Source organism: Eubalaena glacialis, chromosome 11, assembly GCF_028564815.1.
Source record: "Eubalaena glacialis isolate mEubGla1 chromosome 11, mEubGla1.1.hap2.+ XY, whole genome shotgun sequence".
Classification (NCBI taxonomy): domain Eukaryota; kingdom Metazoa; phylum Chordata; class Mammalia; order Artiodactyla; family Balaenidae; genus Eubalaena; species Eubalaena glacialis.
Window position 1 is genome coordinate 108,630,249 of NC_083726.1, and position 144,179 is coordinate 108,774,427.

Sequence of the window (144,179 nt, forward strand, 5' to 3'; positions counted from 1 at the left end):
GAGTCTAACTACAAACAGATGAGGTGTATTCCAATAGTGTGAAGTACTTCAAAGAAAAAAAGAAAAGCTGTCTGATGTGATTCAGTGTGACGGACAGGTGCTGTGGTCATATTCTGCGTCAGACTGAATGATCAGGGAAGACCTACCAGAAAGAGTGATATTTGAACTAAGAACTAATTATCAAGAAAAACCCCACCACGCAAAGTTCTCAAGGCAAAGCATATTGGCCAAAGTATAAGTGCAAAATTCCTGAGACAGGAACAAATTGATGTGTTTGTGTGATCTAAAAGAATATTATATGATATAACTTACATGTGGAATCTAAAAAATAGTACAAATTAACTTATTTACAAAATATAAATAGACTCACAGACATAGAAAATAAACTTATGGTTACCAAAGGGGAAGGGGTAGGGAGGGACAAATTGGTAGTATGAGATTAACAGATGCACACTACCATATATAAAATAGATAAACAACAGCAAGGATTTACTGTATAGCACAGGAACTATATTCAAAATCTTGTAATAAACTATAATGGAAAAGAATTAAAAAAAATGAATATAGACACACACACACACATATATATACATATATGTATATGTATCCAAATCATTTTGCTGTATAAAACTTAGAGGAAAACATAGGCAGAACACACTTTGACATAAATCGCAGCAATATCTTTTTCTATCCATCTCCCAGAGTAATGGAAATAAAAACAAAAATAAACAAATGGGACCTAATTAAACTTAAAAGCTTTTGCACTGCAAAGGAAACCACAAACAAAACGAAAAGACAACCCACAGAAAATATTCGCAAATGATGCGACCAACAAGGGATTAATGTCCAAAATTATTACAAACAGCTCATGCAGCTCAATATCCAAAAGCCAAACAACCCAATCAAAAAAAGGGGCAGAAGACCTAAATATTTCTCCAAAGAAGACATACAGATGGCCAAGAGGCACATGAAAAATGCTCAACATCACTAATTATTAGAGAAATGCAAATCAAAACTACAATGAGATATCACCTCACACCAGTCAGAATGGCCATCATCAAAAGATCTACAAACAATAAATGCTGCAGAGGGTGTGGAGAAAAGGGAACCCTCTTGCACTGTTGGTGGGAATGTAAATTGGTACAGACACTATAGAGAACTGGATGGAGGTTCCTTAAAAAAACTAAAAATAGAGCTATTATATGATCCAGAAATCCCACTCCTGGGCATTCATTCAGAGAAAAACATGTTTCGAAAGGATACATGTACCCCAATGTTCATTGCAGCACTCTTTACAATAGCCAAGACATGGAAACAACCTAAATGTCCATCAACAGATGAATGGATAAAGAAGATGTGGTGTATATATATATATATATATAGAATAGAATATTATTCAGCCATTAAAAAGAATGAAATAATGCCATTTGCAGCAACATGGATGGACCTGGAAATTATCATACTAAGTGAAATAAGTCAGACAGAAAAAGACAAATATCATACGACATTGCTTATATGCCGAATCTAAAAAAAAATGGTATAAATGAACTTATTTACAAAACAGAAACAGAGAATGAACTTATGGCTACTAGCAGGGAAGGGTAGTGGGGAGGGAAAGATTGGGAGTTTGGGATTGACATGTACACACTGCAATATTTAAAATAGATAGCCAATAAGGACCTACTATAAAAAAATTAATTAATTAAAAAAATTAAAGACAAGCCACTATTGAGAACACAAAAAAATGAATATAGACATATAAATATACACATATGCATATGTATATATATATCCAAATCATTTTGCTGTACACCTGAAACTAACACAATATTGTACATCAACTATACTTAAATCAAAAAAACATAAAAGAAGGCCAGTGTTTCAAGACCATGGACAGTGAAGGAGAGATGGCTAGGAAATTAAGTTAGAAAGATAGTAAGGCATCACCACTTCCCTGGTGGCGCAGTGGTTAAGAATCCGCCTGCCAATGCAGGGGACACGTGTTTGAGCCCTGGTCTGGGAAGTTCCCACGTGCCGCGGAGCAACTAAGCCCTCGAGCCACAACTACTGAAGGCTGCATGCCTAGATCCTGTGCTCTGCAAGAAGAGAAACCACCGCAATGAGAAGCCCACGCACCGCAACGAAGAGTAGCCCCCACTCGCCACAACTAGAGAAAGCCCGCACGCAGCAACTAAGACCCAACGCAGCCAAAAATAAAATAAATAAATTTATATATATATATATATATATATATATATATATAAGAAAAAGAAAGATAGGCATCAGATTATTTAGATCCTTATAGGACAGAGAAGATAAAACCAATGAGGGTTCAGCTGGCAATAAGGGGGTGGTGAATTGTCTGTAGAGAATTAAAATAATAATATTTACTAGAAGTCAGTTTGCTTTTTATAATCACCATGTACCAGCAATACTAACAATGTCAGTGATAAAATATTCCGTGAAAATATCTTTGGCTGCCCAAAGTTTTAAACAATTATGGTGGTGACTGTTGAATTTTAAAAGTCTCTGTTTATCTATTTATCTACACAGTCGATTCTTGTTATTCATGGTAGTCACGTTCTATAGAGCCACAGAGAACACTGAACAACCTCTGCTTCTAGGGGAAATGCAAGGTTACTTTCCTCTGAGAGTCTTGTCCCGACATTTTAATGAACAGATTGATATATAACCTTGCTTTATATATGTTTCTCTTTAGAGACACCTTTGTTAATATATAGTGTTGATTCACGAACAATGATGTCATGGCCAGCAACACTGTAACTCATGCCTGAATAAAGCTTCTCTAACACACATATTTTCTTTATAAGGCACATCACTGCCTTCTTGAGGGTAGGAACACTAGACAGCTCTTCAACTCTATGCTTGAGGGTATTTGAAACAGGGAAATAACCAACAAAAAGTGAAAAAATGAGAACAATGTAACACTAAATAGACCATGAAAATGACACTCATTTATGGTAGGAGAGCTGGAACAAGAAGGCAGACTATTGCCTTGTTCAGACTCATCCGGGATCAAGCATGTTGGGCAAGTCAAATTTTTTACTACTCTGCACATGCCTGTGAATGACCATGAGTATTGATTTAAGGAGGACAAATAGATCTTAACAAGTAGGTACATTTGCAATTCTGGAATCCATGAATAATGAAGATAAACTATATCTATATTAATACAAATAAATATACATTTATATTTCACGTAGCAGGTTTGTACCACTTTTCCTTTAGTAAACATTGTATTCTGCATGGAAGTAAATTCACAGAACTTCCAGTTATACTGACATATGTAGTTTGGGAACATGCTGGAAAGGTTTGGAATTGCTCAGGTTCACTCAGAGCACCACTTGGTTTGCATTATTTGTAGCTCCCCATTTTGGAACATTTCTGGATTTAAAGGGTAGATTTGAAATAAACATTCATAGGATTGCACGGTGATTATAAAGTCAAAGAAATAGAACTTGAGTTACTTCAGTTGTCATTCTATGTGACCATTTGTAATTATTCTTTGTACTTATACAATTTTGCAACCTGCAGAGACATTTGAAAGCTTCTAAAATTGATCCTGAAGACACAAAGACAAGGGCAATCTTGCAGTTTCTGGAATAATTGTGAAATAAGATTTTTCTAAATCTTTAGCACACATATCCTATGTATAAACCTTTTTCCCATTTGTGCATCTGTTTCTTCATTGAAAGAAACTTTTCAAAATTAAAATAAACAAAAAATGGTCTTAAATGAATTATGAGCAAATAAATTGATGTGTCTGGGAAGGCAGTCTACTCAACCAGATCACTTGAAAAAGACTAATTTTGACAATATCATTGACAAATTTGGAGAAGGACAGAGTCCAAAACAGAGACTGTTATATTGTTATTTATTGCTGTGACATACCTATATGTAGGTATAAATTTTTTCTTCCTTTCCAAAAAAAAAGGTGTTGATATCATTGAAAGATTTTATCCATATATTTAAAAGTAGTTTGCACAATATTTATTTTTATTTTAATATACATATTTATATGCACATTTTAATTTTTACAGGCATGATTTTATACACAAAGTTCCATTAAAAATATTTACTGCCTACATTTGTTTTCTGCCATTATTATCATTCATTCCATTTCATGATTATTACTAAAAATTATTTTGTTGTATAGAGGAGAGAGAAGAAAAAATAATGACAATAAATGAACTGTTCAAAAAATTTGGGGTACACCACTGCTCAAGGAACTCAAGGATTAGTGAGGAAAACAGTTATAAGCATCTAACAATAAGGAAATGATACATAGATAGCATTTCTTCCTTGGGGAGACAGGGAAATTTCAAATACAAGTGCCATATGAGAGTGATGTTTATATACACTATACACACTTCCCCCCAGTAAAATGGAAGGAAAGGGGCTCAAGGCAGAGAGATAGCAGAGGTTACATGTAGAATGTCAACAGTGTAACTGGAACCATGAAACCATAAACAGATTCAGAAAAGAGAAGGTGGGTTGGGAAGAGATGGTGAAGGGCACATTTTCACCATGAAGGATTTATTGATTATAAAGTGAGCTTTTCACTTAATTAAAAATTTTAGGGACTCTAGGAAAGGATTCTATGTCATTTGTAGTAAGCATAATTTAACCCTGGAAAGAGTGTTGTGAATAAAGCTAAGTGATTTTTGTGGTCTGCCCGAAGCTGGGCATACTTAGACAATTTAAATAATAGTTTTTGGTCTTTACCCTCCAGATAAAATGTGAAATCAGTTAGGATGGGGATTGGGCCTCATGCTTCTTTGTATCCAGGCTTCTGAGAATGTAGTAAATGTTCACTCCATGTTTAATTGCTTAGTAGATGGTTGGAGGAAGAAAGGGAAGCGACCCAAGTTAGCATTCAAACTAGAGGTGAAATTTGAAGATATTTTTTTTTGAAATTTGTGAACATAAATAGGGAAGTTATTTGAAATGTTGCTATCTCCTGAAGACTTACATTTTCTTCTTCTACAGTGGTTCTTAAGTGAATGCTTAGTTTGTTTTTAATAATCTTGTTTTCTATTTAATTCATTTATTTCTATATATTCATATATTTATTTCTCTTTATTCATTTATTTATATAAAATTTCCAAAAAGTCACATTGGACATGCCTCAGGATCTCCTGTGTTTCCTTTCCTGGGGTAACATTCATTCTGGTAAACTTACCAAAAAATAGATATTTATTTGGGAAGGATGTTATTTTTGAGACTTAATTCTGGGAGCAAACACTACTGTTAACAACAGTTTTACATATGTAGAAATGAGAGCATGACCAGGCTAATTCAGCTGTACTGAATGCAGTTCTTTAAGTTGTTTTATTGGTGCAATATTCAATCTAACTCGATTCAATTTATTGTATTTTTAGTTTATAAAATGTGTTTTCACTTCTAAGAACTTTTCTCAGATTTCTCATTTTTCTTTGAAGAAAAAACTTGCTGTATAAATGCAATTTTTCATTAAATCTCACTGAGAATGTGAATTCGTTGTTATTTGCTTTGTTTGTTGTTTGGTTGGTTAGATTGGTTTGTTTTTCACCTGTTTCTTACATTACTGTTTAACCAGGGGTATTGCTCTCAGAATATGCAAACTGTCTTTCCCCACCCCCTGCTGCCGTCTTTTTTTTTGTTGTTTGTTTTTTTTAATTTGCTGCACCTCGAGGCTTGCTTGCGTGATCCTAGTTCTCCGACCAGGGATCGAACCCAGCTCCTTCAGTGAAAGTGCTGAGTCCTAACCACTGGACCGCCAGGGAGTTCCCCCTCCTGCCTTTTAAAATGCTGAGGGATTATTTTTCCTAGTTTGTCAATGATTTGTGTAATCACTGTTTAATTGTTTTAGTCCTGGACAAAAGAGAAGGCTAAAGTTTACATTCACTGAAAATTTTCTTTGACAACTTAGAGAGTCAGTTGTTTTTGTAGGATTGTGATTAAATAGAGGACGGCAGTCAAAGAAAATAAAACTTATTACATAAAGATTCTCCCATTGTGCGCGGGGAGCCTGAATCAATAGTAAAAAGCTTTTTATTACTGCCTAGAAGGTGCTCCCCTCATTCCTGTTCTCTAGTTCTACTTAGTTGACTGACCTTTCTTCCTTAAGCCAATTTATTCACTCTGAGAAAAAAATCCCTTGCTTTCCAGCTCTCCTCTGCTTTCCCAAGAGCTGCATTATCGAACTGGATGTCTGATGGAGGTCGAGATTAGATCCACACCACTATTTTGTGTCTGTGAAAAGTAAGTAAAACTTTTGTGGCAGGCTAGGTAAGAGGGTGAATTTTATTTTTTTCCATTGACCTCTCTTCCATTTTGATATGTATTAATGAGAACTGTAGAACTCTTGGAACAGAACAAATCCATCCAAACCTTTGCACTAAGACATTTGACAAACTCTAACATGGCTTCTAGTAGTTTAAGGCTGTGTCCTGGAATGATCCCAGATCCCTTTAAAATGCCTGCCTGAGAAAGTTCATTGCTGCCAGGAGAATTTACTGTTTGTTCGTGAGAGAGTGGCATGGACATATATATACTACCAAATGTAAAACCGATAGCTGGTGGGAAGCAAGCTGCATCGTACGGGGAGATCAGCTGGGTGCTTTGGGACCACCTAGAAGGGTGGGATAGGGAGGGTGGGAGGGAGACACAAGAGGGAGGGGATATGGGGATATATGTGTATGTACAGCTGATTCACTTTGTTATAAAGCAGAAACTAACACACCATTGTAAAGCAATTATACTCCAATAAAGATGTTAAAAAAAAACAAAACACATACACAAAAAAATAAAATAAAATAAAAATAAAACCCTCTCTCTGCCCTTTGAGGTGTAAAGCTACCACCTAAAACTTTCCTCAGGGTCCTAAGAGCCATCTCTGGAAGCAAACACTCAGGGAATTAGTTAGGGAGATAACCTGCCCTCTCCCAGTCCCCATGGGAGGGTAGGGCCCTAGCTTCAGTGGGGCACAACCTTGCTTCAATACGCAACACTGTCTCCGGTCCAAAGGATGAAGAAGCTTGTTTTTCTTCCGGAGAAGCACCAATGAACAAATCCGCATGGTCTAGTCACATGGATTAACCCTCTTAATATCACTCAGTGCCTTTCCCTTAGCACAGCTCAGCCTTTAAAAAGTCACTAGTCTTTTGTTTTGGGGAAGTTGAGTTCAGTTTATGCTGGGCCCTCTTCTCTGTTGTAATCATATTACTGAAGGAAATCTGTCCTCACCGCTTTTTTTTTTTTTTTTAACATCTTTATTAGAGTATAGTTGCTTTACAATGCTGTGTTAATTGCTGCTGTATGACAAAGTGAATCAGCATATGTATACATATATCCCCATATCCCCTCCACCTTGTGTCTCCCTCCCACCCTCCCTATCCCACCCCTCTAGGTGGTCACAAAGCACTGAGCTGATCTCCCTGTGCTATACAGCTGCTTCCCACTAGCTATCTATTTTACATTTGGTAGTATATATAAGTCCATGCCACTCTCTCACTTTGTCCCAGCTTACCCTTCCCCCTCCCCGTGTCCTCAAGTCCATTCTCTATGTCTGCATCTTTATTCCTATCCTGCCCCTAGGTTCTTCAGAACCATTTTTTTTTTTTAGATTCCATATACATGTGTTAGCATATGGTATTTGTTTTTCTCTTTCTGACTTAATTCACTCTGTAGGACAGACTCTAGGTCCATCCAACTCACTACAAATAACTCAGTTTCGTTTCTTTTTATGGCTGAGTAATATTCCATTGTATATATGTGCCACATCTTCTTTATCCATTCATCTGTCTACAGACACTTAGGTTGCTTCCATGTCCTGGCCATTGTAAATAATGCTGCAAAGAACATTGTGGTACATGACTCTTTTTGAATTATGGTTTTCTCAGGGTATATGTCCAGTAGTGGCATTGCTGGGTGATATGGTAGTTCTCTTTTCAGTTTTTTAAGGACCCTCCATACTGTTCTCCATAGAGGCTGTATCAATTTACGTTTAATGAGTGTCTGGTTTTATCTTTGACAACAGCCAGTTGTCTCTTGCATTCTTCTTGCTTTGAAGTCTTGTGAACAGATGGGTACCTCTCTAGTTCCTAGCAATGATAAATGTTTTTCCATATCTCATTAACTTGGGTATTACTGTGGAAATTGGCAAAGAGGAAACATTAAGCATTTAACATAGTATTTCAGTTCCAGAATTCTCCATAAGCTGTTACTTGCAATATAAGTGTACAGAATGGTGAAGGGGGCAGGGTAGCATAACAGAAAAGATCATGAGTTTTGCAGTAAGAGGGGACTTTGGTTTGATTCCTTGCTTCAATATTTTTATTAGTTTCTTAAAACTGAGCAAGGGAGTAAAATTTCTATGTCTCAGTTTTGTCATTTGAAAATAGGACTAAACAACAAGGTTCTATAGTCTAGCACAGGGAACTGTATTCAATATCTTGTAATAAACCATAAGGAAAAGAATATGAAAAATATATATCTGAATCACTTTGCTGTACACCAGAAACTAACACAACATTGTAAATCAACTCTACTTAAAAAAGAAAATAGGACTAATAGTGCCTATCTCATAGACTTGTTGGAAAACTGAGATTGTATGAAAAAACATGTGCAATGGATAGTACTTAGTTCATAGTCATTGTTGAATAAATAATTTTCTACTTTGTATTATAAATCTCTGACAAGCCCCAAAGAGATTTGTTTCCTCTCTCTGTTGTTACAACAATGTACCCCCTTATGGTATCCTTCATGAACCTATCTGTGGGTTTCCTCCTTTACACAATGAGCTTCTTCACAGGTATCATTTATCCTTTTATCCCCACCTCCTGTCAATTGAAAAGATGGGCATTTGATACATGTTTACTGAAAGAGCAGTACATGAATAAATGAATGAATGAACAGTTGTAACAAAGTATTGGTGAACTCAAGGGACGAAAATTGTTTTAAGTTTACATAGGCCAAGTCAATTAATGATGTGCAGTTTGGTTGTGAGAATAATGAAAGCAGCATAAGACATTAATGGTTTCATTTTTCTCATGTTTAATCTGAAACAAAGATCTATCTATTGTGCTACCTTATAATTTTCTTAAGAATCATCAGTCTCAGAAACAGGATCTAAAGATACCAATGGGAAATTACCAGAGCATATTTTTCATTTCCTGCTTTTGGGTATCTGGTTGGACTGCTTAAGCTCAACTTGTTAAAGCCTAGTCAATGCCTCCCCCATGTGACTTGACTAATAGGTCCTCTTTTGCCCACAGGCAGTTGTCTTCGGAGAAGAGGAGAAAGAGCTCTCGTTTGCTGAGGCAACTCAGGAACTCAATAGAACAATGGAATTCCATTCTTCCATAGGAAATTTGGATGAAGATGGATATACTCAATTAGACTTCAGCTCTTGCAATATCATCAGGAAATCTGTGGTCTCAGAGAAAGGTATATTTTTTTCTTTCTGACTTCAACATTTACATTCTTATCAACTAAAACTGGAAGTGGAAAAAATTGGAGAGACTTGTGATTTGTTGGGCTTTTATTAATATATTGTAGAAGGTTTTCAGAAGTCACTGAAGGTAATTTGAATGTGCACTAAGACTTTTGGTAACCATTCAGTGACTAATCATTAGTACAGTTGACCCTTGAACAACACGGGTTTGAACGGCACAGGTCCACTTATACATGGATGTTTTTTCAAAAGTTAATACTACAGTACTACACGATCTGCTGTTGGTTGAATCCATGGATTCCAAACTGTGGATATGGAAGAACTGAGATACAGAGGGCCAACTCTAAGTTATATGGGGATTTTTGACTTTGAGGAGGGGCAGTGCCCCTAATCCCTGTGTCGTTCAAGGGTCAACTGTGTTTAAGTTAATTATTATGATGATAGAAAATACTCACAATTTCTCTGTTCTATAGGGACAGACACTTCAAAAATAAGGAGTTGGTAATAAGTGTGATGAAATGCAAAGCTGAAAGAATTTCAATAGGAGTGACTTGTTTATTTGACAGAAAAGAGTAAATTGCAGAATGGAGGTCAAGGAAACAAAGAAGTGTATATGAACAACATCAGGATATTGGAGATAAGAAAGAGAAGAATGAAAAGATGGAAAAAACAACTTGTGATTTTATGGAAAAGGCCAAACGGAAGTCAGAAGTCATAGGGTTTAGAATCCTGAGTCTGTTTTTGTGTGTGTGTGTGGTAATGAGATTGATTTGGAATTTTTTTTTTTTAAACAAAAGGGAGTTCTTTGTATACCAGTGAAGAAATATATATGTATTAGACAAAAAGATCCCATTATCAGGACATGAGTCTTAGACATAACGTAAAAGAGGTGAAATCTGGAGAAGGGCATTAAAAGATTTCTCTCTTCACTGAATGAGCAATTTAATCTCCTCTATGATTCCCCTATTTGACAATTCTCTGAAATACTCTTATTGCTTATTCTCAGTTTTTAAGTGGTGATTGTAATATAAAGCGAGTTTCCTGTTATCAAGAGATTATTCACAGGTTTTGATGGCAGAATTTACTCTCTTCTGCTTTCTGTTTATTCCCATTGCACAATTATTTTCCTCTTGTCACTTACGCAATTCTTTTCTTGGGCAACCTGATGGGGAAGAGTGGAAAAACTAGATGATGCAAGAGGTAGGGAGGCATGTGTGTGTTTATAGATGTGTGTGGACAAATTGTGTTACCTATAATGTGTTAGTAGTCCCTAAACTAGGTATTTTTACATATGTTAACTTAATGCCCACAATAATCCTTTGATGTATTATTAACCTAATTTTTCACAAAGAGAAATGGAAAAACAGAGGAAGTAATTTGCCCAAGGACGTGCAAGAAATAAGTGAAAGGGGAAGATTACCCTTAGTAACCAGAATTATTTCTGCTACATTAAGCTATCTCTTCTAAGAATAGGTAGGATTTCTGGAATCCTGGTACTGTCAAGAACTATAGACATCAATGTGGAGCTGAAATTAGGAGTGCATAGATATCAAGTTTCAGAACCTGAAGAGGTATGCTAAAGGTGGAGAAAAATTCAGACTAATCCTAGATGAGTAGCTTATCAGGGTATCAGATTTTGATGAATTGTAGAATTGAAGTGCTCTGTGATCCATCATCCAATTTCTTTATTCAATTTCTGCTCCCTATGGTGCTTCAGGATTTTGTGCTGCATCCCCTCGTTGGCGTCCCATTGCTGTTACTTTGGGAATTTTATGCTTGGTAATGCTGGTGATAACTGTGGTCCTGTGTACCATGGGTGAGTATTGGTGGGAGAGATTAACAACAGACCTTTAATAAGCATTTATACTGTTCCAGGCACTCTTTTAAGAGCGTAACATAATCTAATTGAATCTGCATATTGACCCTATTGAATTGGCGCTATTAGTTCTCATTTTATTTCTAGGGTCATAAACTAGTTATTGGTAGGACCATGATTAGAAATTTGGGTGATCTGTCTTAAAAACTCAGACTCTTAACTGCATGCTCTCCTTGAATAGCTGGTTTCAAAGCTATGGAATTCCTAGGATAAATTAATGAAAGCAAACCAGCGGAGGTAAAGAAGGAAGTACAATTGGTGCTTATCTTCCTAACGAAATAAATTCTCTAAAGAGACTATAAGCTATTTTTTATGCCTCATGATTTAAGGAAATTGTTTTATACCTGATCTTTAATCTAAACTCCTTTGGATAATATCGGGAAATACCTGAGGCACTTATCAAATACTAACTAGTTATTTTGTGATGGATGAATAAATTTCCATAGATTTTATTGCTCATGCATTCAGAATTGAATAAAGTATTATTGTACCTTCAAAGAGGCTATATGAGAGATTTCTTAAATAGGCAAGTGTTTATTGAGTGCATTCTATGTTATAGGCACCAGGCAGGTTCTCAAGGAGCTCTCATTTTTAAATAATAGACGAAAGATAGAAGATTTATTACTCTTTCAAATCTATCATGGTACCAATTGACTGTATTCCGTTTACCTCTTACTTTCCCCTCATACTCGTTCTCCATCTGCTTCATTTTTCTCTTTTGTATTAAACCTTCTTCATGGAAGTTATTTCTTTTTTCTATATATTTAATCTATCATCTATTCTAGCTATCTATCATCTAACTTTACCTCTCCATCAGCAATGTATTATCTATCACTAATCAAGTACGTAACCCTTTACATTCCAACAAAAATATGGGTTTGGGGATTTTAATTCTCAAACATAGCAAAATGACTTTTTCTTCTGTAATTACTATTGTTGTTGGTATATGAAGCTATCTGGAGATCCAGTTCAGGGAGCAACCTGTTGAAGAATAACAGCTTTCAATCAAGAAATAAAGAGAACCACAGTCAACCCACACAATCGTCTTTAGAAGGGAATGTGGCTCCTACCAAGGCTCTCACGACCACAGGCAAGGCAGAATTAAAAGATTAATAAAGTCCTTGATTCAGAAGGGTTAATTATTGGTGCTAAGGTTTGGAGCAAGAGGTGAAGAAAGTACTTTTACGTGTGGTGATTGTGCATCCAAGGAAAGCCCACAGCAGTATTGTCTCAGTAAAATATGTCCCCTGTCATATATAAAGTGATATCATAAATACCTTATGAACTTAGTTGAATCTCCAACTTAGTTGGATTTTTTTAAAATCAGTAACTAATTTATCACAGGCTATGTATTTAGGCTTATAGGAGATTGTATAATTTGATGTGAAAGAACAAAAAGTGTTCTCATCCCTTAGGGAATTGACATTTTAAAGTGATATAGTTAAAATAGGAAATAGGACATCAGAAAAGAAAAACGGATAGAAAAAGGAAAGAAGGGAAAGTGTTGCTAAGAATTAAACATTTACAAAAGAAATAAACCTAATAGATATGTTTCTGAAAACTCTGGTTAAATTTGTTTTTCTTTAATCATGCAAGTTCATTTATTTAATTACAATTTTATATACACTAAACTTCAATTTCTAATTGCATAATTATTGACTATGACAATATTTTGACTGCAATTTTCCATCTCTGGACACCTACCTCCTCACTATTTGTATCACATTACTCTATAATGTGAATGATTGCTCTTATACTTTTCTTATTTGGAAAACTGCATTCTGAAATGGATCTCACACTTGTAAAATAAGTTAACATGAAATTACTGTATGTCTCAGTGATTGATTTTGAATTGATTTATTAGTTATCATGGAGAAAAGGAGTTCTGGTCTGACTTTGAAGGAACGGAAGACAAGTCAAGAAGGAAAGGAGTGTTCACTGTCTAAAACACTGTTTATAGCCACTCAATTCATTTTTTAATTGTAAATGAATAAGGGGTTTTAATGTAGCCTCTTCTGTAAGGTTGTATCCATACAGTTTGAATTGAAAATGAAATCTATTAATGGTAATTCATTGATTATTTATTAAGTGTCCTTAGGATGCATGGTACTTGCACTGAAAGAGGGAATTGGTATAGTACGAATCTCATTGTATTTATCTTTTATTTCCAGGAGTTCTTTCTAGCTCTTGTCCCCCTAACTGGATCACACATCAGAATAGCTGTTATCTATTTAGCACATCACTAGATTCCTGGGATACAAGTAAAAGACGGTGCTTTCAACTGGGCTCTAATCTCCTGAAGATAGACAGCTTAAAAGAGTTGGTAAGTGTAGATTTCAGTTATAATTATCTGTGGTCTATATTGAACAGAGAAATAGAGGTAGGTTCCAGGTAATGATGATTTTCCCTAAAAGAAAGTCATTTTACGTATTCTCCATAATTATAATAATAGCATACATTAAGTGAGTAAAGTGCATAATATATGCTTCTCTTTTTAATGAATTAATTAAAATATGAACACATTTTACTTTAAAATAAATCCTTTAAGCACAACTCCAAATTGACTATAATAGGCCACTACTCATTTTTGTGGGTTTGGATTTCAGGTTGTAAATGTGGTGGAGTGAAATAGAAAAATCTTCCCCTTGTTATCATAATTATCAAGAAAAACAGCAGCTATGATAATATACATTTATAAATCATTTACTCCTTGCAAGATACTAGGAAAGGCAAAGAGGTTTAAAAAGTAGGCTTGTTTTAGCAATGCTCAAATAATTTGTAAGAAAATAGAAACAACTCAGCTATTAAAAGTAAAATATCTCGTACTGGCAACAAATGCCATAGAAATTCAGAGAGAGATCCCCGCTGACATCAAAATTTCACAGAAAAAGTGCAACTTACTATGCATCTTGAATGACAGATAGAACTCGGATGAGCTATGAGAAGGGGTTAATAGTCAGGAAACATTCTATACTACAAATCTAAACAATCTATAACTTCTATACTTACTTTTACTACTCAATTTTTTTGTTTCTATTCTGTCTTACCCAACAGTTATAGTTCACATAAAATTTAATGGAAGTAGATGTATGATTAAAAAAAGAGCATAGGACTGGAAGTCTGTCTGGCTTTTAGACCTTCTTGTAATTGCCGCTATGTTGTGCTATATTTGTCAACAATTCAAATATGATCTTTAACCCCCAGATTACTTATGCATAACTCATGCAGTGGGACTAAACTACTTTAAAATTGTCGTCTAACTCTGAGAAGCATTTCTTGACAAAGGTCATGTAAATTTATATTTTCTATTAAAATTGTGGAGAAGATAGTGGCCTGTCATCCATGAACATTGCCTAGGATATTTTGTCACCCTTGGATTTTGTCAGGTAGGTTGAATGCAGGCCGTACAATGTTGACATTAAGGATCTATTCTTTATTGGAAAATTAAACAATAACGACTCTGAAGAAATGAGATATGACTTTTGAGACACTCAATGGAATTCAAGAATTGGCACTTCTGTCTAGGTTGATGCCAGTATATGTGTGCAACCTCCACCAAGGTGACTCAATCTCTGTTTCTCAAAATCTCTAAGAGTCTGTTTCTGTATCTTCTCTTTATCTCTATCATCACTGTCTATCACACTGTCTCTCTCTCCTTGACTTGTATTTGTATTTATGTTTCCTTACAGGAATTTATATCTAGGCAAGTGTCTTCCCAACCTGACCATTCATTTTGGATAGGGCTTTCTCGCCGTCAGACTGAAGAACCATGGCTCTGGGACGATGGTTCAATGTTGTTGTCTAACTTGTAAGTATCTGGAGAGACAAAGCTTCAAACTCTTCCTCAGAGAGGTGAGAGCATGTCAGGCAGTTAAGAATCTGATCTGTTGGCCATAATAAGAAAGAGTGAGAGAAAGATACATAGTGATGGGGAGAGAGAAAGAGTGAGCCAGGAAGAAAAAAAGAAAACAGAGGGTAGAGGAGGACTTAAGAGTCGCAAAGAGCTGAATGGCCATCTTGAGCTGTCAACACAAGTGCTCCCTCAGCTTTCTTACTAGGAGGGCATGTGTTTGAAGCTGCCCAGGAAGGAGCAACCACTGTGACTCAGTGTAGAACTGTGCTTAAGAGCAGTGCTTTGACGTCAGTTCTCAGCTTGAGTCAATGACTGGCCCACTCATTGTGTGAAACTGGATGAGTTCCTTAATCTAACCGCACCCCTCTTTCTGCATCTGTAAATGAGAATAAAAATAGTACGTACCTCTTAGGATTTTGAGATAAAAGTAAAATCACTTAGCACAGCATCTTGCACATAGTAAATGTGTGATACATGCTATTATTATGAATTTGAAAAGCAACTACATTTCACATTTTATAAAGCTCTTTTAGACATATGCACATTTGCATGATTATAAATTTTTCCTCATTGTATGTGTACGCACTAATATACGCACGATGAAGAAGAATTTACATATGGAGACTTATTATGAGGAATAAGCTCACACATGATTATGAAGACTGAGAAATCCGACAATCTGCTGTCTGCAAGCTGGATAACCAGGAAATCATGTAGTGTATGAGCTTCAGTCCAAGTATGAAGGGCTTAAAACCAGGGGAGCCAATGGCGTAAAACCCAGTGCCAGAGCAGGAGAGGGTGAGATGAGATGAGATGTCGCCACTCACACAGTGAGGCAGGAAGAAAGGAACAAATTTCTGCTTCTGCCTTTTTGTTCTATTTAGGCCCTCAGTGGATTGGATGGTGCCCAACCACACTGGGGAGTGAAGTCTAGTTTACTGAGTCTAGTTCACTGATTCAAATGACACACTCGAAAATAATGTTTGATCTGGCTGCGGCTAGTAAAGTTGACACATGAAATTAACTCTCACAAAGTGTTGAAGTCTTCCTCACTGCAGTTGTCATTCATTTTTTCTTTAATATCTGCAGAATATGAAATTATATTCCCCTTTTCAATTTCTATTATTGGTGTGTGTATGTGTATTTGCGTATGTGTGTGCGTGTGCTTTCTTCTTTCTTTTCTTTTTTTTTTTTTAATCAATCTCATTGGGTGTAGTTTTCAAAGAAAGAACTTGTGGCTGTGTTGATTCTTTCTCCCTCTGTGTCTTTTTTTCTCTCTTTTTTTCCCATTAATTTTGGTTTTCACCTTTATTATTTCTTTCCATTCAATTTCTCTGTGTTGAATTTGCTACTTTTTCTCTAACTTCTTGTGTGGACTCATGAAGTTCATCCTTTTTTTTCCTCAAAAAAAAAAGATGTACATTTAAGGCTATAATTTTAGTGTATTTTCATTTTCATTCAGTTCAAAATACTTTCTAATTTTCATTGTGAGTTGTTCTTTGGCCAATGAGTTACTTAGAAATGTATTTCTTAATTTAGAAATATCTGTGTGTTTATAGTTATCCTTTTGTTTTAGGTTTTAGCTTAATTCCATTGTGGTCAGAGAACATACTCAGTGTAATTGCAGTTCTCTGGTTTTTGGGTTTTTGGGTTTTATTTGTTTGTTTCTTTGGCCACACCATGCAACGCAGCTTGCAGGATCTTAGTTCCCCGACCAGGGATTGAACCCAGGCCCTCAGCAGTGAAAATGCTGAGTCTTAACCACTGGACCACCAGGGATTTCGCAGTTCTCTTGTTTTTATTTGCTTCGTCTTCCCATACTGAGAGAATTACAATAAAATCTTCCACAGTAATTCTACTCACCATTCTGTAAACATTTTTGTTGATGTGTTGAAGCCATATTATTAGGCACATATAGTTTAGAATTGTTATATCTTGCAGGCTCAGGCTCATTCAATGTACTTTTTCTTTCCTTTCTTTCCTCTTTTTTGCATTTTTTTTAATTGTTCCACCTTTTCTTATGTTAATTTAGAATTTACTTTTTAACTAATTTTAGCAGTTACTCTAGAGAGTTCAACATATAGTCTTCACTCATCAAAGTCTAATATTAATTGGCCTTTTCATGTTTTTCCTGGGCACTATAAAATATTAGAGTATTTCTTTACTCTGTGTACTCCCTCCCCAAATTACATGCTATTATTTTTGTGTATTTTAACTCTGGCCCATATTTTCCCACATTTTAGTATCTCTAAAATTGGCATATGTCTTACAACTGCTGGTCTTTTATAATCATTGTCATCCTGCACTAAAATTGAGCGCTGTCAAAGCTTAGCATTTGTTTCTGCCAGTCAAAGAGGAGCACCACAAACCTGACACTACTTAAATTAAACACTCCACTAGGGGTTTTGTATATATATACGTGTGTGTGTGTGTGTGTGTGTGTGTGTGTGTGTATACTGTTATCATGGGTTCAGACAGACAGAAAAATTGTATGAGTAGCAGCTGTGGCTCAACATCATAGGGGGTATAATTTTTTCCTCCCACCTTCCACCTGGTGGCAAGATTGAGAAATGCACTTTTCATTGTTACTCTTTTTTGTTTGGCAGTTTTATTTTTCATTTACTCCTGCACCAAAAGAGTCCTTTGTTTTCCAGCTTCTGCAGGGTTTTCTGTTAGATTCCCATCTTGAATGCATTTATTTCACAGAATTAAATAAATGGTACACCAATGGTTGATGGCATCTTGGATTCAATAAAAGTATAGCCCTAGAAAACAATATAGATTTATGCAGTCAGTTTATTAGATTTTCCCACATATTTACGGTTTTCATTGCTTCTTAATCCTCTCTGCCTCTCCTACCTTCCATTTTGAATCATTTTCTTAAATCTGAAGAATACTCTTTAGTATTTCCTTTAGAGTTGAAGTTTTAAGGTCAGATTTTCTGTGCTTGTCTAAAACTGTCTTTATTTCAACTTTTCTAAAAAATATTTTGAGTATAAAATTAGAAATTTGTAGGTTTTTTTCTTTCAGGCATTCAAAGATATTATTATAATGTATTCTATTTTTATTGTTGTTTTTGAAAAGTCAGCTATTTGAAAGTAATATATGTTTTAAATCTGATGTCTTTTTTCAGCTTTGAAAAGTTTTCAGCCACACTTGCTTCAGATGTTGCTTCCTTCCTGACTTTATTCCCTTCTTCTGGAATTCCAGTTAAATGTATTACAGACCTATTCACAATATCCTATATGTCTCATTTGCTTTTTCCTATATTTTTATCCTTTTTTCTGTAACCTATGTATTTATTTCTCACCTATCTTCCAGTGCTTATTTTTCCTCATCTGTAGCTAAACTGCCATTGAAAGCCTCAGTTAAGCTTTTAATTTTGTTTGATGAATTTTTCAGTTTTACAATTTCTCAAATCTACCCAGTTACTATTTATAATTCCTAGCTTTCTTCTAACATTCTCAGTATTGTGTTTTAACTCCTAGAATACACTGTATAGTTGTTTTAACATTTGTGTTTGATAATACCAGTGTCATATACTCATTTGTATCTGTTTCTATTATCTTTTTCTTCTAATTTTTATTCATATTGATATGTCTGATTTTTTTTTTGATAACGCACTTAACATTATCTCTTAAATGTTTGTAGAATTAATTTGAAGTTTACAGAGAAGCGTTTCATTTGCTTCTGGCAAGCACCATCAGATATGAATAGTACAAACTGAGTATTATCACATTTTGATTTTAATGCCACTTAACTATTTCACTTCCACTAGCCAAAGCACAGTGAATTTATTAACAAAGAATCTTGACAAAATATATCTCCTACTTTTCTATAACCCTTTGTCTTGTGTTTTCTTTTCTGTTTTAAAAAATGACTAGTGGACTCTCTAAAGTCATAAGAGTAGGTCCAAATTAACATTTTGATATGTAACTACTCATTGGTGACAGTAATTTAATCTGGCTCTGTACATACTCCAAAATCTCTTAGAGGTCAAGAAAATTTTTTGGAGAAGATCACTGGCCAGAATTCTCTCTGAGGCTGGATCAAAGTTGTTTCATGTCCTTAGTCTAGTTATTTCAATAGAAGAATTCTCTCAATCCTCCAACTCCAGGGCCAAGAAGAGATAGATGTACAGGATGAAAAGTACCAGACCATAGCTTTTACACTGAGGCTCAGTGATGCCCTTTGAGCTTGACTAAATAATTAACACTGTTCCTTTAGGAGACTAAAGAGCAAGTAGAACAGAGCCATGCTTCTATTTACCCATGGTAGTTCTCATAATCGTCTCTCATTATATTGCAATACAATGCAAACTTCAGGATACATTAAAAATATAGGGTTGTTTGAACTGCCTTTAAATGGCTTTGATATCAATGATTCTTCACTTAGTTCTAAATAACTTTTAGCAAGAACGCTTCAACTTGGTCTACTCACTAAACATACCCAATAATATTTTCGCTAAACTGTTGTTTCATTTGATAAACATACTTCTAGATAAAAGGTTAAAAGAGAAGTAAAGAACTGTCTATAGAACGTTAAATAGTTTTTCTTTTTTGTCAGTTTTATTTAATTTTATGCAACTAGTAGTATTTCTTAAAATTTTTTTGAGTCATTTTTATGCCTTAGTAATGAAGGTTATTTTGTTACCACTGGAAATAAATAGAATCTAAATTCAAGTTTCCTTTTTCAATGATATGTACACTTCAGAAACTCTTTTCACTAATATCCTTACCAATTTATTCCAGCACTGTGGAGACAGTGGACAACATTCCTTATGTTTGTTCTATACAATTACTTTATTGTATTTTATTTTAACAGGTTTCAAATCAGAAGAACAGTTACCAAACAAGACTCATCTCACAGTTGTGTATGGATTCATGTGTCAGTCATTTACAACCAGCTTTGTAGTAGGCCTTCATACAGTATTTGTGAGAAGAAGCTGTCAATATAACAGTGGGGATGTCGCCATGGAGGAGCAGAGAGAAATATGTAAGATAGTAAGGAGGGCAGAAAACAACATGTTTATGACCAAAAGCATCATAAAAAAATCATCCAATTCCATCTCTTTTTTTCTCAAATAGCTGAGAGAATATGTCTGCCATATCTCTAAGAGAATCTTGTATAATGTGAAATTGTAGGGAATCTGCTGTTATAAGAAAGCTTTCTCCTTTTTAAATACTATCAATCAAAAAAAGATCTGATAATGAATATAAAAAAGTAACCTGTCCTGGGGCTTCCCTGGTGGCGCAGTGGTTGAGAGTCTGCCTGCCAATGCAGGGGACACGGGTTCGAGCCCTGGTCTGGGAGGATCCCACGTGCCGCGGAGCAGCTGGGCCCGTGAGCCACAACTACTGAGCCTGCGCGTCTGGAGCCTGTTCTCCGCAACAACAGAGGCCGCGATGGTGAGAGGCCCGCGCACCGCGATGAAGAGTGGCCCCCGCTCGCCGCAACTGGAGAAAGCCCTCACACAGAAACGAAGGCCCAACACAGCAAAAATAAATAAATAAATAAATTTATAAAGTTCCTACCAAAATTCTTAAAAAAAAAAAAAAAAAAAAAAAAAAGTAACCCGTCCTATTGACAGAGGTCTTAACATTTTGTAATGCAAAACATGTTTTATTACTTTTTATGATTACTGTTTTGCAGTTTTCAGCAATTCCTCAGGAATTAATTACTGTAAAAAGGTATTATTGGAACATAACTAAGTTCCCTCATATGAGGATTTGTCTTTTTCTTATTTTCTTTTAAACTTTCCCATTGGTGCTATTTATATTTCCAATGGGGATTTCCATATTACTGGAGAGGCATTTACAGCCTTCTTGTATTCATTAATATGTGAACAGAAATTGCATCACGTTCACTGGATTTTTCACTTTAAAATGGTTAATGTTATGCAAATTTCATTTTAATAAAAAATGTTAATTAAAGAAACTTTGGTCTTTAAATTATGTGCCATGTGTAATTAACACTATCTCTATTTGCCCTCTCCCCAAAAATGATGATGAATTTGGCCCTGGGGAGGAGGTAGTATAATAGGTAGTTTTGTGTTGAAGAATAGATTTTGGATCTTAAATATTTAATAACCTAAGAGAAGAAGATAGGTATTTTTGGTGAGGTTGACTATTGTCTTTTAAGACACTAACTTGTGTTGTCACTGTCTGAAAAGAAATGTGGAAGGGCAAAGATAATTCAGGTTGAGAGTTAAATTAAGGCATAAAGTGGGATTTTGAAGCAATGCCATGCATTTTAATTTTGGTTTTGGTTTAATTGGGTCTCCTGTATCCTCCGAATGGAGTGGATGAGTTGAAGAAATCTTGATAATCAAGGAAATAATTCTGTATGCTGAATGTCCAGCTGCACTTATCTAGACCAGACAGGTGAGGCAACAATAACCTATAACTTAAAGATAAAAGCATGACTTTAACAAAAGTGATGGTGTAAAGTCAGAATGCTCTAGGCTGTCCAAGGCATACCATACCTCACTTGTCAATACACGTGTATACCACAGCCAAAGTGGGAACGTGCATGGGAATGAACAGAAAACATCCACACTTTTCCAAGAGACAGAAAAGGGAAAATAGCTACTAGCTGACGTATGTCTAAAGGGCAAATTCAAGATGAGTAATGATCATGCTAGAGGAAACACTTACCTATTCAAGGGCCACCATCTCCTCTTGCCTGAGTTATTGCAATAATTTTCAAGGAAGTCTCCCAGCATCTACACTTGTCTTTCTATAGTCCATTTTCAAACGTAGCAGACTGATTCCATTAAATTTAAAACAAACCATGCCGGCTCTCTACTAAAACTCACCTTGACTTCCCACGTATCTGAGTAAAAAATAAATAAATAAATCGAAACAAAAACCAAAAGACCTTTACAACTGTCTACTCACCAAGACAATTGCTGGCCATTTACTCCTTCGAGCTAAGCTGCTTTTCTCCTCATGACTCATTCCATTTAGGATGATGGTTTCTCTCTTGTTTCCAGCCACAGCTGGCATGCTTGCATCTCAGGGTCTTTGAGCTTCCCCGTCCCTTTACCTGAACTATTCTTACCCTAGATACCTGCAGGACTTACTCTTTTACCTCTTTCAAGTCTTTGCCCAAGTATCACGTGTTAATGAGGCTGACTCTGACTACCTTATTTAAAATTACCAGCCCACCTTCCTGTACATTCTTAACCTCCCTCACCCTCTGTATATTTCCATAACTCTTATCACAGTATAATATATTCTACTATTTACTTACTTATTACCTTTCTTGTATATCATCTGCCTTCTTCCGTACAATGTAGGCACTAAAAGTACAGAGAGTTTTGTTTTCCACTGATGGATCTCAGAATCTGAGAATAGTGCCTGCAATAAAGTAGGTATCCAAAAAATATTTTTGTCATGGTTGAAAAAAATATTTAAGGACAAGTATTAAAAATGTTAATGTGGGTTGGTAAAAATTATCAAGAATCTACTTGAATAAAGCTTGAGAAATAACTCTAAGTGCTATTTCATTAGAATCATAATTATCAGCACCTCCTAAATTACAACACCTCAGCTGTGACAATTTCTAATATCCTATCTTCTTACTTCATGTTCATATGTGCTTCACTTACCTCTCTCCCTTGCAATTTTTTACTGCCTTCTCTCCTGTAACATTTTCTAATACATCAATCCAATGCAAATGACCAAATAACTTTTGATATCCTACTTTTTATAGGGCATTATGCAGGAGAAAGGTCTCTTTAGATTTGTTTAATTTAAAATGATCTGATGAGCAGTGCACAGCTTGAGACACATAGTGAATTCACAGTATATGCTTCCTGATCCATCTCTCCTAGGGTCTGGTTGCTCCAGCCCAAGCATCTTCCACATTCCTTTGTATTTAGTACGTTTGATTTAACCAAGCTATCTCCCAAAATACAGAAAAGCATTGATAGAGTAATGTAATTCTGTTGTACTTATTTGGGAAAAATTTTTGGATATTATCTAAAGCAATCTTCTGATTTCCCTCTCAGCTTAGGAAATTTAGGCAAAAAATCGTTACCTGGTTTTCTAAAGTCATAGGTAGTAATAATCCTAAAAGTCCTGACTTCCAGTAAAATATGTGATTGTTCATGATCACTGTGTACCAAATGTGTTGTATACAAAATGTTAAATTGAGTCCACATGCTGTACGAAGAAAGATCATTGAATTGACTACCAGAGAGCATTTTTAAAGCTAATTCTGTCCCTAACCAGCTATGTGACTTTAGAGCAATCACCTCATCTAGCTGGACTTCAATCTCCCTTTTTGTAAAATGAAAGAGTAGTATCAATTAGATATCCCCCAAAGGACTCTCTTAGGCTGACATTCCGTGTATATGATGCTTTAGACTGTGCCCTTGGAGAAAGGAAAAGGCTTGTCCTATAGTCTTTTCTCTTTTCACAAACGCACAGAGAGGTTAAACTTACTCTGAGTGACACGGTGAGTGTGTGATGGGTAAGAACCGGGTGAGGTCCCTCTGACTGGGCTTATCGCTCTACAGAGTCTGAAGGAATCTTCAGCAATTGTAAACTCTTGCCACCTTTTACACTGCAGTTACACAGGAAGTAGTAACAAGTAAGCAAAAGAGAGCTGACAAGGGCAACCCCTTCAGTAATTGTTCAGAGACCGCCCAAATAGAAAACACATGCTACTTCCCCTCCCCCTGACCAATTTGGCAATCAGAGTCCAAGTTCACAGGAGAGGGGCCGGGCCTCTCCAGACAGGAACTGGAGCTGGAGGCTTCCTCTGCTACTTGCTCAGAGAGAAGAACCTTAGGAATGCCATTCAGTGCCTCGGTTTCTGAGCTGTCTCACTTGGGGAAATCCAACCATCATAGCTCACGGTCACCACTGCAGGAATCCGGATGCAGGCCAAGTACAGCAGCACGAGGGACATGCTGGATGCTGATGGGGACACCACGATGAGCCTGCATTCTCGAGCCTCTACTGCAACCCAGCGGCCAGAGCCTGGCCACACAGGTACCCTGTCTCCCGTAGTCCAAATTGGCCAGACCCTTGAGAAATGCACAAGATGAGCCACCTCTCCTAGGAATGCACAAAGTGAAGGAAAGAGAGAAAATGTTTTCGTGATTTACAATAATGTGTAACGGTGCACTTTCTACAACTCGCCTGCCACATACATGAATGTGTGAAAAATTAAACGTATATGCATAGATGTTTTTCTAAGATTCTGTCTCTGGCAGAGTGGTTTGCAGTTGAGGGTGTGTTGCTTTTACCAAGCAGTTTCAGCACAGAGACGTGAGACTGTATCTACAATGAGTGCAATGTCCCTTCCCCTTCCTGCGTTCCCATGAAGGCCAGATCCAGTGCTGTTTTACTTACCAGCTGTGATCTGATCTGGAAATTTAGATTTATAAAGGCTACCTTTTTGCAGGTTTTGAACTCATGACTTTAGAGGGGGTTTTCCAAGCAGACACACCAACCCTGATATTTTGTTATAATAGTTCTGCATCTTGAAGTTGTGAGGTCTTGTGAGAGTCATGCCAACATTAAGTATTTGCTTTATCATCTATGAAGTGGCAGGGGATTAAATCAAATGCCTTCCAAGGTCCCTTCACCTTTGAAATCCTGACTTGTTGATGTAAATAGTGGCCCCAGATGCAATTACATCCCATCCCATTCCCTTTTGTTCTGTTGACTCCTAGAATATTATTGGATTAAATTATGAAAGTATTTAGTTTTAGTTACATCTTATGCTTCTATTTCAAATAATTCACCCTTTGACATAGTAATAATATATATCATTACTATGTAATGATATATATTACTACTATGTCCATTGAAGAGACAATTCACACACATAAAGAAGGATTTTATTTCCTAGGAAACTCAGCCAATCTAAGGCAGAAATGTGAGTTAAGTTCTAGTAAAAAGACATCAAACTGTAGTAGAGACAGGACTAGGTTCTAATACCAGGGGTGTCACTTACTGTGTGATATTGGACAAGTTACTTAAGTATCCTGCGGCCTCAGCTTCTTCATTTATAAAATGTTAATGATGGTAACCATGTATACAGTGCCTATTATGTGTCTGATATTGTTCTAAGCACTTATACATATTAATTCATATTAACTTGAACTAATGTTAAATAGAAGTAACAAAACCTCTCTTATCAGGTGGCTATAAGTACTAAGGTTGATAACTAGGTAATAAAAGTCCTTGGTACGGTGCAGACACATCAAAAATGTGAGTTCCTTTTCAATATTTCATTCCTTGAGAATTCTTAAAGTGATCTGTTTAAAATTTTTGTGTGGATCTGCATCAGAGAGAGATTCATGTAGTGCCTATATTTTCATATGTCGTAACTTTTTGACCATATCCAGATATTCTTCACCTTTTAAAATCTGGGCGCTCACTTTTTCACCGTTCTCTTCCTTTTCTCCTTTATCAAAAAACTTTTAGGTGTTCTTCCCTTTTCTTACTAAACGTTTCCATTCACATTCTATTCGTTGAATGACCCTCGACCTGAGACCCACTAATGTGGCTGCTTTTTACATTTTTATTTACTTATTAATTTTTACTAAACTATCTAGTAAGTTGTGAGGCGGTCCTGGGGATTTCCAGCCTCCTTGATGGGAAGCAAAGTGATAACATTGGGATGTCAGTTTCTGTAGCCACCGGATATGTGTAACAGGACATGGTATGTTTTCCTCCAACAAATCCTGTGAAGAGCCAGCTGTGGTTTCAAGTGGTTTGTGTACAACTTCATTTTCACCTTTGACTGGAGCTGGGAACTCTCCCAAGGCTTAGTGATCAGCATAATCAAGAACAGGGTGTACAGATAAGTTCCGCGGAGGTTGAGGGTGGAGAGGGGGGTGGAGCAGGATAAAGCACCAGCTGAAACATCTGGCAGCCTTTCTGTAAGAATGGAAATGGAAACAGCAAGAATAGGGGTTACAAAGAAGGATCTTGGAGGCAAACACCTGAAAATAGTTATCTTACCCTATGTGTCTGACATTTTGTTTCCATCTGGTGATAACGCAAGTGTTTAGAGGAATGTCACTCTAGAAGTCTAACTATCTGTTAGAAAAACAGATCTGACATCATTTTGCTGTTAAAAATAATAGCAACAACTACTCTGGGAATTTTTTGGCAATGCAGAAGATTCAGATTCAATGTAATATTGGGGCACAGCTATGACTAGAAAATTTTAATGTTTTCTTTAGAATTAATAAAAATAAATGATACACATTCACTTATTTTCTAGTTTTCAATTTTTCGATATAAAATTTATGTCTGTGTTAAAAAATGCCAAATCATTCAGAGGATAGAAAGTAAAAACGAAAGACAACACCCTCAGACCTCCTTTCCCTAAATTTATGCTTGGGGTCATGTTATGCCAGGCATGTCGCAAAGTACTGAGGATACAATGTCAAATATGACATGATCCCTGCATAAGAGGAAACTAATACAACTGTCTAATACAACTGTCAACTGAGCAGCAAGTGTGATACAGTGCCGTGACGGGGCATGAGCTTGGTATAAGGGAAAGCTTGGTCACTTCTGTCTGGTAGGGGTAGAGATCAGGAAAGGTTTGAGAGAGGGAGTGACCATTGAGTGGACTTGACTTTAAGATGTTCCCCAGGATATGGGAGCAGAAATGGGAGGTTTAAGTGGCTGCAGGCACTACAGGCAGGCAGACACATAAGAGGAGAGCCATGGCAATCTTATGTAACTGTTTTTCAGAGAATGTTAACAAATATGTTATGGCTGAGGGGCAGAGCTGGAGGGGGAAGGTTGACAAGAGGTAAGTCTGGAAAGTTACGGAAGACATTATGTCATACGGAGGTATTTTGATTCTATTCAGTAGCTGAAATGAGTAGGACTTAAACAGGGAATAACATGATCAATTTTGTGTTTTTAGAAGACCATCTAGGCTGCATGAGGAGTATGAAACTGGATGAGCTAATACCCAGATTTTGCACTAGTCTAAGGATGAGAGGAGAAGAACCTGAACTGAAGTGGTGTGGAAGTGAGGAGGAGGAATCAGATATAAAAGATATTGAGGAGGGAGAGTTTAAAGAATCGGTGACTGGTTACAAGGGGGAAGGCAAGGAGAGGGAGAGCATAGGTGGAGTAGGTTCCATCTGACGACACGTAGATGGTGCTACCATGAAGTGAGCTAGAAACTACAGGAGGAATGGGAAAGATGATGGATTCAGTTTAAGTTTGAGATGCTTGTAAGAGAAGGCACATGCAAGTGGAGTTGCCCTAAGGCACTTGTATATACAGCATGTGGGTCAGAGGTAAGGATTCTGAACTGCGTATACATGTGAGAATTGTTGGCATTTAGGTAGGAATTAAACTTTCTGAGTGAGATCACTGGGGAATGTAAAATGAAAATGAAAACAAAACAAGACAAAACACTGGAGAAGAGTGCCAAAGAGAGAATCTTAGGGAGTACAATTGAGGGGCAGGCTAAGAAAGAGACTCCAGTAGGAGCTGCTAAGGATGAGTGGTAAAGAGTGATGATGTGGAACAGGGGAGAGGAAGCCAAGAGACAATAACTTCAAGAGAAATGGACAAGTCAATGGTAATGAACAGTGAATTTTAAAAATAATAAACAGTCAATACGGCAGCGAGTACAAGTATGAGGAAGGCGAAAAACAGCTTACTGTTTTAGAAATAAGAAGGAATATAGATTATTATATAGCACAGGGAACTCTACTCAATACTCTGCAATGGCCTATATGGGAAAAGAATCTAAAAAAAGAGTGGATATATGTATATATATAACTGATTCACTTTGCTGTACACCTGAAACTAACACAACATTGTAAATCAACTGGACTCCAATAACAATTAAAAAAAGAAAAAAAGATTCATGGCATAAATCTCATCGAATTGATTCAACAAATCTTTAATTCATGCCTACTAAATATTTAGCATTACGGTAGCACTGGGGAGACTCTATTTTTAGGTGCTTGGAGAAGTGGAAGGAATAATCTGAATCACTAATTAGAAGAACATGTCATGCACTGCTATTGAACATATGTAGGAGGCCACAGAAGCAAAGAAGAGTGAATAAGTTACTGACCATGTTTAGTCATGTGGGTATTTTTGGTCAAGGTGACATTTGACCTAGTCTGTAAGTCTGAGTCTAAGTTTTCCAGGAAGAGCAACTCAGGCACTGGGTGACCTTTCCAGAGTGAGGAACCCACATGCAAAGGTAAAAGCACAGAGATAAGAACTAGCTTGGCACAGTGTATTCCTGGGTAAAAGAAGGAAGACGAGAGTACAGAGGGGGGAGATGAGGTATTGATTTTGGATTGGAATTTAGATCAGGATAAGATCATTTTGGGAAACGTCAGCAGAATCAAACAGGATGGCAAGGTAGACTGTTGGTCTGAGGAATGGGTAGTCCTCAAAGAAGGGGTGGATGAGGGGGTTTGGGGCAGCTGTGGCTAAAAAGTAGGATGAGAGTCTACCGTGGAGGGCCTTTTATAGCATGCTGAGGCACAATCTCTCCTTAAGGGAGAGAGTAAATTTAGTAAGCTCACCTTGGTGGTAGAGTGGAGAATGTATGATTTAAAATGACTATTACGAACATATTCACAATATAGAAGTGAAAAGTTGCAAGTGGTAAAATGCTAGTGTTTCTGTAATTCCATATGGAACTGCCATATACAGGCAAATATTAATGTGGGATTTGTTGGGAGGGCTGGAAAATGATTTTAAACAATCGCTCTGGGGACTTCCCTGGTGGCGCAGTGGTTAAGAATCCGCCTGCCAAAGCAGGGGACACGGGTTCGAGCCCTGGTCCGGGAAGATCCCACATGCCACGGAGCAGCTAAGCCCGTGCGCCACAACTGCTGAGCCTGCGCTCTAGAGCCCACGAGCCACAGCTAGTGAAGCCCGCACGCCTAGAGCCCGTGCTCTGCAAGAAAGAGAAGCCACCACAGTGAGTAGCCCCCGCTCGCCACAACTAGAGAAAGCCCGCAGGGAGCAATGAAGACCCAACGCAGCCAAAAATAAAATTAATTAATTAATTAATTTAAAAAAAACCCAAAAAACAATCAGCTCTGGAATGAGAGTGCTTGGATAGAACGTCTGGCTCCATCATTTACTAGCTCTGCAACCCAAAGCAAATTAAGCAGCTCCTGGGCACTGCAGTTTTCTTATCCAAATAAAGGTTGAAAATAGTGCCTTCTTGGCTGCTTCTGGTTTCCAGACAGCCCACTCTCATCCTTTCTTGGGAGTGTACTTTCCCTTTGCTTAATTTAAACTTAATTAAATTTAATTAAAGTAGCAGTTTACTACTTAAAACTGCTCTATGCCTCTCATCTGAATTCTTTCCCTGGAGAGGACAAGAACCAAGGAAATTGCTGTTCCACAGTGTCTTTCCCAGAGCAGACATTTTAAATTTTAACGAAGTTCAGCTTATCAACTATTTCTTTCATGGATCGTGCCATTGGTGTTGCATCTGGAAAATCATCACCAATACATACAATGGAATAAAACAGAATGGAAGCTTGCCATTTGTGACAACACGGGTAGCCCTTGTGGGCATTATGGAAGAATTGTCACCTGGGGAATGCCCATGAGTCTCAACCCCCCGAGTTAAACTAGTTCAAGGGCTTCCTGGTACAACAGCTGCTCTAAACCTTGGCTCTGCAAGGGGGGAGCAGTCACCACAGTGTCCGCTGCAATTCCAAACAAAAGCAGAGCGAAAAGAACATCAATTACCAGCAACAAAAACACCTCAAACTACCTGGCACTTTCATTATCCTGGGCAGCTTTATTCTCAGTAAATGTACCTTTGCTGGACTTTTCATTTATTAAAATGGCTTCCAAAGTTTCAAACAAAAAAAAAAATAGTGCCCTCGAATAATTATTGGGAGATTCAAATGAAATACTACAACATATATAACACACTCCGTAAGTACTATTATCAGTTGCTGTGTGTCCTTGGGTAAGGCAACTAAGCTCTCTAGGTCTCAGTTGCCTACCTATAACATTGGGATTATAATAGCATCTACCTCATAAGGTATTTGTAAAGATCGATGAGATAATTCATATACAGCATTTATCTCAGTAACTCAAGGAATGTTAGCAATTATCATTAATAGTAATGTTATTTTTGAATTATGTTTCAGAAACAAAACCCCTTGACTGGATGTACAATGGACTCATGTAAATTTTGCTCAAAAGGAGAAGGAAAAATACAATTGACTTTCTAATTGCTGTGAATTAGAAACTCGATATTCTAGAAATAGCTTATATGTTTTTAGAAGTATAGTCTGTTGAAATTATAGGAGAAGTAACACTCATTTACTTTAAGAATGAAAATAGCAAATATCTGAAATCGATTCCTAGGAGAAAGGAAACATGCATTTTCACGAACACTGAAAAATATGCTCAAACCACAGAACCTCCAACCTTTTCCCATGAGGTTTACTGTGTACCACATGCGAGGATTAAGGAAACAAAGTTGCTACAAAGACACTATTTAAAATTTAAAAATATATCCAAAAGTCAGATATATAATCAGCAATGTCTCATGATTGAAAAATGTTGTCAGTAATCTAAAGGATGAGGTAAGTCACTTCTGAAATATTATATACCTTGTCACCTGTTTAGCGCCATGTCCCTGTGAGGCTGGTTCATAGGAAGGATACCAACTGATGTGCTATGGTTCGCAGGGAAAGGTACAAACTGAGGTGCTAAGTGTGACAATTTAATTCTGGCTCTGCCACTAGTCTGCAATGTGGCTTTGTGCAAATTATTTAAATTCTTTGTGTCTTTTCAAGCTTTTAAGATCCTTTCTATTTCAGAGGCATATTAATAGCCTACATTTGGTAATGTTTGTTTCATTTCTTAGAAGGCCTGGGAGTGGAGGTGTACAAAGTGTTCCCTCTGATGCCTGATGAAGGGCAGCTGGTCAAGTATTGACAACTCTCTTCATCCACAAAGTTTCGCATAACTACAAAGGGATTTATATTCAAAACTTGACCTTAGCACTATAGCCTTTTATAGTATAGTTATAGTAAGAGGATACAGGAAAGGGGTGTTTTTTTCTATATATATCTTGTTATTCCTAGGGATCTTTGTATCATTCCTGGGCCTGTCCACACCTTTTTCTAAACATGCCTCGAGACAGCATAGGGGTTCTCTTCCAAAAACTAAAACCGCAAGAAAGCCAAGCCAAACTGAAGCACCTCCCAGGAAGCTTATTTTTTCTTATTTTAGGGTGGGAGTGGTCCCTAGAGAGAGACCTCATTATGATCCAGGCACTTGGAATAAAACTCAGGAATGGTAAACCCACAGTCAGAAAAGAAAATACCTAGAGGGAAATACAGCTTCAAAGAAAAGGAAAAATTAAAACTTGCAACACTATAGCCTTTCCATCATAGAAGCCTGGTTTCCTAGGAAATGGTCACACCTGCTGTAGAAACTACCTAAGGTTGTGTTTCTCTGGGTCTTTAGTTAAAACAGGAGGGATTGTGAATATTGAAACAAGGAGGGAAGGAGACGGGGAGCAAGGAAGAGGTAGAGAGAGGAGAGTCCGGGTAAAGACATTTCCAAATGATCAGGGAAAGATGACTCCTTAGAAGGGAACTTTTAAAACTTTGTTTCCTTTAGCAGAGATACACTACATTTCTTTCTTATTATGTCCTAGAGGCAGCCTTAGGAAGGATCATGTATTTATTCTTTGCATGGATATAATTATTATTAAATAATGTTCTAATCCCTAAATTCCATCCCCTCATTTCACAGTAAGGATTTAAGTCCACTCTTGTTGACCCTTTGGGCAGAAAATCAACATCTCCCTTGCCCCAAATATTATACAAGGAAAAGTGGGTTTCTGGAGGTATAAATGATTTGGTTGATTTACATAGTTCTTCTTCTTTACTTTCTTCTTATTTCTAATTTTGGCTGGGGAATTATTAATCATAAAAAAGGGGCAGGATCTTTTAAAATTTTATGCCTTTGAGATGTGTATTAATATGAATGGGTTTCAGCAGGAGGAGCCAAGTATATAACAGAGATATTTATACATACTAAACACAGTCATTCATTCAATTTTAATTGAACTTATTTCAACTGATGTTCTAGGTGCCAGAACTGATGTTCTAGTGACTAAACAGACAATAGTCTTTTCCAAGAAGGAGCTTATTTTCTCCTGGAGTAGGACAGACATAACCCCCCTTCCCTCAAATAAGTAAGATATAGAGTATATTTGATGGTAATAACAGATGATGGAGAAAATAAAGCTACCATGGTGGTGGGTCTACATATGTACTTGCCTCTGGAGTCTAGAAACATCCACCTGGTTAATTTTCTTGGGCTATATAGAACTTTAAAGAGACGTAGGGTTTTGGAGAGGATGTTTAGCTTAAGCTATATTCTGCTCTGTGATCTTATTCTTTTATGTTCTGTTGATTTGAGATATTCTGAAGGACAATGCCGTGAGAAGCTAGCAATTTCCAGAAAAATTTAGGCCAAATCAGATAAGCCAGCTAATTGAAGGAAATAGGGGAGAAAGCAAATCTCTATTATATCTGTTTATGATTCAGAATCTCACATAAATCAGTGTATAGAAAGCAGTTTGGCCAGGAGATGAATTTAGCTGAGCCGGCCCTGTGCTGACAGAAATATTGCTGAAAAGTCAATAGATTTTTTAAAAAAAATCAACCTGTAAAGTTTAATTTTAGATAACCTCACTAGGTTATTTTAGATGACCTCACTAGGTGATGGGCTTACTCTTGACCCAGCAGAGCCTCTGCAATCACCACAAGGCAAACCCGTGGGGTGTGGGCAAAGGAAGGATGCTGGCTACAGCTTTTTTTTCTTTTTTTCCTTAATAGGTACAAAGTTGAGATCACTTAGATCCATCCTTGAGAAACTGATGATCATGTTGCTTTTAGAATCTATTTTTGGAGCTATAAAATCAAATGAAGGAGCAAACAAAATCCTTACAAGAGAGAAACTTTTGACAAAGAAATCCCAAAAAGAAACAGTAAAACAATCATTTCTCATTACTGATAGGCAATTTGCTTTTTCGGAAGAACCATATGGGAGGGGGGCGTTTTGCAAAAAGTAACAACAAATTAATTCCGCCTCTTTGATGATGATGTGAAAAATTGTTCTCTGTGAAGGCATTTTCGTGGGAGTCTTTTACAACTCTCATTTTGACAGAAAGAAGGTTATACAAATAGCCGTATGGAGATGATGGTAATGCATAGAACTTGATTCAGTGCAAAGTAGGACGGGGTGGATGGGGAGGGTAGGAGTGGGTGGGGCTTGTGAAAGAATCTAGCCGTGATAAGTGAGGCTCGGCGTGGAGCCTTGTGACAGCGTTTCCCAGGACAGAGGGAATGTTATCTAGCCCCTGAATACTGTTGTCCTGAAAATTTTTGCTTCTTCCCGGAACCAACTCCTCTCACTAGCTTGCTGCTGACATAGATCCAAGAGGAAGAAAAAGTGTCTTTTCTTTTGTCCCCTGCAGAGCATCGGCGTCCCTCTTCAGCTTGGCGTCCAGTGGCCCTGATCCTGCTGACTCTGTGTTCGGTGCTGCTGATTAGCCTGGCAGCTCTGGGGCTTGTGTGTAAGTCTGCACTCTGACTTGGGGGAAGATCCTGGTTCCAAGGTTTGTCTGGGATGAGAAATACTTGTTATGATATTCTTTTTTTTTTTTTTTTTTACTTTGATTCTGCAGCCTGTGTATAAGTCCTTATTCTAATGCAACTCTGTAAATGATGTACCTTATTCTAATGCAACTCTGTAAATGATGAGCATAGTGGAAGAAACATTAAAATGCAACAATCACTTACCAGCTAGACTTTTACATTCTGAGATAAGAAGGTTTTTGTTGTTTGTTTATATATCAATATTTAACATCAGCAATTTTTAATGAATGCATACTTCAGCCCTCTTCCATTCCACAAAAGACGACAGCGGCAGTGGTTTTTGCTTTTAGCATTCATGGCTCAGTGGGCTAATCAGAGGAAAAGATTTCATTTATATCCCACCCCACTCAATATACGGAGAATAGACCAGGTCTTAATCGCTGTAATGTTTTTCAAAAAGTCCAGGAAGTTATAGAATCATTTTGCAAAGACTCATGAAAATCAAATAAGGAAGAATTCACGTATAAAGTCTTTATATTTCAAACTAGTAAGGACAGAGTAAAAAACTTAAAAAGGAAGTGAGTAAATGGGTTTCATCAGATGGGACCCTACAGCAATATGTCCTGAACAGTTGAAGAAGGTGGTTCAAGGTAAAAGATGACATAGAAAAGCAGGTTCAAATGTCAAAATTGGATTTTTATAGAAAATTTTAGAACTTGTTTGTAATCTTAAATTTTAAAATTCAAAAAAAAATGTATCTTAGCGTTTCTACCCTGGCTCCCAAATTTTTACTTCATTTTGATATAACTGTTGGTTTGCATACACCATTCTTTTTAGCAGTATAAAGCAACTCTCATGATTCATGAAGAATTTTTTTTACTTAGATTTAGAAACCTGGAGTTTAAAGCTAAGTGTTGAAATTTTTTAGCCAAGTGATGTTGAGAAGGTTACCTATTCTCACTGAGCCCAACTGCAAAGCTATAAAAATATAGAAACAATAACATGACTCTTTCAGTGACTGAATGGGATAACAATATATGGTACATTGTCAATACTCAATATAACGATCAATAGATAAATGGATTTATGATTTTAGGTTGAGTAATGGTTTGACAGTGTACACAGAAAGATTTATTGAGCAGTAAATATGGTTAAGGAATTTATCCCTGAAGTCAGGAATTGTCATTATGACTCCATATTTTCAGATAGGGAAACAGAAATTAATTTGCCCAAGGCAATACAATTTATTATGTACTGTATAGTCCAAACCTGAGTGTAGGCAATGCGCCCAGAGCCTGGGATCTTAAATAACATACTGTTGTTGTCTTCCCCAGATGTAGAAAATAGAAATAGAAATAGAAGTGAAGCCTATAAGGTGTCCAGTCTGACTTGGTAACTTGGGTTAGTTTTTCAGTTCTACCAGCTCTCCAACACTCAGCAAGAAAACATTTCTCAAAAGGAAGAAAGGCTGGGGAATCTCTCCCGACAGCTGCAATCTCTCCAAACTCAGAAAAGGAAGCTTGCAGAAACTCTGCATCACGTGGCTGAAAAACTCTGTCGTGAGCTCTATAACAAAACTGGAGGTGAGTCCTGTTCCTTGAGCTCCCCTCTGCCCTCAGGATATCTGTCCGTATAGGGCTGATTCTCCCATCAGTGTACCTGGGAACCATATATTATTCAACTAGTTGTCTGGCAAACGTAATAAAGAGTTTGGACATCCAGATCATCCCCAGTTATTGGGATCATGTAGTTCAGCTGTGTCTGTTTTACAGAACGTGAAGGGATTCAGCAAATTCAGACATTTAGAATAATAAATACAATTAACTTCAATTAACCAAAATAACACTACAAGTAAATAAAATACAGGTTTTTTTCTCAATTGACCTTGGCACATAAATACCTAAGAGTAGGATACATTTCATAATGTTTTCACAAATCCTTCCTCATTAAGAAGTTAATGAACTCATAACTATAGTTCCTGGATTTTAAGAATCATATAGGAATCGAGTTAAAAAGACAGATAAATGGAATCAAGCTCTAGTTATTTTAATGTAGTATGACTTGTCTGGGTACCAAAAATCTGCATTTTATTAAGTACCACCTATGATGACAATGCCAATGTTGGATGAACTGTGCTTTGGTAAATACTACTGGACAAGCCTAGAAGCATCACCTTAGTTCTTTGTCTTCTATCCTTCTGGGTTTCATAACACCCAGCTCTATTCAAGTCTGTCTTCTTTTCTGTTCTCCTTATTATGCGTGCATAGGAAGCCAGACACATTTCCAAGTCTCCGATTTTTCTTTCGTGGACTCTACAGTAAGATGAAGTCTCCTAGTCTTCCACACACAGACTGGTTTCCACACTAACCAGACAGCCTGATTTCATTGTTACCCAGTAAATAACATCAACACGCACACTTCCACTTCTCTAAGTGATTCTTTCCTACACGACTAATGATCTCAGTGGTCATAATTTTATTTATTTTCTTTATTCTTCTTTAACTTTATTGAGGAATAATTGACAAATATAATGATATATATTTAAAGTATACTACATGATGAGTTGATATACACATACATTATGCAGTGATTATCAAGATCAAGATAATTAACACACCTACCAGATTATTCATGGCATTAAGGGACATTGTAAGGGGTTTGACTTCTATTTTGAGCAAAAGAAAGATTCATTTCAGGACCCCGAGCAGGAGAAATACATGTCTGACATGAGTTTTTAAAGGCTCATTCTACAAATATGTTGAAAATAGACTGGGAGAGGGTAGGAAGGATAGAAACAGAGAAATCACATGAGAGATGACTATTGCAATAATCCAGGAAAGAGGGAATGGTTCCTCAAGCTAGGATATTATTGGTGGAGATGAATGCATGATGGAATAAAGTGGGGTGTGAGAGAGATAAAGGAGTCAAAGATAACTCCAGAGTTCTGGGGCAAAGCAACTAGAAGCATAAAGATGTGATCAAGTGAAATGGGGAAGAATGCTGTAGTCATGAGGGGGGAGGTTAGGAACCAGGGATGCTGTTTTGAGCATGTTGACTTTGAAATATCCCTTAGATGTGTGTGGTGATATGAGTAGGCAGTTTGATATATAAGGAAAAAGGTCTGGGCCAGAGATATAACCCGACTTTCAAAGCAAATCTCCCAAATTATTGATTTATTTAAAACCTCATTTTACCTTATGAAATATTTTAAACAGTCAGAAAAATACGAACAATAATGTAATATCCATTTGTGTATTGACCACTCAGATTTTCACATGTTAACATTTTGACACTGGATTGCTTTTAAAATAAAGACATTTTTGTGGAATCATTGAGTTCCCATCTCACCATACACTGACAAGGGATGTGGATACAGGTGCCCAACTCTCAAAGGCCCAAGGCCATGTATCCACATAGGTGATAAGACCATGGTTCTCAGGGCCTAGTTCCTGTATTTACAATCACGACGCACTCAGTCCATCTTACCCTTGACTTGTGCACTTATTTCTCTGACTTTGATGACCATTTCAATTTCTGACACATGGAGATTTACCATTTTAACTCATGCTTGGCTTAGTATTGTATTTATGTGATTTTTTTCTAAAATTTTATTCACTTATGCTTTGAATGAAAAAATAATCCAGATCTTATTGATATATATTTCATTAAAAAATCCTTTTACTACTATATAAGTGGATTTTGAGGAAGAAAATTATAGAAACTTCAATGGTTTCCCAAATCCAATGCATATTGAGTTTTTGAACAGATGAAAAGTTCTTTATGAAATTGAATATCCTCTCTGTATGCTGAATTACACGGGGCAAGGAACACTGAAGTTCCAATCATTCATTACTAGATTCCATTGTCCATAAAAGCAGGTAGTGTCTATTTTAATTCCCATTGTATACCCAATTATAATTCCTGGCATATAGTGGGTGTTCAGTAGATATTTGTAATTATCATTGGGCAATTAAATATCTAACAGCGAGGGAATCAGTTCTTTCTTGCATCATCAAATATTATGTAATTTCAAGAGAACAAAAACAATGGACCTGGGTAGAAAATAACATTAAATTTGGTTTCTTTTCAAGAACACAGATGCAGCCCTTGCCCAGAAAAATGGAAGTGGCATGCGGACAAATGCTACCAATTCTATAAAGAAAGCAAGAGTTGGCAGGGTTGTGAATATTTCTGCATTGCTGAGAACTCGACCATGCTGAAGATAAATACACAGGAAGTACTGGTAAGGTCCTGAGGCTTGGTCAGTGTTTGAAGTACTCTCAGAAAGAAATCTTTAAAAGATTCTAAGGAGTCAAAGCCCACAGACTCTCCTGTTTTTTGCAATCAAGGCCTAAGTCTTATTCCTATTGCTTTGAATGATCCCCTGAGGTCATCATTTGTGGAATGATCTCCACAAGTATCCACACCTTAGAAACATGAGAGAAAGACCTTCAAGTTCCCCATCAGTCAGGAATCAAATGAAGAAGGTCTTAATTTCTTAACCTCTTTTGGTTTGGGTAGGAAGGGAACAATATTGATGCCACGTCAGAGACACGAATGTAGCACTTCCTGTCTTTCCATGTGAAAGTGACGAAACTTTTGATTGAAAAACATTTAATTAAATCATTGCCATAATCTGCAAATAAATATCTAGCCTTCCAGAAGTTTACACCCTAACATAGACTGGTCAAGGCAAATATGAAAATGAAATTGGCATATATTGAGTAAGTACATGCAATTAAAGTTCACTATTAAAGTGGCGTGATTGTTCCCTTTTCTCTTACATTTATTATTGCCTTTGGATTTTTTTTTTTTAAACATCTTTATTGGAGTATAATTGCTTTACAATGGTGTGTTAGTTTCTGCTTTATAACAAAGTGAATCAGTTATACATATACATATATCCCCATATCTCCTCCCTCTTGGGTCTCCCTCCCACCCTCCCTTTCCCACCCCTCTAGGTGGTCACAAAGCACCGAGCTGATCTCCCTGTGCTATGCGGCTGCTTCCCACTAGCTATCCACTTTCCACTTGGTAGTATATATAAGTCCATGCCACTCTCTCACTTCGTCCCAGTTTACCTTTCCCCCTCCCCGTGTCCTCAAGTCCATTCTCTACATCTGCATCTTTATTCCTGTCCTGCCCCTAGGTTCTTCAGAACCTTTTTTTTTTTTTTTTTAAGATTTCATATATATGTTAGCACACGGTATTTGTTTTTCTCTTTCTGACTTACTTCACTCTGTATGACAGACTCTAGGTCCATCCACCTCACTACAAATAGTTCAATTTCGTTTCTTTTTATGGCTGAGTAATATTCCATGGTATATATGTGCCACATCTTCTTTACCATTCATCTGTCGATGGACACTTAGGTAGCTTCCACGTCCTGGCTATTGTAAATAGTGCTGCAATGAACATTGTGGTACATGACTCTTTTTGAATTATGGTTTTCTCAGGGTATATGCCCAGTAGTGGCATTGCTGGGTCGTATGGTAGTTCTATTTTTAGTTTTTTAAGGAACCTCCAAACTGTTCTCCATAGTGGCTGTATCTATAGACTTTGGATTTAATTCCTCAAGCGGTATGACCATTATTTATTTATCATTGTTTTAGCAGAGGTCTTGGCACAGAGTAGTTTATCAACAAAGAGTTATTTAATTGAAATTAATACCCTGCTAACTGTGCAAACTCTTAACATCTTTCTAGTTACATCTTAATTCCTATCCACTTCCTGAAATCTGTGATGAATGAAACTCTGCAATCTCTCTCAAACCTCTAAAATAATCTTTTTCATCCTTTCTTTTTTTTTTTAACATCTTTATTGGAGTATAATTGCTTTACAATGGTGTGTTAGTCCTGCTGTATAACAAAGTGAATCAGCTATACATATACCTATATCCCCATATCTCCTCCCTCTTGCGTCTCCCTCCCACCCTCCTTATCCCACCCCTCCAGGTGGCTCTTGATGGCTCAATTTAGGCAGAAAAAGAGGCGATTTATTTGACTAAGCCAATGTATCCTGGCATAAAACCTCCTAATTTTTTTTATTCTCTGTTTCCTCCACCTCCAGCACAAACTGAGGATTCAGATATACCGCTGAAGTATACTAGATGCAGTGGTTAGAAGTATTATTATGAAAGTTACGTAGTAATTTTATCTCATGCACTTCATGTATTTGCATATATTTAAGTCACTTTCATATGATTTATTTATAGAACTTTTAGTGTGAAGGGGCCACCATTCAGTTGGAAACAATATTTTCAACTACAGTTTCTTTGATATGCCTATTCTGTAACTATCGCTTAGTGATAGTTTCATTTATATTTCCAATAATCTTTTATTGAACCAATATGTGCCATTAATTATCCGAGGGATTGAGGATGTGAAAATGAACAAAACAAAGTATATGTCCTTAAGGAACTCATAGTATCGTGGAAAAGGAAGGTATAACAATGGATAATGATAAAAGATTTAGATAATTTCTGTGTTAAAGAGTGAGATGATATAGAAGGAAATAAATAACTTTAAACATTTTTCAATGTGGATAGTAGAAAAGGAATTACATATATGTAAATACACAAAAATGTATATGCATATATATGAAACATTTCTCTTTTTTCCCATCTTAGTCTGAGACATAAATCAGCCTTATAAATTTTTCTTTTACCCCTCTTTGCATTAAAGTATATTCATTATTCTTTTCTCGTTCCTGGTCAGTCCTTTTCACATGTATTCATGAAGATTACTTCCCATTCCTGCACTTTTCCTTCCAGATTCTTCCAGTTTCCAGAATCACTCCACATCTCTACATCCCATATTTTTTATATCAATCTTGTTTAATCCTGTGACTTGAAAATAATGGGTCATTTATAAATCTTGGTTGATGTGATTCTTGGTTTTGGAACATCAGCAGATAGTCTATGCTTATTAAGACAAAATAATTCTTTAACTTGGACAAATTAACTGACCTCAGCATGGACACTCTTTTTCTTAAATGTACTATCATCTATGTGGGCAAGACTCATGTGCTGTTCTCATATTAAAAGTGAGGGCCAGCCCTACACATCTCTGTATGTATATAACAATTCTAAAGCTAAAGGTTTTCTTGTGTGCCTTTCACAGGAGTTTGCCATGACTCAGAGCTACTCTGAGTTTTTCTACTCTTATTGGACAGGGCTATCCCGCAACGGCAACGGCAAGGCCTGGCTGTGGATGGACGGAGCCCCTTACTCTCATGAACTGTAAGCCTTCAGCACATTTCATGGGAAACGCATTTAATAGAGAGCTTTTGCTTGAGTGACAAGAGTCCAACCATTTGGTTCAACAAGCGAGAACATCTGCTTTGTATGGATACTGTGTTTGTAGGAGGACTTCCAAAGGTGTATAAAACATAGTACTTACTCTCAGAATGGCTCATAACCCAGTGAGAGAGACAGACCGGGATTCTCTGAGAGAGAGGGAGAGAGAGGGAGGGAGAGAGAGGGCTCTGTTATGGGTGAATAAACTGAAGCCCAGGTTGTAATGGGTGACCTGCCTAAGATCGCACAACTCTACAACTTGTCAATACCCAGAGACAGTATAAGACCTCAGATTTCTTGGCTTTCTGTACAGTGAAATGGGGAGCACATCTTTCAAAATACAGTCTCTGAGAATAGATTTACTCACAATATAAACAGTAATATTATCAAAAATTAGTTTTACTTATATGAGCATTTAGATAGGAATGTGTATGGTATATTGTTTGAGATCGGTAAGCGTAATATCTATATCAAAATATATTACAGTTTAAAGCCTTGTTTAAGCAGACACCTTTCTATATACCTATATAGGATTTATTTTTCCAGGAGATAGTACATATTCAATGTGATTATTTTTTACAGTTAAATAAACTGAGTCACAGAGAAGGTAGATAATTTTTCAGGTGGCAGTAAAATCGAATGATAAATTGGATCATAACGTGTATTTTAATTTTAGTTAGAAATAGTTTTTGTTGTTTTGGGTGACCTGATGCTTCTAAGAATGCGTATGGAAACTGAGGAAAGAGTCTGGTGACCCCATCTTTCCAGTAAACTCATTATGGGTGTCTATTCTATAATTTTATCACGCTTAGGACGCTCTCTGTGTACTTTTGTATTTTACAAGTAAACTATGATAAAATGAACTTTTTTTTCTTTTTTGAGGTTTGAGATTATAGTAGATTTCACCAGCCTAAGAAGTAGGGACTGTGTGACCATCCTCAATGGAAAGGCTTTCTCCAAGGACTGCAAAGAGTTGAGGCGATGTGCATGTGAAAGAGCTGCGGCCACGGTGAAGCTACAGAGGCTCCATGAGCCTCTCTGAGCCGGACGTGGAGGCCAATGGTTCTCCAGCTACAACTGCAACTGCAGGCTCCCTTCAGAGAAGTGGAAGATTCTGCTCTGCAGAACAAAAGTCAAGCTCTTTATGTGCGCCTGGCCTAGTGTGGTTTCCGTTCCTTTTCCTTCCATTTAATCCCTGTTTATACCTTCCAGGTACTGAAGATTTGATAATAATAAATGTAAATAATGGAAAGTGTTGGTGGTTTTAGAATGGACTTGTGATTTGGGGAAAAATTCGGCGTAAAGACGCTCTTCAAAATGTGAGAGCAATCGGTGTTGTGGTTGTGTGTGCCTTATTGAGCGTTTGTGGGGACTCTACAAGAGTACTGATTATTTCATTATTTGAGAAAAATAAGAAGTCTTGGAGAGGCATGCTGTCTTCAAGAGGATGGTTTTAACATTTTAAATTTTAAATCTTTTGAGGCACGTTTATATCATCAATGTGTGGCTTAAAGATGAGTCGACCGAATTGTGATAGGGTGAGTTATCCAATCAGGTCATGGCAAGTGAAAGAGACACTGTGACATCTGCATACACAGCTGGCTTCTGTGCAGGTGCCCCTAGCTCAGGACAATATGCACGCACATAACAGAAATCATTGCAAATAACCCCATCACAACCACTGACTTCATCGATTTAGAGATAAATCAATTTTAGGGGTTTAACACTAGAAAGGATAATCTATTATCATTCTTTGCTTTCAACAGTGGAAACTGGGATGCTTCAGTTTTATTTTCAGTAAACATCTATCTCATGGTGAAATGACATTGAATTAGCAAATACATGATAAAGGGGAGATGTTTGTATTTATTACTGTAAGACTGTGTCACTTATCAATCGTTGCTTGTAGATTTCTTCCTTAAGAATTTTCCCTTCAATTTTCTGTTAATTAGTTAGGAAATTTCTTCAGCATTGAACAAATTTTGCATCGATTTATTGTGTCCTGCAAAAAGAACTGCATTTGTGGCCATAAAATGAAGTTTTAGATCCCGTATTGTAATTTATTATCTGGCAAATCCCTTTACTTCACAAAACTTATTTCATCAAGTATAAAGTAGACATATTTACAGTTTCCCCAGGGTGTTATTGTTGGCTGAAATGAAGTACATGTGGAATTAGTTTCATAATCTACATTGCAATGTAAAATGTAAGGGATATTAAAAATATGTAGAAAAGCAGAGGAGGGATTTAGTTTTTAAAAGTAGGGAAGCGAAAGCAAGCATAAACAACCTTCTTCAGAGACCTATATTCGTGAACAAATTATAGAGAGGCCCCTACACTGGGGGCCTGTGGATATTACTAAATATTTTCCATGACGGGTGCAGATATTTAATGAACGTGGTTGATATAATAAGCACATAACGAGAGACATGGATTAGACCTTTAGTCAAGCAATTAAGTGTTATTTAAGCCTTGTTACTGCAGAAAGAAAATATGGTTAATCTGAGAAAGTCAAATGATTTTGTGAACTAAGTAAAATTGAGGTGGCACACATTCAGTTTTGACCCCTGGTATCTTACATGACTGCAGACTAGTTCAGGGCTGGATGACGGGTGTCTCTTTAAATGTCATTGCTTTAACAAGTCTAGCTGCCTGGTTAGTGGGTGATGATTAGTGTTTTCTCTCCAGATCTGCAGCCTAAGGGAAAGTGTCGCTTTAGATGGTGAGGAAGGAAAAATAACAGCATGTATCTGACGTTTGTTATTCTTGAGCTGATTCCTCTCCATCTTTGCCCTCAGCCTCCTCATCTACCTAATAAAATCCACAGTACTGATCACGACATGAGCAAATATTTCAGAAGAACAGAAAGGAGTATGGCACAGCATTCACTCCACAAACTTTTTTTTTTTTAATTTTAAGAATAGGCAATAATCATAATATGACTTTCTGAGAACAATTTTCCGTTGAGAATCAGAGAGGGTAGCACCCCGTGAATGGGTTTTCCAACACGAGAAAACTTTTTTTCTTCTAGGCTCTTGTATGTTTAGGTAATTCTGAAGAAACTGGGGGGAAATGTTAAATGAGGAACATGGCCTTTCCTGGTAGATCCGAGTTCCCCAGGGTACACAATGAGCTTTTTCTTTTCCTGAGGATATTGAACCAGCTCTTAAAATTTATCAACAGGAAACAGGTCAGGGGCCTGGTAACAGCAGGAAATGTGAGAAGTGTGCTGGGACCTTTTACTTTAGAGATAGTAGCAGATTGTGAAATACGTCGAAAGGTCTAGAAGTTTGCCTCAGGGTTGCCCTCAATATTTGGGAGTCGAATACTTTGTAATGGAATTCTTGCAGTTTTCGAAGAATACAAAAAGCTGCATAATCTGATTTCAAGTGTACATAACTTCTTTTACAAGTTTCATTGTATGAATAGATTTTTAGAATCTAATGATATTATTATTCTATCAATATTACCAAAGTTTTTCTTTTCATACGTTTAATGTCCTTTGGATAGAGCATGTTAAAAAAGCCTCTTTACATTTATAGGACAGGGTTTTATTTTTCCTATCCTTTCCCTTTTTAAAAACGAATCTGGAACTCAGTGAGATGGATCAGATACCCAGTTCATTATTGGTGGGACTAGGATATGAAACTGATTATCCCGGTGTTAAGGTCCAGTCTTTTACCACTGTGTTGAAAAAAGCCTTGCTTTTCTGGGCCAACAGCAAACTGCAAGGAAAAATCTTCCACCCATACCATCTGTGTGGAAAGCAATATTACCACTGAGGAAATCTGTAGAAGCTTATGCCAGCTGCTCTGTAGATAAAACTCGGACTTGTAAATACTGCATCACATGCTGGTGGATGACGTCAGCTGTAGGATGTTTGCCTCTGGCTTCATTGTACTTCTTCTAAAAAGAGTTATTAAATGCTTCCTATCCTTTCTCTAAACACAGCTCCATGACAATACTTTGAAGAATCTTGAAGACAAACAGTCTTTGCTTCTAAAATTTGTTATTATTTCCCCTTTATTCCAGGTTATTAGATTGAGCTGCCAGCTGTAAAAACCAGAGGGGACAACTTATACTGTGTTTTCTTTGCTATTTTCCTTTTCTAGGTTCAGCAGAAAACTAGAGAATAATCCCTTTTATTGAAATTCCCCCCATTTAAGCTCCAAGTCAAGGGTAAATAAAGAAACAAAACACAAAAACATGCCCTTCCCATCCCTAAAGGAATGTCTCCTTCAGAGGTCATCTTTTACAATAGACTTCCAGGTTCACTTAAATGATTTCTACTGCCTCCGTGAATTAGGTTTTATTTCACCTTATTTATTTAAGTGGTGTCTTTTTTATGAGGAGAGAAAGATGAGAATCTAATGTATCTCAGCTACTCCTTGTGAGAAATGAAAGAGTAAGTAAAATTATATTGAATTTAACATCTATTTGATGAGAATCTGCTGAATGGTGAGGTGTTGTTCTAGGGATGGTAGGTAAGTGGTAGAAAAGTAATGTAATAATAATGAGTGAAATTTTCCTTTCTGTAAGTCATCAGACACTTTCACATCCATTGTCTGTGGGGAACAAGCTAGTCCTTGCTTCAAGGAGTCCGCAGACCTAGGACAGAGATTGTCTATAGATTTATTGGCTTTAAGACAGATATTCTCTCCAGATACTCGGTGACAATTTACCCATAAACTTTATCTTCTCAATCTTCTTATAACATGAGCAGTAAAGGGGTCATTTTTATCTGGAATACAGAAATGAGGTTGATGCCTAGAGATGACTGATGCTCCAGGTAACAAGAGCAAGAACAGATAGAGTTCTCAGCAAGTTTACATATATTAGTAATTTAGGCCTCAAACAATATTTTGAAGCAAGTTCTATTATTGTTTTTCAAGGAGGACATTGAGACACAGAGAGATGTAGTTAAAAGTGCTGGAGTGTTAACCTTGAGAATCCAGATCGTGAGTCTTTTGATTTGCGAGTGGTGGGGATGGTCAGTGAGAGGCAGGAAGGAAGCCCGCAGCTCTTCTTTACTGGAGACACGCTGATATTGGCAGCCTGACTATTCCTTCCACTTACGTGTAGCTCTGGTTGTTCATCTCTCCAGTAGAATTCTGCAGTCCTAAAAATGGTATTGTCTTACAGGCAGCAGATAGCAGCCTGTCTTCCTTCCAATTTGAAAATCCATCTCTCTATCCTCCCATCCTACTGGTCCAATAACATAATGCCTGGAAACCCAGCAAATGCACAGAAAGATCTGGCAAACAGTGAGTTTAAAAGATCACATTTATTCATTTATTAAAAAGAGTATCAGTCAGCTAAAACTGCATCATCTCCCCAGTGACTTACAGATTTTTCTGTGGAGTTCACAGTCACTCTAAATTAAAGAGAGAGAGAGAGAGAGAGGAAGAAAAAAAATGACAAATAGAAATGATTTTTCTTCAGCTTGTTTCCCACTCTTTAGGGTTTTGTCCTCTGTTGCTCTAAACCAATTTTATTCTTGGTAATTAATTTGAACAATGTCAAAGGAACATCTGGAAAATGTTGAGGAATATTACCAAGTGTAAATGCAAGATAGGTTTTGTGTCTCAGGTAGCTGGTTTCACAACCCTTGCACTGGTTTACTTCTGCGCTGGCTCTTAAACTCATTGTTACAGGTTTTCCAATGATCTGTTGCAGGTATTACTGTAATGGAGCAATCACTTCAAGCAAAATTTCTTTCAGGTAGAAGATCTTAATGCGTACTTCTCACAGATGAAATATTTCCAAATGCTGCAGTTAGCGGAAGAAAGGCCGTTGTTTCTGAGGTATCCACAGACCTGGTTAGTTGATTGGGGGGTCCCTGTATTGGTGACCTGGAGAGGCAAGTCAGTGTATCTGAGGTTAGGTGTTGGGCTTATGGGAATGTCCTCTGGGCAATAAAATGAGAGATGCACAGCTTTTCCTTTTGTTTTAATCATCTGTCACCCTCTTGCGGTAGTTTTGCCCTTCTTCTTCAATAACAGAACTATTTTCTCTCAACAAAGTATGTAAATATTACTTCAACAAGCAGCATTTTTTTTTTAAAAAAAAAGCTTGGATACAAAAGGATAGGCTCTAATTTGGAATCTCTTTTCTGATTCTTAATTCTCAAAATACGAAGGCACTGCTGACCAGCCTCCCCAGTTCTTTCTGAAAGCTTATTGTGGAACTTGCCTAATAACTACTATAGTCTCTTGCCCTTAGCACTCCAGCCTTTCAATGATACAAAGGAAATGTACTTGATAATCACATAATATTGTTCATTCAGACTCTCAAATTTTGATGTGAATGTGCTACAGTGTAATGGCAGTGGGGCTGAGATGGAGAAAATTTAGAAGTCATGTAGCCATTCTTAAATTATCTTGGCTTTGATTCCAATCACAAGCCTGTGAAAGTATCATGCTGGTTATGTCTTCTGGAGGAAATGTAAGGTATAAAATAAAATGAACTTTTGATTTCCCTCCTGTGTCTAATTCTTCTTGGGATGTTTCCCTCAGAGACTTACAGATCAGGGGAAGGAGAGGAGCCGTCTTGCCAAAGCCAAGGTTGGCTGGACCCATCCTGAGACAGTCCCACCCAGTGATCATAGTTTCTTTTGATCTTCCTCAGGCTGCCAGTGATAAAGTCCTATAAGAAACAAGACTTGAACAGTGAACGGAGGATGGGGGGTGGGGGGTACTACCAGAAAAACCCCAATAAATTACCATGAAATATAAAGTGTGGTATTTTGATTCCACAGAAGTAATTAGAATTTGAGAGCTGGAAAGAGAGAGAGAGGGAGAGAGAGGATTTTTAAAGGAAAGGATACCTTTTTCCCTATTGCTAAATGATCAATGTGGTGTTAAGGACTATGGAAAAATTAGGCATCTGGTATCAAAATAGTTTTAACAGATTCAGAATTTGGCATATAGTATATGACTTTCCCAGGATATTTCAATGTGAGAAATAGTTTAGAAGATTACAGAAGCAACTTAACTGTAGGCATATTTTGTGAGAAGAAATATTTCTAACTTGTGTCACTAAATTTGCACAGAAAAAATAGTGTGAACCCATAATTGTAATAAGTTAGTCCAAGTTGCCTTGGTTTATTGCATAGCCTTAACAAATTGTTCTACTATTACTCTTGCAAAAATGAACTTTGACTAGTTACTGAATATAGTAGGCATACATTTTTAATAAATTCAGAAATGTGTAACTATGTCTTCTACTTCGCACATAATTTATGGGTAGAATGATTTCAGGGAGACATCTTACTGTTTGCTCGTTAAGATGTTAGTAAACTAGATTTAAGGTCAATTAAACTTTTCATTTAGCAAATGCTTATTTTCATAAATCTCTCCATTTCATGATGTCACCTCACTTTTTATACTTCTACTTTTCTTGATAATTACAAAATTGTTATAGCTTATTATACTTCCCTACAGTATTGAAAATAAGACATTTAAAACATACATACACTTATAATGTATGCATATCTTGGAGTGGGTTACCATGTTACAAAACGGTATTTCTCTTACCCTTTCCCCTTTTTGATTAACAAAGGACATAGAACTAACATATTCTCCTTGATTTTTGAATAACCATCTCGTTTTTTGTTTCTCCAGTTAAAAGGAAAACAAGCCATGCTAATTCTTACTTTGTGTGTTAAACCTTTTTTTCAACAAATCTACCGTTGTTATAGAGTATCAAGGAATTCTGTCTTATGAGAACCAGTCTTTTCTTTTAATGGGTAATATGGTATTTTCAGAATGATGTGAAACCATAAAACAGTGTTTACCATTTCTTCTTTGCTGTCTTATTTGTAGAAGCTTAGATACCTCCTTCAAACAATCCTCTCTACTGGTGGGTCAAATTGTCCAGTTTTCAAAGACATGGTAACAACTTTCTCCATTCCGAATCCAGTTGTCTGGACAAGGGCTGCAGTTACGGGTTTCAAATATAAACATTTTATTAAAGTTGTTGTAAAAATATTAGTAGCATATCTTCTCAAAAGAACCCTTGTGTCACTCCCAGTAAAGCTGGACTCTTTAACCCAATGGTTCATATGATGCAGTACTTACCAATTTCAGCTGCTTTGAGGCTGAATACAGTAAGATTTATACAATTATTTCCAAGTGCAGTAGGTCTCTAAGAATTAGTTTAAGATAAAATTAAGTTGAGAATATCTATTCCCAAATTGTTCCTCCTCTATAATAATTGATCTGATTATTCTATTTTTAGAAATCTTTCCTCCTTTTAACTTTACATCATTTATAATCTTCATTTGTTTGCTTATTGTTTCATGTCTTTTCATCTTATTGGCCCAATTTAATTGGGAAGGTACCGAGCATAATAATAAGTACATTCCCAATTAATTAGGTGAGTAGCATAATAAGCCTCAAGTTGATGTTTAAATTCTGAGAGTTAAACATGAAAATTTTTCGCATAGAATGGAGAGAACAAACAATGCACCTTGAGGAATGATTTTAAAATTTGTGGGTGAGGAAAAGTGAACAAAAACACAAGTGACCAATATGTTTATTTTAGGACTTTGATATAACTTAAGAAGTAAGCCATAGTGTTTAACCAGTTTTACAGAACCTGTGTTAAGAAAGAATGTATTCACAAAAGAAGGACGCTCAAATGTATAAAAGGGGAACCAAAGAGGAAGAATTTGACCAAGTGTTTCTGGCACAGTTTTATAGAGGGAAAGACACTGAAACTGCCAGAACACTAGTTATTAGAGAAAAGCCTTCTACTTAAGGTCAAAAATAGTTCATTATCAGTCTCCATGGCACAGATGTCAAGTTATTTAAGGCTCTTCAATATCCTTTGTTTGAAATACACTCTAATCAGTATCCTGAATATTGTTAAAGTCATAGCATAAGTAGTGTTGAAGTGGCAGTTGAAAGGTTGAGAACATGCTGGATTTGTAAGTCTCCAGAATGGATATCGTCACTGATTTAAGGTTGATGGCTCAGAGGTGGGCCTAACTCATGCTTTCAGTAGTCTGTTATACTTAAAAACATGGATGTTTTTTAAACATTTACTTGACTAAATTTCAATTAGAAGGAGCCCTGGTAGGTTTTTGACCTCTCTTACTGACAATTACTAAGATGATATCCACTACAGGGAAGTTAATTCTCTAAATTTTATGTATTAGTATTATTAAACACTAGTTAAGTAACCACAGAGTACTTGACACACTATTAACAAGTCAAAACAGACAGGTTTAAAATGCTTGTAAGGGATGAAAAAGATAAAACCAAAGTCACTTCATAGAATTTTTAAAAAAGAGCTGAACCCTGCACTGTTATAATTTTTGTAAGTACCCTGATTTTCAAAATGAATTTTCTGCTTCAAGAGATATCTAAATTTGAATCTAAAGCAAGATCTAAACTAAATAAATTGAGGCATTTGGAGCTCTAATTAAAGATACACGCACATTTGAATGATTGGGTAAAACATAAAATGTGGCTTTTTTTGTTGTTTAATCTTACCTACTAATCTCACACATTCCATTTTGACATTTGACTGTATATTTTCCTTATCTGTATTTCTTGGAACCTCAGTATTTTCCACATACTATTGATATATATATATATATATATGTATAGATATGAGATTGAACTGAAGAGTAGATCAGAAGTATGTCTCTCCTATTATGAAATCCTGACTATAATTTTACAAAGAATAGAATGTATGTCACTGGTTTTGTTGTTGTTATTGTTGTTGTTTTGAGGAATTGGTGTATACATGTGTATCCACGCGGTGGAAACTGATCTTGTATCAATTACCTGAACTGAAAGACTTCTGCATCAACGTTCGGCAATATTTCATCTGGAGGGCATGGTTTCTCTTCCATTGTGTGAAGCTGAGCAGTACTCTGTCCCGTTGGATGAGTTTTTCTTGCTGCTTCATTGCAGTAGTGGACACGTGGAACACCTCAAACAATAACAACCATTCCTGATAAAATGCTGACATATAACAAAGTAAACCTTCAACATAGACTAAAGAGAACTACACATTACTGATTATATTTGTGATTAAAACCTACAAAGAATGCACAGCAAAAGGCTCTTTGCCATTCCTGTTTCCTTATTCACCCAATTCCAGTCTCCCAAAGTAGTCAGGTTTGCCAATTTCTTTTTTATTCTTCCAGAGAGATTTTGAACTTTGCATGCAAATGAATATAAAATCCCCTCCTTCCCCTTTACACAAATGGTAACAATCTTTTTACATGGTTTTTCACTTTTTATTTTAACATTTAAAATATATTTTGGACATAATACTGTGTTAGTACATAAAGAGCTTTCTCATTCTTTTGTTATATAGGATTCCACTGTATGGATATGTCATGATTTATTTTAATAATTCTCTATTTTAGGCTATTTGTAATCTTTTGATATTACTGAAATACTGCAATAAAGAACCTTAGTTATACAGAATTTCACACATGTGTAAGTATATTTGTAAGATACATTGATGGGTCAAAGTTTTGTGCATTTAAATTGTATTAGATATTTCCAAATTACCTTCCATGTGTGCCGATGCAAATTGTATAGGAAAAACTCAGTTTTTCCTTCTATAAGCCTTTCTCCTGTGAATCACCTTGACTTTTATGACACTTCTGGTTCCCAAATGTATGGTTTCCCCACCACCACCACCCTTGCCCTTCTCCACAACACCAGCTCAATGTCCTATAATTTAATTCAATCTGACAGTATCTTCTTGGAGAAAGTAACAATCCCACAAGTCAAGGGCTCAGCCCCAAAGATTGCTCCCCCCTTCAGATGCCAATGCAAGTAGTAGGTCCCCAGGTTTCCACAACTTCTGTTTGGTTTGGCTACAAACTGGAGGTTCCCATGACTCCCTCCTAGGTTCAATTAATTTGCTAAGGCAGCTCACTGATAGGGAAATGAGTTACCAGTTTTTTAAAGGATATGATAAAGGGTACATATGAACAACCAGGTCAAGAGATACATTGGGAGAGGTCTCGGAGGGTCCCGAGCTCAAGAGCTTCTGTCCCCATGGAGTTGGAGTTGGGTGTGTCACCCTCCCAGTGTGGATGTGTTCACCAACCTGGAAGTTCTCTGACTCCACACTATAGGGATTTTATGGAGGCTTCCTCACATAGGCATGATCATTTTTTTTTTATATAAATTTATTTATTTTATTTATTTATTTTTGGCTGCGTTGGGTCTTCGTTGCTGCGCGTGGGCTTTCTCTAGTTGCGGTGAGCAGGGGCTACTCTTCACTGCGGTGCGCAGGCTTCTCATTGGGGTGGCTTCTCTTGTTGCGGAGCACGGGCTCTAGGCACACGGGCTTCAGTAGCTGTGGTGCGTGGGCTTCAGTAGTTGTGGCTCGCAGGCTTAGTTGCTTCGTGGCATGTGGGATCTTCCCAGACCAGGGCTCGAACCCGTGTCCCCTGCATTGGCAGGCAGATTCTCAACCACTGCGCCGCCAGGGAAGTCCCATGCATGATCAATTGTTAATGCCGTTTCCAGCTCCTCTCCCCTCTCTGGAGGATGGGGGGTGGAGCTGATAATTCCAAGCTTCTAATCATGGTGTGGTCTTGCTGGTGACCAGCCCCCACACAGGCGCTCACCCAGAGTCACCTCATTAGAACAAAAGATGCTCCTAGTGTTCTTATCACTTAGGAATTTACAAGCGTTTCAGGAGCCCTGGGTCAGGGAAGGGGTCAAAGACCAAATATTAGGACAAGAGATGCTCCTAGTGCCCTTGTCACAGCAGAGTAGAGGGGAGAGACACTAATGTATGTCTTCTATTATCTCATACAAATGTTCTCTCAATTTCATTTGGATTTGCATGTATCTTTTTTTAAAATTAATTAATTAATTAATTTATTTATTTTTGGCTGTGTTGGGTCTTCGTTTCTGTGCGAGGGCTTTCTCTAGGTGCGGCGAGCAGGGGCCACTCTTCATCGCGGTGCGCGGGCCTCTCGCTGTCGCGGCCTCTCTTATTGCGGAGCACAGGCTCCAGACGCGCAGGCTCAGTAGTTGTGGCTCACGGGCTTAGTTGCTCCGCGGCATGTGGGATCCTCCCAGACCAGGGCTCGAACCTGTGTCCCCTGCATCGGCAGGCAGATTCTCAACCACTGTGCCACCAGGGAAGCCCTGCATGTATATTTTTATGTTTGATGTTGAGACTCTTTTCACACATGTATAAATAAACGTCAGTTGTATTTTCTTTTCAATGAAGTGTATAATTATATCCTTTGTAATTTTTTTCATTGGGTTTCTAGTCTTATACATGTGGTCCTTATTGTGCAGTGAGAATTAATTCGGGCTGGCCTGGAATCAGCCTGAGCAGTGTTTTTAGAATTCCTACATGACACTGATCTCCGGACAAGGCGTGAAACATACAAATGAATAGTGTAGCTTTGTTATCATGGGTATGAGGATTTGGGGGGCCAGATTATACTATCTTGTCAGCATTGTTTATTGATGACATACGATTGATGATTTGTCCCTGGTTACAAAGAGACCCTGAGAAGGCTCTGCTGTTGAGGCTAGTTACCTCTCAGGAATATGTCAGGTGGTCAGCAAGACATAAATTCCCAAGCAAGACTTCATTTTGGGCTCCCAAGTACCAAGGTGTCTTGTGTACACATAGGTGGTTCCTGATCCAAGAGAGAAATTGTGTCGTGAAAGGACACTTACATGGAGAGGAAGAGGTGCCTGTTGGAACCTCGTCTCTCCAGACACTTTTGTAATACACATCCTGCCTTTAATGCCTTCCCCTGCCCCTCCTCCCTCTCCCCCTCCGCCACCTTCATCTCCACTTCCTCCTTCTCCTCCTTCCTCTTGCTTCTTGGTATCCCACAGCGTGGAGGTATCATTTTTTAATTAACTGGTCCCTTACTGATAGGCAATTGCATTTTTTTCAATCTTTTTTTTTTTTTCTTCCTATTGCTATATGTGCAGGTTTATCAATAGGAAAACTTTCCAGAAGTGGGATTTCTAGATCAAAATTAATTCATTCAGTTTAAGATAACCCAGAGTTTGTTAAGAACATGATTGTCATGGTTGATCTTAACAGATTTCATAAACTAGACAGAGAAGAAAACAAAATTATGTGCCCATCAGAGAGCAAGATTTTTGAGGACATAAAAATGTACAGTATGATTTTATCAACATCCTGAGTATGTACTATATGCTTTTTGGCTATATAATAACCGATGATTGGAGACTATAGATTTATTTTTATGTATAAAACAAATTCTACATTCCATTCACTTGACAATATTGTTTCAAGATGTTGCACCTTCAGTTATTTTGCTTTAAATAGAAACTGTTCTCTGTACTTCAAGTTTCTTTCACCTTTTTACCCCAAGTAGTTAATATTTATAAAATAACACTGAAATTTGTTATACAGAATTGATACCTGAACCATATCTTTTGATATTTGCAATGTCAGTGAAATATGTATTCTTGCAGTTAGAATGGAACTTGGCAATATTTCATTAAGAGTCCCCAGTTTTTACAGAAAAAACTAGATTATTATATGTTAATTGACTTATATGGTAGTTCTCTTCCAACTCTGCAAATCTGCTTCCAGTATATATGTTTGATAAACAGATATTTAATTGTGAATTTCTTTTAAAAATGGACTAGCATTATATATATAAATATATATAGTATATTATATATACTATATATATTTATGTGTATTTTAATAAAGTACAGAGGGAGGATAGGGTGAGATAAGGGAAGTTCTGACATTTATGCTGGGCTGTGAAATTTTATTTGAGGAGATAGACAAGGTAACAATTACTTCTTGAGAGCCTAGAAATTATTAAAACATTCCTCTCTGAACCACCAGGAAAATAAGATCATAGCTAACATGAACAAGGTCAAGTTTCCTGTACTTTGTGGAAGCAGACCTTGTACTCCTCTCTTCTTCATTTCAGAACTCCTAATTCTCCTTTGCCAGCTAATTCCTCCTAGACAGAAAAATGATTTGCCAAGGCATACAAGAAATAAGAATTATCCAGACTATAACCTTCATCTCTGTCTTGCTAAGCATATTTCTTAGTGCTAGCATGAGTGATAATAAAGGGTCTTAGTCCTTTTTCTGGAACCTGCAGTTCTGTAATTGTTACATTTTATAAAAAATTCATTTGCTAGATATAGAAACATGTCTCCAGTTTGGACTAAAAGGAATAAAGAAATGTGGCTAAATATTGGCTCAAACAAAGTTCTCACATTTACCTTAAACATACTAAATGGTACCTCATCACATATAAAGTGAAAAACTCATATTAAAATAATCGTATAAGTCAAATTTAGAACAAATGTATATTAGAAAAGGAAGAGCCTATACCAAAACACTTACAAATTGCAAGCTTTGGCATATTAACATGATTCATAAATTGAATCATGATACAAGCAATTATTTGCATCATTTTCCCCAAACAGACCTATGGTATTAGATTTGAGTTAAACAACATGCAATTGAACATTAAAAATTATCATTAGCATCCGAGTGCTTAGAGAGTTATATCAAATAAATGTCCCATAACTTAAATAACGAAGCCATTATTTTATATCATTTATGTCAATTAGATGTTTCTAATTGATTTGTTTATCCATTTATAAATTATGAAGTTCCAGTTCCATGACATACATACATATAATTGCATATAACAGTACATGAAGTATATAACCTATCTATAGATTATTTTGAAGATATCCTTTTGTACTTACACTTGACACCCAAGAAAATGGAGGTTGCTCATGAGCCTATGCAGAAGATACATAAAACCACTGTCACAAGACACCATGTTCCTAAACAAGGAATAGAGACAATGAAATTGAATTAGAGAAAGTAGAGGAAAGAGGTGGGTCAGGATAGGGCTACACTGAGTAAACTAAGAAGTTAACATTAGACATTCCTCCTAGAGAATCACCGAGGCCTTGTAATTGTGTGTAACAGGAAAAGGTGAACTCAAACTCTTTGAAATGCAAGTCATAACTTGGAATACACTGGATTTGGAAAAATGCCAAATTGAACAGTTTTAATAATATACGTCTCTTATCCTTATATAACACCACAGACTTAGTAACTAGTTAGATGTATTCTCTTCCAACAATCTTTTAGAGATGATGGCAAGCCAGGCAGCAGGCTTTAGTTTTTGAGAGCAAAGAGGCTGTCTCCAATCTCCTCATCTCTTGTCAGTGTCACTTGAGCATGATTGGTTCAAAGGTATTTCCCTTTAAACGTACGATTTTGGATGAGGACAATTTTTTAAGGTAATTTTGCAACTATTCAGGAAGGGAAAATGAATGTGTGATTTGTTATATTCTTAATGCTAGTTACAGAAAAGTGTATAAAATTTATCTTTGGATAATGTCATAGGCTGAATAACAGCTTTGCCTGAAATGTCTATGTCCTAATCTCTGGAACCAGTAAGTGTTACCTTACGTGGAAAAGGAGATTTTAAAGGTATAATTAAGTTAAGGATCTTGGGATGGGGAGATTATCCTGTTTTATCTGGGCACTTATAAGTGAGATTTAGATTAGAGGGACAGACTGCCATATGATGGAGGAAGCAGAGAGACATTTGAAAATGTGCTACTGTCTTTTGAAGATGGAAAAGGAGCCACAAGCTAAGGAAAGCAAGAAATGCAGCTCTAGAAACTGGAGAAGACAGGGCATGTGTTGCCCCTTAGAGCCTCTCTAGGGAAGGTAGCCCCATGACACCTTGGTTTCAGCCCAGCGGAACCCATTTTGGACTTCTGATCTCTAGAACTATAAGAAAATAAATTTGTGTTGTATTAAGCCCCTAAGTCTGTGGTAATATATTACCTAAACAATAGGAGACTAATACAAATATTAAATTATAAAGACAGAACTGATCCAGGCTGATGAGTGTTTGCCAGTTTTTTCAACCTACGTTTTCTCTTTTACTTCTTAGTATTTATCAGATAATGTGCAGGGTGTTTTTACATGGGAACTAAAATTACACAAAATATATAATTGCTTTCACTTATTTTCCAAATCCAGGAATTCTTTGTCTTTCCAGTGAGAGAGAGAGAGAGAGAGAGAGAGAAAACCAGTGTAATACATATTTGTCAAGTCCATTTCTCTTTTCCTTTTTCACTTTTACTTACTCCTCCTCCACTTCATCTCATTTTTAATATTATCATATTATGCATATTATAATACTCTTAAGTGGGTTATCTCAGATTAGAAAAATCACCTTGGGCTCATCATAGAACAGGAAAAAAAGAAAACCCATAAACCACAAGGTCTTGGTCTAAATAAGTAGAACTGGTTACCTGAATTTTTGGTGGAAGACAGATGTTTCTGGTAAGGGTTTGGTGCTGGATTATCCCACTGAAGAGAGGTGTATGCCTCTTCCTCCTGCATGTCTGAGGTGCTTTGATAGGTAAGGGGGTCCACATGAGAAGCTGAGACAAATAACTCCTTTTGTAGTCAGGAGCGGATTAATGGAAGAACTGAAATTAGCTATCTTTTCACACCAGTGGGGAAATATGTTTGAGTTTAAGGAATAGAATAGATGCATCTTCATCCAGAAAGTAGAAGTTTAAGCCAAAGCATAACTTGGTAAAGAAGGAAGTGAGAAAGAAACTGAACTCAAAATGGACAATAATAGAATAGGTTATTGCTCTGGTTTCTACAATGTAGCAGATGTTGAAGGTGATAGCACTGGATTACTGTTAAAATGAAAAGGCCAGAAGTGCAGAGAATGAGCTTACATTTGGTATAGGATGTGAAGTGTGGGAATGACCTTGATAGCAAAAATACGAGGATAGCTCACATTGGGCCAACCAGTGTGGAAGGAATTGTAATCACTGTACATCCTTAAACAAGAAAACTGGGAAGGGATTTCATCCCTCAAATAAATTTACACACTGTATTAGTAGGGGTGATGCAGTTGCTGTGACAAGTAAACCTCAACGTTATCAGTCATTTAACACAAAGTTTATTTCTCACTCACGTAACATTTTAGCTCCAGTAATCCTGGTTAGTGGGTAGTTTTCCTCCAAATGCAACCCCGCTGCTTCTATTTTGTGAGTGGTTGGAATGTCATACTTCTAGCCAATGGAAAGAAAAGGAGAAGATGGCATATCCACATCTGCTTCTTAAAAGCCGCAACCTTGAATTATCATGTATGACATTCACATCCACTAATAATGCCCTGTTTGGATCTACAGTTTGGTCCTGGTAAGCCTAATTTTTGCCTGGCTAGCAAACTTTCTACAATAATTTCACTCTAGAAGGGAAGCATGAATTATTTAGTGGATAGAGGGCTGTTTCTGCCACATCCTGTGACTACAGCATTGGTATTGAGAAATTTGATACTTTAATCATCATTCATATATTGGCCATTTGTCCTTACGGCCAAAAGTAGTGTCTCAGTAATTTACAGTCTGCAAATCCCAATAATCTGCAAAATTCTTTTTGGTCGCAGTGTCTCACTGGATCAACCATTGATCTCTGTAACAGAAGAAAACAAATGGCGCACTCAAGGGGGCATCTGAGGGCATTTAACAAAGACGGTTTTATAAAGATTGGGGAAGGATTAAGGAAACCAGAAAGGGGTTGTGAAATATGCCTTGGGGAACGATTATCACACCCAGGCCTGAAGGGTTAAGGGGAGGGTGATTATTGGAACTTTGTGACCTATCTGAAAGGGTCATGGCCTAAGACACGGAACATGCAGGCTTTGCCAAACCAGGGTGTGGTAGGCGACAGCCAGCGGCATAAACACCCGGACCGTTCTCCCCTTTCACCCCCCTGATCACTGCTAGTACCTCCCAATAGAGGAATTAACTGGCAGCCAGAGGCCAAGTTTGCCCAGATATTGCTGTACATTGGAGTTCTGCCTCCCAAGACATAGGATGGGGCCAAGAGGATCTCAAGAGGCAAATGGAGAATATCCAGCAAATTCTCCAAATATGTCATATGATTTTTATGTGACCTGAGATTCTGACAGAGAAAATAATGTGACTTAACTCCCTATAGCCTTTACATTGAAATGATTTCTATCTTGAGGTGAAGAAGAGGAAGAAACAATAAACACAACAAATATGCATTAAGAGCAATGTCAGGAGGAATGCAGGAACGGAAGTTCAGTGGTTGTCATTAATTTCCAGGGGCTCTCAAATTTTATCAGCACTAAATATCAGGCTCAGAAAGATCTAGTTTTCCCCAATACAGTATGTTCTCTGATAAATTTCTTTGGGGAAAACATTGGGCTCTCCCAGCCAAAGATTAGTATGTTACTTGTATGACGTTTAATGTTTTTAATCATACTATCTTATTTATTCTTCATTATATTCCAAGCACTGTTTCAAAGGCCTTTTACTTGAATTATTTTGATTCTCAAAATAGCTCTGTGACATAGTTACTATTATTAGTATGTTGTAACAAAATTGCAAATTGAGGCATGGAGAAGTCAAACTATTTTCCCAAGTTCACTTACCTGTGCTACTAAAGTCTATGCTATTCTGATTTTATGTATAAGATGCTTTTGATATGCGTATCAGAAAAAAAGAATCTTTGTAGGTACAGTTTGATTGGTTTACATTTTTTAATTGCACTTTTGCCATCCACTACAATATTATTCTTTAAAATTCAGTCATGAATAGTGATATAAAATGTATGCTTTTCCATTTGGGGGAGATAAAACATTAAATTTCAGAGCTATGGCTGATTTTTGGACAGTTTTCTGAATTATTAGTTCCAATTTGGTTTCTCTAAATTAACAAGTAAAAATAGGAAAATAATGGCATTATGCCCCAAAAGCCAAGATCTCAACACATTTGAAGTGGAAGCAGAATCTACAGTATTTCTATTGTTTTTCCTCAGTGCCCCCTCTTGCCGCCCCTCCCCTGCCAAATCTGCTTCTTTATTGATAGTCTAAAACAAAATAGATTCAAGTGTCTTTGGGTGTCAGTGCACAAAGCTATAAAAGTTATACGTATTCATCGAGTATTAATTATATGCTTGGTACTCTGCTCAATGCCTTACATAATTATATTAAATAATCCTCACAATTACTTTATGAGTAAGGTAATAATATTAAACTCATTTCATAGATGAAGAAACTGAGTTTTAAAGAGACTAACCAATTTACCAAAAGCCAGATAGAGAGTAAGTTCCAAAGTAACATTTCTCGAAATGTACTAAAGGATACTTGTATCAGAATCAAGTCAGGGTGCTTATTAAAAACATAGGACTCTGTCTCCTCAGCCTTCCCACTGGGTACCATAAGTATTTGTGTTTGAACATTTGCATGTTTTAACAAGCACCTCAGTTGAGATGTTTGAGAATCATGTTCATAAATTTCATTGCCATGAATTTAAGGAGAAAGAGTACCTTCAGGGCAGCTGTGAAAAGAAATGAAATTTTTGCCTATTATCCTGTTAAAGGGTGCCTCTCCACATATCTATAAATACTGCATGAGTTACTCAGCAAAAGCCAAACATAGAGCTGTCAGGAAAAGAACTATATAAAGCATTTTTGCTTGCTGTTCAACTAGCCTGTGCAACTTGTTAAAAAGCATTTACTCATTTTCCAACCCCGTCAGTTTTCTTGCAAACTTTATTTTCCTTCTCTTGGACAGCAAATTACTGCTCTTGAGGCTGACCATAAGGGGACTTGGAATAGAAATTTTATCTGTATAGTGTTTTACTGATTGCTGTGCTTTCTAATGAACTATCTCACACAAAGAGAAGCAAATATTTTTCTGTTTCCTGTGAGCCAGGAGCTGTGCTTGCTGGCATAGAATAGAAAATAAGAAAGTCATGGGGTTTGCTTTCATGGAGTTTCTGATAATTAATACTTCGAAGTTTTATTTTAGGTTGTGGAACTGTGAGGTATATAAGACAGGTGTTATCCTATTTTAAATATTAGAAAATGGAAGTTAAGAGGCAATATGATTGAGCCATGGTTGTACTTGAGTGATCATGCCATCTAAATTATTCTACTGACTCCAAGTTTAGTATACTTTCCACTACCTTACGCTGTCTTTCAAACTTAGATATTTTGCATAGTCTCAGACTTCGATATTTTGCACAGCTTAAGTCATTTAAGCGCTAACCTTTCTTGTTTCAATGTAAAATGTATATGTTTATGTCTGAAGATGCAGTGAATCATAGCATGTTGAGATAACTAGGAATGGAAGACAAGAAGAATGAAAATTAATGGAAGCGGAACCATTGGGAAACAAACAATCAGCTCATAGACTGGTTTCTGCATGTATAAAGAAGGCACTAAGTTATTCCTCAGTATAAAGTGTTATATAAAGAAGGAACTAAGTGGTGTTGGTAGGAAAGATAATGTAAAGATGACTCTAAGGGGAATAAAGGGAAAAATAAGCAATTCTATGGCTAGTGATTCCTTCATCCAGATCTCTTATTGTACTATCAAGCACTTGTCTGTGACATGCCGTGCATGTCTTTGCATTAAAGTAGTTGGTCCACCTTTGCCATGCCTGCCTTCCTTTCACACATTAAATAATGTTTGTTCTCACAGAAGGTAGGGTGAATTTTCCCATTATGAAAATAAGCACAATTCATATTTTCTGTTGCAGTTCCAGAAAGTTTGAACCTGTGAATGGAAAAGGTAGAATGAGTTCCTTTGAAAGCTAAATAAACAATCAACAATCAAACTCTGTGTATAGTATTTTGTTGCATAAAGTGGAGATAAGAAGTATGAGGCAAAAAACTAAAAAGCAACATTCAGATCGTTGAGAAACTTCCAATCTGCTTGGGAGTATAAAGTATGTACATTTGAAGAGCTCAGTAGCAAATTAATATGGCATAAGATTAAGCAGAAGTGAACAGTAGGTACAACAGGAGTCCAGAGGAAAAGATGGATGGGTATCTGAAATAATGAGAAAGGCTTTACCTTTTCATCTTTTCATGGAAGATCATACTTTAGTTCTGCCTTGAAGGAAGGGTAGGATTTAGATAAACAGAGAGGAGCCCTGTAGGGCAAGTAGCTGCACAGGTTGGAAATGAGCTCAAGGAAAAATAAGTTGATTAAAAATTTTTGAAATGAGGAGTTATGTTATAGGGCAGCTGGATACAAGACTGTATTGTAATTGCTTGTTATATTTCCTGCTACAGTGCTATGACAAGAGGACAAAGAATGTATATTTATTCATTCATTTGCCAATATCTATGGGATATCTACTACGAGCCAAAGTTGTTTTATGTGCTGATGACAGAGTGGTAAACAAAGACAAGGTCCTTTCTACTGGGGAACTTACATTATAATGAGAGAAGGTTGGTAAGAAGCCAACAGATAAATAGAAAATTTCAGAGAGTGGTAAGAGTCATGATGAAACAGACAGTGTGATATGATAGACTCAAGTGCATGTGGTGGAGGGAGGCTAGTTTAGTTTGGGTAATTAAAGCTGGTCTCATTGAGGAAGTGATGATTAAACAGACTTGAGTGACAAGGGGGAGTCCTTCATGGAGTTCTGGAGGCAGAGCTTTCTAGAAGGGAAGAGCAAGTGCAAAAAGCCCTAAGACCTCAAAACATGTTTGATTCATTGAAAGAACAGAGGGATCACCAGCGTGCCTGCACTATTGTGAATGAGGCAACAAATGATAAGAATAAAACCCAGGTCTATGAAGAAGCTTGCTTGTACTCATAATATTCTTGGCTCCTTCCCATAGTAAATGCTTAATAAATATCTGTTGAATAAATTAATTAAAACTTTAAGTAATGATCAGATTGTATAGGTTTTTGGTTATAAGTTTAAATTTTAACTGGAGAGACATTGCACAAGATTAACAAAAGGTGATTAGAGATTGGAAAACCATATTAAGTAACCCAATGTAATTGGTCCCTTTGTCTGGATTGTCTGTAGAAGGCTACAGACAAATGGCACGAACTCAAAATGGGGCCGATTCTGGTCTGGTTCTTTCTAGCTGAGGTCTGGGGCTCCCTTTTGACATGAACATTAGAATCACCTTGTGACTGATAATGTGCCTGATTCTTGGATGCCCCTAAGGTAAAAGACGAGGTAAAGTGATACTGAAAAGTCAAAAGAAGCCTCAAAGTAATAACTTTCAACCATAAAATAATGAGGATGACAATTTTGTTCTGAAAATATGTGAAGAGAATCAGATCAAGCTAAAAAAACAAAACAAAACAAAACCACATACATAAAATGTTCCAATGGTGAAGTTAAGGGTAGAAATTAATGGGAAAAAAGTATCAGGAATAGAGGTGGATTGTGACTTAGATAAAAAGCAGAGGAATGGGAGAGTAGGAAAGTAGAATCTTATTACAAGTGCTCTCTTGTTAGGATTATGGTGTAAGTGACTCAGCCAATGCTTATGTAACACACAGTAAAACACAGAGCCACCTCCCAACTTTTAAGTAACCTGTACTCAAGAGGGTAGAAGACCTCAGGACTCAAAATTCCTAGTTATGCCTTGTATTCTGAGCATCCAATAACTTACAAATGTTTGGAAGGAACTGAGCCGTCTTCCCACATCCAGACGTCACTGGATTTCTGGCGGGACAATCCAACCCAACGAATTAATCCAGTCCTGCTACTGATGTATTGCTATTGCAAGCACAAGTAAATATAATGGTCAGAGTGTTTCTACAGTTCTTGTAACAGCATAAAGGCAAAGCTTCATGATAAGACGCTGGACATAAAAAGTAGATTATATGTCTATATTAATACTAATTAATTATATTTGATATTTAGAATTGTACCAAGTTCACTTGTTTTTGCATAAAAATACTTGCAGGATACAGGGGAAACTGTAAGCAAGATAGATAATATTCTAATATTCCTATGTGTTTATCTTCCATCAATTGAAGGTTAGAATCCCAAATAAAGTATCAAATATGGCTCTTAAATGAAATAAGTGGTAAACAACTAGAGAAAGAAAATGAAAAGAAATACATTGTTGATGAAACTTTATATTCCCTAGAATTAAGCTCTACTTGCTTTGGTTTCATTGCTTAGCTTGCCTACAAAATCTTGCATACAGGAATATTCATTTATTTTAGTTGACTGTGTAAAAGAGAGTTATACAATGTCTTTCTCAAAGGGATTTACAAATGACGTGCATCTACTTTTTTCTACTTTGAAATTATCACTACTTACTATACTACATACTATACTTGTTTATTTTGTTCTTTGCCTATTCCTCCAACTGGAATAAAGTTCCATGAATTTAGGAATTTTTGTAGGTTTTATTAACGCATAGGTTCAGGTCCTGGAATAGTTCCAGCACATATTTGTTGAATTAATGGATGAATAAATCAGTCAATCAATCGATCTATGGGTAACAGAATTAAAAAGAGGTCAAATGTTCACGTACTCACATACCTCCCGGAAAAAACAGGTGAGGACACATTCTTGGCAAATAAAAAATGACTTGAGCATCTTGGCAGACATGTGAGACACAAAATGGCATTCCATAAGAGATATTTTGTGAGAGTCACTTATTTCTTAAAGCTTGAGCTACCTGTCACCTTTCTGTTAATTTATGTTTTTTTTTCTTTAAAGTACATCCATATTGTATACTTCACTATAAGACCTGACAGATACAGTCTACCTGAAATTTAACTATTTTTTATTTCTCAAAAATTACATTACTTCCTCTTTTAGTTGTTCATCTCCAACCTGATATCAGCCTAGAGTAATAAGATTCAAGACTTGTTTAGTCTCCAATTAATCTCTTTGTAATAGAATTGAGATTTCAAAGCAGGTACTCTCTTATTTTGCCTGATTTGAAAGAAGTTAATTTATCTGAATATCTTCTCTATGAGTCTGAGCCACAAAAATAGTATATGGTACAGCAAGTTAGAATAACAGGACACCCAAATAAGCATGAACATCACTGGGTTGATTTCCTCATGTCTGGTCCACTACTGGTTACTTCAGCTCTCAGTAAGGCACAAGTCAATTTTGCTGATTACCTATAGCAGTTCTGTAGAAAACGGCTTGCCTGAATATTTGAATTCTATTGAATTTCTGTCTGCGTAGAGCCCAAATCCTGATCATCTATTCCAATTTATATTTGCATCTATTTTAATATGCAAAAATGTGAATAATTACTATATTAGAAATTGTAGGATAAGTACAATAAATAATTTCTGCCTTTTAAAAAATATATGTTTTGACAAACTGTTATTGGGTAGAAGGGAGACTCCAAGGCTTGGTTGCTGGCTTGCTCCCAGGATTTATGAAAAAAAAAAGCTACATTCAATAATATAGGGAGAGTGCAGTAGTGGATGTGAATGTACATTGCTTGAAAAGAGACCTTTTGTTAGAAGCTGTCAAAAAGCGAAATATAGAAGAGGAGACATGTTTAATAAAAAATTTTCAACTGAAATCCTGTGTGTTATGCAAATAAGATTGTGCCCCAAACTACGCCTGGTAGGGCCTATGAAAAGATAGAGTTTGCATCATGGTTCGTTCAAAGTGTCAATAATTTAGCAAAAACTGAGAATGCATGCAATGTTGGGATAACACTTATATTTATATTTTACAATCATATTGAGTTTCTTTATACTTTCAGATCCTGTTTTGAATTAATAAACAGAGTTAAGGAAGCCAAGAAATTATCTTAACTCTTGTTGCAAACATAAGACCAGAACTCAAAGTTTCATTAGTTCTATTTCAGCACTTTCTACTCTCAAATGTAATTTTTACTGAGCTTGATAAGGTTCTGAGATTAGCACAAACTGCAAGACATAAAAATGTAAAAAAAAAAAGTCAAGTGTTTCATTTGAGATTTCTCTCCTTATGACTCCAAAATACTTGACATAGAAATATTCTTACCAGCATGTCCTCCCTGGTGATCTTCAGAAGAGTAGCATTTACATCAGCACAGTACTTCTTACTGTCTTTCCATGTCAAGTTGTGCCTGAAGAATCCATAGCAACTGTCTCCATAATATCTCCAGTGTATGTCACATGGGCTGCATTTATGGCCTTAAGGAGAATCCAAGCATAGGATGCCTTTCATTCTGAAAGGATGGGCTTACTTTTTCCTCATATTCAATGTTTCCTGAAGATCTCAAGATTCCTGACAGATAGCATCACAAAAATACTCCAGAGTTAGGGGAGATGAAGAGACTACCAAATCATACTTACTTTCCTTTTGTCCTGATTGTTGTAGTAAATCTTGGCAGAACTTCCTCGCTAACTGTTTCAGAGTTCCTGAGAGATGTTCATTCTCAGCTTGTAGGTAGTTTTGCTGCGTGACAGCTAGATGTAAAAATTAGATAATAATTTGTAATTAGGATAATAAGGAGTGATGCAAAGAAAAAGTCCTCTCAATGAACTTTATGTTCAGTAGAGTTGTCAATCTATGAAGTGTTTACTAGATACATTATGAGTAAAAGAGTGCTGAAAAGGGATCAGGGTAAAGGGGTTATAAAGAAAACATTAAGTGCCAGGCAGAATGACAACTGAGAGTTCTCCAAAAGAATAGGTGAACTATTTGAAGGAGATGACCACAAGTAAGAACATGCCATAATCAAATCGCATGCCCAAAGCAGTTGTTTTGACCTTTCCTTGAACACAGATTTCTAAGCACATTTCACAGAGGTGAATGACCTCTGCTATTATGTTTTCTATGTAATGCCAGAATATCCATTCACTTAAAAAATACATATTGAGGACTTCCCTGGTGGTCCACTGGTTAAGACTCGTGCTCCCACTGCAGGGGCCACGGGTTCGATCCCTGGTTGGGGAACTAAGATCCTACATGCCCTGCGGCGTGGCAAAAAACAAAAAAACACACAAAAAAAGTATTGATTTCTTGTTGTGCTCGAAGTACTGTGATATTCAGGTAAATCAAAGTAGTGAATGAAACGTTCTAAAATATCTTATGAAAAAATAAACAAGTATCTGAACAAGCAACAATTATACAGATGATAATGTGACGTTGGAGGGCTTTTAGATGTATAGGAAGAAAAAATATTTATAAATTAGGTGGGATATGAATTGTCTCAGTGGAAGTAAATACATTCATTTTAAAAAATGGGAAGGAGGACATTTTAGGAAGAGGGGATAGAATCAGCAAAATCTCAGGCAGGGGGACATAGGATTTATTTGTGAAACAGAAAACTCCACGTTGGCTGGATCTTAAGATGCACAGAATAGGGAGGAAAAAATAAAAAGTTTCAAAAGATAGTGTGGATCTATACTGAGGAAGATCTTAAAGACCAGCTTAAAATTCTTAAACAATAATTTTTAATTAATTTTAAAAACCTAAAAGGTAATTTTAATCAAAAGGTAAAGTTCAGAGTTTTCCTTTATTGAGAATATCCTGGCAGCTATGTATAAGATAATTGCAGTAGCGACAAATAAATAGTGACAATTAAGCTTCATGGCATACACCAGGACACTTACGTATTGCCTTCCTCAGATCAAATCATTGGCAATAAGTCAATACTTACACATAATCCCCAGAGCCACCAGCCCAACAACCATCCCCATGCACAAGATCAGCAGAATCAAAGCCATCACACGCCACAAAGAGGAGGAAGCAGGGTCAACTGTGGGCATACAATCAAGATGTTAGGGGGCAGGCAGTATGGCATAGTTTTGGGGGACAGATTCACCCCCATCCCTTGCCCTCTCAGGATTGTCCAAGTGATATAAACAGCTTCTCTGGCCCATCTTGCCTTTGCTCCCTTGGTAATCACCAACAGTAAACACAACCCACTCCATCCCCACTCCCACTGGACTTCTCTCTGAGTCAAAATGTAACTAGCAGCTAAGGTCTTGTGTGTTTGTGTTTGTCTTTGTTTTATTTTGTACTCACTCCTCTAAATAATGGTGTTTATAAGCCACAACTGTGGAATCACACCCACTTGCTGACATCTTAGAAAGTGGTGTTTTCAAACATTTCCTCCTCTTATACCTTAGATTTCTATTCCCTCCAGCATTTAAATCTATAAGCCTTAATGTAACGTGCACTGCTTGTATCATTTGTTGTTTATATTCTAAATAACATAGGTAGCCCATGTAGATACCACTCAAATGATGTAAGGAAAGAAGGTCATTCAGGAAAATAAAACAAAACTATGTATGCTATCACTAGTAGAAAAAAGGAAACTAGGGTGGATCCATTTCAACAGTTAATTTCCAAATTGCTGCCTCTGGGCATTCTTACCTGAAGTGAGAGCTGGTTTTTGAGTTTTAATATTTAAGGTGACGTATCCATCTTCATCCTGCATGGCTTCCCTTGGAATGAAAGTGAACTCAGCATTCAATGACTTTGCAACATGTAGTGCCCACCCTTATGATTTCAACGTCTACCCGTCTGTGACCCTCCTCTCTCTGGTAAGGTGGAGACGTATGAGTTGGGGCACATGATTTTTTGTTTTTTGTTTCTTTCCAGGAAGCCCTTTAATAGCCGCTCAGATATACATGGACCTTGAACACCAAAACACAAAAATAATAACTTGTGGTAAACGAGTAGATATGGCATTTGTTTCCTGTTTCCTTAACTTCCATTCTGAATATTCCATCGTGTATATCCTTTCAAGGAACAGAAGTTCATGCTTCATCTTAACCTTGGCAGAGTCTAAATCATGTTGTTTAAATGCACTTATTTCTGATGAAAACTCATGGATAAAACATCAACAGATATAGAGTCTATCTCATTGTGGTATAAGAGTCTAATATAATTTGATCCAAGATGAGCTATATTAGATGTTTCATGGTCTTGTGTTAGAAGGTCTAATTATGACCTAGAATTCATCCAAATTCTTGCATGTTTTGCAAATCAAAGTTTTTTTTTTTTAGAGTAATTCATCCATCCATTTATGTGATTGCATTAAAATGAAAAACTGAACAAGCTGACATTTTAAGTAATGAGTCAAAGATATTCAAATTATATTATACTCTTTAGCCCCTGCAAATCAAAGTTTTAAAAAATTTGAGAACTCCACATGAGGCAGGATTTATATGGCTTAGGTTTAGGCATCAAAGGAAAACAATCTAATAAAGTGAAATAATACAAAGTTAATGTCCTGATATATTGCCTTTCAGTAATGTTTTCACTTTAAAGTAAATTTCCAGGAATGGCTTTTGGATCTCTGATAACTTTAACCATAAGCTGAGTGTCTTATGGCTGGATCTATGCTCCATAAAAATATATTTGCCTTTATTTGTATCCATCAAGCGTGACTTTGTGGTGTTAGAAATATGCTGGGTAAGTACAGAGACTGTCAGGGTCAAAAGAGGCCCTGATAACATTAATCTTAATTCTGCTTCCTCTTTCCATGTACTCCATAAATACAAGCTGAGTTACTCAGCAAAAATTAAGCAGAGAACTGCAGGAAAAAACAATAGGTACAACAAAATTTTCTTTTCTCTTTTCCGAAATCCAGAGGCTTTTCCAGCTATCTCTCAATCACCCTATAAGGCCTATCATTGACATTTTATTTCTACTTGCATATTTTATCGCTCCCTCTTTTCTTGGCTTAGGAAAGTATAGCTGAAGAAGTCTTTATTCCAAATATCCTGATGAGTTTGAATTTGGAATAAAAACCTTTGTTTAATATTGTAGAGGCTGAGTGTTACATAAGTTATCTCTTTTATTTTAAAGCAAATATCTCATTAATTTAATTATGTGTCAGACACTGAAATTAATAGCGAGTATTCATGGAGAAAGTCATGGCACTAGTCCTTATGGAGCACGGAGTCTTAGACTTTAGGTACTTAACCTTGGCCTCTTAGTATTTAGAACAACTTTCCACCCCACCCCACCCCAGGCCACATTTTTGTTTCACTCTTTTCCATTGCATATGTGTGTGTGTGTGTGTGTGTATATATATATATATATATATATATATATAACATTTTTGTCATGTATACTCACAGGAATGTATTCCATGGCTCTAAAACAGTGACTGACAGACAGTTACCACCCAGTAGAAATTTGGTGAATGAATGAATGAGTGAATGAATGAGTATATGTAAAATGGACATTTATTGGAATATTACACATGCAGAAAGCAATTTAGGGAATCTTGGGAATTTTCTATGATCATGCTTTTTGCAAGAAGCATCACCATCTACCTAGTTTCCAAGTTCCTTCCACTGTACTATGATGTCTTTCAAATTTAGGTATTACCCACACTCCATTTTCTATGTTTATAGCTGAAGAACCAGTAAAAGACACTAGGATCACAATGACAAGGTATAGATACAAAAACAAAGGAAATTAGTGAAATGCATAGCACGGTGGATAAGACTGATCAATATATAATGATGACTAGAGGATGTGTAAAAAAGAAAGACAAAAAGAAAATGATGTTGACTAGTATGAGTGTTATAATAATGTCTCTAAACTGAAAAAAATATAAAGGACATGAACATTTTGCAGTTAGTAACATCTTTTTATAGACCTTTTACTGTACATCACCTTTAAGCTAACCCTTAGGTGCACTTATCAGTGATATCCTGTTCCCTCTCTCAGTCCTCTGAATTCAAATTGTTGGTTCACTTCTGACTTTCTAGTCTTCTACACACATATCAAATACTGTTTATCTTTGGGAAAGGCTAGAATTTCCTGTCATGAAAAAAATGCCTAATTAATACTTTCATTTTCAGAAAGCTTAAACCTGTGGACTGAAAAGTGGAATGAGCTTTATTTAAAGTGAATAAGCTAAATGTATAACTATCAGACAACAACTGTGGCAGAGCTTTTGGTTACAAAATAGTAGATAAAATGAAGGGGAAAATTGTGTCAGACCACATTCACAACACCGAGATGTTTATCATGCGTGTGCATACAAAATCCCTGTAAGTAAGAAAGTCAAATAATATTCAAATGGAATAGGTAAGACTTAAGATTGGACAGAAAGGCGAAGATTGCATAATAAGAGAGAGGAAAGGGGAATATTTATCAGGGAGGGCACGCATCTGAAACAAAGTTAGGGGAGTTGGAATGAGTATGGTGTGATCTGTGATCAAGGAACGTGAACTGATCAAGCATATTTGAACTGAGTATTCACGTCACAGTATATTGGGATACAAGGTGTCCTATTAAAATCACTGTAAAACTTACATTTCAGGGACAATTAACCAATCAATTATTTGAACATATATCTATTGATCACTGTGTATGTCCCAAGCACTATCCTATTTTCTGGGGATCAAGTGGTGAACGAAACACACAAGAGTTGTGCTCTTATTGAGCTTACGTTCTAGTGGAGAGCGGTGAACACAGATAGCAAAGAAGAAAAGAAAGAAAAGAGCAAGACGATTTCAGATCATCATAAATGCTATGAAGAAAGTCATATAATAGAGCTTTATTGGCGGGGCTTGGAGCAGCCCTGGGTGTGCTCATTTGAACTGGTTTGTTTAACCTTTACTAGAAGGGGGTGGAGAATTGCACAGTTTTCTTCCGTTTTTTAAAATTGAAGTATAGTTGATTTACAATATTATAGTATTTTTCAAGTGTACAAAATAGTGATTCAATGTTTTTATAGATTACACTCCATTGAAAGTTATTACAAAATAATGGCTATATTTCTCTGTGCTGTACAACATATCCTTGTTGCTTACTAATTTTATACATAGCAGTTTGTATCTCTTAATCCAATATCCCTATCTTGCCCCTCCCCCACCCACTGGTGACCACTAATTTCTTCTCTATATCTGTGAGTGTGTTTCTGTTTTGTTATACACATTCATTTTAACTTTTAGATTCCACATACAAGTGATATCATATGATATTTGTCTTTGTCTGATTTATTTCACTAAACATAATACTCTCCAGGTCCATCCACATTGTTGCAAATGGCAGAATTTCATTCTTTTTTTTTATGGCTGAGTAATATTCTACTGAATATATGTACCACATCTTCTTTATCCATCTGTCTGTTGATGGACACTTAGATTGCTTCTATATCTTGGGTATTGTAAGTAGTGCTGCTATGAACATTGGGGTTCTGTATCTTTTCAAATTAGTGTTTTTGTTTTCTTCAGATATATACCCAAGAGTGGAATTGTTGGATCATATGGTAGTTCTACTTTTAGTTTTTTGAGAAACATTTGTACTGTTTTCCGTAGTGACCACACCAATTTACATTCCCACCAACAGTGTAGGAGGATTCCCTTTTCTGCACATCCTTGCCAACATTTGTTACTTGTGGTCTCTTCGATGATAGCCATTCTGACAGATGTGAGGTGATATCTCATTGTGGTTTTGATTTGCCTTTCTCTGATGCCTAGTGATGTTGAGCATCTTTTCATGTGCCTGTTGGCCATCTGTGTATCTTCTTTGGAAAAATGTTTATTCAGGTCTTCTGCCAATTTTTTAATCAGATTGTTTGTTTTTTCGATATTGAGTTGTGTGAGCTCTTTATATAGTTTGGACATTAACCCTTACCATCATCAATATTTTGCAAATATTTTCTCCCATTCAGTAGGCTGTCTTTTCATTTTGTCAATGGCTTCCTTTGCTGTGCAAAATCTTCCACTTTTAAGAGCATCCAAAATAATTTATGCTTAATTCTGATATAATAACAACGATACCATTTATTATTCCTTTTATATGCTTGTATTAATTGCCTTTGTGGTAGGTGTTATACTTATGCCAATTTTACTAGAAAGAAAAATAAAGCACAGAGGTTAAGTGACTTGCCAAAAGTCACTGGACAAGTAAATGTTGATCCAGGATTTGAATCAATCAGTCTGTCTTCATAGTCCTGTATTTTAAACAGGATGTTTTATTACCCTGATTGGATGAGTCTGTTGATACATTTCAAAACTAAATTCTTTCCTATATTCATCCTCTGGCTCCTCCCTGTGGTCATTTGTTGTTGTTTCTGCTTTTATCTTTTCTTTAGGTCTTTTGGTACCTCCAGGTTTAATTTTCAATTTTCTCCATTCCTTTTTGTAAATAATTTTGAATTCATTCCTATTCTGCTCATTCTCTGGGTACTATCCAATATAGGTCCCTCTTTGAAAGTGTTCTCTGACATAAGCATAATAGGTGGGAATGGAATGATCATTGAAGAACAAAGTGAGAATACAACTTCCCATTGTGTAAACTCATTATTTCTTTTAATGTATCCCAGGTGAACAATACGTCTCTATTTAAAGCCTGTGTTCCCTTATTTTCTGCAATGAACATTATTTTCTGATGGATTTAGTTCATGTGAGGGCAGCAAGGGAAGTCAAAGGTGATTTTAAGTTTTTGGCTGAGGAACTGTATGTGTGAAGTTCTCATTTACTGAAATGGAGAAATGTAGAGTGAAATGATTGGAAAAGGGTTGTTCATTTTTTTAATGTGTTAAGTCTGAAAATTCTATCACATATTAAGTGAATATGCCAAGTCTCCATTCAGATACCTGAACCTGGCGATCAAACTCTGGCATGAAGATATACATTTGGAGGTCATCTATGTATGGCTGTTACTTGAAGCCCTGAATCTGGAAGAACTCATCCGGCGATAAGAATACACAGAAGATAGAGGGTCAAGGACTGAACTCTGGGGCTCAACGGTATTTTGAAGTCAGCTAAGGAGGAATCAGCAAATCTGATGGAAGATTAGGTAATGAAGTAAAAGAAAAACAAGATAATGGTGTCCTGGAGAGCAAAGTATTTTGGAGAAGAATTTTAAATTAAAGGGAATAATCAGTTATGTCAAATGCTGTTTATAGGTTGAGTAAAATGAATCCTGAGAAATAGCCATTAGATGTGTTGATGTAGAGGTTAACAGTGACTTACTAGCATCTTACTAGAAATAGTGAGGGGAAAAGCCTGATTAAAGTGGGTTCGGGAAAACAGGAAGATCCAGCAGGCATAGACAGCTTTTGAACCCTTTTGTTGTTAAGAGAATTAGAGAAATGAGGTGATAGTGTGTGTGTGTGTGTGTGTGTGTGTGTGTGTGGCAGGGGTGTAAGCAAACATTTTTTGGCTTATTTTTAATGGAGATATTATATCATGTTTACAAGTTAAGGTGAGTAAACCACTAGAGATTTAAAAAAATGATGATTCCAGAGAGAGAGAGAGATTTACAAGTTAAAAATATTTGACTAAGCAGATGGAATGGATTTCAATTTGTAGGTTGAGATTGACCATAGATGAGAGTGTGTAGAATTTAACCACAGAAAACGGTTGAAAATGATATTGCTTTACATATACAGATGTAAAATATTTTTTGTATATTTGCTCATGGGGCAGAGGAAATGCTCTTCTGATATTTTGATTTTCTCAAGATAAGAGGCCAGGTTTTTAATAGAGTTTGAGAAAGGAGAACAGAAATTTGAGAATTGAAAAAGAAAGAGAAATTGGGAGTAATCTTCTAGCAGATTCACAGAATAGACTGATTAGTAAGACTGCTGGCAAGTTATCATTCAAAAATGTAAAATAAGACCAGAGAATGCGGTCACATTTAGCTGCTCGTACACAAGTACAGAGTAGGCAGAGTTGGATTCACCGGGATGCATTTTCCAGATAGCTACAATGAAGGAAGGGACAAGCATTGAACTTGTAGCTGTACGTAAGGAAGTGATCATTATAATTGACCCTGATAAACGGTCTAAGCCAGGTAAAACAGGAAATGAGACATGAAGGATTTAGGACAATGAAAAGGTGGCATGGTCACTGAATTTGATACCCCAGGGGGCATCAGAGTACCGTAGGCCATAGACTCACTCTAGGGAATGATCTGGAAAGAAAAGACTTGAAGTTAGAGAGTAGAAATCTAAAACTGAAGTAATAGAGGGGGTGCTCACATTGGTAATGAAATTGTCTGGATCTAGTGCAGCACTGTCCAATAGAATTTTCTGTGATAATGGAAATGTTATACATTGTGCTGTCCAGGTCCACAGCCAAGAGCCCCACCTGTGGCTATTGAGCACTTGAAGTATGACCAGTATGACTGAGGAAATGAATTTTTAATTTTAATTCATTGAAGCTTAAATAGTCACACGTGGCTAGTAACTACAATAATGGAAAGCATAGCTTTAATGAATGATCACCATAATGAGTGGTCGATTTGTGGTGTGGTCAAAGGTGACTGGAGGTAAATCCAGGACCTGAGAGCACAGGGTATTGGAATTTTCACCTGCAAGAATACTGAAATTACTGATAATCATGACAGGAATAGAAGTGAACAAGGAGATTTAAGACATTTGAAAAAATGGTAAAGAAATGAGAAATGCCCTGGAATTTGTAGATGTTTGCAACGCGTTGTGTTATTTGATAGTATAATCTGATATAATGTGTTACAGAGGAGCTGGATATTTTTAAGGGGGACAGTGTAGACAGTAATTTCTAAAGTCAACTAATAACAGATAATATAGCATTTTAGGATCATAATAGTAGAAAGTGTGTAGGAAGTATGATCAATCTTCTTTGCTATAGAAATAATTAGGAACCAGATGAGAGTCCTCATCATGGTTTAACCGAAGCATTATTTCATATAAGATAGTAAGAAATTAAATAGTTTTTAAGGGAACTTTAAGGCATATGAAAGAATTAGGGAAATGAAAATGAAAACACAGTCTTTGCAAAATTAAGTGAAAGACCAGAACAAAGAAAAACACCCTTGAGTTCTCATTTTTTTTTAATGGTCAGCTAATTTTTATTTATTTTTTTATTATTTATGTATTTATTTATTTTTTGGCCACGTGGCTTGCAGGATTTTAATTCCCCAACCAGGGATCAAACCCGGGCCCATGGCAGTGAAAGCGCCAAGTCCTAACCACTGAACTGCCAGGGAATTCCCAAGTTCTAATTTTTGTAATCACCTATTTGATTTAACTTTTGCTTATATCAATGGTCTGTGCCTTTACCTAATTTACCTAGAATAGAAACATAAACATAGATTTATTATTCATTTTCACATTTTTGGTGGTGGGGTTTAGTTGATTATGACCCAGAGCTTCCACACACTTTTTTCTTTTTCTTTTTTTGTACTGAGCTCTCCATCAGTTTGAAAAAAAAATAAACAAGAACTATATGTACATTTCTGTATTTAGACATCATGCAAAAGTGTTACTGAAGAATTATTATTGCTACATTGCATTTCTGCAGCCCACTGGATAATCGTTCACACCCCTAAAGCAGCTGCAATTCTTTCTGGAGACCTGTGACTAAAATAATCTTCACACAGAGGTGAACCTTGGGAGGTTCTGGATCACTCCCCCAGCCATCTGAAAATAAAAAACCCAACCCACATTCTCTTCCTGAGTAGTTACCTAATCTTCTCCTCCTTACCCCAAAGGAAACTTTTAGAAATGATTCCTCAGTTTCCTTCCTCATGTATTGCCCACAAATATTTTTTGAGTTCTATATTTGCTGCTTTACCAAAATCACACAAAAATAGCAGCTTAAACAACAAAAATTTATCATCTCACAGCTCTGTAGGTTAGAAGTCTGACCCGGATCTCACTGGGGTAAAGTTAAGGCTGAGCTGTGCTCCTTTCTGAATGCTCTGTGGGAGAATCCATTTCCTCAACTTTTCATCCTTTAGCTTGTTTATATTCATTGCCTCCTGGCCCCCTTTCTCTACCTTCACCCAGCAGCACTGTATCTCTCTGACCCTTCTTTGTTGTCACATCTCTCTCTGACCACATCTAGGAATGGTTCTCCACTTTCCTATGATTAAAATGTGCCCACCCAGATAATGCAGAATAATTTCCTCATCTCAAAATCTGTAATCTTAATCACATTTGCAGTGTTCCTTTTGCCATGTAAACTACCGTATTCATAGGTTCTGGGGATTAGGACACAGATATCTTTGGGGGGCTATTATTCTGCCTAACACAGGTTCTTAACAACAATTTACTTTCTTGAATAAATCAGTATGTTTTATGAAAAATATGGTGGGATTAGCAGTAGATGCAGTCCTTTAAGAGCTCTGTAAATCCGATGCTTGTTGTGACTAAATGACATGTGCAGTGTGCTGTCTTTGCTCATGTTCTTCCAATAAACAGCCAAAACACTTTCTATATAAACTGTCACCTCTTTATTGCTCATGTGATGTTGTTGAAACCTACAGTATCACCGGGTAAATCCTTGTGCAGTGAGTTTACTTCAGTTTTATTGGAAACATCTTTTCAGGGCATTTTTAGGCCTAAGAGGAGATAGAGGTTGGTTAGTTCATCAGGTTATTTTTTAATGAAATGTAAATAAATTGTAGCTGAAAGAGACTTCAGGCATAAAGACACTCTGGAGATTTCCCCATATCCAGTGTGCAATATGAGTATCTAGCACTATCTGTGCCTGTGGTTACCCCACACTCTATCTTCTGAGTTTTGGGACCTGGAAGACGGTAAGTTTTCTATAGGAATTTCAGCTGCGCCACAACCGTGACTGTGGGCTTCCCTCAGGCTAAAAGCCAAGCAAGCAAACAAATTAAAAACAGAAACAGGGCTTCCCTGGTGGCGCAGTGGTTGAGAGTCTGCCTGCCAATGCAAGGCACACGGGTTCGAGCCCTGGGCTGGGAGGATCCCACATGCCGCGGAGCAACTGGGCCCGTGAGCCACAACTACTGAGCCTGCGCGTCTGGAGCCTGTGCTCCGCAACAAGAGAGGCCGCGATAATGAGAGGCACGCGCACCGCGATGAAGAGTGCCGCCCACCCCCCCGCCCCCCGCTTGCCGCAACTAGAGAAAGCCCTCGCACAGAAACGAAGACCCAACACAGACATAAATAAATAAATTAAATAAATTTTTTAAAAATCAAGGCTTAAAAAAAAAAAAAAGAAAGAAACAAAAGCACCTTCCCATGTGCCAGCCTCATTCTCTCCAAAATCTGCCTGCTTTTTTCACTCTTCTAAAACAGCAGGAGGTCATTTTTAAAATCTTGTCCTGAGTATTACTTGTTACCTAAAGGAGCATTATTCTGTTATGAACGTAGCCATGTAAGAAGGAAACTCCCACTCATGCCCAGTTTTAATAGCTATTAATTTCTTCTCCGAGCACATGGTCAACACCATCTGTCTGTCTCTCACACACATTTGGTTTTTTAAATCTGCAACCAGGTGTGGGTGGTTTTTAACTATACAGCTGTTCCTGTCTCAGTATGTATAACTACAGGGCTCTTGCTGTTTTAGTATGTGTATCTCCTTGATATCTGATATGGCTGAGTGTAAACCAGATCTAAAGCCTCCATACAGGATGAGCTGACCTTCAACACATGTGAAGAGGACAACCTGAGCCTTTAGTAAAACACTCAGAGCAGCCCCTGCGCTGAGGATTATGGGAATTTCCCCACGAAACCATCATCTCTGCTCTGCTTGCAAGTACCCCTTCTTTGCTTCACAGCAAGAAACAATGCCGAAGGAGCAAACAGTTGAGATCTATAGTACTCTGATTTCTAAGGGCAATAGTTTACTTTCTCTGCAGAAAAACTGATCTTCATTCTGTCTTTACAGAGGGAACGTGGGATGTGTCTCGGGTCGGTTGGGCGTGGATATAAGAACTCCCAGCCTTGAAAAGAACATCCTGTTCCTGGTCTGAAGATATTGAAACATTAATTACCCTTAGAGTAGAGCTTTCTTCTACAATGTCTGAAGAAGTGACCTACGCGACACTCACATTTCAGGATTCTGTTGCAGCAAGAAATAATCGGGACAGAAATAACCTAAGGAAAAGAGGTAAGAGTTCAGAGAAAGCAAGATGTAATCTCGGAAGATGGACAGGTGTTAGATGCCTTGAGGTGCTGGCTTTGATACTGATGCTAAAGACAGGTGTACTGTGGAATCTCCAAAATGGAGACAAAGTTGGGGAATTTTTTAGTACAGTGGTGCTTCCCTCATTGAGGAGGAAATATGTGGCTTCCAGGACCTTTTAAGATCGTGTGATATCGCTATGTGTCATGAAGCTCTGTGTTATAGTGAATCATTTTGACTAAATATGCCAGAGATTGAGTTTGGGGGCTAAGAGATTTCTTTTTATAACTGTAGTCCTTGATATTTATACCTTGTGAGAGATGCCAAGGGGCATATCCTTTTAGAAGCCAGTTTGGAGCCTTCTAAAAGAGAGAAGGTGGAGGGAATTTTTCTTTCTGAAGGTATAAATAACTGAAGAGAAAAATTGGAGGATGAGTCAGAAAGAGATAAGAGCTGGTTTCTGTCTTATAAGTATTTAGAAACTTTTTAAAGGTAGGTTGAAATTCCCAGTATAATTAGTCGTGTTGAATCAATATTAATATCTGTATAGTATTTTATATACATTATACCATGTCTTTATCAAAACATAACTCTGAAGGAAATGGAATAATAGTACTTTCTCCAGTGTATTAATGAGAAAACTGAGCTGAAAGACATTAAATAATTTAACCAAGTTCATGCAACTCTTATGTGGTAGAGTTGAGACTCAGTTCTTTTCTTCCACTCAGTCCCTTGTATCAAACTGGAAGAAATATCTGTCTCTATGGTCAGGAATCCAATTTAATGTATCAGACAACATTCCTTACCTTCAAGAATCTGTTGACAGTTTAGGACAGTTTGTTGTCCTGAATCATCTAAAACGTTCTCCGGCTCTTTAGATTGATTTTTATTTTAAGCACGTATGTATATGTGTGTATGTGGTTTGGGGGGATGATATCCAAAAAGAGGATGGGAATAGACTTTGCGTGTGTCTGATAAAGGTGGTTATACATCTTTGTTTTGTTTTGTTTTTAAAAATCTAATCCTTGAGAAAAAGGCAGTTGTGGACGTGGTGCATTGGCAGGGAGATTGTATTAATCAGGAGATTGTATTAATCTATCTGAGACACTGAGCTAGATGCCACTAGATCCAGAATTAGGGAATAGGAAGGTGAGGCAAGTATAAAAATCATATATATATGTACACATACCATGTATATACACACACACACACACATATATATATATGTAAGATGCTAAATATTGAAGAGTTATCGTCTGGCTTTCTGGTCTGTTCTGCTGTTGGCAGGTTAGGTTGCCTATTCATTCATTCTTTCATTCAGTATTAATTCATTATCTACTAGGTGAAAACTAGAATACATAATAGATGAAAACAGAATTCACAAAACATCTGCCTTATGGAGGTTTGCAATCTCAAAAACTTGGGGTCTCTCCCATTGTCAGGAGCATCCAGAGAACAAGTTACCACAACATCTCATACATGAATTCAGTAATCCTGAAGAAGAAAGGTGTGTGGTGATGTAAAGCAAAAACCTAAAAATTAGGCGACTCTTAAAGGAACAGAGGATGGTGAAGAAAAAATATGGAGGAGAACTATGGTGGGGCCCTTATTGTGTATCATTTTAGGTATTTTCTAAATAGGGGAACTGAAGAAGCAAGAGAGAAATTTTAATATCTGGAAGCTTGCTAAGTAGGAGAAATAATCAACTCAAAGTGTAACAATCACAAGGCAGTTCTGTTTGCTAATCCCTCTGCTGGCTTTTTTCAGGGTATCCAGCTCCATCCCCCATATGGCGTCAGGCTGCCCTGGGTCTGCTAACTCTTTGTCTGATGCTGCTGATTGGGCTGGTGACCTTGGGGATTATGTGTAAGTGTGCTTGCATCAAACCCAAGAAAGGTGGTTAGGAAACACAGCTGTAAACTACGTAAATTCAGGTTAGATTATATGATAGGTGCTAGCATTCCAAATCCTCTAATATTTTCTGCACCTCCTATCCCTTTCATTCTCCATGTATCCAAGATAAACCTGCAAGGGACATACTTCATTCTTATGAGGATTTTGCCCTAAATACATGGTTTTTGTTTGATAGACTTGACTGGACTATGAAGACAACTTTTATTTTTCAAGTTATTGATTGGAATAAGGAGGCTCTTGTCTGCCTAGACACACACCCACTTATTATTCCAATGCTGAGAAACAGGGAGTTGAGGGAAGTGGATTCAAAGAAGGGCATGACATTTCATTTACCTCTAAAACTTAGTTCAAGACTGGCTTAATCTGCTCACCCAAGACCTTTCTAGGGTAGAAAAAACTTCTAAGCAGCAGCTACAGCTTGACTGCTATGAAGGAAAAAAAAAAGATACAAACAAGGAGGAAGAGTTGCCTGATAATATCTTACTCAGTAAATAGAAAGTTGGTGGAAAAATGTCCTGAGAACACGCATTTTGTAGGATGCTGTTAAGTATATGAGGTACAGAGTAGGTGAGTTGACACAGCATTCACTTTCGGGGAACTGGTACCAAGGAAGTTTATTTGCTGAATAATAACACCTCCTTTGCTACTTTCATTTCTTTTTATCTCAAGGATAATTGGAATTTAGTTATACTTATTTGGACCTATAAATAGAGGGTAATGATGTAGCTTGCTTTTGTGGAAAGAAATATGATGTTCTAGCAGCAGTAACAGATATTCAGTAGCCAATCATTGTGAGGATTAGCAGTTGATCTTCTACAAAGTGTATATTTAAATGAATGAATGAAGATGCAGCAATATATATTCATTGGTTCACCATACAAGGGTGAACATTTCTTTTTCCCTTTAGTACTTTTAGTGCAATGGTTATTAAGTTTATTGTGCTGGTGAATCAATTGAAGTGCTTATTAAAAATTCAGATTTTATGAATTCAGGACCAAAAATGGTCTAGTGTGGCATTAAAATCTGCTTTTTAAAAAAAAAAAAAAAAAAAAACAAATATCCTAGGTGATTCTGATGCAGGTAATATGCAGACCACACTTTGAGATACCCATGGCCCCAAAGGATTCTGTTCCTATTAAAACAACAATTACATTAATCAACTCCAAAAAGAAAAAAAAAAATCCACCAATATGAATGACAAAATGACTGGCACTACCTTAGAGGAACTTTCAGACATATATAACTATTAATATATTATTTTAATACAAGTACAATCATAATTAAAAATATAAGTAAAATTATAAGGATAAGCTCTACACAATTTGGAATAGAAAGGCATCAGGTGTGTTTCTTCCACGATACCTGGATTATTAGGAATTACTAATAAATATTAAACAATCCAAGCAATATTTCTGTGTTAAGAGAATTATCTATGGCTATAATAAGAATGGAAGGATATATGAGTTTGTCCCCTGTTCTTTCTTGGAGTTTTGCAGACATCTAATGAAATTAACTCAGATTCAGAGAAACTGAGTCAACTTCAGAAAATCATCCACCAACAGCAGGATAACTTATCCCAGCAGCTGAGCAACTACAGGAACTTTCCCATGGAGAAGGAATTTCTCAAGTCACAGATCTCCAGTCTATTGAAGAGGCAGAGACAAATGGCCATCAAACTCTGCCAAGAGCTAATCATTCACACTTCAGGTAATCAGGACCTGCTGACCAGTCACATCAAATCTGTTGCTCTGGCTAAGGCTGATTATGTGCACCACCTCGGAATATGAGAGTGTGTTACCAATGACTTCTAATGATGCTGCACTAAATTTACAGAAGACAAGGGAAGATACAAAATCCTTTATTTTTTTGGAAAACACAGAGGTGAATTTGGGAAGCACCTTGGAATGATACCAATCTGGATACTTCAGCCCCTCATTTTGTGAACTGTTTTTAGGTGATCCTGTTGTTACAAGAAGTTAAAAGTATAGCTGGTAATTCTGAAGCCAGAAGACTGAGCCCTGAAAAGAGTATTTCAATCACCATTGTCCCAATGCATTATCAGGGGTGACTTCATTTTCAGAGGCTCCTAAAGCAGTATGTTTTCAGGGTGCTGGCTCTGAGGCTCTATTGTCAAATTACATGATTTACTTTCCAGTCCCTAGTCGCTCCAAAGTTGTTTAGTTTGTGCTATTGGGTGTAATTTCTTTTTCAGACCACAAATGCAATCCTTGTCCTAAGACCTGGCAATGGTACCAAAACAGCTGCTATTATTTTGCGACAAATGAGGAGAAAACCTGGCCTAACGGTAGAAAAAGCTGCAAGGATAAGAACTCCACGCTGGTGAAGATAGACAGCCTGGAGGAAAAGGTCTGGTTGAATCTCCTTCCCTGGTTATAGAAATTATCCATATACTGGAAAGGAAATAAATGGAATTTCTGACTCACATGGTAGGAATTCAGTACATTTTGAATTAGAATTAATACACGAATTTGATGAATGTTCCCATCTCTCTTACTCCTACAAACTGGAATGTGGCTCTCACGGAACATTTTTCCTGTTTTCTCTTTCAGGATTTTCTGAAGTCACAGCCATTACCCAAGTTTCCTTTCTTCTGGTTGGGATTATCATGGGACCCATCTGGCAGAAGATGGCTATGGGAGGATGGTTCTAGCCCCTCTCCATCCTTGTAAGTCTCTAACTATTGGGGAAATAAACAAGCTAAGGATACGAAGAAATGAAATACGAAGAAAATAAATGTTAATTGTAAGAATTGTAAATCTAGATTAAAAAAAGAGTACAACCTACAAAGAAAAGAGAGCTTCACTAATAGAGATGGAAAGGAAGAGTAGCTCGTTTCATACGTGAGAGAAATTCATGGCAGGACACTGAACTCTATCTATTAGTTTAAATTTATTTCTTGGGACTTCCCTGGCAGTCTAGTGGTTAGGACTCCACACTTCCAGTGCAGGGGGCAGGGGTTCAACCCCTGGTCGGGGAACTAAGATCCCGCATGTTGTGCAGCCAAAAAATAGAATAAAATAAAGAAGTCAATTATTTAAAATAAATAAATAAATTTATTTCTTTATTTAACAGACACAAGTAATACTTACTAGTTTAAAGTATTTTAAAATATTATCCCTATGATAAAAACATTGTTATATTCCCATTTTATAGATTAAAAAAATTGTTGTAGAGAGATTAAATAAAAGTGCCTACACTATGAGTAAGATCTAGTAGTAAGCCCAGCCCTGAAGCAAGAAAAGAGTATTGCAGTGTAACGCAGAACATTTGAATCATTCGAATAAAAGCAGTCTGGGGAACACAGAAGATTTAGACATGATGAGCATAATTTTCTGATGACATTACTTAAGAATTATCATCCATTCTTTTTTTTTTTTAATTATTATTTTATTTATTTATTTATGGCTGCGTTGGGTCTTCGTTTCTGTGCGAGGGCTTTCTCTAGTTGTGGCAAGCGGGGGCCACTCTTCATCGCGGTGCGCGGGCCTCTCACTATCGTGGCCTCTCTTGTTGCGGAGCACAAACTCCAGACGCGCAGGCTCAGTAGTTGTGGCTCACGGGCCTAGTTGCTCCGCGGCATGTGGGATCTTCCCAGACCAGGGCTCGAACCCGTGTCCCCTGCATTGGCAGGCAGATTCTCAACCACTGCGCCACCAGGGAAGTCCTATCATCCATTCTTTAGCAGAGGAACTAGGAGCCGATAGCAGAAACACATCTATGAAGTGATTCATTTTTCTCTCTTAATCTCTTATTCTCTTTTCACCTCCTCCATATGTATAAACATATACAAAATTATATTTGTGCATAGTAAGATGTAATACATTTTTACACAGAATGTGATTTTATTTTTCTGTTTTTCTTCAGAAAGTTCCAGAGTAAAGAAATTCTAGTACTTTTAATATAATCTGCATTGGGTAGTTTCTACCATGTTAATGGAGGGAATAAATATTCTCAACCCCAAAGTTAAGTTTCCTTCTTAAATAATTCTATCTGAGATCATGATTAATTTGAAATAAAAAAACTCAGATATGCCAGCTTTAGGGATTTTGATGGGTGGTGGCCGTAGAAGTCTCTCCGCATTCAGACGTATGATATTTGGTTGTCAGGGGACCTGAGAACACTGAATTGTGATCAGTTTCAAATATGACATTTGTAGTTAATTTTAAATTGATTATTTTTCAGATTTAGTACTAACGAATATGCCCAGGTCAATGGATCCAAAGGCTGTGCTTATTTTCAAAGAGGGAATATTTATATTTCCCGCTGCAGTGCTGAAATTTCTTGGATTTGTGAGAAGACAGCTGCATTAGTGAAGATTGAAGATTTGGATTAATATGCTTCCTTCAAATTCACCAGGAAGTAACGGACTTGTGAATAAGCTGATGTGAGGAAGGAAAGAGCTACACTAGTCGAGCCCAAAACAGATTAAATAGTGACTGTGTACTTAAACCATCAGGCAACAGGTGAATAAATCTGCTTCACAGACAGTCTCCACCTTATCGTCTGATGCCTTCTGATCAGATGTTCTTGTTATTCAGTCTTGAACTCATTGGGAACCTACAGGAATAGCTGTTCTATGGTCCTCTTATTCAATCTCAGACTCATTTCACTGACTTTCCTCTCTCTCTCTCAAATCAAAGAGTTTTCTTGCTTTGTTGTTACATATGCACTTGGTTCAGTGGGTTGTGTAGGCTTCCTGGTGGAGGGGACTAGTGCCTGTGTTCTGGTGGATGAGGCTGGATCTTGTCTTTCTGGTGGGCAGGTCCATGTCTGGTGGTGTGTTTTGGGGTGTCTGTGGCCTTACTATGATTTTAGGCAGCCTCTCTGCTAATGGATGGGGTTGTGTTCCTGTCTTGCTAGTTGTTTGGCATAGGGTGTCCAGCACTGTAGCTTGCTGGTCGTTGAGTGGAGCTGGGTCTTGGCGTTGAGATGGAGATCTCTGGGAGATTTTCGCCGTTTGATATTACGTGGAGCTCGGAGGTCTCTTGTGGACCAATGTCCTGAACTTGGGTCTCCCACCTCAGAGTCACAGCCCTGATGCCTGGCTGGAGAACCAAGAGCCTGTCATCCACACGGCTCAGAATAAAAGGAAGAAAAAGAAAGAAAGAAAGAAAGAAGAAGATAAAATAAAATAAAATAAAATAAAGTAAAATAAAATAAAGTTATTAAAATAAAAAATAAAAATTATTAAAAAAATTTTTTAAGTAATTAAAAAAAATAAAGAAGAGAGCAACAAAACCAAAAAACAAATCGACCAATGATAACAAGTGCTAAAAACTATACTACAGAAAAAAAAAAAAAAAAAGGACAGACAGAACCCTAGGACAAATGGTAAAAGCAAAGCTATACAGACAAAATCACACACAGAAGCATACACATACACAGTCACAAAAAGAGAAAAAGGGAAAAAATATATATATATCGTTGCTCCCAAAGTCCACCGCCTCAATTTGGGATGATTCGTTGTCTATTCAGGTATTCCACAGATGCAGGTACATCAAGTTGTTTGTGGAGCTTTAATCCGCTGCTTCTGAGGCTGCTGGGAGAGATTTCCCTTTCTCTTCTTTGTTCGCACAGCTCCCAGGGTTCAGCTTTGGATTTGGACCCGCCTCTGCGTGTAGGTCGCCTGAGGGCATCTGTTCTTTGCTCAGACAGGACGGGGTTAAAGGAGCAGCTGCTTCGGGGGCTCTGGCTCAGTCAGGCGGGGGGGGGGGGGGGGGGGGGGGGGGGTGGGAGGAGCGGTACGGAGGAGGCGGGGCGAGCCTGCGGCGGCAGAGGCCTGCGTGACGTTGCAGCAGCCCGAGGCGCGCTGTGCGTTCTCCCGGGGAAGTTGTCCCTGGATCACGGGACGCTGGCCGTGGCGGGCTGCACAGGCTCCCGGGAGGGGCGGTGTGGAGGGTGACCTGTGCTCGCACACAGGCTTCTTGGTGGCGGCAGCAGCAGCCTTAGCGTCTCATGCCCGCCTCTGGGATCCGCACTGATAGCCGCGGCTCGCGCCTGTCTCTGGAGCTCGTTTAGGCGGAGCTCTGCATTCCCTCTCCTCGCGCACCCCGAAACAATGGTCTCTTGCCTCTCTGGTAGGTCCAGACCTTTTCCCGGACTCCCTCCCGGCTAGCTGTGGTGCGCTAACCCCTTCAGGCTGTGTTCACGCAGCCAACCCCAGTCCTCTCCCTGCGATCCGACCGAAGCCCGCGCCTCAGCTCCCAGCCCCCGCCCGCCCCGGCGGGTGAGCAGACAAGCCTCTCGGGCCGGTGAGTGCTGCTCGGCGCCGAGCCTCTGTGCGGGAATCTCTCCGCTTTGCCCTCCGCACCCCTGTGGCTGCGCTCTCCTCCGTGGCTCCGAAGCTTCCCCCCTCCGCCACCCGCAGTCTCCGCCCGCGAAGGGGCTTCCTAGTGTGTGGAAACCTTTCCTCCTTCACGGCTCCCTCCCACTGGAGCAGGTCCCGTCCCTATTCTTTTGTCTCTGTTGTTTCTCTTTTCTTTTGCCCTACCCAGGTACGTGGGGAGTTTCTTGCCTTTTGGGAGGTCTGAGGTCTTCTGCCAGCGTTCAGTAGGTGTTCTGTAGGGGTTGTTCCACATGTAGATGTATTTCTGATGTATTTGTGGGGAGGAAGGTGATCTCCACATCTTACTCCTCTGCCATCTTGAAGCTCCTCTCTAAGAAGTTTAAAGTTCCAAAAGTATGATGATACACTGTGTAATTCAGTATGAACTTCTCTATCAAAACAAACCCTCAGACATGTGAAAAGACTAAAGTATCCAAAAAACTACCAAAATATCTTCATTTATCTTTCTTATTCTCTTCTGATCCAGCCAAAGGAAAGGGTTAGCATTTGGAACATACAATCAATCTTCAACAGCTGAAACTGGGTCTTTTTCCACTAAGAAAGAAACAGAATATTGGGAAAATGTATCCCTCACCAGTGAATGTTTTATAGAATATCGTGATAACAGCTTATGATTCAATTGCTAATTTCATTATACAATCATATTAAAAAAAAATGTTCTCAGAACTCATGAGTATTTCATTTTAAGGCCATTTGGCACTTAGTAGACGCGAAGCATAACAGAGACTTATTGTTAGTTGAGATAAGTAACGACAGAAAGAGAAACAATATAGGAAGCAATATTGAGTTCCAGCTTCATGCCAGTACTGGTCAATCTATGACAGGTGTCTAAAGTACAAGACCTGTGAACCTAAACTATTTTAGGAAAAATCTTTCCTTAAGAGATTAATTGAGGAAGAGTCATCAGTAAGATGGAATAGGAGGGTCCTCATCCCTCACAGAAACACTGATTTGACAACCATTCACATATGAAACACCTTCACAAGAGCAGTGGAATCCAGGTGAGAGATTACAGCAACAGGTGGAGCACAGAAATAAGAAAGGACACACTGATGAGAGTAAGAAGGACAGTTTCACTTTACTTGCATCATGCCTCCCCAAGCCCATGAAATGCAGCATCACCTGGTAAAGAGAGTGCAATGAACATCTGTCTTTGTCATGAACCCTGGCACCTGGCCTGCCTCAGTGAACTCTGGTGCTGGGCCAGCCCCATTCCAATCCAGAACCCATGGACCCGGGCTCTAGGCTTGTTGCCACAGACTCAGGCTCTAGATCCACCCTAGCACCAAATTAGTCCCTGCAGACCCAGGCACCTGGCCAGCCCCTGTTGACCCATCCTCCAGAACCACCCCAATAGACTCAGGCTCCAGACCCACCTCCATAGAACCAGGCTCCAAGTCTACCCAATAATTAGGCCGGTGCCTATTGATCCAGGCACTAGGCCAAACTGCCCCTGGACCCAGGTTCAAGGCCTGCTTGTCTGTGGATTCTGGCACCAGGACCTCCCAGAATCTCTGGCAGGGCTAATTGGTAAAGGGCTTTCCTTGCTAGAGCCAGTCTACAAAGTGTGGAAGAGAGGACTAATTCATCATATGTGTAGACACCAACTCAAGGCTACAAGGATCAAGGAATCAGGGAAACAAGACACCACCAAAGGAGCAAAATAAAGCATCAGTAACCAACTCTAAAGAAGTGGAGCTACCCAAACTGCCTGACAAAGAATTCAGAAGGGAGAGGGAATATTTTTAACAGTACTGTATTTGTTGAAGAAAATCCCATGCAGAAATTGTTTTTGAAACTCTTTGATTGACAGAACTTACTCTATTTATCGATGTTGTTTGGGTGAGCTGTCATTATCTTTGCAAAACCTTCCCTTAATCTCCTTCTCATAAGTTTGTCAATTACAGTTTAGGTTTTCCTGCTCTGGTACCAGTTCTTGTGGATTTTTCTACTCCTAGGCCTCTGCTCTAGGAAGCTGTGATTCTCCGTTTCTACTTGTCTGTCTCTTCGATTTATGGCACAGTGGTTTGCCCTGTGACCTCAGTTCTCTGATGGATCTAAGAAGGGTTGTTTACTTTTAGGTTTTTTACTTGTTATGTGGATGGGAGTGATAATTTCCAACCTCCTTACATGCCTCACGAAAAACCACAAGTACACTATTTATTGTATAATCTTAGGCATAATAGTTTCTGCAATTAGAGCATGCTCATTCATTGAATGGATGGATAATGAATAAGTAAGAGTGAATACAATAAGAGTTAAGTAAAAAGGAAGCAACCAGAGTCATAATGTGACAAAATGTTTTTATTCCCTTAAAAAATATAAAGTGGATCAAGAAAATAATCACTTTCGTTTTTTTTTAATATGTAAGACTCCTTAGGAAATAGACTCTAAAACTCTGGGATTTCTGTGTAGAAGCTTTAATGGTAAATGCCCTTGTGAGTAACAGCTTAGAGGGTGAGGGAAGCAACATTGGATAAAGGGAAAAGTTCATCCATACAACTCAGTTGCCACTGAGGCCTCAGCTAATCCTATGGGGAACTCTGGAGCTAGGCTGATCCTTCAAAGTTGCACATCTTGAGGCCAGAAGGCTGGACCTTTATTACCCCCAACTTGTCACCTTGTCCAGTCATTTGATGCAGGCTGTCCCTGAGAGGGGTGACTCCCTTTGGCAGAGAGCAATTCCCAGAAAAAGACTCAGCAGAGAGAATTCAGTTGCTAACATTCCCAGTAGCTTGGGAAGTGAGTACATCAGTCCTGACAGGAGTATCTGGGCAGCAAACCAAAGCATCTGCTGCAATCTACTCTCGCACTGTTTGATCTGCTTGGTTAGTATATAAATGTTCCCTGCCCAGCCCCTCCAGTATTCTATTCAGTCTCTTTTCCTGGTGAAACTCACAAAAGATTAGTGGGACAAACCACACTCCCCGTCATTACAGTTTGTCTTGAAGTTGTAGCTAATATCCATCACCTTCCTACTCCACCACCATTCCAGTTCCAAGCACCCTTGACAACACCCTCACCTAGACTAGGTGTTTTACCTGGTAGGGTGATCAAGGTACTCATCAATAAGGGCTCTAAGCCCCTGGCTACAAAATACCATTTCTTACTTATTAGCTGTCAAAATTTCACAGGGGACTATCAAGAGATATCCTAGTGGGTCAGCTTGGGGCCAAACACGTGCTTCACTTTCCCTCTTATGCAGCAGCCCTACATTCTCCTGATAATCAGGTTTAATTAGCTCTGTCAGGATTGTGACTCATTTTCTTTCCTGCTGGGCTCCTGGCATAAGAAGTGCAGAGTAGCAGCCATAGCTTACACGTGAACGAGATTCTCTCTGTGCTGCCTGGAGAAATTGTTCCCACTCCGGAAACCAGGGCTTCTAGACTGGCAGGTCTTAAATCGGCTAGTCTACTAGGGTCACTGTGCATTTCAGAAAAGGAAAGAGTCAGACCTTTCAGGAAATGCTCTGAACCTATACTAATTCCAGGAGACCCAAAACATCACTGTGGCCCACCAGGCAGAGTAAGAGCTTATGGAGGTCCGGTGACCAATGGAGTTTTAGTTTAGGTCCATCTCACAGTGGGCCCATTGTGTCCCCAAACCCTTTCTGTGGTTATTTTTCATTTTTGGAATGCACAATTAGAATATACTCAGCAGCTGGCAGAATTCCCCCTTACAGGACATTTGGTCCTATCCAAAATGTCCATAACACATTCGGTCCATAAGACATTTGATCCGCACCAAAAGGTTCTTGATACTTGGTCATATTTGGTCCTGTCCAAAACCATTTGGCGTGGACCAAATATGCTCATGGACATATTGGATAGGACCAAAGTTCAAGGACCTTTTGGCGTGGACCAAATGTCTTATGGACGTTTTGGCCAGGACCAAATGTCTGCTAACCTCCTGACCTGCAAAGCTGTTTCTGGGGCTTTGGTATACTGACCGTAGCTGTCAGTATGCACACGCCCTAGCACAGCCCCTATTCCAGATCCCTTAGTATATTTCTTGTTACTAGAGAAACTAGGCGTTCCCTCGGTCCTTTTAGTCTATCCTGTACCTGTGTAACAGGGTGACGGGGTGGGGCTTACGCTCTCCCTCTCTGTGTGCATGTGTGATCTCCTGGCTGATGCAAATCCCTCTATCAGGACCTTTGCCACGACACATACAGGCCATGGCTGTAGACTAGTGAGTGTTTGAGGGCTGTGCGCTTTCTGTTATTTCTCTCCTTAAGACTTTTTTTCCAAGAAACTCTATGTTATATCCGCACCATGTGGCACTGGTGATTTGTGCCCCTTTGCACAACACTAATAATATCCAAACACAATTGTAGAAACTACTTTCTGTGGTCAGTAGATACAGAGAAATGAGAAAAGGAAGGGTTAAGAGGAAGAAAGATGCCCTCTGTTCTCCTCTGAGGTCATGTGTGACAGCTCGTTTCCGGAATTGTGGGTGATTGGTACTGTGCATTAAAACCAGAAGTTTACGGTTATAAGTTTAATCTTTGGTTTATAAACAGAAGTTGAAAACACAACTCCTGTTTATCATCCAACTCTTTTCGTTCACCCTCTTCTTTTCTTTCTTTTTTTTTTTTGCAGTTTGTCGGGCTTTCTTTGCATAGCCATCAATGTCTGAAGAAGTCACTTATGCAGATCTAAAATTCCAGGACTCCAGTAAGACAGAAAAAATCCAGGAGTTTGACAAATTTGGGATAAAAGGTAAGATTTTAAGCTATGGATGTGTTGTAAGGTGGTCAGAGTGTAGAAAGTGGCAGAAGTATAAGAGCAGATGCCCTGCCCCTTGGGTGTTAGTGAATTGGCAATGAACTCTCCATTTGAATTTTTAATTAATCTTCTTATTTTTACCAAAACTACCAAAAATGTCCATACAAAATGACTATAAATTTTTTTTTAAGGCAATGATCAGTGCATTGAACACTCAATCTTTTACAAATTTTCTGTTTTGTTTTCATATCACGATCAAGATAATTAGGACAGGATAGTATTTTCGTATGACTGGATTGTGAAACATTTTTTCCCCCATGAAAGGAAGCCATGGACAATGAAGAGGTGTTGTCCAAGAAAGTCATGGCTTTGTATGTTCTTTTTTATAAGAAAATGCTAGTGTGTGTGTGTGTGTGTGTGTGTGTGTGTGTGTGCATGTATGTCTAAAAAAGAAATAGAGACAGAGAGACAAAGAGAGAGACAGACAGACAGAGAGGACCTTTAGAGGATTTTATTTGATTTTTTAACCAAATTGGGCCTATATTACTCTAAAAACTTTCCTACTTCTTTGGAGATCTTTTCCCAACTTTCTAAAACATAGAAGAGGTTCAGTTAAATGAAAAGACACATCAAGGACTAAAGAAAGAAAAGAGATAAAGAAATATTAGAAGATACAACATTCAAATCCACCTTGTGCCTGGAAGTTTTGTATTTTTTTATTCAAATTTAATTACAATAAATGGACTACTTGTGTTTCCTTTCAGTTTTTACTTCAATAAAGTATACCCTAATTTCCATCCTACTCAGAATCCCATATTTCTCTTATTGTAAGTAGCTTCTACCTCCTGGCTTCTGGGCTTTTGGATGAAATCTGCCCCAGTATATCCATACTTAAAATCAGTGTGTATAAATTAAACAGTACATATGGAGAACAAAAAACGTGGTGGAAACAGTGAAATTAGGAGAAGGGGACTAATAGAAAAATTCTCATGCATTCTTTAAGTGTTTTTTTCCCCCATACAAGATGTAACATTCTTTAAAGTTCTAACTTTACTGTGAACAGAATTTTCATTGTTAAACCTTGGAGCCATTTATCATCAGCATTGTAAATCCTGAGATAGGATTTGGAAAAGTGGCCTTTTCCTTTAATACAGACTTTTTTTAAAAGGGCGGAAAGTTACTGATTTTATAATACTTCCTGTCTGAGTTTCCCTGTTTGTATTTCTCCTTTTTTATGGTGTGAGAGGAACATACCATGAACTTAATATACCATAATTGCTCTTTACATATACCATCACATCCTTTCTCATTTCCTGTCCTATTAATCATCCTTATTCTAAATTTGCACTTCAGAAATTCCTTGTCTCTGCAGAAATCTCGAATCCATGTCTCGCATGTCTTGTTGACTTTCTCAATTTTGTCTAATCTTCTCATTATTCAGCTTAAAGTCTATATTATGTAATATAAGCTTTGTATTATTTAACATCTACCCTTACTCTCTTACTCTCTTAAACACCCCCTCCTCTGTTTTTTCCTTGAAAAATTCCAATTCTTATTAAATTTAAGTATCCATCCAGTCTGTGCCCCACCTGAGCAGCTGAACGCTGTGGGTAAAAACCACACAAAGTTTCGAGCCCAGCTTACTCTCACTTGATGAGCTTTGCTCCTACTTCACTCCACCCCTTTTCTCTCTATTACCAGAATTTCCATCCTGCCATATCCTCACTCACACTCTCTGTCTTACTTCTAGATAATATTTACAATGTACTTCTTTACTCTTCTCAAAAGGCAGACCTCCTCATTTGGCTCTAAATTTCAATCCAGGTGTCCTTCTCAAAGACATTTCTTCCATAATTTCCTCCTTTCTCTCCTCTGCTATTCTCTCTCCTTCCTCTAGTTAATTACCCCTCCTTGGTGCACCAACATACTCTGCTACTCCTGTTTTAACAAAACACAGTCCCTACTTGGCCACTTAAAACTCTCCATTTATTCTTCCATTTCTTTATTTCCTTTCACAACCCAACTTTTCGAGTGTATTGTCTTTGGTCACAGACTCCCGGTTCTCCATCTCTCGTTCTCTTCTCATCTGACTCTCCTGGGCTTCTGCTCTCATTGTCTCCTGGAGACGATTCTTGTCTAGGTCACAGATGACCTCCTCCCTGATTCACCCTGACAGTCACATCTTTGATCTTGTACTACTTGAATTTCCTGCAGCATTTGCAAAGCTGAACAGTCCCTTTTATTTGAATCCTTGTCTTTGCCCACTTTCATGGCCACGTCCTCATGGTTTCTGCTACCACAGTGGCTGCGTCCTCTCAATCTTCTCTTTCAACTTTTCCCCTTGTATCAAATTCCCTACAGATTACTTCAGGGCTCTGTTCTGGGTCCCCTTTTCTTATGTCACTTAACATGGGGTTCTAATTTCATTTCAAATTTAAAATACCAAAAATAGAAATATTTATTTTTTCTCTAAAACTGTTTCTTCTCTCCAATCATCCTCATCTCATTAATTACAAATATAAATACATATTTAAATACAATCACTAATTGTTTGCTATATGCTAGCACTGTTCTAATTGTGTTACAAATATTAAATCACTTAATCTCTGAAACTCTGTGGCTCTCTTTTTTTAACCAATGTAGAAACTAAGACACAGAGAGGTTAAATAACTTGTCCAAGGTCCCACGGATGATACACAGAAGAACCAGGATTCAAGCCCAGGCACACTAATCTGAGAATGTGCTGTGCTATTTATCATAATGCTGTACTGCCTATAAATGTATATATCTTATTATCTACCAACTTCATCAAGTTGGAGCTCTCATAAACATTTCATAAATTTGAACTATAGATTCTAACTACAAGATGTATTGTTAATCTATCCATGGGTCATCATTTTCTAATACTAGTCAAATCAAGCTACCATTCTCTCGTACGTAGCATACTGAAATGTTTCTTGCTATTCTTCCTGCTTCCAATACTGTAGCCCTACAATTCATTCTCTATATTCAGTGACAGTGATCTTTCTATTAAAAAAAACTTAATTATTTTCTCTTCCTGATTGCACCCCTCCAGTGGTTTTCCAAATAACTCCAATGCCCTTACTCTGGCTAACAAAGCCTGTAAATCTGTCTCCTGACTTTTTCTTTGACCACTTCTAACATCATTTCTCACCTTGGCCACAATTCTTTAGCCACTCTGAATCTTTCCTGTTTTTCAAATAGATAAAGCTTTTCCCAAAATTGGAGTCTTTGAACTAGGTGTTCTTGCTGTCTGTAATTTCTTTGCACTGATTTTTCATGCTGATTCTCAGTGGCCGTAAGATCTGAACTACCTGCTCTCTATAATATAACTCAGTTTCAAATCTGTGCATACCATATAACAATTTGAGATATATCTCTATCATCTATCTATCTATCTATCATGTATCTATCACCTATCATTTTCTCTCACAATTAAAATTAATCTCCTATGAAAGTAGGAACTGGCATGTCTTGCTCACTTCTGTATTGTTAGCACCCAGACTAGTGTCCAGTGTTCAGATGGTATTCAATAGATAACTTTTGATTAATTGTATACATACATTAGAAAAAGTTCGTAAGAATGATAGCACTTGAAGTCATGATTCTAACCTTAGATATGATCTTGACTACGTAATTCTTTCGCCATTAACTATTGTTTAAGGTCTAAAAAAGTTGTTTCACATTTTATTTTCAATTCTTTCTATATTTCACAGTATCACTGTATCACCAACTGTGATATGTAGGACATAGATCAGAGTATAGTGAGGTAATGTTAACCCTGAATTATATTTTCTTGAAATATCTAGCATCCATGTATACAAATGATGATAATTTAAATCACATAGTAACTTAATAATAATTAATTTATAATATAAAGTTTATACTATAAACTGGAGGATTTTTAGTAGGGAAATGATCTGTTTGGAGCCTCACTGTTCAGCAAAAAAGAAACATTCAACAAAAGTTTGTTGCTAAAAGCATGAAAAAATTCTGAGGAAATTATGCAGGTCTAGCCTAAGATCTGGCTGATGGGAGGACAGCCAGAGACATTACAGAGACAGCTGATCATTTATGTTCCATAGCCGAACTCTCAGGATTTCCTGGGGCAAACATAAATAAATGAAATTATTTTCTCTGACACCCCACAATTGTCGACTCAAGGAAGGAATACTCAAATCGACCTTTCTGTTAGCTGCCTGCTACTCAGTTTCCCCAGTTTTGTACAGACAAGATACGTTATTTCCAGACTGGTCTTCTCACTTCTTTTTCAATCCAATTTTTGCCTGTTTCTTGAATCAGCCTATGAATTAACAGCCTCTCCTTTGAGAACCAGTTTTCATGCGAAACAACTAACAAAATGTTTTTGACTTCTTCTTGAGTTATTCTCTTAAAAGTTATTTTAAAATATCCTTGAGTTTCTAGCAAAATGCATTCCTTCACCAGGGACATGGGAGGAAAGAAATAAAGGCAAAATAAATGAATGCGTGAATCAAATTAAGATGTATACCATTCCAGGTGTCTTTGCTAATTTTGCTTCCAACAGTACCACCTGCTGCGTCCCACGTATGGCGTCAAAGAGCCTGGGCTCTGGCTCTTCTATGCCTTCTGCTGCTGATTGGACTGGGAGTCTTAGGAAGCCTATGTATGTATTACCTGTGTTTTTATTGACAGGGAAAACACCTAGAATTGCAGGAGTTTTACTCTTTGAATTGAGGCTTTGGAATGATTATAGGTGATATGCCCACAAAGGGACTTATAACTAGGTACTTACAACATGGTACTTAGTCTCTTTCTCTCACTCTCATGAAATAATTGCTTCCCTAGACCTTTAATATTCTTAATACAATTCAGCAAAAAGGAGGTGATGGTTGTACTGAGGGATTACAATTTTTTATCATCTCTTTTTTTTTTAATCTGGAGTTTACATAACTTGGAAGATAGACATGGAAAAGTTGAACAAACTACAAAATTTCAAAGAAGAACTTCAGAGAAATGTTTCTCTACAACTAATGCATAACATGAATAGCTCCGAGAAGATCAGGAATCTCTCTATCACACTTCAAGAAACAGCCACCAAATTATGTCATGAGTTATATATAAAAATCCCAGGTAATCCTATATTTCTCTCTGAGTTATTTACTAGACAATGAACTAAACCTAGGAGTCACTTGAGAACCATTTCATCAATAGCTAGCAGCTTTTCCCTAGGAAACCATTATTTGGAGGAAAGAATTAAATGTGGTTGACAGAAGACTCACTGATATTTCTGTGCAGTTAGAAGAAAAACAGAATAATAACTATAGGCCCCCAAATTATCAGAAGGTGATAGTTACTTACAAAAACATTAGACAGTCTACAGTTTCTCTAATCCTTCTCTAATCCTTTAAAAAGGACAGCAATGGAAGATAGGTCATCTCTTTACAGATGACCTCGTTCCTAAATTTCAGTCAGTGTTTGATGAGTTAACGTTAAGAAAAGAAGTCAAGTCTTACCTTTGGAATTGGGAGGAATTGGTCTTTTAATATCTCTAAGTTTCTATAGTTATTATGACTAAAACATGTTCTTTGTCCTCTTGAGAAGTCTTCCGAATATTCAGCAAGTCAGAGAGCTGGAAATGCTCTAGTTGGAAGAGGCAATGTTTCTTGTTATTACCTTTTATTGCCATGTAGAAATACGCAAAATGACAAAGGGAAAGAAGGAGATTAATTAATTGCTATTCAGGGCTCCTGAGGTATGAAAATACACTAGAATCTGAGTGTTTAACTTCAAATATGCTCAAATTATGTTTTGGACACATTGTGGTGGTATACGGAAGCCTGGAACACAGGATTTATTTTCTTCACCTTTGACGTAAGGAGAAAGACAAGTAAATGTGGTTAATTTAACATAGAGAACAATGGAAATAGTAAGAATTATGAAGATTAACCCCACAAACCATATGAAAGTATGCTCTTCTTCCAGAGCACAAATGTAAACCTTGTCCAAAGAAATGGATGTGGCACGAGGACAGGTGTTATATACAACTTATGCGTTACGAAACGTGGCAAAAGAGTGACAAGATATGTTCTGACCACAATGCCAGCCTGTTGAAGATTACAAACAAAAGCATGTTGGTAAGATCTCACGGATCTCTGCCTGTGAGGAAGGAAGTCACTTTCCCCATCATAGAACAGAGGAGTGAGGCATGTTGGGGAAGATTTGTATTAGTCCAGACATGAGTCTGGCTTATTTTAGTTGGGGTATGAGGTGAATAAAACTTAGTACACTTATCTCAGGGTATCAAGCCAAGGTTAGTCATATGAAACCTTAGCTTAGGACCTTAGCAGCAGAGGAATCTCAGAGGCTGATGGGCAGATGGGTAGATATGGGGCACCCAGAATCTTTAGGTCTGCGAACATTTCCAAACTGGAACTTTAGGATCAACTCTTAGAGCACTATTTCTGAGCATTTATCTAAAAACAGAGGATCTGTAATTATTCCTGACTGTTACCAATTCCATAAGATCTACACAGGAGGAGGTTCTTTGTTTCCACCATTTTGTATTTTTTAAACTAAGACAAAAAGCCAACATATATTAGGATAAAAAGATAGCTTGGATAAAATATGTATAAAAAAGTAGAATTAAGATGGGGTAGCAAAGGCAAGTGCCAAGCAGATATATTGCACTGAGTTCCTCCTGGGTCCCAGGAAAAGTGAGTTCTCTGGAAGATTTATTTATATATTTATTTATTTTTTCTAATATTTAAATAGTATCTCTATATTTTACTCATTAATTAGCATTTCTGGTCTTTCAGACAGTAATCCCATATTTATTTTTAAGCAAAAATATATTTCCCCAAAAGTCTCAGCTTCCCTACTCTAAGAATCCTTGCCCTCCTTTATGGAAGAGCGGAAATCAATCCATAGTCTCTTCCTTATCTGATTATTCTCAAATGATCCATTCATAGTTATTTGCTCAACAAATTATTGGAATATGAGAAAAAACCATTACTTTGGCTACAAATTTCTGGACTGGTTTTGAATTCTATTCTATAACCACTCTCATCTGACCTTCCTACATTTTTCTCCTGCTCCTTGTGTTTCTCTTGTGTTTTTGTGATTAACCACCTCTTTTGCCCCGAACTGAGTATTTACTACTTAGCATTTGAATCCTGAAGTTTGTGACCCTCACTGACCCTAAGTTAAGGTTACACATGGATTAGTAGGCCTTCTCCATATGAGACAGTAACTGAGGTATAAATGTTGAAGGAAATCTTACAGTAAGAGACACTTTGTCTCAATTTGTTTTAATGGCATAGAAAATAGTAGTAGAATGTCAAAGATGTCACCTTAGCACAGTAATTTGTAAGAAATTACATTGTGAGGTAATTTATAGAAATGGGAGAAAATGATTTTAACAAACAACCTCTGCTTCCTGTAGGAATTTATAAAATCTCTGAGGTTATATAACTATTGGCTGGGATTATCTCCCAGAAAATATAAAGACGACTACAAGATCTTGGATGAGACAATTATATCCTCTGACTGGTAAGTCTTTATTCTTGTTGAATTTTTTTTTTTTATTTTAGTATTTATGCTTTCATTTTATTGTTTTTAAGAATTAAACTGCCACCTCAGTAGTCTTAAGAGCAATATAATGAAGCATACATACATTTAATTTAGACTTCTGTCCATCACAGCTTCAAAGGCTTCCCTGAAGTAAGGCTAGGATTCACATCTTTTTCCTTAAGGAAAGAAACACTAACAGTAATTTCATTATCCTTCTACCTACCCACCCTCATTCAAACAATAACTGGATGAATTCAAGTCTAACACCGTTTTAAAAAATTGTCTGCTACGACACGTTCACCTGATCTGTCTTCCTGCATTGCACATATTTCTTAAACCTAACCAAAAAGAAATCATTTTTTAAAAGCCTACAAGAATTCTCTTAACATGTAGAATTTTATGATATTAATATTTTTGTCCAATACACAGGCTAAGTGGTTTCATGCCACATTCAATTCTAGTGAATTTCAATTAAAACAGGTGAGCTCTTCATAAATAGTTGAGAAGCTTTAAAGTGAATTTGGCTATTTCCTATTACATGAAACAAAAAATGGTACTGGATTTTAACAGCTCCTAAATAGGGCCATGAAAGGGAATCAAGTTTGCACCAGTCCAAGTACCTACAGTAATATGATAGACACACTCACCACCATTTCATACTATTTCACTCCCATGCTTCTAATAACAATTTCTCACTAGAAATATTGTGTTAACACTGAACTCTAAAATTGCTAGGTGTGAAAAATCACGTACTTTCACTTAAAGAAAAGTGTTTTAGTTATTTTCAGCTGGTCAAGTTTGAAAGGGCCATTTATATTATTTCTAACGTCAGCTCTAAGTTCGTAGATGACTTTGCATCTGATTATCCAAGATGAGAAGTTGTTTTGCCTGTTCCTGAGAGAATTAAATGGTAAATTAGCAATCAATTCACCCTTTGTCGAAAAGAAATGTTCTAAATTTATACACTACAAACTATTTAATAAATGGTATCTGCATACTACACATTTCATGTTTATGTTATGCACCATTTTAGGGGGGAGGAAGTGCTTCACAGGGGTTTATTCAAAGGATATACAGTAATATCCTAAGAATGTTGATTTATACATATGAGTTCTGTATAAACTGTAAGTGGTCATCTCAGCTGGACTGTAAGAGCCCCTATAATGCAAAAGCTGACTCTGAAGACACCTTATAAAGCACTGAAATTCACAATTTAGGTTACTTTTCTTTTCTCCAATACAAAATCATCTGGTAGTCTTCACTGTTGACTCCATGCTAAAACGTTCCAAGTTTTAGACTGCTTAACTAATAAAAGAAACAGGAAATCACTAATAGTTTTTAAATGTCAAGTTAGAGGAAAAAACCTTATCACACGGTAATGAAACCTGAGCAATGCAAGTATGTGATTACAAGCATGTCCTTCATTAAGACAGTATTCAAATTCCTCCATGGCATGCAAATTATAGTTTAAAACCCAATAAACAAGAACCCACTTAAGTGGGGATCAAATTAACCCACGGCATCAAATTCTACCATGAAATGAGGAATTACATAAAGCCTGTTCAGCCCTAAATGTTTAGGTTAAGACAATGCGCAGAGAGGAACATACCTCATCTAAAGCATACCATTTAAACAGTTCTATAAAATAACGTTACTTAAGATTAATTGGTGTGGTGCATAATGTGATTCCAACCACTCAGTAAAAAACATTAATGAGTACCAGCATCCCCAACAGCTTGGAGCCTACAGAGTTGATTACTTTGGCCGTAACTTTCCAAGTAACGAACACTGCCTTTCAATATTACAAACATAAATATTTCTTAGTACTGGAATTCCAAAGTACTTTGGTGCTCCTGAGGCTGCCTACAAATGAAAAGGCATCCAAGTGAAGTGCCTTATACACCTAATATACCTCAAAATTTCAGTGCCTAACCTGTGAAATAATTTTCTACCATTTAACAGTCCGCCTTACAGTAAATCCTAGTAGATTTTTACTTTTAGGATTTTATTGTAACTTTGGGAAATTAGTGGTAAAACATATGCTTTAAAAGACAGTATGTGGCTGCACTTAAATTCACATAGAGTTTTTACAACCCTATTGAAATTTAATCCTTTTACACAGGCTAACAAAATGTATCACAAGAAAAGCTAAATATTGGGTTTAACAAAAGCAATACTTTTGAAAGTGGAACGATGAAAACATGTTTTCAAATGTTTTACAAATGGTCACCTCTCGGTCAATTTACCACACTAGGGGAACAAAGTTGTTAAAATATAGTTGTGATCAACTGAGCCACTTATCTGCACTACAGTATAGGACTTGAAATCATGCCTAAGGTCAAGATTTAAAACCATTTTAAGAGACAAGACCCTAAGTGTTTTACAGTCACCTCATTAAGAGGTGCTTTCCCTTCCCCAAACAGTCAAAGCTTAATTAAAAGATTGACTATACATAAGTTTGTTTCCTCATCATATCTTCAGTTCAAAATACTATTATCATTGGTAATACGGTTGTTAAAGTTTTATAGCTGGTTTCAGTAAAGGTGAATTCCCTACACTATAGTAGCAGTGTAGATTACAGTGAAAACTAGCTTCTATTGAAATTGCATCTTTAAAGAACTCTTTTCCATCAGGTTTCTGTACTGTGTTTAATAACGAAAAAGTTTCTGCGAATGTCTTCCCATTATCTTGACAAGTGACTAAGGAACTTATAAGCCAAATAAGGGAGAATTTCTGTGAGTAATACGTTTATCTAAGAAAATTACAGAAGCCAACAAAATTCACTAGGCTCGAATATGTACTTAAAATTGTGCTAAATGCTGGGATTCAAAGAGGAATGAAAGACCGATTCTTCCCTTAGTTACTTAACCATTAATTGTATGCACAGGCTAATTAAACAATTTTACAGACGAAAAGAATAAAATGTGATAAATGCTTCAGTAAGGATACACGGAATAACAAAAAATAAATTTTAGCTTTGAAATTTGTGTTATAACTGACAGTTGAAATGGACATTTTTTAAAAAAATTTATTTATTTTTGGCTGCACTGGGTCTTTGTTGCTGTGCGTGGGCTTTCTCTAGCTGCGGCGAGCAGGGGCTACTCTTCGTTGCGGTGCAAGGGCTTCTCATTGCGGTGGCTTCTCTTGTTGCCAAGCACGGGCTCCAGGCACGCGGGCTACAGTCGTTGTGGCTCGTGGGCTCTGGAATGCAGGCTCAGTAGTTGTGGCGCACAGGCTTAGTTGCTCCGCGGCATGTGGGATCTTCCCGGACCAGGGCTCGAACCCGTGTCCCCTGCATTGGCAGGCGGATTCTTAACCACTGCGCCACCAGGGAAGCCCTGAAATGGACATTTTTTGAATAAAAAATTTAGAGATTGACTAGAAGAACATTTCTGGTAAAGAGAATAAAATGAACATGGGCATGATATATTGCATATATGGGATATATAAAATATTTTGTTGTGGTTAAGACATGTGGTTGTAAATATATCATTATAAATGGATTCATATGTTGTATTTGTTCTGTTTATAAGGGGGGGGTGTTAGGCTTATCCATTTGTGTTTTATAATTCCTTAAATTTGGGAAGCAGACAGGATTAGACTAAAGAAAGAAACCAGAGCCTCAAGCTGCTGGATGCTGTTACAATCTCACAAATTTATACATAATTGCTGGTTGAGGACACATCAAGCAGGGGTGAGCTCAGGATAACTGTGTTGAGGTGCTGCCTGAATCTAAACCCTGAGGTTCCTCCATACTCACCACGTTGGGCAAAGTGGCAAATAGAAGCTTTGATTGTTTTTGTTGTTGGTGTTTTGTTTTGTCTTGTTCGCTTTTTCCATCAGATAGAAATAGTATGTGTAGGAATAGGGGTCAGAAAGACAAGGCAGCTCTATCTTTGGCAGTCTGCAATGATAACACAGAATGTGGGATAAGATATGCACAAATGGAGGAGAGAAGGTTATGACCTCATTTGGAGTGAAGTACTAGAGGTAAAGGTAATGTGAGCATCAGGGAACAGTATAGATGGACTCATTTCAAAAAGTAGGATTTCCACGTGTTTATTTGTAACTATTGCTAATGGGAAGGTCATCTATAATGGGATGGAAAACACAGTAAATATTTCACATCATCAAGATATAATACAGAAATAAAAATTATATCCTAGCATAGGTGCATAATACATTATTATGTATATATTATCATATATAATATATGTAATTCCCTTTTGTTTTTTATCCTTGATGTTATTTTTGGGTTTGTTTCTGGAATTGGGATGTGATCAATAACATCTGTATTATGCCACTTCAAATGGGAAATTTCACTTTTGAAAATGTAACTGAGGAACTTATTTATGGATTGATCATTATTTATTGACCCAATATTGATGTTACATTTTTTCCCAAAGATAATATACTCAGTTTACAAGTTTGTCTTTAATGCATAGTCCCTCATCAGTAATCCTGTATTAGGGGCTGGTAATTATTCAGAACTTCATAGTAAAATCTCTGAAAAATGGCTGGAGGGAGGGAAATGTCATTTGGAGATGATATTGAGCTTAAGGTATCACAGATGAGGTTAATTCCTGGTTTTGGTGATTATGATTTGAGGAGGACAGTCTCAAAGATTTACTACTGGTCCAATTTTCCTAGAGAATCTAATAGAATTGCATTACTCTAAATCATATTAGGTATTGGGAAAGGGAGGTGTCTGGAAATAAAGGACAACAAATATTCCAGATGTGAGAAAGCAGAAAAGGCAGAGAGAAATCAGGCAGTGTGTGACACTGCATATTTGTCAATAAAAATGAGTAATTTGGACACTTGACATTCTAAATAATGATTAAACTTTATTTTAGAAAATGCAGACCCTAGGAGCAATGATATGTTGGGAAAGTAATTTTTTTTCTGTGAATGTGTTTCAAATGTTTGACTTGCCAAGTGTAATTCTTTATTTTCTCTTTCAGGTTTACAAGAAATACAAATGACTTACATTGGATGTATTGTGGATACACAGAAAACACATATGTTTATCATACTAAGTGCACTGAGACTAAACGTATTATATGTGAGAAGCTGGCCAATCCAGTGAAGATTGAGAATATACTAATGAGTGAAGTACCAGAAGAATGAATGTAGTTAGTGCAACTATTTTGCCCCAGCTATTATCCTGCAATTAAAGGCAACTTTAGGGAGCATACATCTTGCGGATCACACAAATGGAATAAAGATGCACTGAGACTACATTTCTGCCTCTCTCCTAACAATTTAAATTTTCAAACTTTCTTCTTTCTCCTCGTTTGCTAAGTGAATAGAACCTAAAGTCATACCTAAAGTTATACTTTATCATCCAGATACAAGCCAGATACCGTTGCGCATACACAGTGTTTTGGGTGAGAATACAGGAAACTGAAGCTAATTTTTCCTGCTTCTCCAGAAACATGGTAACTATCAACTCTACAGAAAGTCAAAGAAAACTAAATATTGGAATATATAGAAATAATCAAGTGGGACAATATACATTGATTTGCTTTTTGGAAGAAAAATAAAACAGAATACAGTACTATTTCAACAGATGTAGAAAAAGCATTAGATAAAATTCAACACCCAATCATAATAAAATCACTTAGAAAACTAGAAGCAGAAGATATCTTTAATCTGATAATGTTGACATTAAAAAGAGAAAAGAGAAAAGAAAATACAACTAACAACAGCAACAAAAAACCCTAAGCCTAACATCATATTTCTAGTAAAAGAGTGAAAGTTTTTCTTTTGAACCCTGGAAGAATATAAAAATGGTCTTTATCAATTATTTTATTCAACAACCTCTACTGTTTATTGGAGGTCCTAGAAGTGAAACAAAGCAAGAAAAAAATTAATAATATAAAAAATGAGAAAGAAATAAGATTTTTAGATAATTTAATTATGTACATAAAAACCAATATAATTTATAAACTGTTAAATAATTTATCAAGGTCACTGATAAATTATATATAATATATACTCAATATATATACATCAATCATATTTCCTTGTTAGCAGTAAGTAATGCAAAATAAAATTTAAAAAGCAATACCATTGATAATAGCATCCAAAAATAGTAATAAATATAATAATAAAAATGTGAAAAATCTCTACATGTAAATATTATATGCTGTGTGATCCTATTGCCTCACCCAAAGTTACACCACCTTCCGAGGGATCTCTATATCCAGTGACTGGTAAGCACGGCATAGCAAGGACCAGGAATCCACTGTAAGATGCCTCAGAGAAAACAACAAGCTGTTTGCTGTCAAATTTACTAATATGTACCCGTTCCACAATGGAAGGAGCCATGACTCACTTTGACAGGAACAGAGGCATATTTTGGGTATAGAATTGCTTGTCCTGTCCATAGCGTTCAGCCAGAACCAATATCCACAAACTTAGAGAATATTTGATCAACTGGAATAGGACCTTACATAATACCATGTCTGATGCTCTCTAGCAAAGAGGTAAGGGCTTGGACAATTGACCATGAGATCCACTAGTCATATCACAAATTGAAGCCACATACAGCTGCAGGTCAGATAGCACAATGGTAAGACTCAGGGCCTGTTGAAAGCACAGTTGGAGAACCAGCTCAGCTCATAAGTTAATACTTATGACAACATGATGCCATCTTCCAAATTATAATGTATACTTTAAATCAGTAACCTTTATATAGTGCTGTGTCCTCAGCAGGTAGAATACATGGGTCTAGAAACCAAGGGGAGAAGCAGGAGTGATCCTTCTTACCATCATTTCCAATAACCAACTTGGGAGATGTGTGCCTTCTGTCCAATCTTGTCTGTAAAGGACAAAAACTTCCACCAGGGGGCACAACATCTTGTTAGATGAATCACTATCTTGGGATGAGTAATTGACGCTGATCAACAGGAGAGGCGGAAGTTTGCTGTTACACAATAGGGACAGGAAGAAAGATGTTTGGCATCCAGTTATTCCAGCTGAGGACATCTTTCTAATCCATCCCCTATTTTGATGGTAAAAAGACAAATTGCAGTCACAGCCTGAGAATGGTAGGATGGGCTCAGACCCCAGGTAGGTGACTCTAAGATCAGCAGAGGTGCTGAGAGTGAGAGGAATTGAGGAGGAGTAATAGGAGAGGGAGACGATGAAGATCAGTTGTGACTCTGAGCTCAGCTGCAGCGCCAGGGGCTAGAATTCATTCCACACACCTTCCTCTTACAAGTTTATTCCAAGAAAAGAGACATACCTTCAACCTGGACTTGCTTCACTTCCATGAAGGAATACATCTAGGCTGAAGAAACTTAAACTGTAGTGGACTCTATAATGTAATACACAGATCCCTCTTCAGGACTGAAGGGCTTATTCTTCTGGTTGCTGGGAGAGCTGTCAACATGCAACCATCAAGTATGAGCCCTTGCCTCTGTTGAAGAGAATTAACTCAACCAAGGTCATGTTGCCTTCCCAAGGCAGCTCATATCCAATGATTAGTGATGTGGGAATATGAAGGCCTGGCTGTCCTGCCCTAACTGGGTCAAACTCAAAAGGTCTATACCAGCTTCAGAGCTCCAACTGGAATTGACTGAGGCCGCACTGAGAACCCAACACCGCCCAACTTCCCCTTCTGCCCGACCCTGCTTCTTTCTGTTCTCTTCCACAGGTGGACGCACCAAGGGTGTCCCTGATAAACCTCCATCATACTAATCTTGCTTTCAGAATCTGCTTCCTTGGAAATCAAGCCTGTTAATGTTGCTGACAAAATTAAAGAAAACCTTAATAAGTGGAGAGGTAACTATATACTTGGATTAGAAAAGTTCATATTTGGGGGATGTCTACTTTCCCAAAGTTGCCTCTAGATTTAATACAGTCCCTGAACTTTTCAGATGGATTTTTTTTTAAGTGACACGCTAATTCTAAAATTAACACAGAAATGCATAAGATTTAGAATTGCCAAGATAATATTGAAAAAGAAGAATATTTGGAGAAATTACAGTACTCAATAACAAGACTTACTCTAAAGTCACAATAATAAAACAGTTTTGATACCAGGATAGATATACATCCACGGACCCAGATCAAGAGTCCAAAAGAGAGGATATGAAATGAGGTGGTCAAAAGGTCCAGACTTCCAGTTATGAGATAAATAGGTCCTGGGGATCTAATGTACAACATGATGACTATAGTTAAGACTGCTGTGTGGTATATTTGAACGTTGTTAAGAGAGCAAATCCCAAGAGTTCTCATCACAAGGAAAATAATTTTTCTTTTCTTTTGTATCTGTATGACATGATGGATAACTAAATTTATTGTGGTCATCATTTCACAATGTAAGTCAAATCATTATACTGTACACCTTCAACTTCTACAGTGCTGTGTATCAATTATATCTTAATAAAACTGGGGGAAAAAGAGTTTTGTTTGTTCAGTATCTTCACCAAGACTTGATATGGTAAGTTTGTTTTATTTTTACATTCTAAGAGTTATATAGGGGTGTCCTTTGTGATATTAATTTGCATTTCTCCAATGCATAATGATGTCGACTGTCTTTTTTTGTGCTTATTTGCCATTTGTATAACTTCTTTGATAATGTGTCCATTCTAATCTTTTGCCCATTTTGTAATATTTTATTATCATTTTTCAGTGTTGAGAGTTCCTTATATAGTCTGGATATCAGACGTGTTATATCAGATATGTGAATGGCAAATATTTTTTCCCAGTGTTTGGCTTGTTTGTTCATGTCCTTAGGTGTCTTTCAAAAAGTGGAAGTTCTTAATTTTCATCAAGCCTAATTTTTAATTTATTTTGTTATTTTTGGATCTGCTTTTGGTGTTGTATCTAGAAAATTTTTGCCTAACCCCAAATCATAAACATTTTCTCCTTTATGTTCTTTTTGAAGTTTTATAGTTTCAGATTTTACATTTAGGTCTATGATCATCATGAGTTTCTGTTGCTGCTGTTTTTATTGTTTGTTATTTTCTATGGTGCAAAGTATGGATAAAAATCCATTTTTTCATAATGATATCCTACTTTAGAAATTAATATGCTGTCTTCAGTGAAAAATAATCAACTGGCCACATACCTAGGGTCTATTATGGACTTCAATATTTTTCATTGAATTATTTATCTGACAATAACATCACACTGTCTTACGTATGATAGCTTTTTAAAGAGTCTTAAGTCAGGTAGACAGTAAGTTTTCCAATATGTCTTTCCTTTTCAATATGTTTTTCAGTATGTTTCAATATGTTTGACTATTCATCATTGGTTCATGTAGAATGTCAAACGGATCAAGTGGGTTGATAGATCTGCTCAAGTCCACTATATACTTGCTGATTTTTTGTCAGTCAATGTGCCTCATTTCAAAGGAAGCATAACAATCTGTTGAATTGCCTCTTTAACAAATTATTTTGTTGAAATAGTTCTCATATGTCAAACATTAGAATGAGAACAGGATGCAGGGGATAAGTTGGATCAAAAAGCCAATCACCCGGCCAATGTAAAAAGCAATTATGTAAGGAGAGTGTTCTCTGAGACCTTTTAAATCCCATTTCTACCATACTTCTGTAGTACTTTGAGGTAGTTGAAGGGAAAGGGTCTATTTTTTGGGAATAGTGTATTAATCAATTTCATCCTATCCCCACGTTGTGAATTAATACATTTTCACTTGGGAATGAATGACCCAAGTCATTCCCACCAAACTGTTTTGGTAGGGACAGTTTGCCAATTTTTTTTCCAAGATGAAGTACATATTGTTATATGGAAAGTAACTAAGCAATGACTTTTGCCTTTGCCCAAATGGCAAAGTGAAGCTTTGTTTATGCATGAAATCTCTTGACACTTGTGAGCTGCTCTGAAATGAGACATGTGACAGTGTGTTAGGAATTATGACAAATTGTGTTTAATTACACCATTTTCTCAAGGAAAAGTTCCATTAGAGTAAAGCTAAAATTAAGCATTAAAATGTTTATTTTTCACTACGTCAATGTTAACAAGTTATTTTTGCTACTCTGAATACTGGTCCCAAGGATGTGTTGTAAGTTGAAAAATCACCACTGAATACGCAAAGCATAATAGGTCAGTAATTATGAGTCTCTTTCTGGTAACTGAAGTTTTTTCCATATCTGCCAATTTTTAAAGTCAATTAGTAAAACCCATGGCTAAACTTTCATTTGATTTTTAAAAATAAGTTGTCTGAAAAAAATATTGGGTCAAATTCTATCATAACCTGTCTTTTCGAAATATAATCAAGCCTCATTTTATTTCACTTTATAAAGTATTTAATAATTTTTAACTTTTGTTAATGAAGATATTATATACTGATTGTTTAACAGTAGATTTCAACAGGACAATATATACATATTTGGAGGAGGTTAATTATATATGTTGGAAAATTTGACCATGGATTTGATTTATGCATGTGTATACACACAAACACACACACAACTAAATTGATAAAATGCTGTGCCTTCTGTTCTATACTTTACCCCATTTATATCTTAAAATTTTACCGACACCATACCTTGCATGATTACAAGTTAAGCAATGAGAAATAACATATTAATTGGTTACTTTACCTTTATAACACGAAAGTGTGTAAATTAACTTCATTAGGTCTACACTATTTTAAATATGATTTAACTACTTTGGTGTTACAAATATAGTTCATAATATATATTTAGTGGCTTTTAATGTATTTCTTAAAAATGCATATTGTTGGGCTTCCCTGGTGGCGCAGTGGTTGAGAATCTGCCTGCCAATGCAGGGGACACGGGTTCGAGCCCTGGTCTGGGAAGATCCCACATGCCGCGGAGCAACTAAGCCCGTGAGCCACAACTACTGAGCCTGCGCGTCTGGAGCCTGTGCTCCGCAAAAAGAGAGGCCACGATAGTGAGAGGCCCGCGCACCGCGATGAAGAGTGGCCCCCACTTGCCGCAACTAGAGAAAGCCCTCGCACAGAAACGAAGACCCAAACACAGCCAAAAATAAAATTAAATTAAATTAAAAAAAAAAAATTCATGATTTAAAAAAAAAAAAGCATATTGTTAACATGAATAGGACTAAGGTATTTTTTGACACTGAATAAGTCAGATTGGAGGACTTGATAATGATTACTAGGTTTGCCAATAAGATTATAAAAAATATTTTTCATAAATTCATTGAACTATGTGGCTATCCTTTATTGACATAGATATACTTAAAACAATGAGATATAAACATTTTGTTTTAAAAATATGTTGGAGTTCAATGAAATTAATAGGATTTTGATAATTCAACATGTTCTGAGTATACTGGGTTCAACAAGTAGTCTCTAAGTGAAAAAGTATGATAGAGCTGTCACAGAGATAAATCTTAAGCTTTATATTTTCCCCCAAACTTGAGAAAATGAATGAAACTAATGACTAGGTAGCAAATTATTTTTGCACTTCTCATGGTTTCCAATTCTTTCACAAAAATTGGGAGAGGATTTAATCAGCTTATTAGGTAAATAAGTGATATTTGCTATTAAATAATTATGTAACCTTGGCAGGTAATTCACAAGGAATTCAAACAGCTGAGTGGCACTGCTAGAATGAATCGTTCTGTTTTCATCTTTTTATTTTTATGAACAGGAATTTTCTTAGTTTATACATCTATAAATAACAAAAAATACAAACTGTTGAAAACTGTCTCAATCATAATTATGTAAATGTACCTGAACTAATTATAGAATGCACTAGTGTCATTAAAGAAAGCATTTCCAATACATTTATGATTAAAAGTTATTCAAATGAGTGATACATTTATATTGTTTTTATCAAATGAATATCAATTATTTTAATTGTAAACTTTAATACTTAGAGATTCAATTTATATATACAGGAATAAAACGAATATAAAATTCATAATCTGTACACATACTTCACTGCAGAAAGTTTAATATGCTAATCAGTGGGTTTTAAATTGAGGGCAGAATCAACAGTAAAGAAACCTGTTGAGACAAGGTCAGAATGAAGGCAAATTATGAAATGGAGAGAACCTTGTTTAATAGATATGAATATACACAATTGCTATTACTTTCATTTTTTCAAAGTAATATGTGTACTTGTTTAAAACAAAATAGACCAGAACAGCTTATTAGCCAATGAAAACATCTCCCCTCAAATGACTGTCTCGCTCCTCAATGGCAACTGTTTTTAATAATTTGTTTTTATTTCTTACAGTGATTACCTTTGTAGCTTTAAATAATATTTATACTATACTATATAGATTTATAAACTTTAGAAATTATCTACTGGCTCTTTTTTGATAAATGATTCATTTAAGACCACTCTCTCTCACTTCCTTTCCCTCACCCCTTCACATAAACCTTTATTTCCTATTTAACCACCATGGGGCATATATCTAAATTCTCCACTTCCTCCTATTCTCCTGTCCTCCCCCTCTCTCTTCTCATCTTACTGTCTCTTAATCTCTGTCATTTGATCCTCCGCTTTTATACTGTTAATATTTCAATATTATGAATAGTATGCATATACTCCATAGCCATAACTATCTCATGATTTTACCTTTGGCTGATTTTAAAAGTGAATTTTTTAAATGCATTTATTTATTTATCACATTACAATTGCATAATGATTAATTTCAATGCAGTGATTGCAAATCTTTCTCTGCATCTCCACTTAGCAACTCAAAGGACAATATCCTTAGCATAAATTTCAGACGGAATCTGTCTCACTAATTGTTCAGTCATGCCAAATTTGTGTTTGTCTCACATTTGAACATAGTTATTCTAGTTATTTGCTTTTGCCTCTTGATTGCCTAGTTCCCTTTCTTCTTTCCTTACTTTTTCTTATATCATATCCTCCAGATATTTGGATTGTCATATTGCATATTCTGTGATGTGTCCTGTTCTCCCAGAGTCCCCCCGGTCCTCCTACTTCATTCTGTACCAGTATTCTGCAAGAGCTGTTGCAATAATCAGCCTGGAACATTTGTTACTGCTCTTGTGAGGATTGTCCACTGTTAGCCAGATCCCATATCTGTCAGTTTTTTTGGTTGCTGCCTTCTTTAGCTGGCTTGTTATTTTTCCAGCTGGTACCATGTTTGTGAATCGGTCGGTTTGGATATATCCAGGGATGAAGGGGTTGTGATTCAGGCTTTCAAGATAAAGAATCTTTGGTTGTGAAACACACCCAAGAGTCGATGTGCACCAAGTTACTGGGACTGCACCAGTGGATCAGAGGCTGGGAACATGAAGTAATTCTTATTCAGATCAGATGAGAACAAATATTTGACATATTTCCTGCCTTGGTCAAATTTGTCAAGGGATCAGTTTTGGGCCAAAAGTTGAAAAGGAGGAACATATTATGATGAAATTGAAAAGAAAGGGGAAATTTAAAAGGAACTGAAACCTTTGAAATTGAAGAGTGAATAACTTCTGGCTCTTAGATTTCAGTAACTAAAAAAGATAGTAGGTATTACAGTATTTAATTAGCATGTTTTCATAGAATAATATTTTTGTCGTTATTCTCTGGTTGTTTCAAATGACTCCACAGAGAGGCCTTCCATGAGTCTCCTATTTAGCATAAGCCTCCTCTCCTTTCTCTCTCACGCTTTCTTCTACCTTGCTTTATTTCTATCCATAGCACTTGTCACTACTTTACATTATATTGCTTATCCATGATTAAATGTATAAAATATTAATATAAAATATATATTTACAAGTAAATATATAAAGTATAGAATGTAAACCACCTTAAGGAAAAAAAACATTTCTATCAGTTACTCTAGAATATTGCATAGCATACAGTAGGTACTCAATCTGTTGAATAAAGGAATGAATAAATGGATGAATAAGCAAATGTTTCTGAACCCCCAAGGAAAAATATTTACTTTTCAAAGTTAAATAGGCAGAATCCACTTATGAAATAAAATACATTGCATTTATATTTATGGAGACAAAGTTTATTATGATTAGACTCAGACGGGATGCACCTCTGTATCTGGGAGAAGAAAGCTGATCCTTTGAAGATTTAGGAGGTAAACTACTACTCAAGTTTTCAGAAAGTAGATTAGAATATTGAATGAGTTTTCCTCAGGTAGTATCCTTGAGGATGCACATTTAGGAGGATGATGGAAACACCTGTTCCTCCAGAGCAAATTCAAGACAGTGAAAATTCTGGGCTTCAGGGTAAGAGTTTTTGGTCTTTCCCTTTTTATCGAGGTTTACATATCAGAACATGGTTTTCATACATACATGTATATATATATTTATATTATCTTTCTCAACAACACATGAAATATTCCTTAACTTCTACCTTTATAATGTTTTTATTTTACCCCAGACACTGTACACCATAAACACATTTTCTGTTAAGAAGAGAGGTACAAAACATCAACTTGGCTTCTGATCTCATTATCTGAATGGTCAAGAATTTCAATTTTTCTTTTTGTCTAATATTTAACTCTTTTATCATTTCTCACCCTTTATAAATTAACAATATGATGAACATGAAAGTGCATAGATCTTTATCTATCTCTGCATCAAGTCCAAACAGTGAGATTACTGGCTCAAAGCAAATATATGTTTTAAGACCTCAAAGAAGCATTAGATAGATTCACTCTTGGAAGGAGAAGTAGAATGAGAGCATCATATACATTTAGAAAAAATAGGTTAAAAGCTTTAGGTCTGAGAGACCTTCAAGATGGCGGAGGAGTAAGACGTGGAGATCACCTTCCTCCCCACAAATACATCAGAAATACATCTACATGTGGAACAACTCCTACAGAACACCTACTGAATGCTGGCAGACCTCAGACTTCCCAAAAGGCAAGAAACTCCCCATGCACCTGGGTAGGGCAAAAGAAAAAGAAAAAACAGAGACAAAAGAATAGGGACGGGACCTGCACCAGTGGGAGGGAGCTGTGAAGGAGGAAAAGTTTCCACACACTAGGAAGCCCCTTCACTGGTGGAGATGGGGGGGTGGGGGGGTGGCGTGGTCGGGGGGAAGCTTTGGAGCCACAGAGGAGAGCACAGCAACACGGGTGCGGAGGGCAAAGTGGAGAGATTCCCGCACAAAGGATCGGTGCTGACCAGCACTCACCAGCCTGAGACGCTTGTCAGCCCATCTGCCGGGGCGGGCGGGGGCTGGGAGCTGAGGCTTAGGCTTTGGAGGTCAGATCCCAGGGAAAGGACTGGGGATGGCTGCGTGAAGACAGGTTGAAGGGGATTCTTCAATATATGCTAATCAATCAATGTAATACACCATATTAACAAACTGAAGGATAGAAACCATATGATCATCTCAATAGATGCAGAAAAAGTTCTTGACAAAATTCAACACCCATTTATGGTAAAAACTCTCCAGAAAGTAGGCATAGAGGGAACTTACCTCAACATAATAAAGGCCATATATGACAAACCCACAGCCGACATTGTTCTCAATGGTGAAAAACTGAAACCATTTCCTCTAAGATCAGGAACAAGACAAGGATGTCCACTCTCACCACTATTATTCAACATAGTTTTGGAAGTTTTAGCCACAGCAATCAAAGAAGAAAAAGACATAAAAAGAATCCAAATCAAAAAAGAAGAAGTAAAACTGTCACTGTTTGCAGATGACATGATACTATACATAAAGAATCCTAAAGATGCTACCGGAAAGCTGCTAGAGCTAATCAATGAATTTGGTAAAGTAGCAGGATACAAAATTAATGCACAGAAATATCCTGCATTCCTATACACTAATGATGAAACATCTGAAACAGAAATTAAGGAAACAATCCCATTTACCACTGCAACAAAAAGAATAAAATACTTGGGAATAAACCTTCCTAAGGAGACAAAAGACCTGTATGCAGAAAACTATAAGACACTGATGAAAGAAATTAAAGATGATACAAACAAATTGAGAGATATACCATGTTCTTGGATTGGAAGAATCAACATTATGAAAATGACTATACTATCCAAAGCAATCTACAGATTCAATGCAATCCCTATCAAGCTACCAATGGCATTTCTTCTCAGAACTAGAACAAAAAATTTCACGATTTGTATGGAAACACAAAAGACCCCGAATAGCCAAAGCAATCTTGAGAAAGAAAAACGGAGCTGGAGGAATCAGGCTCCCTGAGTTCAGACTATACTACAAAGCTACAGTAATCAAGACAATATGGTACTGGCACAAAAACAGAAATATAGATCAATGGAACAGGGTAGAAAGCCCAGAGATAAACCCACGCACATATGGTCACCTTACCTTTGACAAAGGAGGCAAAAATATACAACGGAGAAAAGACAGCCTCTTCAATAAGTGTGCTGGGAAAACTGAACAGCTACATGTAAAAGAATGAAATTAGAACACTTCCTAACACCATACACAAAAATAAACTCAGAATGAATTAAAGACCTAAATGTAAGGCCAGACACTATAAAACTCTTAGAGCACAACATAGGCAGAACACTCTATGACATACGTCACAGCAAGATCCTTTTTGACCCACCTCCTAGAGAAATGGAAATAAAAACAAAAATAAACAAATGGGATGTAATGAAACTTAAAAGCTTTTGCACAGCAAAGGAAACCATAAACAAGACAAAAGACAACCCTCAGAATGGGAGAAAATATTTGCAAATGAAGCAACTGACAAAGGATTAATCTCCAAAATATACAAGCAGCTCAATATCTAAGGAACAAACAACCCAATCCAGAAATGGGTGGAAGACCTAAATAGACATTTTTCCCAAGAAGACATACAGATTGCCAACAAACACATGAAAGGATGCTCAACATCACTAATCATTAGAGAAATGCAAATCAAAACTACAATGAGATATCATCTCACACCAGTCAGAATGGGCATCATCAAAAAATCTAGAAACAATAAATGCTGGAGAGGGTGTGGAGAAGAGGGAACCCTCTTGCACTGTTGGTGGGAATGTAAATTGATACAGCCTCTATGGAGAACAGTATGGAGGTTCCTTAAAAAACTACAAATAGAACTACCATACGACCCAGCAATTCCACTACTGGGCATATACCCTGAGAAAACCATAATTCAAAAACAGTCATGTACCACAATGTTCACTGCAGCACTATTTACAGTAGGCAGGACATGGAAGCAACTTAAGTGTCCATCAACAGATGAATGGATAAAGAAGATGTGGCATACATATACAATGGAATGTTACTCAGCCATAAAAAGAAACGAAATTGAGTTATTTGTAGTGAGGTGGGTGGACCTCGAGTCTGTCATACTGAGTGAAGTAAGTCAGAAAGAGAAAAACAAATACCGTATGCTAACCCACATATATGGAATTAAAAAAAAATGGTTCTGATGAACCTAGGGGCAGGACAGGAATAAAGATGCAGATGTAGAGAATGGACTTGAGGACACGGGGAGGGGCAAGGGTAAGCTGGGAAGAAGTGACAGAGTAGCATTGACATATATACACTACCAAATGTAAAATAGATAGCTAGTGGGAAGCAGCTGCATAGCACAGGGAGATCAACTCTATGCTTTGTGACAGAGGGGTAGGATAGAAAGGGTGGGAGGGAGGCTCAAGAGGGAGGGGATATGGGGATATATGTACACATATGGCTGATTCACTTTGTTATACAGCAGAAACTAACACAACATTGTAAAGTAATTGTACTCCAATAAAGATGTTAAAAAAAAAAAAGCTTTAGGTCCATCCATTTAGTTTTTAATAAATAAGTGAAGTGACACCTAGAGACTTCCCTAATTTACTTAATATTAAAGAAAGCACTGAAGCACATGTTACCCACATATTTCCTGCCCCATCCCTGCCTCCGCTCCAACCCCTGGTTGGAGTACAGTTTCTCCCCTCTATCATAAAGAAAAGTTCACTGTATTCCTACCTGATTGCAATGAGTTATGAATATTTCTTACTGGGTCTGAACCATTCTGTTTTTAAAATGTTTCGAAGTCTGTAGTTTAAGGTAATGTCTTTTTCCTTGTATCAAGTTTCATAACACTTTCCTAAATTTACTCCTTATAGTTTTTTCTTTCTTTTTTAAAATTCGGTGGGAGGTTCTGTCTGCTTATTGCACAATGCCCCAATCTTTCTTGAAAGTCAATAAAAGGGAGGAGAGGGAAGGACAATCTTTATTTAGTGTAGCTCACTGCAGCTCTCTTTTTCTTGATTTTGTATTGCTCCATTAATATTCTGCTTTTAAGTTCTCAGGATTCTTCAATCCACAAAAATAAAGGAAAAATGTTTTGGTGAGAATTAACTCGCCTGTGATTTCCTGGGAGTCAGCCGTGGGTTACGTACTGCATGCAATTACAACAGAGTTCTCACAGGCACATGCTGATTAAGAGCTGATTATAGATGCAGAAATAAATACACTTTCTTTGTATTTCCCTAGGATAGTCTCGAGTCTGGAGATCCAGATGGTTTTCCCACTAGCTGAAAAAAAAGATTATTTATATTTAAAACCCACATTTTTCTCTTAGTCATTTCTTCAACCTGGTGTTTTACTGGAGGAAGTTAGGAAACGAGAGGTAAGAGGGATGTACAGAGGTGAGAATAGTGCAGTTATGAAATTCTCAGTGGAACAGTTCTGTTTTCTGGCACTACTTCTTTTGCTTGGTCTTTACAAAGGTAGATCAGTCAACTCAGTCCCTGCGTGCATGGGTCACCCAACAGCAGCTTCTGTGAGTTCAGGGTGATATGCACAGCACACAGGGTGACTGAATTGTGCTCTGTTTTTTCAGCGATGCCTGAAGAAGTGACCTATGCAACTCTCAAGTTTTCAAGTCCTAAGATGAAGGAACCCCAGGAGAGCCACAGTCTCAAAAGAACGGGTAAGACTCTCCATGAGGATCAGAAAGACCAGAGAAGCGGTTATTCAGCTATGCTGCTGGGTTCTCGTGTTTTCAACTCAAGGCTGTTAGTCCCCCCTGAGATTTAAATTTTGGAGTGCCAGTCCGTACGGCAGCCACTACACCAGAGCTTAGTTTTGTCTATCTTATTTAGTTTGTAAGATCATCATAGTGTGTGAAAAAAGACTGTGGCCTAAGCCTCTGGAAATCCAGATCTCCGTTGCCACCAAAGTAGCATTTCTTATATTTTTTTAGACATTTTAGGATGATCTTACATACAGGATATCAGGGGAAGGAAAAACTGTAATAGCATGAACATAACTATCCAGTGTTTTTATTTAACTGCTAGAAGATATGAAATAGGCATATGCTAAGGGTTTCATAGGACCATGGGACCCCAGTCAGTGATGATGTAGTAAACATTTATCTCATTCTGAGAAGGAATAAGACTGAAGGTTCCTTATCTCAGAATAATAGAATTGTAGTCTGTGATTCAATTCCTAGACAGTTAATAACAATGAAGCAGTAGGAAGATACTTTTTAGAAACATGAAAGTCATATTCACTGAAATTTCTTTATTGCTATGGGATACATGGTTTCTTGTGCATTCCCTCGTATTTTTTGTTATTTGTAATTTGTTATTTACATTATTTTTTCTGCTTTCGTATTTGTTTTTAAGTCCTTTTTATCTTAATATAAAATTATATCTTCTATATAGATGTGGATTTTTTAAAGTCATAAATTTACCTCAAAGTATTTTACATTTAAATAATGAAGTAAAAGCACTCAATATGAACAAATCTCTGATTGATTATAGAATTTTTGGCATCAGGTTAGTGGATGATGTTTTAGGGACTAGTTTCCCCCAAAAGAGTCATCTTCTCTGTCTCTATAATGTTTGATGAAGGCACTGCATGTATTTGGGAGAAGTACCACATCCTCACCATCCAATTGACATCATAGGCCACTGACTCAAGGTGTTTATAAAATTGGAGATGCAATTTATGTTCTGATACGTACTTCCTAATATGTGTTTCCTTTTCTATACATCTGAGTAAACTGTTTGAATTCCATTTTTATAAAAGGTCACAAAGTGTTTGTCTATTTAAAAAATCTATCATCAGAATCAAGCCAGGAACACTGGGAATATCTGGATAGTTAGAAAGTAAAAGAAAGATGAGAGAAAAGATTGATTTTTTTAAAAACACTGCCACTGTTTTTTTCCTGAAAAGACAACCATGAAGTGCCTGAGTTGGAGTTGGGTGGTGCAGCTGAAATTGCAACAGGGAGCATTGAGGGCACAGCCAAGGCGGCCAAGAGCAGAGCTGTGAGAGGTGAGACCTACTTGAATAAATAGAGCCACTGCGGCAAGAAGAAAATTAAGAAGGACATAGTGGGAGATGCTGGGGCAGAAAAAATAAAGATTGCTTTTAAAAATAAAAGATAGATAATTTCTGGAGAAGGTGTGGAGAAAAGGGAACCCTACTAACTGTTGGTGGGCATGTAAATTGGTGCAGCCACTATAGAAAACAGTATGGAGGTTCCTTAAAAAACTAAAAATAGAGCTACCATATGATCCAGCAATCTCACTCCTGGGCATATATCTGGAGAAAACCATAATTCGAAAAGATACATGAACCCCAATGTTCCTTGCAGCACTATTCACAATAGCCAAGACATGTAAGCTACCTAGATTGACAGATGAATGGATAAAGAAGATGTGGTACATATATACAATAGAATATTACTCAGCCATAAAAAAGAATGAAATATTGCCATTTGCAGTGAAATGGATGGACCTAGAGATTATCATACTAAATGAAGTAAGTCAAAGACATATACCATATGATATCACTTATATGTGGAATCTGAAAAATGATACAAATGAACTTATTTACAAAACAGAAACAGACTCACAGACATAGAAAACAAACTTACGGTTACCAAAAGGGATTGGGGGGAGGAATAAATTAGGAACTTGAGATTAACATACACACACTACTATATATAAAATAGATAACCAACAAGGACCTACTGTGTAGCACAGGGAACTATATTCAATACCTTATAATAACCTATAATGGAAAAGAATCTGAAAAAAATACATATATAAAACTGAATCACTTTGCTGTACATCAGAAACTGACACAACATTGTAAATCAACTATACTTCAACAAAAAATAAAACAAAAATTTTGAGAAAAGGAGGATAAACCAAAGGTAATAAACTCATGCCCTTCAGTTATGGAAAATCATCTCTTTTTGATTATTTTCTCTATCTACCTCCAGAGGTTTCATACAGTTTTCTGATCTTTCCAATTTTTATAATATTAACCTCACTAACCCTCCCATTTTTCATCATTTTATCTTTTATTATATTTCATGGGTGATTTTCTTAAATTATCTTTTTCTATTAAAAATGTGTTCCTGGTATTATTTTATTTTCAATGAACTCCTGCTATTGTTTTCTAAAGGCTTTTTTTATGGCATTCTATTCTTATGTGTGGATGCAAAATCTTATCTTACTTCTCTGATGGTTTTAAAAATTGTACTTCCAAGTCAACATTATTGAAGCGTAATTTAAATACAAAATAACATGCCCACTTTAAGCATACAAACCACCAAAATTAAGATACAATATTTCCGCCACCCCAAGAAGACACCTTGTGTGTCTTTCAAGTTACCCTCACCACCATCACCACCAGTCTTAGTTTTAGCCCCAGCTAATCAGAAAGATTTACTTTCTGTCATTCTAGACTACTCTGTTAAGTCTAGAGTCTTATATAAATAGGTTCAAATAATACATATTCTTCAATGAGTGGCTTCTTTCATTAAACATAATGTTTTTGAGATTCATCCGTGTTCTGTGCATCAGCAGTGAATTCCTTTCCATGGCTGAGTAGTATTCCAGTGTGTGGCTACACTATACTATGTTGATCCGTTTGTCTGTAGGTGAACATTTCAGTTGCTTCCAGTTTGGAGCTAGTATAAATGAGGCTGCTATGATGTAGAAGTCTTTGTGTAGACATATTTTTAGAAATTTTATTAGGTAAATACCTAGGAGTAGAAGCCTGGGTTGGAGGGTGTGTGTTTAACTATGTAAGAAACGGACAAAACTGTTTTCCGCATTTATACCTCCATCAGCCATCTAAGAGAATTCTAGCTTGGTTGCCTGCACTCATTTAAGTGTGTGGTACTAAATTGATTTAGTGAGACCTTGTGTAGATGAGATGGGCTTGTTAAATGGTAGCCTTCATGGACTGGAGCAGTTCACTGAGAAATCCAATTTTTAATATTTGTATGTTTTTTTTTTTTCCCCTCTTGGGCCAGTTAAACTGCTCTGGAGATGAATGAATCCTCCAGTACTCTGCCCAGGGTATTCTGCTATTATAATGGGTAAGAGAGGGTAAATCAGTTGTACGAAGTGGAGAGAAAAATATGGTATGAGGGGAGTACCAACATCTTATGTCGACTTTCAGGTATTTTTTCAGTTTTCAGGCTCACCCATACCTCCACTTGGAAAGATAAAGTACCACGTATCACTGATACATGGAGCCTTTGGGGTTCTTAAGTGAGAATCAGCTTGCTTCTTCTGTTTCCTCACTGCTGACTTTGCTTCTGTTTCTAAGGGTGTACAAAGTTACTAGTAGCTTTTGTATCTGTTATCTGCCTTCCAAAAGGCCATTTCTGTGGTTTCCTTTCTCTTTATTATTGTGAATCTACACTTTCTTTAACCTACTTTCTATATTTTATTGGAGCTTTTAGAGAAAACCAAGGTAAAGGGATGATATCTATCTATAACCATTCATTCCAGACTGATTTTTAATCAACATTTCAATCAGCCCAAATGTACTTTCATTCTGCCTTTCCTTCCCATTTCCTACTAGCAAATACTTCCCCTGAAAGGAGCAACTGTAGGGGCTATTAACTAGGCAGGGCATTGAGGATATGTTTATGCCCCAAACTCTTATGAGGTTCCAATGAAGAGAAGAGGTGATAGATTTGTGTACCACTGTGCTACTTAACAGCCTGGAGATTCACAGAAAAAAAGGCTTAGAGGAAGATTCAGGCCTCTCTGGTGCCTAGAAAGAACTTAGTCTGTTGAGATTATTAGACTCCATAGAAAAAAGGTGGTACCAACTTTCTTGTGTGGTCCTGGGAGGACCTACTTGTCTTTCTGGCCTCAGAGGACTAGTATGCAAACTAAACAGGCATGCAGAAAAGGCCCTCTGTAATCCTAAATCATAGAGAGCACCAGACTTCATCTGAGAAGACAATGGACCAGGTTTCTTCTTTTATGGGGCATAAAATTAACAGCTTGTCATCTGGCGTGCCACTGACACAGTGAAAGAAACAACTGTGCATTCCATCACACATAGATTTGACGCTTCTCAAAGTACTCCAAAGCTTGATCTCAAATCCAAGAGTCAGTAAAACTAAGGGAAAACAAATAAAAGCAACTAATTTTAGGGGACCCAGAAGCCAGAGGAGGAAGAAAAAGCCTAACAAGCAGCTCCTAGTGAAACAGAATCCCTGGAAGGGAAAGATAATCAAATTAAACAACCAACATAATAAGATAATTTATGACATTAAATTATGGCACTAAAATTTTAAAATTTGAAACAACATCACTTTCACTGTAATAACTCCAGTGGATGAGCTGAAAGAGAAAATGATAATTAAGGCCCAGTTGCATGTCCTGAAAGATCATACAGAAGAAATTATTCAAAATTAAAGAGATATGAAAATCATGATTGGATAATAAAGCCAAGTAATCTAATATGTAAATAATAAGATTCCATAAAGAATAAAAAGAATAGATATAAACAAGGAAATAAAGTAACTAGATATATCTAGTATTGAGTAAACATGGAGAGAAAATAACTGTCATTCATGCATCCTGAAATCAGAAAAGAAAGAATTCATCCATTTTAGCAAAATAAAAAAATCGTCATACACTCCATCTGAGAAATACTCAAGAAAATTTCCAGTCACATGATTAATTAATAAGAACTTAAGGGAACATTTAGAGGCATGCAAAAAAATAATAGCTGATAAAGGCATCATACGAAAACTATAAATATAAACGTGCTAAACAATTTTTCAATGAAATAGATATACTGCAAGAGAAAGTCTATAATAGTCTAGAACTGATTTTACTAAACCCTAGGGTAAGGGAGAGAAGCAGTGAGGGAATGAAAGTACTATAAAAATTCATATTGGAGACTGGATTTTCTACTAACATATTAAATAGATCACTTGAAAAGATCAAATCATCAGGGAACCGACTGGCAATTACATTAAATAGTATATTTCAAAACGAGCCTGGAAAAAGTAATGAAGAACATCCAGCAGGTGGTTAACACTGATTACCTGGAGATGGGAAGGTAGACCAATGAGAACAAGATTAAGAAGGTAGATGGGAAGAAAGACTGCTAAAATATAAACAAGAGAGTATTCATAAAAATAGCCAGAATATGTCATATGATCACATTTACATAAAATTCTGTGTTTTTAGTGTGAATGTAGAGGTGTATTCACGTTGGCTGAATATAAATGAGAACTCCTTGACTTCACAAGCAGTATTTTTAATTAAACAATAAAATAGAGATCCAACACTACTATGAACAGAGGAGTAGGGGATGGAAGGGGCTAAGGAAAGAGGAAGCAGCCTAAAATGTGTGGCTTCTTGTCATTTTCCTCATAGGACGTAGCACTCCATCGAAGGTGTGGTGCCCTATTGCTTTCATTTCACTGTCGCTGAACCTGGTGGTGCTGGCTGGACTGGGAACCCTGGGCTTAATGAGTAAGTTTCCACTCTTCTCTGAGGCTGTCCCTTGCTTCTATCAGGCATATCACAAAGGAATCCTAGTCCTGAGACATACCCATATGAAATTTCCAGGAAAACAGGTTTCATTTCTGTATGACCATATAACATTAGTCATTCTTTTTAGGCTATTTTAATATCAGATTCCTTCAGTGCAACCAATGATGAAGATAGCAATGTAAAGTCTATGTTTCTAAAAGTTATAAAATCAGTACAATGACAGAAGTGTAACTAATTTATACTCTGAGAGTTTTCATGATGATTTCATTTATTAGAAACAAACTCTTCATTTTCATGACATTTTCTCCCTGCCCAACCCATTCTAATTGCAAACATCTTTCAAGATACCACTATCGTTACTTGATTTTCTTTATTTTTTTCATTAGTAGGCCAGTTATTTTATTCTAAGAATCACAATTTCCGATAGATATGATCTGGCTTCATGGTGCTGTCATTTGAAAAATAATTTCTCCCAAATGATAAATTAATTTTTTCTAGAACTTCCATAATTGTTCCTGACATTAGTATAATAATTGGTGGGCAGAGTCTCTTTCCTCCAATATACTGCAAGCTTCTTAAGGGCACAGACTGTGGATTATTCATTCTCTGTATTTTTTGGTTGAATGAATGTATTAGTTGAATACACGAATGAGTGAATGAACAAATGAATAAACAAGCAGAAACTAGTAGGCTTTTGACTATTAAAGCTGAAGTATCTTTACAAGTAAAGGCACATCTCAACCTACTCTTTCAGCAGTTTGTTCCACATTTAAGAAAAAAGGGAATCTCAAGTACTTTAAAATATATTTGCAATAAAGATCTTGTACATTGCCAAAACTTCAAAATATAGGAAAGGACAAGAAACTAAAAGCAATTAGTATCTGCCAATGGGAGGTAATAACTATTAAAATATAAAGATATACATTAATATCTTTTGTATCACGGATATCATTTTATATCAACATTTCATTGAGTAATGTAAATAAACACTCTCATAACATTAATTTACTTACCTTTTTGAGTACTAATGTTTTCCCAAGCTCTTCACGTGCATTATCTCCTTTAATCTTTACCCCAACCATACTTTATAGTTACATTTTTCCTCAGTTTCCAGAGTCAGAGAGCCCAAAGTACTTTTCCAGTTCTGTGCAGTTTGTAAGTGACTAGTGGGGAATATTTTATCATACATCTATCATTTTATTTTACACTTTATGGTTTAATACCCCATTGTCTTTCCTTTGCTATATTGAGCATGTTTTTTTCTCTTTCTTGACTGTCTTCCCAATCCTTACAATACTTTGTTTCTTTAAATATCCGTTAATTATGTATTTGATAAATAAAAGGTTTTTTTTTTTTTTTTAAACAACTCAATATTTGGGGAGCATCGCTTCTCAAGCCTGGGTGCTATTGGGAAATGCTATTCCCCTTCCCTTCCCTCCGACAACAGTGGGTACAAAGCCATTCTGAGGAAACAGAGGATGATTAGGACAATAATTGTTAACATTTCTTGAGTGCCCATTCTTTGTGATTGTTTCTCATTTAATCCTCATAAAACTTAAATTAAAAATTAAAGATTCTATGAGGTGGAAGGGCTGGCAGATAAACTAGTATCAGTCTTGTAGAAAAGATAGGTTCTGTGTAATAATCCACAAAATGGAGCTGCTATGTTTTCTGAATCTTCTGAAGTTCTTAGATACATGATTCCTGTCTTCGGAAATTATTTTTTTTAATTCTGAGGCTGGTGTTTACTAATTCTGTATCCATAAATTATGGTTATATCTGTCCAAGAAACTCAAAATTACAACGCATAGGCTCACCAATGTATTCTGGTGCCTCCTAATCTCAAAAGAGTGGTTTGCATTTTTAAAAACTAACTACTGAATTGCACTTTTATTTTGAAATCTCTGCTTCTCATAGATATTTTTTGTTTTGTATTTTTAAACTTATTTGGGCAGTTCCTTAAACAAGAACTAGTACTCTGTTGCGTAACATCAAACATTGTTACCGCAAATAAATGTTAATCTTAAAAGTATATATAGTATTCTACACTTACGTAGCTATCATTTTAATATGTGCTCTCTATTAAAGTTTTAAATGACTACTGTGATAGTAGTATAATTTACTGGTAGATTCTGAGTATGTTTAAGTCATTAATCTCCTGATATGACTTATAGATTACTACAAACTCATCATCTTCGGCAACAGGACAGATTATGACGCGCAAGAAAATGTAACGGAACGGGTGAAGAGAACTACGACATTACCCACGAATATGCCTACAAATGTCTCAGGTGAGCACATCATTTTAATATGTTAGAAAACACATGACAAGTGTTGAATAACTTTACCTCAAAGTACTTTGAAGAGTTAAAGCAGAAGGAAAATGAAAGTGAAAGATCTTTCTGTTTCAGAGTCTCATCAGTAACATCGTTTTCTCCAATTTTCCCTCGTCTTTTCACTGCGTTCAAAATCTTGAAATATTTCTGAAATTTAAAAAAAAACATGGAAATATGGTAACCATTTACAAATTCTTCTATTAAGTAAACACTTTTTGTCTTTCTTGACTTAGTTTCTTTATATGTTTAATTATTATTTTTATCAAACTAACCTCCTTCCTCTCTCTCTGTTGGGTTAGACTGTTTTCTTGATTCCCTCTTTCTTCTTTTTTCCTTCTTTAACACTGACATTTACACACATTTTAATAGAGTTTAGCTATAATGGAGTTTAGCTGGGTATATGGGCGATAAATGTTCTGTATTATTGCATGTCTGAAAAAGTCTTTAATTTGGCTAACTATAAATTTGATGGTTAAAAATTCATTTCTTAGAGAATATTGAGAGAGTTACTTCATTGTCTCTGGCAAACAATGTTAATAAGAGGTCTGTTCCCAGTGTAATTTTCATTCTATAAAAATGACCTGACTTTGGCTGCTGGGGATCTGAAATTTTAGGATATTCTTGGGTATGAGTGTTTTTAAATTATTTATTTGCCGTGTACTCTGTGGGCCTTCTCAATCTGAAAGTTTAGGGCTTTCAAATTTAGGAAAGATATGTGCTCTTCCTTATAAGTTTATTTTGTTCTCTACTTCATTTCCTCTGTTCTTTCCATGACTTCTCTCCTTTGGATGTTCAGATTTGCAGATTGTCATCTTTTCTTTGTATTTTCTGCCTCTTTTAGCATTAGATTCTGGGAGATTTCCTGAATTTTACTTTTCAATCTTTCTACTGATTATTTTTTCGACAATCATATTTTTTAATGATTCTTGAGAGTTGTTTTTTGTAGCATCCTATTCCTACCTTATGTATATACTATCTTTTGGAGACATCTAAGTATATTAATTAGAGGTGTATTTTAAGATGTCAATCTCTTCTTTCAGAAATTCATTTTTGGGGGGGAGGGCAGTTTTTTCTTTTGTTTTTCTTTTATCATGAGAATTCTCTTTCATGTGCTGGTGCTCCTATATACCCTATGATTCTTGCTTCTCTGTGCATATTCAAGAAAGGAAGTGATGGCTGGTGCGGACTGACTACTGCTATTTAAAGAGGATACCAAATAAATAAATAAAGAGGACAGCTTTTCCACTAGATCTCTCCAGAAGTGAGAAATTTATGTGGCTATTTTAAGGGTGGAAGGCCAGGGTGGAGTGATGAACAGGCAACTTTCCCGTTTAAATGAAGCTGGATATAAAGTACGGCACCAACAATTACAGTAGAAACCAAGGCTTTGCCGGATAGCTCATTCAATTCTTTTCAGAGATGAACTATGTCCTTTCCTCTCTGGAAAATTCTATAGATGCTCACTGATTTTATCCCTCCCTCTCTTCACTCTTTATCTTCTTTAATTAAAAAAAAAATGCACTGCACACCATATGTCAAGCACCTGGGAAACCCTGAGAATATACATTTTTCTGCATAACAGTTATAACAATTCCTCGTCTTGAGTCACTTACGGTGTGAGAGAAGCAGACAAGTAAACAAAAAAATTACAATTCAGTTTAATGAGTGCTCATAAACATAAACACATAGTGCAAGAAACAATATAGTTGGAGGAAACAGTCCAGACTGAATAGGGGTACAATATTCAGTGCAGGGATTGGAGGCATATTTCCATAAAAGTAATGAGATAGCATGGCATTCTCAGGACAAATTCAAGATATTCAAGATAACTGGATGACAGGAAGCTAAGTGGACTAATAAGAGATAAAACTGGAGTGCCATGAGGGTTCCTATAAATAATGGAGAGAATCTGAATTTCAACCTGAAATCTATAGGAAAATAATGAATCATTTAAAGCAGAGTCTCATAGAAATGTCACTGGAAACAGTGAGGTGATAAGGTTTCTGTAGAAAACATAGCAGAATAGATAGGGACTAGGGTCCTGTTACAGCAAACTAAACATTCTGAAGTTTTCTCTGAGTGCTTTTAATAATCCCTTCATCGTTTTTTCCCCTCTATAGCTACGATTTTTCTTCTATCTTCAGATTGTTCCAGATCCAAATCCTGTTTCATTTCAGATCACACTCTCTTCTCTCATATTTTAAGCAATCATCTCTTTCAAAATATAACTTCTGTTAATCATTTCAATGTATAATGCAAATGTTTAGAAATTCTGATATATACGCTTATCTGTGCATACATATTATGCATATGTGTGTTATCAGTATCATATCTTTATAGACTTTCCTTGTCTGTTTTTCAGACCCGGGATTTTACTTATGCTCAGAGTTGTGGATATGGTATGGAAGCAGCTGCCGTTACTTTTCTGCTGAACTAATGAGTTGGAATATGAGTAACAGTGACCGCGGAAAGAATCACTGCTCCCTGATGAATATGGACAATGGGGAAAACTGGAATAGAACCAAGGTCTGTGCTATGATTTGCAATACATCCATAGAAATTTCTTGGTATTGTTAAAGTGCAGGTAAGGAGCATTTGGGTAACAGCATTAATCCTTGGCCTTTCCTAATAAATGGCCTTCATGCCCTTTACTTTTGCCTTCTCCCTCTGAGTGGAGTCATTGGAAAATTCCTATATCATGGGTCCAGAAAGCAAGGATTTACAGTTATTTGCTGGTCCACATGGTAAGCTATGGAAGTATATTTCTTTGGTATTTCTTGTTCCCTGTGATTTCTGTTTTTTGTAGAACCAGGAAGGAGAGAGTAAGGGTTTATTTCCAATTGCGAGGTATATTTTAAGTGACCACTGATGCAAATTACATCATAGGATTCTCCTACCCCTTAGAGCTGTTGTACAGTGATGAAAAATCATAGTCTGGGCTATAAACCACTTGGTACAATCATGTAAGTTATCTGTCTTATCTTCATATATTACAACCCTCCTTAAAAGTTAAAATACAAAAAAAAAAAATCAGATAAAGTTACTGCAATGCTCATGATTATTTTGCTGTTGTTTTTCTTAATATGTGAGTGTAGAAAAAATACCAAACTCCCAACTGTAGAATGCCAAAACCCTTACTATCCAGCACAATCTATTTGTTTAATTTCTTGTAACACACAGCATGCTCCAATCCAAAAGATTTTGTCATCAGCATTAATCTGAATGTGGTTCATGCCTCTGTGATTTTTGGCCTTTATGGTTTTACTACCTGAATTATTCTTCTTTCCCTTTTGAACTTGATTAATCCAACTCAGATTTCCAGTTTGTGGCTCATTATAGGCATATAGTAAATAATTTGTGTCCCTACTTATATGCATTATTTAACCGTTTTGAGGTGTTTTCACTGTTAATTGCACTATTCTCGAAACTCTTTTCTTCATTAGTTCCCATGGCATCATGCCTTCTATCAAACGTTTTATTTAACCTCAAAACAGTCTCTATACGTTATCCCTAAATTTAAGATCCAGAAACTGAAATTCACAGAGGATAAGTAAATTTCTTAAGGTCACTTGAGTAATAAGAAGCAGAAGGCAAGCTCAAATCCTAGTCTGCCTATCTCCAAAGCCCAAGGTATGTCTAAAAATAAAGGATTAGTTGACAATTTAAAGATGACTCTGACAAGAGTATTTTAAGTGCAGTCGGTAATATGGGTTAAATATTGATAACATTTCAAACAAGTGCTTCTTAAGGGTTTACTAAGGTCTGCAATGTGGACTAAATGCTGGGGCTATAACAGTAATAAATGTAATAAATCTTACAAAAGCTTATAATCTAAGGTGAATCGAAATAATAAATCAAGAATTATGCAAATGATTATCTAACTGCAATTTATGATGTTACATTTATGTAAAATGAAAAGTACAGCTTCAAACTGGAGGAAAAGAAGAACAGACAGGTGCCATTAATGGCTTTCTTACTGAATGGTTTTGTGAGTTTTTCAGAAGTTACCTTATCTGACAGCTACTTACTTATTTCCTGTCAGAGATAATTCTTTTGAGCTGGTTCTTCCTCAAAGAAGGAAGTTCCAAAGTTTTGGCGTTCCACAGACTCTCACTATTAGGGTTTCATTGGCTAGAGTCCTCTCAGATTCAAGCCAATGAATTTTTTAAAACTGTGGTAAAATATACATAACATAAAATTTCCCACCTTAACCATTTTTAAGTGTACAGTTCAGTAGTGTTCAGTGCATTCACACTGCCGTACAACCAATCTCTAGAACTCTATTCATTCTGCAAAACTGAAACGCCATACTCACTAAACAACAACTTCCCACTTCCCCCTCTTTCCACCCCCTGCCAAGCACTATTCCACTTTCTGTTTCTATGAATTTGACTAGTCTAGGTACCTCATATAAATGAAATCACAGAGTACTTGTTTTTCTGTGACTAACTTATTTTACTTAGCATAATGTCCTCAAGGCTCATCCATACTGTAGTATGTGTCAGTCCTCAAAGAGGATAGTTAGAGACGGCTTGAAATCTGAATGAGGAAGAAGCATTAAAACAGAGCTTAAACTCCAGATTTTCTCTTATCTTGGAAGTTAATGGAAGACAAAATATCTTTTATATCTCGAGAGAAAATTCATCATGCCAGGAAGAGTTTTAAAGACATTATGATTTAGTTCAGCGTGGGGAGGAAAAAACTTAAAAAGTAGGATAGAGACAAGTAAATTGGAAAAGAGTGGGGGGCCTCATTGGAAAGGCGAGTGTTTAATGAACGGGAACCTATTCCACAGTGAATGCAGAAAAGAAAATTAGAACCTCTGCAGATGTCTACAGAGTGGTATTTGCTCATCTGATGACTTGCTTTTGCCTATCATCTGCAAAATGTTAAGAGTGTAGTGATGGTGTTAAGTAGGACACTTGAGAAGAATAAAGAAGGTCTTTAAATCTCACTGAGGGAAAAGGGACAAGGAACCAAGAAGTGAAATGATTGTTGAATGGAATTTTGATGACATGAACTTGGTTCTGTTGCACTTGAATTAGCTCCCAGTTGTACAAAGTAACTGATGTTTCCTTTGTTTATAGCTGTTCATTAGATGTCTTCCATCACCTATCTCCTGGATGGATCTGAATTTTACTCTCGACAACACAAATCACACAGCAGAGAATGTTTCAAATTTTTCCATTTTGACATGTGAGTTAACCTGTCTCTTCCTTTTTGTCAATAATAAAGGAATATCTGGCATGCTAATTTTGAAGATGTTTCTCTGACAGTCATCCTCCATATATGGTCAAAGGTGTATAAAGAGAAGGCAAGAAATTCTGGGAGCATTTGTCTGTAACTTAGGCAATTCTTTTTTAGCAAAAAAATCTACTGTATATAGGAGTTCCTTGGAATTGAGAGCACTTGGGGTAGAAATTCAGAAGCTTTGCTATACTTCCCTTCCCTTATTTCATACTACTGCTCCATCCTTTCCTAGGACACTAAGGAAAGGAGACAAGGTAAAAGGACAAAGTCAAATCGGGGTCAAGGACATTACCCAGTGCAATAAAAAATAAAGTGTCTCCTTGGAGCCAAGAAATTCTGCTTTGTTTCTACTACTTTACATTGTTTAAAGAAATAATATAAGCTTATATACTTTACTAATGGAGGATTATGACAGTATTTTAAGTGAGTTATAATCTGGGTGACCATATGATTTATTGTCCAAACCAGAACACTTCTGAGAGTGAAATGAGGCACTATTGATAATTACACCAAGACACCAGGCATAAATCAGTAGTGTCCTGGGCAAGCCATGATTACTCAATGACCTCTTGGGTAAAATTGGTAACAGATAGACCAGAGGTAATTTGGGGTCCTAGACAGTTGAGGGGGCTGGAGAATTCTTAAAATAGTGTAAGGAATCACCAGAGCTATTGTCACTTTCTTCTCTTTTAACTAAAATAATCTAACAAGAAAAAAATGATAAGTTTGGAAGTAATATATTGGATTTATGAGGTAATTGTTTTTCAAGATAAAGCACAGGACTCATTTTCATTTATCTTTTTGTTCCAGGTTTGGTACCTCCGTAAGTATTTCAAGTGCCGAAACAGTGAAGTATGCAGTATTCAATGGAAATGGAATAACTGGAAAATCTAATGACTCTAGTAGTTATTGTATCTGTGAAAACAAAGTAGATGTACCAAATTCTCAATCTTATGTAAATGCAAACACTTATAATAATGCAAGATATAGAAATGACCGTGTAAGCTGAAACTATGCAAAAACAATCTCAGAATCAAAAGGGGTAAATCTGATTGTTCTGTGACCTTTAAAACTTTTTGTCAAAACATTAAAAACTCCCTTACAGTTGATTGTAATTGTATAGGAAAATTTTTTTAAAACCTTACAGTTGATTGTAATTGTATAGGAAAATTTTTTAAAAAGTGAAATTAATATTACCTAGTCCACTTTAATTAGAAACATTGAGAATTAAAGTGGCTTATTTTGTTTATCAAAAGTAGCATGAACAGTGGTACAACTTCTTGCAATACACTTTACTATCCAGATGGAACATTTTTTTCTATCTTAGGCAAATTGTCACACTCTTTTCTAAGCTGGGAATCAGCTTCTATCATTTTATCCTTTCTGCGTTCAAAGACGTGAAATATTTCCAACAGCTCCTTTAATGTGAAGCTTTTTTTTTTGCTGCTGTCACTTCCTTTAGACAATGTCATTTTCTTCATTGCAACTACTTTCCTTATTTATTTCAAAAAACTTTCTTTGGTAAGTTCCTCTGACTGCATATTGAGATTCTCTAAAATGATGGCGCTGTCAACATTCTCACAGGGAGTGATTTCTTTTATAACTATATTTAGATTATTATTTGCACAGTGTGCTAAAAGTTCCTGTCATGCTATAAAGATGTTATTCACTGTTACTTCCTACCAGGATGCTTGAATATTTTCAGCTGTATGCTTTATATCGTATTTCTAAAACTCGGCTAAAGAAGTTACGATTGCATTATCTGTAGTCTGTCCAAATGTCTACCTAAGATAAAAGATCTTAAAAGTTGAAATAACTCCTTGGTCCATTGACTGGATTAATGATGTTGCGTTTAATGATAAAAAGCAAATTTTCACATTTTCACTCAAGACCCTAAGAGAATAGTATGACCTAGAGCATTATCTAACAGTAGAAGTGCTTTAAAAACTAAATTATTTTGCTGACAGTTATCTCTATAAACTTGGAGGCAAGGAGGGAAAAGAATGGTATGCATTACTATCTATATGTGAACTGAATAAGAGATTCTCAGGAACCAGTCCTGGAGAAATATTAAAAGAAGTAACAAGATTGACCATAATGAGTATCTGTTATTTACATAGCAGCGAAGTTTGTACTTCATGCGATTACTCAGAATTAATATACTGTGGTAAATGAAAACTGAATCCTGTAGTTGGGTGGCTGATGTTATTTAAGTGAACCGTGCTCTCTGAAATCTGCACGTGTGAGAACCATGAAAAGCAAGATCTGTCTGTGCCTCTAATACAATTCAGCTACTGCACAATTTGAGTACCTCCGTTAAATACTGTAGGTTATAGCGATTTTTAAATTCAATAATATCTATCTTACTCCCACTACTGTAGCATACTGGATATAGAGAAGATCAATGACTTTGTCTTTTCCCTCAAGCTGCTCAGTATGTACCTATAAGATACTAGTAAAAAATTATTATTTACCCTTTAACTCAAATATTCTATACCTTGGTTTTAAAAAAAGGGTTTTGTTTCTGTTTTTGTTTTTTTTAGAAACGATGTGATTTTTCTTTAGCCTTCCTTTTAGTAAAATTCTTGCTTTGTGCTATTGCAAACTTCATGTGAAATATTGGCAATTCATGTTCCTGGGAACTTGAGCAAATAATTCATGACACCAAGAACCTAACACTTACTGCATAATCATATTTTTCCACGTGTTACTGTATATTTATAACACCTATCCCTTTCTTAAGCATGTCTTTCTGAATGATTATATCTGATCTCTTAATAGATGAGGAAAAACATATGATAGATTTAACATCTACTCCGGATTTAAGAAGCAGAAGAAAGAGGAGGAAGAGGAGAAAAAGGAGAAATCTGAGTGAATTAGAAATAGTAGAATAGTGCTTTAACATATTAATGACTGTATATTTAAAATTACAGCCAAAATAAACAAAACAGTGATTCTATACATTTTGTAATCACCAAAATTGTTTTATCATCGTTACTATTTAACATTGCTCCAGAATTCTAGCCAGTGAAACGAAGAGGGAAATAAAAATTAGTCATGATTGATTATAAAAACAAGACAAAATACTGATTATGGATTTGTAGAAAATAAATTTGATGTAGAAAAACTGACTGAAAATTATAAGACACAGATAATTCATTAAGCTGACTAATCTCATGACAAATATCCATGGGATATATCCTATCTTAAATAGAAAATTGTTACAATAGCAAATTGTTCTCTCTAATGATATAAAAGGTATTGTCCACCATAATAACAAATAAATAAATTCATGTGAATAAATTAATAAGAGATATAAAATGACGACAATTTAAAATTATAGTGAAAGATACCAAGATAAGTTCAACAAAAGAAGTTATGTAACTTTTTCTTGGATAGAAAGTTCAACCTTCTAAAAGCAGCATCACTTCTGTCAGATTAATCAATAAATGAAATGCAATTAAAATTAAAATTCCAGAAAACATCCATATAACTAATACTACTTTTGCAATTTTTTAGAAGTAAGAAGTAAATTCCTTTTAGATGTAATCCTGTGCTGATTCTGGCTGAGAAGTAAACTAGTTTTATTAATATCAGATATATTGCCGACTTATTTTTTTAGAGTAAACATGTACTATTTCTGACAGTTTTAAAAGTTCACATAATAAATGAAAATTAGCATCTGAGGTGTGCTCCATTTTATAATCATGTCATTCTTTTTCTCCAGACTATTACATATTTTTATCAAATCTATGAAGTATTCTCAAGACAATAAAGTTGATACTTAATGAAGGTATGATCTAGCACTAATCCTCTCTTTTACTCTTATGTTAAAATATCCTTAGTCATTCATTAAAGCTAAGAAATAATCAGGCCAAAACTGAGGAGGTAACAGGAACTCAGAGAACTGATTAAGTCATTATGCCTATTTTTCTGAGAAGGTATCTGCAATTTCCCACAAATTTGACCTTTTATTTAGACAGAGCCTGGGTCCTGGAGAAATGGAGGTTGGAATAAAGTAATCTCCATACTATGAGCTAGGAACTCAAATAATTCTACCTTCATTGTAAGATTGAACCAAAAGTAAACAAGCCCTTCTAAGATCTTACAGCCCAGGTTACGATCATCTGTGTTTTCAAGAAATTTCAATCTTTATTCATGGGTTAAGCGGTCAAAATTGGTAAAGCCCTGGATCCTGAGAGAAGTAACATGTAACTCCTTTCTGGAGAAGGGTAACTTCATCCCAGAATACAGATTGTCAACAGAAAGAAAAACACAAAATGTAAGAGCTGAGAGTTGAATTTTATATAGGGTCTTACTGAGGACTATAGACCTGGAAACAGCTTCTCAGTAGCTCTGAGGGGACTGCTCTGGAAAGGTAGGGAGAGAAACCAGGAATGTGTGTATACATATACACATATGATTTTGGCTAGGGAATACATGCAGTCTTGCATACATCTCAGTAAAAGGCTACTGCAAGGAAACAGGACACAATTTAGGAGAACTAGCAGAAATAAGTAACAACAGAACGAGTACTCTTGTCACATAGTGGATTTATCAAGCACAGAAAATGGAAATACAACAACTACGTTTACTATGGCTAAATTTTAAAAAAAGACAAGCTTGAAAATACCTTTAGGGAAAGGGAAAATAAAAAATAATAAAGTGTATTTATTGAAATTGAATATATTTAGCACTTACTGAAAAATTAAGAAAACAGAAAGGATTTCTACAGATCTCACATCCAGTTTTAGCTGTCATTAATATCTAACATCAGGCTGGTATCTTTGCCACAATTAATGTACCAAGAGGGATAAATTATTAACTAAAGTTTATACTTTTTTTCAAATTTCCTTAGTTGTTGTCTAGTATTTTTCTGTTCCAGACCCCATGCACAGCAGGTATCACATTACATTTAATTTTTATATCTCTCTAGTGTCCTCTTGACTCTGATAGTTTCTCAGACTTTCCTTTATTTGATCATCTCAACAGTTTTGAAAACTGGACAAATATTATAGAATGCCCCTCTATTGAAAACGATCTGATGCCCTTCTCATGGTTAAACTGGTATTATGGGTTTTTGGGAAGGAAAACCACAGAGTATTAGTATTCATCACATCATATTAAGGGTATACAATATAAACATGATTTATCGCTGTTGATACTGATCCTGATCATCTCACTGAAATAGTACCTGTTTTCACATCTGGAAAGCTGCTCTTCTTTTCCCCCTTTTCCATACTGTACTCTTTGGAAGGAAGTCACTATATGTAGCCCCAGACTTAAAGAGTGGGAATTTATGGTTCCCAGTTTTGAGGCTATAAATTACTTGGGATTCGCCTGGAAGGAATATTATCTCCTCTCCATTTATTTATTTATTCAACCATTTATATCAGTAAGGACTCAGGAATATTTATTTTATATTTTGGGTTATTAATCCAGTCCTACTTTATTTACTACGTTGCTCAAATTATTGCAATTCTGACTTTTGAGAATACTTTCAATCGGCTTCTGTGCCCTTTGACACTCCCCCATCAATGTAGGTTTTGTTGTTTGTGTTGCTATGTTTATTTGCTTGTTTGAGCAGACTCATCTTGTATACTTCCTCCTCCAGTCCTAGACAACCATTTCTCTAAGGAACCTGGTTCCCTTTACTGGAGAGTGGTATTAAGAACCAAGATCTGCATGGCAGTAGCTCATTGTTACTGGAATGTTAATTGCTTACAGGCTCTTTTAGCTGAAAATGCAAAGAAATACATGTTGTGTTACTACACATGTTACTAAATACATGTTAGTGTACTAACACTTGTATATACATGTATCTATAAACATTTCTATAAGTAGTCAGTTATGCTTACATTAATCTACCCGTTATACTGTCGTCTCCAACTCTAATCTATTACCACACAGATCATTCTAGCCTCCTTCCCCTGCTTACCTGTAAATTGTTCTTTCTCTAGTTTCTTAACATAGAAGCTTAGATTATTAATTTTAGATCTTTCTTGTTTTCTAATATATGCATTTAGTGCTATACATTTTCCTCTAAGCTCTGTTCTTACTACATCCCACAAATTTTGATGTTTAGAAAATAGACATGTTAATTTTTGTTTAGTTCAAAATACTTTTAAAATGTCTTTTGAGACTTCTTTGACCTTCTAGTTATTTTAGAAGGATGCTATAAATTTCCAATTATTTGGGGATTTTTCTAACTATCTTTATCTTATTTATTTCTAGTTTTATGTCATTGTGGTTTGAGAGCATACTTTGTATGACCTCGATTCTTTTAAATTTGCTAAAGTGTGGTCTATTTTGTTAAATATTTCATGTGAGCTTAGTAAGAATGTGTATTCTGCGGTTGTTGGATGAAGTAGTCTGTGAATGTCAATTCAATCAAATTGATTGATAATGTTGTTCCATTCAGCTGTATCTTTACAGATTTTCTGCCCACTAGATCTGTCAATTATTGATAGAAGGGTGTTGAACTCTTTAGCTATATTAGCTATTTATCTATTTCTCCTTTTAGTTCTATCAGCTTTTGTCTCACATATTTTGATGTTCAGTTGATAGGTACAGACACATTTAGATTGTTGTATCTTCTTGGACAACTGACCATTTTATCATCATGTAAATGTGCCTCTTTATCCCTGATAATTTTCCTTGTTCTGAAGTTGGCTTTGTCTAAAATTAATGTAGCTACTTCAGTTTCCTTCTGATTGGTATTAGGATGATATCTCTTTCCACCCTTTACTTTGAAACCCTGCTCTAATACAATACAGACATAACATTTTAAAACCAAGAGAAAGTTATGCTCATACATGGAGCGGCATGGTCTTTGGAAAGGGATACTATTTCTTTCTGTGAGTGAATATGTGCAAGTGTGTGTGTGTGTGTGTGTGTGTGTGTGTGTGTTTGAGAGAGAGAGAGAGAGGAAGGCTTTAATTTTGGAGAAGAGATTAAATACTTCGGATGACAATGGAGATTTCACTCTAGCTCCATATGCTTCAGATAATGTCATCTCTTCTCCATCCTCTAGACTTACATCAGCAGCAGTCTACTGAAACTCAGAAATCTATATCCTCACAAACATGGAAACTTTCATTCTAAGAGAATCTTAATGAGTATTTTTTATTTGTGGTACGCACTTTCACATCTTTAATTACTTCTTAAAAAACTTTAAGAGAAATCTAGTCACACTTAAGATCACCATTGATCACAGAATTGCCAATTAAATAGGCAATTTTTAGTCCTCGAACATTTCGCACTATAAAAAACTAATTCCTCTTTGGAATTCTCTCATCCTTAACCTCACTCATGGTGACCCTGTTGCTCTTTAACTGCTTTTCTATCTTTTCAGGCTCCTCTCTCTCTCCACTGCCCTTTTCTGAAGTTCTATGGTAGACCTTCTTTTCTTTATACATGCTGCTTTCTTCATATGCCCAAGATATTAGCATTTACCCAAACGTGGATGAAGCCCTCATCGTTATCTCAAGCAGTCCTCTCTCCTAACCTCCAAAACAACTTTTTTATCTCCCCAATTGGTCTGTTTTCCCCAATTAAGCCAAAAGAAACTCAAACTAAATAAAGCCAAGTTTATTATACCAACTCCCAATTTTCCAGTGTAGAAATACGGGAAGCATTATGTTTCTACCTCAATTTTACCCCCTCCCCTACCAAAGTCAAATAAATCTAGTCTAGAAGCTCTTTTCTTGTGTATCTATCACATTCTCCACTTTAGCTCGCTCCATGTCCTAATCATCTCTCACCACTAATAATGTAGTCTACCAGGTCTTCTCCATCCTTTCATTTGTTAGATTAATCTTTCTTTTAAAAAATCAGAAAATGTCAAATCCCTAAAGAATGCATTTCATTGAATATAGCTTAATTTTAGCACGTTGCATAAGGTCTTTAATTATGCACCATAACATCGATACATAGAACTTACTCCCAATTATTTTAAGTTACGCAAATGTACATAATCTAGACACATGATCCTCTCACTCTTAATGTCTTTATGCTATTTACATAGTAAACCATCAGTCTGAGATAACCCACACCACTGTAACTTTTTCATTTATTCCATATTTTTCATTTTCTCTACAACTCTAGTGTAAAATAGTTTTGATGCCTCCCCTCCCTTTGTCTTTTCTCCCAGAACATTCTATGAATATCTGGTATATAAAGCTCTAAATTATATAGGAAAGAAATGTATTTCCAATGCTCTTATGTACCACATTGCTCGTAAAAATAAGTTACTATGTTTACTTTCCTAAAACCCACAAAATATATATCTTACATGCAAGCCTTTGCCTATGCTGCTCCTTGCAACTTTAGTATTACATTTTATACTTGCCCAATTAATTCCTAGTCATCCTTCCACGCTTAGTGCAGGTGATTTAATGTTAGTGGAACATATCAAAATCATGTAACCAATTAAAATCAACTTCAGTCACATTATCAATTGACCGATGCTTGAGAGAAGATAATGAGTGATGATTTCTTGCAGCAGTAGCAGCAGAATGAAAATACCTTTTCTATAATTCATTTTTATTTTCTAAATAAAGAAACAAGATTTTTATATATTTTAATGTTACCTATTTACCCTCCAACCACCCTAGTTCAAGCAAGCTATTTATTGATTATGAACAAGCACTTAGACACAATTTTGCTTGTAAAATTTTGAATTCTTAAGAATGGGAAATTTAGAACATGTGTCTCAGCTCAGTCCAGAAAATACATTTGCTGTGTGTTTGCCTCACTCAGAAGTAGTAGAGCCATGTGGAAATATCTGTGGTTTTTTGAAGATGGAAGAAACCACTTGCTAGGGCTATTGTGACCTTTTGTGAGGTCAGCACAGAGGATGTCTTTGAAGACTCAATCTTTTTCTTACCCCAGATATCTTCTAAGGGCATTTCCCCCTTAGAATATGCATGTAATTTCGAATAAGTAGAGAGAATAAAGAATATGCAAGACTAAATTAAAGGGGAAAATGAGAACAGATTTTGCAAATGAATTTGTATTGCTTTCAAATACAGTAAGTGAGCAAAACCAACTTCCTTTTGGGTATTAAAAATACAAAGTTTTAACATAAGAGATGGGAGAGAACACTTTACTTTCTCTTTTTTACAGGTTAGAAAACTGTGTACTTAAGTTTTTTTATTGAGCATCTTACTCTCAATAGGTCAAATATTCTACCATGGTTATATTTTACAGAAAAAAATTTTGCACAGTTTCCCCCTGAAAACTATGTCTATAATCTTTATTTCTTCCTTTACAGCTATTGAAATTCTGAAATTTTACTGTAAAATTCTTAAGTAGAATCTTCTGCTTTACACTTTTAGTCCTGTGTTAGAGGTTATGAACTTCACATTGATACAAAATACCAGAATTCTGTCATATTCATGACTGCTCTAGTGGAAGTTGATTGTTCAGCCCAAGGAAGAGTCTTTTTCTAAGGAATTGGGTAATAATATATGTATTTTTTGATGATGCCTAGTTTTAGTGAAGTGGCAGAACAAAACTGATCTGAGGAAAAGTAGATAAAAATGTATTTCCCATTATTAGCTTTGATTTTAGAGCTTAGTCCTTTGTCCTTAAATCAAGAATATCCTTCCTATTTTCATAAGGAGTATAATAAAATAAAAAGGTGAAGAAGACAAAATGTAATGAATTACTGATGAGAAAGGAGATTAGAAGGCCAATCTGAAGTTTAAACCAGAACTAAGGATGGAAGCATAAGAAGTGGTGTTTCTGAACTTTGCCAAGGCCCTGTCAAGATAAAAAATGAGATCTGAAAAAAATCCTGTAGTTCAATAGTGAATTAAATGGACAAAAATTTCCACCCTCTGTATCTTTAAACTTGAACATAGGTTTCCCCAACTTTTCAATCATGTATTCACTACTTTCTATGGTATTTTTTTGAAATAAAATGATAATGTATCTTCTTCTCCAAGTATTGTTATTTTAATTTTCACATTTAGATATTAATCTATCTGAGGTTTAACTTCATGTATAATGTGAAACCAGGATCTACCTCTAACTTTACATGTTTATTACTGGAATTCTACACATACTGTACTTTTGAAACAATACACCAAAGAGTCGAGAAGAAGATGACGTTAATGAAAAGATTTCAATTGGATAGCACTTGACACTAAAAATGAATTTTCAGGTATTTTCTCCTTGTAGGGCTCACGTGAACCTTTTGATTTGCATAGGTTATCATAATCACTTATACAGATAAAAAGAAGAAACTGGGCTTCACAATTTAGGTTTTATGACTAAGGTTGTATTTAATACATGGTGAAGTTAAGTCAGGTCTTATGATTCAATGTTCTGCCTTTTCCCACTTTATTACATTATTATAATACTCACAGCACAGGAATAACTGGAGCATCATAACTATGTATCATTCCATGGTTTTATTTATTCAGTAGAAGTCGGTATGACTATGAATGAGAAAAATATGTTAAAAACATATTTGATTTAAAAGTTCTAGGATCTACTCAGTTGAAGTCCCTAGTCAGTAAAATGATTTCTCATCTCCTGGCTTTTTATTAATTGGTTACAAAATGTCTATATTTAGTGGAAAGAAGGGAATTATGACAATAGAGGTTAACACAAGGTTAAAAATCTCAGTAATTTAATACAAGTGCATTACATGGGGATACAAGCTTAGTTGCAAGGATATTTCAAATGAAAGGTAGGTAAAGCCTTAGAGTCAGGAGACATCTATTTGCTGTCTATATTTCTCAATACCATTTTACTCCTTTGTACACTACATTTTGTATTCATCTTTTATCACTACACTGAAACTACACTTTCAAATAGCATCAGCGATTTCCAAACCCATGTGTACTTGTCAGTATACATTACCTAAACTTTATAAAGTATTATCAACTGAACTATCTCTGAACCTCTCCTATCCTTTTCTTCCTTATTATCATTTTCTACTGGTTTTCTTTCATTTTCTTTCATTTCAATTATTTTGGCTCCTTTGTAGAATTCTCCTTAATCAGTCTTTCAAATGTCGGTTGGCTCAGAGTTTTAACATTTTTTTTTTCTTTCACTATATACTTTCTCATCTTTGTACATGACTTTAAATAGAAAATATAGACAATACTCAAATCTCTATTTCTAGCTAGAAATAAATGGACCAGAGTAACATACTCAAATGAGGAATATGTTGCCTCCAAAATCCAAAGAAGCTCACTAAGTGTTGTGCCTCTTTTTTGGTGGTAAGAAAAGTCAGATGCAATAATTAATCTTCTCTTAGAAGAGATATCTTAATATGCCCTGCGAAAATGGACCCTTAGAAATTTCACTGAAAAAGAAGGCCCCTGAGTTTTTGTCAAATATATTTCCCACCCTCTGACACACAAATGTCTTACTAATAAATCTAGAGTAGTTGCTACTACTTACTCATTAAGTCCAATCAGAATAACATCAACAATGTAATGGACCAAGGTGATATCTGTGGAAGGAACAGGTGGTCAATACTCCTGTGTACTAAACTATGACATAGAACTTGAGAGGTGATATATCCCTGAGGTGGAACATTGAAGGTGTACTGCTGGCTTTGCCAGCTGAAAGCAAATTGCTTCTGGTTGGTCTTATTGGCAAGAATGAAAAATAAGACATTTTCCAGATCGATAGCCTCATACCAGGTACCAGGGGATGTATAAATTTGTTTAAGCAATGAAACCACATCTGGTACAACACCTGTAATTGGAATAACAACCTGGTTAAACTTACCATAACCTACTGTCATTCTGCAAGATCCATTTGTCTTCTTCACAGGTCAAATAGGAAAGTTGAATGGGGATGGCACTGGAATCACCACCTCTATATTTTTAAAGTCCTGACGGCGGGTGGCACTAACCTCTGAAATTCTCCCTGGAATCCAATATTGCTTTTGGTTTACTGTTTGCTAGATACAGGCAGTTCTAGCAGCTTCTGCTTGGGCTTTCCCGCCATCATAGCACTGAATCCACAGGTCAGGGAACCTGTACAGAGATTCAGGGAGCAGACATTCGGTCCTGTCCAAAATGTCCATAAGGCATTTGATTCACACCAAAAGGTCCTTGATATTTGGTCCCATCCAAAACTATTTGGCATGGACCAAGTATGCTCATGGACCTTTTGGAGTGGACTAAATGCCTCACGGATGTTTTGGACAGGACGAAACGTCCTGCAAGGAGCCAGGGAAGCTGAGATGAGCCTTGCTGTCTCTGCACACTTGCTCAATCCATTTGCGCCAACTCTCAGCTGAAAAGGGGTGTTTTACCTGCCGCAAGCCCAGGGATACGGCCAAGTAAGTTGGAGACATACAAAACATGGCCTATGTTCAGTTCATGAATCACTCGGTTTACTGTGCACAAGTAGCACACGACACAGGTTAGTTAAAAAAGTGAAAACAGAAAAGTGGGTAACTAACCTTTCCAGGAAGAAGTCAGGAGAGAGACGTCTCAGCACGAGTAAGCGGGCAGCGTTCCGAGTCCGGCAATGAGTCTCGCGAGAAGTGTGAACGGAAGTTGCCTTCTGCCCAGACAGAGCCTCCAGCCACTTCCGGAACAGCCGGAAGGGCTCTCGGCGGCGTGGAGTTGGGTCCGCCAGCGAAAAGCCTGAAGTCGCTCAGCT

The 144,179-nt window shown here is 36.7% G+C and overlaps 6 protein-coding genes across 12 annotated transcripts; 4 read left to right on the plus strand and 2 right to left on the minus strand.

Annotated features, from left to right (window-relative positions):
- Positions 1-9,314: 9,314 nt before the first annotated feature.
- On the plus strand, positions 9,315-20,143 carry CLEC7A (C-type lectin domain containing 7A). Of its 3 annotated transcripts, XM_061205108.1 has the most exons (6): positions 9,315-9,450; positions 11,175-11,273; positions 12,286-12,423; positions 13,505-13,656; positions 15,023-15,141; positions 20,011-20,143. In XM_061205108.1, the coding sequence occupies exons 1-6, from the start codon at positions 9,348-9,350 to the stop codon at positions 20,141-20,143; spliced, it is 744 nt and encodes a 247-aa protein (XP_061061091.1). In that variant the 5' UTR covers positions 9,315-9,347. The 3 variants fall into 3 exon arrangements, with proteins under 3 accessions (XP_061061091.1, XP_061061092.1, XP_061061094.1); XM_061205109.1 differs by lacking the exon at positions 12,286-12,423; XM_061205111.1 differs by lacking the exons at positions 11,175-11,273; positions 12,286-12,423.
- A 3,771-nt stretch (positions 20,144-23,914) lies between these two features.
- LOC133100659 (C-type lectin domain family 1 member A) lies at positions 23,915-42,352 on the plus strand. Its single transcript, XM_061205004.1, has 6 exons — positions 23,915-24,188; positions 33,679-33,777; positions 35,206-35,382; positions 37,891-38,042; positions 40,921-41,039; positions 41,979-42,352. Exons 1-6 carry the CDS (start codon positions 24,074-24,076, stop codon positions 42,136-42,138), a joined length of 822 nt encoding a protein of 273 aa, XP_061060987.1. The 5' UTR covers positions 23,915-24,073; the 3' UTR covers positions 42,139-42,352.
- A 4,461-nt stretch (positions 42,353-46,813) lies between these two features.
- On the minus strand, positions 46,814-57,488 carry CLEC9A (C-type lectin domain containing 9A). Its single transcript, XM_061205785.1, is given in 9 exon segments — positions 46,814-46,935; positions 47,240-47,250; positions 47,620-47,741; positions 48,892-48,909; positions 48,911-49,044; positions 50,891-51,038; position 54,656; positions 55,825-55,903; positions 57,398-57,488. Coding segments are annotated over 9 exon segments (726 nt in total).
- Positions 57,489-61,527: 4,039 nt separating this feature from the next.
- On the minus strand, positions 61,528-68,314 carry CLEC1B (C-type lectin domain family 1 member B). 2 transcript variants are annotated; one of them, XM_061205845.1, is made up of 6 exons: positions 68,251-68,314; positions 67,532-67,630; positions 66,222-66,335; positions 65,908-66,059; positions 63,566-63,672; positions 61,528-61,697 (listed from the first exon to the last, which is right to left on the minus strand). In XM_061205845.1, the coding sequence occupies exons 1-6, from the start codon at positions 68,312-68,314 to the stop codon at positions 61,553-61,555; spliced, it is 681 nt and encodes a 226-aa protein (XP_061061828.1). In that variant the 3' UTR covers positions 61,528-61,552. The 2 variants fall into 2 exon arrangements, with proteins under 2 accessions (XP_061061828.1, XP_061061829.1); XM_061205846.1 differs by lacking the exon at positions 67,532-67,630.
- A 10,296-nt stretch (positions 68,315-78,610) lies between these two features.
- CLEC12B (C-type lectin domain family 12 member B) lies at positions 78,611-84,984 on the plus strand. 2 transcript variants are annotated; one of them, XM_061205853.1, is made up of 6 exons: positions 78,611-78,701; positions 80,484-80,582; positions 82,119-82,337; positions 82,843-82,997; positions 83,201-83,316; positions 84,834-84,984. In XM_061205853.1, the coding sequence occupies exons 1-6, from the start codon at positions 78,611-78,613 to the stop codon at positions 84,982-84,984; spliced, it is 831 nt and encodes a 276-aa protein (XP_061061836.1). The 2 variants fall into 2 exon arrangements, with proteins under 2 accessions (XP_061061836.1, XP_061061837.1); XM_061205854.1 differs by having other exon boundaries at positions 84,921-84,984.
- Positions 84,985-86,444: 1,460 nt separating this feature from the next.
- On the plus strand, positions 86,445-104,748 carry CLEC12A (C-type lectin domain family 12 member A). 3 transcript variants are annotated; one of them, XM_061205188.1, is made up of 7 exons: positions 86,445-86,902; positions 91,599-91,718; positions 96,292-96,390; positions 96,669-96,857; positions 97,710-97,861; positions 99,169-99,275; positions 104,261-104,743. In XM_061205188.1, the coding sequence occupies exons 2-7, from the start codon at positions 91,628-91,630 to the stop codon at positions 104,424-104,426; spliced, it is 804 nt and encodes a 267-aa protein (XP_061061171.1). In that variant the 5' UTR covers positions 86,445-86,902; positions 91,599-91,627; the 3' UTR covers positions 104,427-104,743. The 3 variants fall into 3 exon arrangements, with proteins under 3 accessions (XP_061061171.1, XP_061061172.1, XP_061061173.1); XM_061205189.1 differs by having other exon boundaries at positions 86,445-86,728; XM_061205190.1 differs by lacking the exon at positions 96,292-96,390 and having other exon boundaries at positions 104,261-104,748.
- Positions 104,749-144,179: the final 39,431 nt, after the last annotated feature.

What these genes read in the sequence shown, in the direction of transcription:
- CLEC7A (XM_061205108.1), top strand. Translation starts at nt 9,348, where the DNA reads ATGGAATTCCATTCTTCCATAGGAAATTTGGATGAAGATGGATATACT. An exon ending in TGTGGTCCTGTGTACCATGG is followed by an intron (nt 11,274 to 12,285) that starts GTGAGTATTGGT and finishes TGGTATATGAAG; the next exon opens with CTATCTGGAGATCCAGTTCA. An exon ending in TCAATGTTGTTGTCTAACTT is followed by an intron (nt 15,142 to 20,010) that starts GTAAGTATCTGG and finishes TTATTTTAACAG; the next exon opens with GTTTCAAATCAGAAGAACAG.
- LOC133100659 (XM_061205004.1), top strand. Translation starts at nt 24,074, where the DNA reads ATGCAGGCCAAGTACAGCAGCACGAGGGACATGCTGGATGCTGATGGG. An exon ending in GGCAGCTCTGGGGCTTGTGT is followed by an intron (nt 33,778 to 35,205) that starts GTAAGTCTGCAC and finishes AACTTGGGTTAG; the next exon opens with TTTTTCAGTTCTACCAGCTC. An exon ending in GCCCCTTACTCTCATGAACT is followed by an intron (nt 41,040 to 41,978) that starts GTAAGCCTTCAG and finishes TTCTTTTTTGAG; the next exon opens with GTTTGAGATTATAGTAGATT.
- CLEC1B (XM_061205845.1), bottom strand. Translation starts at nt 68,314, where the DNA reads ATGCAGGATGAAGATGGATACGTCACCTTAAATATTAAAACTCAAAAA. An exon ending in GGTGGCTCTGGGGATTATGT is followed by an intron (nt 66,336 to 67,531) that starts GTAAGTATTGAC and finishes TTTTACATCTAG; the next exon opens with CTGTCACGCAGCAAAACTAC. An exon ending in ACAATCAGGACAAAAGGAAA is followed by an intron (nt 66,060 to 66,221) that starts GTAAGTATGATT and finishes ATTCTCCTTAAG; the next exon opens with GCCATAAATGCAGCCCATGT.
- CLEC12B (XM_061205853.1), top strand. Translation starts at nt 78,611, where the DNA reads ATGTCTGAAGAAGTGACCTACGCGACACTCACATTTCAGGATTCTGTT. An exon ending in GGTGACCTTGGGGATTATGT is followed by an intron (nt 80,583 to 82,118) that starts GTAAGTGTGCTT and finishes TCTTTCTTGGAG; the next exon opens with TTTTGCAGACATCTAATGAA. An exon ending in TAGACAGCCTGGAGGAAAAG is followed by an intron (nt 82,998 to 83,200) that starts GTCTGGTTGAAT and finishes TTTCTCTTTCAG; the next exon opens with GATTTTCTGAAGTCACAGCC.
- CLEC12A (XM_061205188.1), top strand. Translation starts at nt 91,628, where the DNA reads ATGTCTGAAGAAGTCACTTATGCAGATCTAAAATTCCAGGACTCCAGT. An exon ending in GGGAGTCTTAGGAAGCCTAT is followed by an intron (nt 96,391 to 96,668) that starts GTATGTATTACC and finishes TTTAATCTGGAG; the next exon opens with TTTACATAACTTGGAAGATA. An exon ending in TTACAAACAAAAGCATGTTG is followed by an intron (nt 97,862 to 99,168) that starts GTAAGATCTCAC and finishes TGCTTCCTGTAG; the next exon opens with GAATTTATAAAATCTCTGAG.